This window comes from Anopheles bellator, chromosome 2 (genome assembly GCF_943735745.2).
Source record: "Anopheles bellator chromosome 2, idAnoBellAS_SP24_06.2, whole genome shotgun sequence".
In the NCBI taxonomy this organism is placed as follows: Eukaryota; Metazoa; Arthropoda; class Insecta; order Diptera; family Culicidae; genus Anopheles; species Anopheles bellator.
In genome coordinates this window covers 75,757,789-75,901,967 of record NC_071286.1, presented here as the reverse complement: position 1 = coordinate 75,901,967, position 144,179 = coordinate 75,757,789, and the positions used below count along the sequence as shown (strand labels likewise).

Here is a 144,179-nt window from a genome sequence, read left to right as displayed (position 1 = left end):
CAAGGGACGACGCGTGTATCACAATCGTATCGACAAAGTGAAACGCTTCAAACATGGTCACCAGCTGCTTGGTCAGCTCCACGATCTTGGCGTACAGCACCGAAATGCCCTTCTGCTGGTAGCTGACCAGCTTTTTCTTTCGCCCATCGCCGCCCTTTTTCTTCGTTTCGACCGAATAAACAGGATCGAACGACGCAAACAGGGTTTCGCGCAGCTGAAATTGCACCAGCTTGATGATCGCGTCAATGTTGTCCTCCTGCAGGAACTTGGTGCTCTTGCTGGTGTACAGACAGCAGATGAGCAGGGCAGCCTCGACCGCATTCAGTATCTTTTCGATGCACTCGTCGCCGACCAGATCGTCCTGCAGCTCGGAGCCACTCAGATTGCGTGCCGCGTGCACGGAGCGCATCGCGTACCGAACGAGCAGGGTTAGTTTGCTCTCCGGAATCGCATCGATTCCGTGTCGTGCCTTCAGCTTGATTGCCTCCGCACTGATGCTGTTCAGTAAACTGGTCGGTATGCACTCGTACTGCTCCCCGCCGTCGGCACCCTCCTCCTCTACCATCTGTGGTTCCGTTTCGTCCAATTGCTCGAATATCTTCCCCATCAGTAACACGAAACGCTGGTAGGCGGTGGTCGCCATGAGTTCCTCCTTCGACATCCGCTTCACTGCCACCGGTGCGGTGGGCCGCTCGATGCGCCTCACTTTCGGCTTGCTCAGATAGTCTTCCGGATTTTCTTCGGCCCGCTGCTCCTGAGCTCTGCGCTTCAGTGCCCAAACGCTACGATGCTCTTCTTTCATCTTGCTAAAGATCTGATCGTACGTTCGTTTCATTAGACCCATGCGTTCCGCCAGCTGGGGCTCTTCGGCGATGAACTGCTTCACGTCAGTCTGCAGCAAACCGATCTGCTTGTCGGTCAGTCGATCGAGGCAGACCGTCAGATTGCGCATCTTCAGACTGTGCAACTCATCGAGTGGCACGAACCGGTGCAGAACCTTCGGATCGATCGGGGCTGTCGATGCCGCGGGGACCGGTTTCGATGGACCACTTCCAGCACTGCTGGTCGATTGAACGGCAGGGACTACAGCCGAAACAGCACGATTGATACCTGGTTGGTGCTGCTGTTGCTGTTGCTGGTGGGAGGCCGAATTGATCAATGCCCCACTGACATTGATCGGGCAAATGGCGGGACTTATTGCTATCGCTGTGACTCCAGTACCTCCACCGACTCCTCCTCCACCTGCTCCCGGGGGTCGAGGTTTGTTGGGTGTCAATAGTGGCGCCGCCGGATACCGATGACCTGCACCTCCCTGTGTTTGAGCCTGCTGCGGACCCTTGAACGTAGTGGTCGTTTGCTGGGATGATACCGTTTCAGGCGCCGTACTCCCTTGGGCCGGCGACGGTCGCCCTCGGGCATCCAAATTTTTGCTCTGCTGTTGCTGGAGATACTCATTGTTGCGTGGTGCCGTTTCCGATAGTTTACCTAGACTGCTACCGTTATTGTAATGCTGACCCTGCTGGTACGGTGTTGGTTGATGGGTCATTCCCGTGGGCCCAACCACCGCGGGGCTACCATTGTTTAGGTGAGATTGTTGATGGTGCTGTTGCTGAGATTGCATTAACTGGTCGTGCTGAATCAAAGTGTGACTATTGGACAGCCCTTGCTGATGTTGCGCCTGGGCCTGTTGATATTGGTGCTGCTGGTTTGAGGCACTGTGTACATTATTAACTGGGTTTATCACATTCGTATTCTGCAAATGTACCAACAAAAAGGGGATCAAATTGGAGTTTCGAAAACAAATGTCGCCGTGAAATGAAGAGTTCCTTATGTTACCTGTTGCTGTGGTGTTAAATGGTTCTGTTGCAACGCATGACCTGCCGGCAGTACTGCCGCTCCAGTTGAATGGGAAGTATATGCTGCTTGTTGGATCACACTCTGTTGATGCAAATCTACCGGCACCAGAGTTTGATTCGCAATCGCTACGACAGGGGTCGAATGTGAAACGATCACATTTTGATTGTGTTGTGGCTGTTGTTGCTGCTGTTGGAAGAGCTGTTGTTGTTGCTGCTGTTGCTGTTGTTGCTGCTGTTGGAGTTGATTATTCTCTGCAGAATTGGAGGAGTACGGAACATTTTGAACATTAATGACTTGCTGCTGCATGCCGATTGGCTGGTGCCCTTGGGACAGTATCGCAGGCATTTGCTGCGAAACGGTGGAGAAGGAGACCACATTCTGCGACTGTTGGTGCCGGCTGTTAACGGCTGTTTGTGGCTCTGCGAAAATGATCTGCTGATGCAGCAGTTGGGATGTTTGCTGCGGTAGCAACTGTTGCTGCTGTTGCTGTTGGAATAGATGCTGATTCGTTGTGGGGTAACTTTGAAACACGATCTGCGCTTGTGGCTGCTGTGTGAACGTTTGCTGTTGCAGTGTATTCGGGTAACATTCATTGGGAAGGTTATAGAACTGTGTCTGTGATGTTGCTGCTAGGTACGATAATAAAGTATAAAATAGAATGACCGGAAAAGGTAAAAAAAATAGAACATAAATAATCGTTTTTAACATTAAGAAATACACATGAGCCAAAAGTTTGGTTAGTAGCACACCAGTAGCAATCATTTGAACGACTAAACCGTTCGCCAAAATAGGAATAAACCAATGCGTGTTCGATTATTTGCTCCAGTCCAGTAAGGGTATTTTGGGAGTGCCAATGAAATTAAATCATGTAAATGTTAGTCTACAGCAAGCACCAGAAGCACAGTTTGTACAGCAGTCAGTCCACATTCAGCCTTTCGATTATTGACCAGCGTAGCATAGTTAGGTGGTTTAGCAAACAGCTTTAGCTTCACTGATAAACGCAATCAGCAGTTAAATAGCTTTGGTTAATAGTAAAGAGAACTCCAACGCAACGAGACAAGGGTTATTATTTCAACATCAGACCCACTAGGGGACACTTCCGCGCGAAACTTACTTATTTTCTGCTGCTGATGCTGTTGGGCGACCATCTGCTGACTACTGACGCCCAGCGTGACAGCACTGCTAAACATTTGATGGATTTGCGGGTTGTACGGACTCTTGAATACATTCGGACGGCAAGAATGTATCGCTTGCAACAGCGGCGGACCGTCCAGCGGTGCACCAGGGTTCGCCGACTGCGGTTGCGGATACTGATCCTTCAGCTCAATGCTGTCGGAGTTTGTCTGCTCGATGGCCGTCACAAGCTGGGCCGTCAGCGCGTCATCTCGGGTCGCGAGGAGATTGTTTGCTTCCTCTGCCACCCGCGGATGGAACAGTAGCGACCGGTTCAGGGAAGCCGACACTGACAGTGAGTCCGAGATGGGCAATTCACTGAGCACTGTAACGGGGGACACGGCGATGGTTTTTGTCGGTAAAACATCTCCCTTTCATTGGGCAGCAGAGTTCAGCAGAACAAATACTTACGATCCGAAAGGCTGGTAAGACCAGCGAGGGTGGTTATTGGAACGCTAGGGACATCGCGATCACTCATTGCTACTGCTAGGTTTAGACTCCAACACGCGCGTTTGGATCTTTTGGACCAGAGTTTGAGAATATGCTGCTAGGTAATCCGTCTGTTTCTCCCAATCGCTTTACAAGCTTGACTGCTTACGGCTGATCTCTTTGCTTCCACGAGTTGAGCTCATTGTGCTGCTAGAAAGAGAAGTGAAAACATGAGGGTTATTCACGTTAAAAACGATGCCTGAACCGAAAGGATCAAAGATACCAGCTGACAGCAAGGTGCGGGATATTTACCCCTCCACACATTCTGAAAGAGTGTAGGTCGCCATGGCGACGAATCTAGCATCTTGGCATCAAACATTCCTTGCAAAAATATGCTCGTTTCCTTATTTTCACCAACCGATTCTACCACAAGCGGCGAAAAGTAAGGGGAATTGATACCAATTCTCTTTTAACATTTTCCAATTACATTGTTCATTTTGACCGCACTGCCTTTCTCAGAGAACTATCACGAAACAATTCAAATAATTTGAACAGCAATTGATGGAATAGTTAACGTATACACGACTTTTTATCCCATTCTCAATTTTCACTTGTAGCCAACAGCGATCAGAGGCACACAATGCACTTTTTAAGGCACTACTAGTAGCTAGTGTGTTGGGAACGAATCCCAGTAAGCCTGTTCCCAAACCGCCAGAACACAAACCGGCAGTAAAGCGAAACGCCAGCGAAGCTTACTGGGATCGCGGGAAAATGTTTTCCTTCGCGGTTTTGTTTTGGATGTACGGGCCCCGCACGAACACACTGCCACACGACGCATCTTTTGAAGCACCGCTAGCTTCTCCGCGTCGGCCGTATGAAAACACACGCCACCAGTGTTGGTGTTACGTGGTTCAGAGAGCGCAAAAGGATTGCTGGGAAACTTGGAAGAAGCGCGCGCGAGGGGGTTCACGTACTCTCAGGCGCGAGAAGTACATTTAAACCCCTTCAACAGCGCTCGGTGTATTATGCTCGCAAACCGCGTACTCACTGTTTACGGTGCGAGAGCAACGTCTCACGCACACGCGCGCATCCGGCGGACTGAAGCGCAGTGGCCAGACAGTTCGCTGGGGCGAGAAGGAAAACATACCTCAAACATACTCTCGCGCAATGGAGAGCGGTAAATCTGCAGCTGCTGTGCGATGCTTCTGCTGGCTGCTAAAACTCACGGACGGTCAGAGAGAGTTCGACGCTTTGCGGGAAAAGCTATCCGGAGGTGCATCGAGCAATGGTTACTTCGATAGACGAGCGGCTGCATCATAATTAATGTCGTGGCTTCATGAAGGAAAGGGTTTCCCTCACTCAAAAGCCGATTCAATCCTTGGGTTGGTTTTTTCATTCATCCGAACCAAAGTAGTGCTCCCTCTTTCTCTCCGAGCACCATATTAGTTTCTCGCAAAATCTCGCATTTCTCTGTAGGCTAATATAGGCTAAGAGACCCCACTTGGAACCTCTATCAGTGAAGAGCCTGGGTCGAGGCAAAACAAAGAACCGTCCGAAAGTACCTCCGAAAAGAGGCATGTCAACATCTGTCAAATCAAGAGGCAGCGCGAAAAGGTACCTCTTCCTTTGGGATGGAACCGCAGTAGGCTTCTTAGTTGAAGCAGTGATATTTTATTTGATGCCCTCGAACGCTGCTAATCTGGATCTCCAATGATGCAGCTTGGTGCAACGATGACGCCCCGTTGCACGCTTTTATGTTTCCCACTCACGTTTCGGCGCTTCATTGAGTGGGAAAATCGTCGCAACCGTTCGTTGCAAACACAAACAACAAACAACAAACAACAAACACAAACAAACAACAAATCGTTGCAAACACAATACTAACCTGCGCTCTGTGTTTGCTGATGATCCCCTGCAGCGTGCGGTGGTTTTCGAATGCGTCACGACGATGCCGAGCGGCGAGAAAAACAATCATTTCCCGCTACGCCGCTAGGAGCTAGCAACGGCCTACAACATCCAAACGAAACGAGGGACGGCGCTTTCCGCAATGATGGATGACCGAAGCAGTGATAGATGGTTGGTAGGGAGATATTCCCTCCGGCCGAGGGTTCCCTTCGTGTTCCTTAGTTTACAATTTTTTTCGCCTCTTCTTTTATGTTCACTTTTGGCTTTTGTCAACGCACAACGCGCCGCCGATAATCCACCTTGCACCGTATTTGCCTTCGAAAGGCGGACGAGGACACATACACGGACACGGTCAATTCATGCAGTAACAAACCAAAAGCCCGGAAACTCAACCCGGCCACCGCGGATGCAAAGCCTACTTTCTCGCGTGCGGTTTAATTCTTGTTTGCCGCCGCACACACTAAGGCACGCGACGATCGGAATCAGGCTCCTTTAGCGCGGCGCGTCTCCAGCGGTCGTTCGGAAGAAAGTGGTAAGACGGCAACAAAAAAACTGTCCTCGGAATGCGAGCTTTCCACACGCACACACGCGCACTCTCGCCTCAGTCGCAGCAGCTTCACTCCGCCGTCTGTCACTTGACCAGACCAGACGACGTTTGCTTCCCGTCTCCCACTCTCTCTCTCTCTCCTCACACGTTTCTGAGGTGACCTACGCGCGAACGGCCGAACCGCGGCAGCGTGCGGGCATCACTCTTTTGCAGTTTTCGCCTTCAGGACGATTAACTCTTCCGAGCGAGGCTTGGATGATGGATTCGCATCGGATTATAGCCCACCGGTCACAGCTTTGTCCACCAGAGGGCCGTACCTGGACGGGAAGCGGCAGAGCAAGGGGTCAGCGAACCAAAATATTACTTCCTCCTCACTGCACTACGAACGGGTATTGCGCGCGAGTGGCATTTTCGCACATTCGAACCTCTTTTTTATTACACCTTTTTCTTTCAACCACCGACGACAAGCGGACTGTGACCCCGTTGGTGGTGGAACCGCGGAGGTGCGTCGTCTAGTACCAGCGCTGTACAACTGTCACTCAGGAGAAGGAGCAGCTTTCGTTGTTACGCCGCCGCCGCCTGCTCCCGATGGCCGTGCTTTGCTGGAAAATGATACGCATCCGTCCTGAAACGGTGGCCAAAGCTCCAGCCGCCCGCGCGGAGGTTACTTTGACCGATTGGCGAACCGCTGATGATGACGATGGTGCTGCTAATGCTGTTCGGCTGGCCAATGGATCGCTGCACTGCGATGCGAAAATACACGCCACAAAAGTCGCGACACACGAAACACAACACTGCACCGGCACTGTGCGGACACCGATCTCCGTGCACGTATCACGATTGACGTATTTCGCGTCCAATTTGTGTATTTCGCGAACTTGCACGGCGAGACACCCGTTTTCCCTTTGCTCGGGCTGACTCTTTTGTGATTCTTCTCTCTTTTCGAAATTTGGAAAATGGCGAACTACACACGCTCATACGCACACACTCAGCCGCTGCGGCTGCGAGCGCTTGCGGCGTGTACATACACGGTTCGCTTGAACTCCACTGGCTGGGCGATCACGCACACCAACCCTGTCGGAAGAGCCGCGCGAAGCGCAGTTCCCCACATCGGGTGCCAGTGTGCGTGGCGCCTGCAGCGGCTCAAATGCGTAGCACTGCTTCGTTGCGTGTGTTGGTGACTACCGACAGCGAACGACAGCTATCGGAAGGATCAACCAGCAAAGGTGTGGCTTTTCTTGGTTTGAAATAGCCGTTACAAAGTGTCCTGGAACAATATTATTATTACAGGATGGAAAAGAAACATTTTTTAGAAAACATCATCAATTTATTCTAATTATTCTAGCTACAACTAAATAAATTCGTTCTCCGATCCTGTTTCAATCCATTATTCGTTTAAAAAGTCTAAAACAAGCTTCGAAAATTCGGTAGACTTTTCGCTATGCACCCAGTGGCCAGCATCCTTCACGTACGTAAGTTCCGAGTTGGGGAATAACGTTTTAATCAACGGCACGTCAGCGGCTCTACGGAAGGGAAAAACATAAGCATTTCTTAACCAAATCATCTCGTCAGCTGACTTACTTCACGTAATCCGAACGACCACCAGCAATGAACAGTGTGGGGCCCTCGAACCGCGCGCCCGCTAAGGAGGGAAACTGTGCAACGCCCGAGTGGAAATTGCGTTCCAATGACTCCAGGTTGATTCGCCACTGAAACTGACCCCCGTCGCGGTCGCTCTTGACGAGATTGGTTATTAGAAAATCACGTAATGGCTTTTCGGCGATGATCTTTGCCAGCTGTTCGTCGGCAACCCGTCGTCCCTGGTGGATGGTGGATTCCGGCGCGATGCGGATCATTTTCATGGATTGCAAAAAAAGCGGAATATTCGTGTTGCTCGTCCCCAGCCCCGTCGCGGGTGAGATGTCGACGATAATGGCCTTTTCAACCAGCTCAGGCTATAAGAGAGAATGGTGGTGTTTGTGGCTCGGAAAGATTGCTTATTGCCCACAAATCATACGTATCGCAACGCCAACAGCATCATCGCTCGTCCACCCATGCTGTGTCCTATGATGGAGGCTCGCGGGATGTCGAGGGTTTTGTAGAGCGCCACCAGATCTTCCACCATGTGTTCGTACGAATGCTCGTCGGTGTGCGGACTGTCACCATGGTTCCGGGCGTCGATTGCATAGATCTTTGGGAAAAGGGAAAATAATTTTCTATCGCACTTTGCCGGATGAGGACTCGTTCCTACCTTCCGCACAGGTTTCGTGTTTTTGTGGAATGCCTTTGCCAAACTATTCCAGTTGGATTTCGATCCGAACAGGCCGTGAAGCACGAGCACCGGTGGTGTGCCGTCGTTCTCACCGGTGGCGTTATTCTCGTAGCGGCTGAAAGCAAGGGGAACGGGCGAAGGACGGCTGCATTGCACCGCACTGATATGTACCGAACGTGAGCATGTAATTAGCACACGAAATCCGTATTTTAGCACATTCTGATACACGGTACCGGTTATCATATTGCTCGGCGCTCTAACCTCCAGCCTTCTTCCAGCCGAAGATGTTTACACTTTTCGACGTCTTCGGATCGTTTGTTTTGATTCGTTCCTTAGTTCCTCTTGACGTCGATCTTGCACATGTGTGTGTTGCGGTCTGTCACACGTGTGTGTTCCCTTTAAATCAGATTCGATTCTTTGAATGCTTCGAATCGCTTGTAATTTAGTTTTGATTTCTCATCATTTACGCTGCTTTCCAAGGTTAAGCGAAACAACATTGATTAAATATTCAGTATATTAGAAAAACGGCATATTTCCCAGCATCCACTGAACAAGTTTTTCCATTTAGACCGGTCTGGTACTGTAAACTGACCATTGCAACAAACACGCTCATAAAACTCCCCCACGCACCACGGCGGCTGGTTAAGGACGACGATTTTGGGTTGTGGTCGGTGATGCGTTGACTCTTTTCCTCGGTGTTATCGTCGCACTGCGAAGTACGTATATTTACAACCAAAAAGCGCCACTCTTCGCTCAAGAGGCCTAATCGCGACCGAGTGTATGCCCACGGCCCCAGGCATGCCGGAAGCCTTGCTGCTGTGCCTGCTGTACCGGACGTTGCCCAACCGGTGGTACACCGAACCCGTGCGTACCTCCCTGCACGTCCGGGAAGTAGCGTTTGATGAAGAACGGAGTTTCGATCAGATTCGGTCCTCCGAGCTCCATCGGGTAGATAAACTTGAGGAAATAGTACGCGTGTCCGACAATAATGCCCAGCAGCGAAAATATGCTTCTGTTGAGGAGAAAGGGCAGATAACGTGATGAGTGATTTGGACTCCTCGTGAATAGAGCTTCCGCACGCACCCCGACGAAAGGATCATGTTCATGCCGAGCAGCACCCACGGAAGGTACATGGCCTTAAACCGGGTTCCGAACCAGAAGTTAACGATCACATCCTTGTTCAGCTTACACCAAACGTACAGCACCGAAAGGACCATCGGGTCCATCAGGATTGGGAGATCAATCTGCAATGGACGCAAATGACGGTAAGTAGGATGCACACAGAACACACTGGGAGCACAATTACCACAAGGCCAATGATTACGCAAAGGAACCAGTTGAAGAACAGCATGTAGAAGTAGTCGCCCGGTTTCTGCTTGTAATGATCGGACTCTAGCCGGAGCGAGTAGTTGTACAGGAAGTAGCAGTTCATCATGAAATGAAAACCGGTCCCTGGATTCAGTGGATAGAACAGAACCGACGTCACGGGCCTCCAGAGCTAGCAAAGGCAAATGCAAATGAGATCAGTGTTCTGTCGCGGCGGACCATTGTCGGCAAACGTACCTGTAGTTGGTAGAAAAGCGGTGCTTGCTGCAGAATGAGATAGGCCACCGGTAGGATACCGATTTTGGCCAGCAGCGAAATGCCGACAGTCGCGGTGAGCCAAATCCTCGTAAAAGGTGGCACCTGGTGGTACCACGTTTGGAAATCGCTCATGATGATGATGTCTGTTTTGGCTTTTAGTTGAGTATATTTCTTTCCAAGCGAACCGGCAAAACACGGACCGATGCTACTGAGGTTACTTCACTATTGAAAATTGTTACTTATTGTTTCATCAGCAAAATTTCATGCCTAAGCAAACACAATATTGTGTCCTTTTTTGTTTTGTTTTTGTGACGTGTTCTCCGGTCTGTCAACGAAGCTGTCAAACTGACTTTTGGCAAACGATAAAAGCGGTAAAACGGTAAAGCGGTTGAAGCGATTTAAACGTGCCGTTGATGATTCAACGACTTAACGAACGATTGAACGAAAAATACGAAATTGAACGAAGTTCATGCATGAACGAAGTTCATTCATGAACTTGACGAAAATTTGAAATTGAATTCGAGTTCGAATTCCGGATTCGATTTCGAAAATTTTCCGTAAGAATTTCGAAAAGAAGGCGTGGCGAGGTGTTTTCGAATTTCGAAATTTCGAATTTCACTTTTTCGAAGTTCGTTGATCCGATTCAAATTTATTCTGTGCACAGTTCAAAATTGCCTCTTTTCACGCTATCCTTTAAAATAATTTCAGTTTATCGAGCTGCAAGAGATGTTTCACTATGTATTCGCAAAGATGTTCCAAATCTCCTTATCGGCGTTTACTGCTCCATAGTCGACCATTTACTGTTCGGAATACTGTTCACCCGCATACGGTTGACCTGGTTGTCAGGGTCAAGCACAATGCACATCTTTTGCGCGATGTAGTCCTTGTTCCTTGGAATGTGGTCCGGGATTTCGGAACGGCGGAAGACTTCGTGTTTAGGTGTATTATACGGAAACAGATAAAAGATATCATCATCATCGATACGAAGTCATCGATACGATCGGGCAATGAACGATTATGCAAATCTTTTGCGTTGAATGGTTGAAGGTGAAGAACCTGCGAGGGCCCATTGGCGTAGGGCTTATGGACCCACGCGATACTTATACCACCGAGTTCGCTGTCAGAAAATCGCAACAGGAATGTGCCAGGATAATGGTTCATTAGGCAGCTCTCAGCTTGTGATTTGGAGATGAATCCAACAATGTAACCACCATTCCACGGATGGTTGAAATGTATGATCGCTAGCTTCATGGCTGCATAAAACCATTCCCAGAACGTGAAAGTGCGATCTGGAATTTTGTTGTTACAGAATTGTTTCCACGTGATAGTGAGATCGTTCGGTGCCGGAGAGGGGATGCTGATGTTTAAAGCTTTCTCGCAGAGGTAGTGCATGTTTTCAGGAGTCAGAGAACGACCAGTAGAGTCACGGAACATCCTGCTTAAAACCGTTGCCATTTTGGACCAGAGTACGATGATTCGGATTCTTGACTGCTGTGCACAATTACGACGATCGGCTCAAAACTAGTCCAAACTGAAATGAGATAATCTCTAGAAACGTTGAAAGTAGATTGGAAAACCAGAGCAAATTTTTCTGCCAAGACACATCCAGCTTTGACGAACAATTCCGTTCGTCGGATTGTTTTCAGCATTAACTTTGGGAATGTTACCGTAAATAATATGGAGGGTAAATAAGTTGTTGTAACAGACAAGATCTATTTTCAGAATTTTTATTTGAGCTTGAAACTTAATATTTTTGATTGTCACTTATCACTACTTATCACTACTTATCACTACTTATCACTACTGCTCTGGAAGGGTTTCGAACATAGGAGTGTATGTCGATATTGGTCCTGCTTGAAGCATAACCAGCTTGCAGAGAATATCCTGCAACTCATACTCTATGGGGGAGTTAAGCGTCTTGGTGTTGTCTTTGGATTTCAGCACATTTAACTCCTCCGGTAAGGGTTCTTCGCACATTATGTTATACAGCTTCGTTTGACTTAGTAAGGGATCCGCTGTGATCCGGAAAGGCTCCACGGAAGCGGATAGAAATTTCACCACACGGGGAGATTCGGCGGGAGTCGCGGGTTTCACCAGGAACCAACAGTCAGAAGGACTGGTTCTTAATGTAAAGCCCTCTCGCACCTGGACTCTATGATACGCGCCGTTTGTCTGCTTATTACCCACAAGAGGGAAATTATGCGCATTCCCGGACTTCCGGAAAGCGGCTTCCCGGAGAAGCAAAGTACTACACACCTGGTCCAGAGCCGATTGCTGCCTGTCCACGTGCCGGAGGGTGTTCAGCATTTTGTCGAGAGGCCAGCACGAAGTTCTTTTCAACGGCCCAAATCTTTTGACCTCATCCACCACATGTGTAAGGCAGTGGAACTTGTACGTTATGTTTCCAAATTTCTGCTTATACAAGAGTAGAAATTTTGTAAAAAATGTGTCTGCCAGCGGCCAATACGCTCTGAAGTAGCTACTGCTTACAAGGGACATGCCCCAATAAACTAGCATGAACAGTTCGAATATTTCCGGCTGCATGCTATCTTTTAAGTATGTGCTACTCACATACTTCATGAGGTTTCCCAAATAACGTCGATTTAGATAAAATTGTGTTAAATCTTTTGAAATTTTTACAAATCGGCGAGGAGAGCATTCGCTCGGTAGCGTTGTTCTCCTCAACCGACCGTTCAATTTATCTAATTTCCTGTCTTCGATTGGCAAAATGTCCCTGCCATTTCCTTGCATAACATTTTCCAGCAAAGTTGCAAAAATACCTGTATGGAACAGGTGCTCTTCATCGCCGATTCGAAAGTCCTGTATCATGTCGATATCGGCGATGTCTGTCAACGTTGATGGAATTGGGGCCATGCTCCGGTTGTCGCCCTCGGCCACGAGCTCTTCTTTGTGGTGGCCAAAGTACTGGAGCTCTCGGAAACGGGCATCGGTTCGTTGGGCACCCTTTTCGATCGGGTACACCATGCGACCATGTGCCTGCCACCCAATGGCCTCGCACATGTGGCAAGCCTGTTGCGAGCGTTGTTGGACCTCTGAAAAAAAAAATCATTATAAAAATCTGGCAATGATTCCCGTCAATTCTTACCTTTTATTAAACACAGAGCTCTGTGATCTGCGTTAAGTCCGTCGATCCTGACGGAGGCCCCATTAATAGTCTTTTTTTGTCTATTCAAAGTATTTACTTCGTCCACCAACGGACGGAGGAAATCGCGCATGCGTTGCGGCCACTTCTCTCCGGTGTACGTTCCGATAACGAACGGCTCCGTTTGCTGAACCGGATCCTGAACCATCCCCAGGATGGTCCAAGATACCTGGGACGGATTTTTATACAGTGGCATCTCGTCAACGTGTATGTCTATGTCGACCTGTGTGGCGCCGCTTCCGTTGGTGTAATTGGTCTGCAGCCCGTTCTCTGCAAATGATAGAAATGAAAATGATAGGTGTAAATAATAAACAAAACATAGGTGTAAATAATAATTACTACTACAAAAATACTAACCCAAGCCGCGGTGCCAGTATAGACCCCCCGGCGTTTCCCGAGTTGGGAAATTCGACGGCACGTCCAAAGCTGCTCGCAAATCCAACGGCATTCCCGGGTAGTCGGGTTGCAGCAGACTGAGCATTTCTGTCGCGAACTTGGGGCCCAGGTTGTATTTGAAGCGTATTGCAGCTATTCCCTTGCAGACTTTTTGGATTTTATCCCGACTTTCTGCAGGTAGCGCTTTAAAGACCGCGCGCTGAGCCTCCAAGAGATCCGGTTCCAGCTCACAGTCGCTATCGCTATGGTACTGCGGATGAGAAAAAGCGTATTACAGTTTTCAGAATTAATTTACGACGAGATCGCGACGAGACTAGGATACCTCGTAGTACCACTTCTGCAACCATCAACAAGTGAGAACAAAACGAAATTACTCCTAGATTGTGACTTCATGCAATCAACACCAGATGTACCCATGATCGCAAGCAAAATTGAAGGCATTTTCCAGTACTGTGAGTCGACGTGATTTTACCGAGACCCTACAGTACATTCGTTCGAGAAAACATTTCACGGAAAGACTTCTCTTTCGATTAGCAGAAGAACTTGCTCCGAATTTCAGACTTCAATGCAAAAATCACAAAGAACTGAGTTGCCAACTACAATCCGTTTATCGTTTAATAATTGTTTATAACTAGCCCTTTCCAAAACTTACCAACAAAGTGTAAGTAAAATCATTCTACTTCTAAATTGTATTCATTTAGTTGTTCTTGTCAAAAGCAACAACCACCAAACGTTAAGTAATAATAAATTTGGTTTCTGCGGATACACTTGTTTTCACGTAGGAGGAATTTAGCTTGTTCTCATATTATTGAATTTTTCCTTTACTACACCATTGAAATATATAATGTGACTAACCTCAACGTCATCGGCTTCCGGTCGCCTATCAGATGGTCCCGGTTGGTTCGGACTTGCCGGCTGCCTTTCCTGGTCCGCGGGCGACCCGAACCTTCCTCGTTTGCTGGGTGCAAAAGACATTCTGCAGCAAGGAAAAACAGATATGAAAATATGTTGCATCTGCTACAAGTTAACACTATCCCGACAAAAGAGAACACAACTTACCTTGATTTGATACACAAAAAAGCACTTGGCACTACAAATTCAGCAGATTAAGACACAAATCTCACTCGAATTATGCACTTGGCACTCCGAATTCAACAGATTAAGACACAAATCTCACTCGAATTATCACTTGGAAAACAAAGCAAAACACCGTGGAATCGTTACCGTATTACACGAGGCTCACTGAGCGAATGCTGCGAATGTTAAGAAATTTCCATACATTTATACATTCATTGATGCCTACCCTACGTAGGAGATCGAAAGAGGCAACAATTCTCGTTATTATGTTCCAATCGCATCTTGACAAAAATACATTGCCTGAGGGGTCCTAAACGATCTACCCGAATCCTTGTGATCGACCAACCAATTCGTCGCCTGACTATGAAGTACCTGCACTTGGTGCATAGATGTCCCTTCTCTCCTTTCCCCTAAAACAGTCCTTTTGTTTTTTGTTTAGGCTTTTGGTTTTTCTCTACCGGATTGTGCCGGTGCAACGCGTGCCCGCCCGGAACCCCGGATCAGCTGATGATCGATACCCCCGCGTGTGAAAAAGGGTCCGGCCCGGGACACCATTACCTGGTAGCGCCAGCTTCGGACAGAGTGAAACAGGTAGCCGGGCAAAAAGGATGCTGCAAACGAAAGGACCTTATCAGGTCCAACCCAATTTGGGTTGATCGGCTCACCATAAATTGTGGTTTTAACAGTCCTGTACGCACTTTACATAAAAAGAATCGGTAAACACACGACACGGAAGTGGCCTACAATGTCGCCCTGAAATTCACACAAATAATGCTTATCACCCCACCTGATCAATAACAATCTGCAATCTAATCTTGATCTAATCTGATGCAATAACTAATCTGATCTGCAATAATTTACTTTGTTTACCTTTGGCATTTCTCATTTCACAACAAACAAATCAAATCAGATTGTGCCCTAGCGCCCTCTATCGGCAGTGATCATGTAATATCGCAAGCTTATCGTTTATCGTTTTTCTGGCACCTGTGCATGTGTCATGTGAGAGGGGAGGTGAATCGATAACCGTTGAACTGAAACTTCGAGCACTTTTCGCCTTTTCGCAAAGATGACAATCAAAACAAACCTTGAAACCTTGCGCAAAGCCGTAGCCGCCTGAGTTGAGTCTAGAAATGACGCACGTTACGGATGAAGAATTACAATTGGTGCAACAAATTCAACGCTATAATTGTATTTATTTTGCCCACCCCCATTCCACCAAAACCCTAAGTGCACAGCAAGAAAATGCGTGGCAGGAAGTAGCGGTGCAAGTGAAAACGCCGAAGGAAAAATGCATGGCTATGTGGGAGAAAGTGTACCTGCGAGCCTATAGGTGTTGGAGAAAGCACAGTAACGAACCCCATCAGAACGTGAGAACCCAACGTCAGATGCACTGCTGTGTTCTACTTGAAAATATACTCACGCGCATACGTGCAAGAAAGACACCGGCAGTGCGTCCAATCGTCCCTCAACCGTCCGGAAACCGCCGCCGCCTGTCTACAGTCTCCACAACCTCCAGTTTTTCCTGTTCAACTACCACTTGTAATTTAAATGCTCCTCCGCTTCAGGCTCCTTCCCCCCTTCCTCCTCATGCTCCCATCTCTCCAGTCCCTTCGCCCTCTCCTAACCCTTCCGTCCCTTCTCCTGTTAACACCCCATCTTTGCCACGATTAGGTTGCCTAGGTTACCACGATTAGGTAAGTGTTATCAATCAGTCTGAATTTTAAGTACATTAATTTCTCGTTTTTCATTATCAGTTCTGCAGTCTGCACAACCACCACCACCGCCCTGGGTGCATCTACCGACAACGAGTGAGTATCGTGCACTATTTACTGAATTATTAATTATTAATTATATAATTTTTACAGTCCAACAACCTACAACGTGGACAGTCGACAACGGAATTGAGGATACGCAATCTGTTGCTATGCCATCTCCACCGCCCTCGGTGGCTCCAGCACCACTTTCTCTCCTACTGGTTCCTACCACAAGTGAGTATAGTGTATTATTTTTATACTAAATTGTACATTCACTTATTTTTCTGTATAGACGCATTGAATCAGTGCTTCCGGTTGCATCATCCAGCGGTAGACATGATTATGTTGCCGGAATCTAAAATCAGAGAAATAAGGACGCAAATTGAAAAATGTTTACAACACGTTATTGCGGGGAGCTGAATGTGATGTCGTCCACAAAACAAATAAAACTGTATTACTGGGGCTAATTAATTACAATTAATTTGTTACTAGCGTAAAATTAATTTGTAATGTCAAATCGTTTACGCTTCGTGTGGCAGCAAACATTTAAAAATGTAGTGTCAAAAACATTACGTTACGCCTCATGTTGGTCCCCAGTATGGCACACACTATTTTAGTTACAACTATTTTAGTTGTTTACATTGGCCGTGTTGACATTTCAACTACTCGAATTGAGGGGCGTCGAAGAGGAGCAAAGTATGATAAAAAAGCGTTGTATTTAACATAATTTGGTGTTATTTTTAACTTTACTGTTCGCCAGAACTGTAAACATGAATATTCAAACAACAATAACATCAAATTCGGCATTTCGAACAACACTAATTATATTATTAATTATTATTATAGCGATAATAATTGTAAGCGCACTCAATAGAGGGCGCTAGCTTATAGATAGGGGATAGGGGGCTCTGACCTCTGACCGTGACCCAGTAATTTGCAGACGGATAAAATAAAAGTGCAGTACATTGAAAACCCAACGTTTACGCCATGATTTCGGATGTATAATTTCCGTTTTGCTCGCTGATAACTGATCGCGCAAACCGATCGCTCGGATCCGAATCCGACGTTAATCAAACAGGAATCCGAAGGACACGCCAGTGGAGTTCCAGTTTCCCGTGGAGAGGAAATATTTTTCGGATTTCGGAGGAAATTTTCGCTTACGCGAGTTCGTTGATTTCACATTGCTTCCCGGGAAGTTGTTATATTGTGTTTTTCCTCTGTTCGACTTTTCCACTTTTCCTGTTCTCTCGCTCGCGTCATGTCCGGTCATGCATATTCCGCATATTCTGCGGGAAAAGATAGTTTTCCCATTCATTGCACCCTGTTTTCTTTTTTGTTGTTCCCAGCCGACCCCAGCTACCTCGATTCACTTCCTCCCGGAACGAGTTTTCGCCGCGTCGGTGTGCGTTGATGCGATTTGCTTGATGCAAATGTTTTTGGTACGGTCTTTGGCTTTTCTTTTTCACGGCGTGGTTAAAGGGCACAAAAAGCTGACTTGAAGGACGCTAAATCAATAGACTTGGCCCCCGGGGGGCGCTATGCGAAAGGCGACGGGAGCCACGGCTGGTAACACTAGAACAAAGATCCTGCGATCCTGCCGATGCCGACACACAAACTGACTTAGAACTGGCGTTGGCTGGCCGGAATGTGAAGATCGAAACGATCAAGGACGACCGGCACCAACATAGAGGGCAATAGAACTAACACATCGCTCAATAGGTCCGTAGGATAGCTTATAAAACAACAATATTTTGATACAATTTGTATTTATTCATCAACATAGTCTCCTTTTACTTTTCGATACCATGTTTGTAGAACGATTTATCTTTCCCTTCCCAAATGTTCATGCAAAATGGTAAACACAGTGCCTTCTGATATCTTTACGGCCTCAGCAATCTCCTTCAATTTGCGGTCGGATAGGACGATTTTGTGGACTTTTTGTATGTTTTCTTCAGTAACTGCCGAATTTGGGCGACCGGAACGTTCAGCATCATCGGTGTTCGTACGACCACGTTTAAAGTCACCAAACCACTTCTCAACCATTTGCCTCGATGGAGCAGAGAAGAATAACATTTGTCAATAAGTTCAATGGTGCACGAAAAGCCATGTTGCCAACAGTCTGATAAACCTTTAAGTTTATTTAACTTTCTGCTACCTCCCTCGTATCTCGGCTCCTGTTACAAAATTTAACGAACTTCGAAAAATTGAAATTTCTAAGTTTCGAATTTCGAAATTTCGATTTTTCGAAATTTCGTTCGAAAATTTTCCGTAAGAATTCCGAAAAAAGAGGCGTAACTGTTATACTGTTATACTGAAACCGTTATACTTGAAAAAGAAAATGGAGTCTAACGTAACGTAACGTAACGTAACGTAACGTAACGTAACGTAACGTAACGCAGTGGAAGTGATTTTCCCCTTGGGTTGGAAATCGCGCGTAAGCTTTTGACAGTCGCAGACGCGAGTTTTGTCCTTTTCGCCGGAAGACGACGGGTCGGCCGGAAGTGTGCGGAAGTGGAGGATAATTGATTTTTTCTCCGTTTCCGTTTTCTGTCCCAAGGGAGCAACAGGAAAGTGAAACAGCAAACATTGATCCGAGGTGGCCTCGATTGCTCGGAATGGCCGGTATCCGATGCAAATGGTGCCACGCTGTGTGAGTTCTCCCCGAAAAGCGGGCAAGTTAAAAGTGAAATTTTTCATTCAATTGCTTCCGAATGGATGGGTAGGCGCGCACGGGGATACATTCTGCTGCGCCAATCGAGCTTGGCACCGTGAATTATTGATGAGCGTGAATTTGGCGAAACGGACGCCATTTGGTGGCGAGTGCTGGTGACAAACGGTGGAAACGAATCGACGGAGCGGTGTCCGACGGGAAAGAGTCGCAGTCGTCGCAGGGAATGGCCATAACCTGTGTTTGATCGAATGGAATCGACGAGCAGTAAATGTGTGGTAAGTGCGCCCCCGAAACCGTGGTCCCGTTTCGTAGGAAGATGATAGCAAAATTTAAATTAGAAGTACATATATTCGAAAAATACGCGAATCATGGCCGCATCCGACGGCTTTCTGGTTTCGCAATTTAATCCCTTATTTAAATGCGATCGGGAGAACACAAACAGAACCACGGCGGGCCAGAATGCGAACTGAAGTGAGGAGTTTTGTTAACTAGAATAAACACAAACCTTACGAGCGATCACTGCCAGAGTAGCCGACCATATGGCCGATGGAGAATCAACGGGAGCTACCGTGGCCAAAAAAAGAAGCTCTAACCGAGTTTATGCTTGGCCCTATAAATCTCGGTTCCGGCACCACCCTCGGGCCAGCACACTGATTGCCGAACTGATGCTGTGCAGCATCACGACCTCAACCTTCGCAACAGTTGCGCATTGTTCTGCCTGACTGCCTGCCGACCGGGGGCCGATCTGTGCCCTTTAGTTCATGCGTTTATCGTTTATCACCCGGGTGATATTTTATATATATTTTATCGAGTGAACAGTTGCAAATGGCAGCCATTTTGCGGCCGCGTCCGGCCATTTTTGACGCTAGACAGCAGGAAAATCGAAAACCCACATGTGAAATTCAGCTCGCCAGGTACAAAAGGTAGCGATTGCTCCAACAGATCGTAGTCAGTCCGAGAAAACCATCAACAAAGGCTGCAAAACCAGATCGATTCGGCAAAAAGACAAAGTGTTGCTGATGAGACCAGAAAGACGTGGTTTACCACAAGCTCCCAGCTGAAACCGTTAATTCAGATCGCCACTGAAAACTACGATGAAAATCGCCACTGAAAACTATTGGCCACAGCCCCGCAGGGAAAACGATGGCTCTTTTTGTGCATTCCGCTTTCGTTTCTGAGAATAGACAGTTTTAGCTGAACTAAACACATGTTGTTCTTCTGGTGCGCAGTTTTAACAAAACTTGAAGCACATTGGCACCATTCCAGGAACCCTACGGGAACGGGTTTTAAAGGGATCGCGTTGTTTGCGTAACGGGAGAGTAAATATTTCCATACTTCGACCCATTAACATTGCCCGTTTGTGGGGTTCTTGGGCACCGATTTAGTTGTGCAATAGACACAGCAATTTCCAAAGCACCTCAACAACTGTAGAGTGCAGCATTCATTTGGTCGCCCTTTCTGAGCGCTATGTTTGCGCCATTTTTGTGCCTCCTTCTCCCGTAAGGTCTCTCCTCAATTGTTCCATCTTTTGCGAGCTGTTCCGTCGTCTATCGGATGAAAGTGTACACATTATAATTATTTTATCGACAATTAGAGATCGTGTTTTTTCTGCCGCTTCGCCATCGGAACCGGCGAACCCTCTCTGGAGGCGAGGCGAGTGATTGGAAAACGGAGGGACGGCGGAACGCATACATCTCCCGTGGCCGGAAAAAGGCAACGGTTTCGGGGCACCGAGCTCGAAACACGGCCGGCAGCTGGCGCATGGCGTAACTAACCTAGGAGGGTCCCAATCACCAATGGCTGGCGTCGCGCCGTGGTGAAGTTCCGTCAGGACGAAATGGCCAACGGACTCGCGTACCCTGTGGAGAGTCGATCTCACGCCGATTTCTTGGCGGGCCATTTTTTGGATCGTAGTTCGAGGCAGTTTCGCTGTAGTTTCGCGACACTACAACGCGCGTTGTGCACTTGAGCGTTCCGGGACAGGGCGGGCGAAGTGGGCCACCGCCCGGGGGGGTCGCATTGGCCGTCGGAGGTCCAGCACTTTCGGCCTCCTGTCACTCACTGGTTGTGTGCGAACAATTCTGGCGACGTAACGGATATTTGTTGAACGTTTTGTTGCTAGACCGGCACAAAAAAGGACCCTCACGGTGTGTCGTGCAGCGTGTGAGCAATTGGGAACTGCTCGTGAAGTGCTCTGCCACGCGGGTTCCAGGTTCAAAGAGGTCGATGGGAAACCCAAGCGCACAAAACGCTGGACAAAGCAATGCTCATTTTCTGCACCGTGGGGCTGCCGCCAATGGGGCTCGGCCATTTCGGAAATTAGGTTTCACTGTGAACCTGCTTTTGTGAGACAATGCTCGTTTGAATGGTGCATTGTTGATCTGGATCGCGAGTGTGGTTTGCAACAGTTAAACCACACGCTTTCGCACCAAACGGGATCTTTAAACAAAAAATTGTGACATTGGAAAAAACGAAAAGGATCCCTTCTACTAGTGCTAGATAACCGAGAGCGTAACAAGCGAGGTCACACTTTGCGGTTGTAATTTACTCGTTAAGTATCAATATTTAAAATTGTCTAAAATGGATAAAGACTAACAACAAATGAGCTAATGCACAAACCCAACAAACTATGTAATTAACAGTTTGAACGTTGAATTTGTCCCAGAAATACCAAACCGATCCTGCGGTTGACCGATCTCTGAAAACTCGATCCTAGATCTGGATGGCTTAAGGAAGAAGATCGATATCGAGGTTCCTCATAAAGTAAGCCACAAAATTCTCAAAACTAGAACTCGAAACGTAGACGAATGTTCCAAAAATGAAACCTTACACTGAATGGTAAACTTTTAACGCATAGTATCTGCCGTTCGACCAGGAATTGTTACGAGTTTAGCGGACTCTCCACGAAAACGATTCGAAAATTAATAAGTTTTTCGATGCAAAGCAACGGAAGTTCTTTAAAGAGTCCATGAAAATTCTCTTTGAAATGGAATTTTCATGCTAAAAACCCTGTAAGATATCGTTAAAAATCGATCGAATAAGAAATGATTGATCCATGATAATAAAGAATTATCAAACTTGATATTCGGAAAGTTATTTTAGTTTCTATCTAAGTAACTAAGATTTTCTGGTACATATTTTCGTTTAATACAACAAATAGGTAGGTGCTTCAGTGTATGAAAACCATAAGCTGTTTAGAATTTGAGAGACATTTTAAAACTCGAACAAGACCCCTAGCGACAGAGTTTGCAAAGTTGGTTCTCGCAAACAAACCCGAACTCCGCATAAACTCCGGCCAACGGTAGCATATGTTTTAGTGAGCAATTTACGCTAATGAACTACCGACAAATTTAGTTCCCCTCACGCGGTGCCGTCAAAGCCAAAGGGGCCAAAGAACGTCAGGGACCAAGGGACGAAATAAAGAAAAGCGGCCCACAGCACGGAGTGTCACGTCATTAAAAAGGACACCTACCGAAAACTGTCACCCACCCCACGCCAGGGCCACCACAGACGCCGAGGCCCCGTCGTGGCGGTGTCGAAGTAATTTGAAACTCCGGAAAACGCCACGCCATTTTGGGTCGCTTATTGCTGTAAACTTTCCACACCGGGGCCAATTCCATGGACGATGGTCCTTTTCCCGTGTCCCACAAAGGAGCCACGCCAAAGGGGCAGTCGATTGATCGGCCTTTTACAATCGCCATCGGCCCCATACCGCCGACCGGCTTCATTCTTCCCAAACACTGACCACTGGCCGTGTGGATGTGACCCATTTCAGTTTTGCGATGACACCACCTCGGACCGCCGGCCGGTCAGCTTTGATTGAGCCATTGATGGCCACGGTGTGACCATTAGGTTAATCACATCCCCCGTTTTGGTGTTGGACGGTCACGATTCAGGATTAAATTTTTCGGTGAAAAGTTTGAAAGCGAGGGCGTTGGACCCCGCCCGTCAACGGCCACATCGACGTGGGGATGAGAGGGTTACGTCACACGCTCGGGATGCTTGCCGGTGACAGTTACGACGACACTTTGGCAGCCGGGCCAGGGATTAACAATCGTCTCCGCGGTTCGTGGCAGGACAAAGGCTCCTCGGGCGGCTTTAAAATCGAGCGAACCCCTTGAAGCCCCGGATCCTCTTTTTGTGTTGGCGGGATTCAATTTTCGGGAAGGTGGCACACGGAAGTCCTTGAGCTCGTGTGCGTCGGTGGCCACGGTAGGCGCGCGCGCGCGCGCCCGTCTTTGTTGCCACCGACAGAACCCCGGCGTCGACGGCGACGTCTGCGTCGTTGTACTCCTGCCGCTCTAATCCTTTCCAGCCGACCCTTTGGCCCGTGTCCGTTCCGCGCGGAAAGGATCAAAATTGGAAGCGCTCGAGCCCGGGCCCGGGCTCGAGTTGGGTTGCTGGAATGTTGACAAGGTTTTCGGTGATGGGATTTTAACGGGTTCGCGGCACTTAACGAACCGGAGAGCGGCGCTTTGTGTGGGATCGAAGTTTGACGAGCTCCACGGTGGCCAACTCTTAAAAAGGATTATTAAAGCAACGGTTTGAGCGTAGCCCTCATTCTTGTTGTTGAATTAAACAATCGGTCGAGATCAAAATGTTTATAAACAAAATGAGCTAGCTTTACGTTCACTCAGGATAAGTCGATAAGGATACGAGTCTTGGGTTTGCCGAAAATTCGGAGTCATCGATCGATCAGAAGTAAATTTTCTTTGCTCCTGACACCTGGCTTATGCGAGGTCACCAATCACACACCATATCAGCATATGGCCTAGGGCCACAACGATTGACACACTCTGGAAAGGGCATCGCGCAAACCACATCACACCCTAATCAACACCCCGCTTCAGTCCCGGTGGCCCCCGGTGCCATTGTCACGGCTTGGCACCGCTCGGCTATTTAGCCGTCGGCAGCAGAACCGCCAAAGGACACAGGACATAGGCTTTGAGAAGAAACACGGTTGCTCAAAACGATTAGCTGCCAATCGCGCGAGGGCAACCCGGAAGCCGGCGCGAAAAAACGGGCCAACGGGCGGACAGGAGGACTTCCGGGCTGCGTGCGTGCGTATCCACCTTCTTGCGTTGAGCCAATTTCCGACCATCATCGGTACAGTTAATAATCCTCTTTCGCTGAGAATTCGTACGGGGAAAAGAAGGACTCGGGAAGGGTGTCAAGTGGAAGATTGCGAACGACGCTCACGGGCACGGCACGTGACCGGTCCGTCTATCGCTTGTTATTATGGGTTGTTCCGAACCCCTTGGGGGGAAGGGTGCCAAACACACACCCACAGCCGTGCGGATATTGTTATCATTGGCGATTGATTTGTTTGTAATATAGTTTAAATTGTTTCCGCCACAACCACCGCCGGCGGACACGGCCCAATCGATGGCACGCGTTTCCGGTATCTAACCGGTCCGCTAACCGCACCAGCACCGGAAATCGGTCCCCCCGGTTTCGGGAAGTCCTTCAGGCCGGGGGCGGGGACGACCGGATGTGATGAGTTAATTTGTAACATTTGACTTCCTGGACTTCGCGGCCCTTGGGCCGAGGATCTCGACGGACCATCATCATCATCATCATCGTTGGAATGCCTCCGTTTGTTAGTTCAGCCGATTAATGGCGAGTGCTGCGTGCGCCAGAAACATTTGCCAATAAAACAAACACGAGCCGGGAAGTGGAAAATGATGAATTTTTATTGACCCGCCAAAGACCCGCGGCACCCGAAACGCACCGGATCCTGTGAATCGACGTTTCTCCCTTTCTCGTCGAGTTAGTCAGTCGATGTGGCCTCAACATTCGGGCGGTGGCACTGTTTTGCGTTCGAGGTAAATGAACCAGAAACGAGTGTTTTCAAGTGGTAATAACATTCGGAGCAGCGGCATTCGGATGGTTATGTTCAAAAGATATCGATTGGTACCGGTTCGGTAACCCCGAAGTGTTGTGCAATGTAACTTGAACCGGTTGGAGTTTTTCCAGTTGGAAAAATGTATTCAGTATTAGAACGTATCGTGAAACAAATAAACGCCCTTCAGGCTTTGTCCTGAGCCGAAGACAACAGTCACCCTTGTCCTCGCTGTTGTTACCATTCCTGACTAAATTTATATTAATAGGACGCTGTGGGGCAGGCGCTTCTGATGGGACTATTTAAAAATTAACCGCTTCAGATTCGGGCTATCGCTCCGAAATCGGGCTTATCCGCTCAATGACGCCGAGGCGCTAATTAAAGTATTATAAATTTAAAAGTTAAACAATCGACAGCATCGTTTCGCAGGCCGTTTTTTGTCTGCTTCTACGTCACCGTTTGCCAAACGATTCCAAAATCCCGCATTCCCTCCCACCAGACTACCGCAGTTCACAGTTCCGCGCGCCGATCTCCGATTCGTCTCCGGTAATCCGATTGTTTCGTCTTTTTCCCACAACAACCACCCGGGGGCGGGAGACCGCCACCGATTTTCCGACGGGCGAGCAGTCAGGGGCAGATGAAAATTGCATCAAATCCCAACCAGGGGCTTCCGGATGCTCCTCGATTGGGGAATTGAGTTGATTGTCGGGCTTTCCGTGCCGCGCATTTCCCGCATCGCCAACCCGCTGGTAATTATTTTGCTTCCTGTCAGGAGCGTGTTTGTGTGTGTTCGTCGTCTGGTCTTGAAAACAATGTGTTTGGTGGGTGTTAGGGATGGTTAACTTGGCGCATTCCCTAAACGTCTTTTTAAGCGTCAAAGATTCAGCGTGGCGTCGTCACGGCCTTCCCCTACGCTGTTTTGTTGTCGCAGAACGAGAACGGAAACAAACCGTAGCCGTGACGGTAATGTTTGGTTTTCGGAACGAGGCCAAATAATTGTCACCGGACTGTCGACGGATAGAACCCGGGAAAACCGCATATTCAAAGGGTTGATGAGGCACAACACGCCTCCGGTTGCGTGTTCTTGGTAATAAATCGGATTCTTCTTTGCGTGGTTCACCTAGAGATGGGGTGGAATGTTTTTCTTTATTTAAACCAAGGTTTTATTTAACAAAACCATATCAAAATTAAGTTAACTGGATATGCAGTGAAATAAACAACAATGGTTTCCTCATAGAAAGAGAATAAATATAAATTCTACTTAAAATAATATTTTACTTCCATAATTATAATAAAAGGGAATGAAAACAGTACCCCTGAGGAAATCATTAAAACAACTGAAACAGTAAAATGAAAGGTAAAACAGTTTAATTCCAACGATAAATATATCTTAGATTGATAAAACCTTAGGAAAACATAAAAAAGCAGTTAATGAAGATAGCAAAGCCGACAATAAAACGAGAAGCCGAGCAGCGAACAGTGCAAACAATACAAATCCGCGGCCGAAAGAGCGCCAAAGTTGCGTGTGACGCTCGTTTTGAATGGGAAAGAATGGATTTCACAGCCAAATTAAAGGACTGTTTGTTGACTGCTTGCATAAAACGGGGGAAAGAAAAGGGGCCCGCCTCAGGACGGCAGGCTGTGTGTGGCTTTTCCCCGCGAGGGGTGGCCATAATCGGGTGGCCTCCGTCGTCGACGAAACGAAAGTGAAACTCTCCGTCACGGCCCCTTGAGGGCCCGGTCTCTTCCGGCACCGCAATATGTTTGTTGTTCCAAATGAAAATCAAACACCGACTCCTCGGGGCGTTGGTGACGCGTTTTCCACGAGGGAATCACCGAACCGGAGCGTAAGACGTTTCGTCACCATCATCGAAGAGAGGGCCACGTAGGGATGATGCCAAATCGGAGAAGGTTCACCAGAGCTGGCCGGTCTCTGACAGGGATTGGCCACCACCACCGAGGGGGGGCGAGGGTGCAAAACATGTTGATATTTAAGTGGGATCATCCGGCGATCGGTCCTTAAGGAGCGGCCAGCGGCTTGTTATCATCGGCCGAACCGTAATCATCGTAACGGTCACCACCGCGTAAGGGGCCACCGCATGGCACATGCTTTATGTCGCATTGATCCGGCTTAGGCAGCCTATTAGGAGTTACTTACACGAACCGCAGGGCCGGGCACCGTTCCGATGGCCACACTGTTGGACTGTTGGTAAAATATTTATACCCCAACAAATGGTCCAATATTTGCAAACTCCCGCGCCGATACCGAGCGGCCGTCGTCACTAAACTCGTAGTGGAATAAAACAATCTGACCATTACTTTGCATTACGGCGCAGCGGCACTGCGGACCGCGCTAAGTAGGGCACAATGCCTGTTGGCAGCTTCCGAACCGCCGCAGGAATCCTGGTAGTCCGGTGGCTTATCCGGTTCTTTTTTTCTCGCTCTTCCCGACGAGATCCGGCGATCCGAAGGCCACGGAGCGATATAATCGAAAGCAAATCGATGTGGGCAGATAATCTTTTTAAGGGGCGAGATCGGATCCCGGCCTCTGGTTCTTTGTTCCCGCCCCGCTTCTGAAGCCGACCCGCCGGCCGGACACCGACGAAACTAGGCTAATCCGTTTGAAAACATCGTTAATCCTGTGCCGACGTTGGAAGAGTCTGCCGGCAGGACACGTTTCGTACCTGTGGCGGCGTACGCAGTGTTCCCGTGGTCCCGTCCCGAGCCCGACCTCGGGAGCCAAATTGAAAAATGAGATGAGAAATGGGCCTTCGTCCCGGTTAAGACGGTTGAGTGAATCTTCTTATTTAATTGGGTATTGTTAGTTTTAGTAATTAGAGCAATTAGAAGTACTCATCGGTACTGAAGGGCTAAGAGGCTGAGTTATGGGATTGGTTAGCGGCGGTGGACGCTTTAAAGGCAGTGCTGGCCGTGTCGTGTTTGAGGTGGGAGTTTGGTAGAGTTTTGATGAGTGTTGTTTTTTTTCGCACGATAAGCCTCGTCGGTGTCCGGGTGGGAAACGTACACAGATCAGCACGTCGTTTCGTGAGACCGTCGGAGCGATACACTTGCTGAAGACCACCGGCCGATGAAGATAAACTATCAAAACACAACCAATATGGGTTGGTTATTAATTGACTTAATAATAAGGAACCGTGAACCGGTTAAAAACGGTTAATTTGAATATGAGAGATATATGAACCGGTGAAGACATTAGATCTAGTTACCATCGTCCTATTCGATTGCTTTCCATTTAAGGCCATCCGAAAAAGGCCGATGCGAGTAAAGTGAAGCTTTCAAAGGATAGAAATTTTATGAAGCGAAATAAGACAAATTATAACGGAAATGATAATTAAAACTTATTACATTTTTCCCTGCTCCTCTAAAGATGTTTAAAAATAATCAGAATTTCGATAAACAAAGAAAATGAACAAGAACTCACTGATCCTGGAGATGATACTATATGATGCGAGTCCTGAATTTGGGACCCCTTGTGGCAACTCGCGATAAAAAGGACACGTCTCCCAGCTCCGCGAAGGAAGCCACGTGTAGACCTCCCAACAAGTAAACGCCGTTGGTGGTGCTGGTGGAGTCTGCAATCACTCTAATGGAACCAGGAATCACTTTCTCACGTGCGTCTCAATCCGCGCAAGAACGCAAAACGGCACGGAACTCGAGCAGCATCGCCGTGGGCGGTCCACAACACGTGTGTGGTTGGCGTGGGCCGCTTTTTCACGGCACTGGTGACTGGTTTTTGTCCTTTCCCCTTTCCCTACGCCCTCTCTTTCTCCAAATCCCAGTGCGACAATTAATGAAAAACAAAACAAATTTACCCAACACAATGGCCACGGCTGCACTTGTGACGCAGGAAGTGCATCCCAACTGGCGCCGAAGGACGCGCGCACGAATGCGCAGTGCAGAACCACTTGCGGAAGCGAAGCGACGAGTGGAAACGTGCCGGCCGGGCTCGGCCGGGAACCGCTAGGAACCGTCTGGCAACCGCCAGAAGTAATCAAAACCCAGCGCGAGCCAAATGCATTGTGCACAGCACTGAACGTGCAGTTTTGGTAAAAAATGCATCGTCGCCTTTGTCGTTCGTGGTTAGCTGGTGTTTTTTTTCTCCGTTTTATTGTTTCGCTGCTCACCGGGGACAGATTTACCGGTGCAATTTCGGGAAGTCATTGACATGCATCATGGGTCGTGGAATGGCCGCACGAATTTGCACGAGAAAATGCGACGCTATTCTGCCATTTGTCCCGCGGGAACGAGTGCCACAATCGCATCCAGATTATGCACCACTTGGCCGGAGCAGGAAAAGAGGAAGCAGTTGACGCAAAAAGCATGTTTCAATCACTATCTATCTCCAATTATTGTCCACTAAAAGAAGGAGATTTTCAATTCTCCAATTTATACGCCTTTAACAAAGGACACCACTTTTTATCTGTTTGCAGTTGAAACGGTCATATCTGTTTAATTTTTGGTAATAGTTTAGTTTATCGATTGCAAACTTCAGAATGTTTCTCCAGAATTTAACGAAGCGCATCCTCCAGATTTAGCGCTAATTAACTGATTCGAGAAATATCTCTAGCGAGAGAGTGCTCTCGTGTCCAGCTCTTTGTGAAATCGATACTGCCGCAAATGATCGGCGATCCGTTCCGCAGCTTGGTGGTTGATGGCTGGCCGATAGGCGGTTGATCTCGGAACCGCAAAGTCCTATCGGCTGGCCGCCCGAACATTTCTTGCCGTCTTCCGCGCAACGGGATGCTGTGAGAGCGCTCATCAATGGCCCGAGAACTGACCGAACCGACCGAACCGGACCGTCCAATAACGGATAATAACCTCATTAAGGGATTACTACTGCTTCTGCTGCTACTGCTACTTATCGGGGGCGTGCGGCCGACCCTGCGGCCGACTTTGCATGTCCGCCTTGCGCTGTCGGCTGCTGCTCTCAAGCTCAAAATCCAAGGAGCGCATCAATGATCCTGACCAGATTTGACGACTTCAATTTCTCGCCGGTCGGCCTACCTACCTGTGTGGCGGCTCTTTGGCGGCAAACCCTGGCCGAACCCACAGATGGTCCCGTTGTGGCCACCTCTGGGCTTCACACGCAAATCCTGGCACGCTTCACCAGCGAAACCCACTCGGGCAGTCGGCCAGCAGAGTAGGATTAACAGTCACCGGTGCTCCGGTTCTAGGATGCCGGTCGGCCGGATTCGCTGGTCCGGATTGCGGTGAAAATATTTACCAACCGCTGAAAGGAAAATGCCCAATAATTTATGGTAAATATTGGCAAATATTGCTGTTCCCGGCCGTGGGTCTCCTGGCAGGGCCGCCCTGGCTGTACAGAATAAAAACGGGGCCCTTTCTTTGGGACTTCATCCATCCATTCACCGGGCAAGGCTTCGTTAGGCATCCATTTCTTGTGGTCGCTCGGAACAGTCCGGTGATGGCGAGAAAAACAATCGAAATTCTTTTATGCTACGGAACCGGCCGGAAAGGATATACCCGCGCGCGTATTGTTCCGACAACCGCCGACCGCCCGGCCCGGATTGTTCCGGCCGAGGAGTGTCCAACAATGGGCCTAGGGAGCGGTGGGGCCGGCTAGAAAAGCGTCGTAAGTAGCGACGGCTTACGCTGGTGATCGATATGTTTGTTTAAATTTGTTTGGCCAAACGGTTTGATGCTTAAATAGGCATCGGTGCATCTTATGCTGAGGGCATGTGTGAAAACAATGGAATTTTATCTTCGCAAGTGATCTTCAACCGGTCGGAATGAACCCCTAGTCAACCGGCAGCTACGAGTGGGTATGCTAATGCCTGAACCACTTGCCCTCAGGCGGTGGACAGTGGCTGATAAAATGCAAATGCAAATGTGGCCGCGTTTGGCAGCCACTGGCCCCAACAACTCAACCAGAGGGCAAACAAAAATCGATTGCCCACGACCACATTCCGTCGGCATTTCAGCACCATTGGCCGGGAACTGCTTTGCCCGAAATGGCACCGGACGATAAATTACAAAATTAGTACCCTTCAAGACGGGGCCAGAAATGAAAAGAACAAATCGCTCAATCCGGGCACCTCGTTTGGCTCTCGGTGAAGTGGACGGCCGATCGGTATCTCCACCTGTTTCGAAGCCTTGCGTTCGCGTCCGGTTGACTTTCATCGACCATTTTTCATCACCACCCACTTCCGGACGGGCGCGTAGGCCGGAAATAGGTCGATTTTTTATTTTCGATTAACCCCCGGCGGTGGCCAGACCCTGGGATACGGAGATAGGCAGAGCACCCCCCGGGAGATAGGTCACGCGAAGTTGGCCGGATCGAAATCGGTCCGGATCACGTACGGCACGGCGCGCGTGAAATGCTCACTGTCACGTTCTTATCGCAAGCCGATCGGTGGTGGCGTTGGCCCAGGCGAATCGTCCTTCCAATTCGGCCGCTCTCTTGAAAGGCTTCAAAGCGAATCTGGTCCCTCGTTTTTCGGGGGGCATCGGCAATTTCGGTGGCAAACGCACCGAAACGCGAGTTTACGAGGGTGCCATTAGCTGGGCTGCGCTGATGGCACCGTCATCGAGTTTGCCCTTGGCCTGGGGGTTGCGCTCTCGCCGATGCTCATGCCGATGATGATAATTTGCATAGAGTAGATTGGATCATGAGATTAGTGCCGGTGGCGGTGCCGTTTTAGTGGCGTGCCACGACGCGCACTGGTGCTTATGCTGGTGCTGGTGTCCTTCGCCCAAGAGGCCCGCTGATAAGTCGTGACATTTTAATAGAATGATTACTCGCAGATAACGAGCGTATAATTTCTTAATAAACTCCCCACCAAACGGCCGGGTGTCCTTTGGCGATACTCCGCCCGCGGGGCACACGTGAGTGTGTTTTTGAAAGGTTCGCCTTGCGCGGAAGGTCCGGAAGTAAGGTCTTGGCTTACCGGGTCCAGATGTTCCGACCGAATCAGACCTAGGAGACGCACGGTGCACGTGTGGACAGTTGGTCGGCAGGAGCGCGACCGATAACCGGTCCCGCAAGGGTCCGATGGAATGTTGCTCCTTGCGCGACCGGAAGTTTGGCAAGCGTCGGAATGCCACCGGGAACCCAATTAGCATACGATCCTTTCGAGCCCCGAAACCCTCTTCACTGTTGTGGGACGGGACGCGCGTATTCATAGGCCACTTTCGGCACACCTCCTTGAGACAGGGGAGTTGTTGAGGTCTCGCATATGGGCTGGCCGCGACGTCACATACACGTGTCCCAACTTGTGTCTCCAGGTGTCGTCTCTACGCCAACTCTACGCTTTGCATTAATTTCTACCTTTCGGCAGCGAGGGAAGTGAATGGGCAATCGAAACCTCTTGCGTTGGTTGGTGATGTGTTTTTGTCTGCAAAAGTGAGTTTAATAAATTATGATAAAACGCCCACATGAGATGGGAATACCGTTTAGAGGCTAGTCGATTGAATGAGAGTCTCGGGGGCATTTGAATTAATGCGGAAATTACCTAAACGTTTACGAGTTATGTTTGATGTTGGTAAATGGACTCGCTGACGTAAGAAGCACCTTCACAATTCCACACTCGGTTTTATCTTCATATATCTGCAATCCGGCTCACCAGAAGGGCTCAGACAACATTCCGGTAGGCACGAAATCGGAACCGGCCTCTCTATCGTTGGGCTCGATCGGCCCGATTCACAATCGTTTCACCGGCACGAGCCAACTGTCGTCAACTGTCGGCGTGATTGGCGTGAGCAAAACAATACGAGCAGCCGGCCGGCCGGCCGCGGCCTAGGGGAGACGAGCCGGCAAAAAATTGAGCACGAGAATAATTAACCGGAAATCACAACACGCGTCCGCCGCTGCTCAAGATTCTGGCTTCAGCTGCCTGCCAAGAAGCGCGACGCCCGTCCACGTCCCTTCTCCGGCTAAGGATTCCGGCGACGGCGCCTTCCGTTGGCAGCTGGGCTGGGCGGGGATGTGCCTCCTGCAGCGGCACAATACCGCAGGCACAGAGCTATAGCTCAACTGGTCTCACTCGCTACTTCCGGTACACCGGTACACCGGGCGGAAGACGCGTGGTTGCGAGCGAAAGCGACCAAAACCGGACCAAACCACGAGGGGATGAGAGCGACCCTCTGCGCATCGGAAGGTGGAAGGTGCACCATTGCACCGGGAGTTGTCCTTGTAGAGCTGCGCGAATAAAGCCAGGATCGGATCTGAGACGGCCAAAAGATGGTTATTAAAATATCGAATGGCCCTTAAACGGTCGTGTGGCGTGTGGCTCGGAGGCTTTTCATTTTTACTCCCGTTTCACGTCAAGACGCCAAGCCAAGGAGGTGGACTCGGGTCTTGGGTTCAATGCTGCTCCCGGTTGACAGTTGTTGAGGCAGTACAATATCCCTTGCTGTAGTTGGCCACGATTCGTGGCCACGCGATAGAAACACCATATGCCACGGAAGAAACCGACGGACAAGGCGCAGAAAATTGCGTCATTTGAACTTTGTTACAATCAATGATTAGTTTGTTTATTGTTTAAAAGATACAGGAATGTGTCTGCAGCACGCTAAAAAAATCACATAAAAATATTTATTGACTTCTTCTCATTATGTTATACTACCATTTATAAACTTCTTTATAAAAATTGGTCGTTAAATGGACAAATCATGCTCAGTAAAAGGATCCGAGCCAGTTGCCGCTCGTGGAGCGCATCGTTCAAAAGTTCTTCGCAGCCATTATCCTTTCGTCGGTGCTTACGGAGCAGTGAGCCGATTGCATCGTCCTTTGAACTTGTGTCGGGTTCGGGCACTGTGGGCAAACAGAGACCGGGCCAGACCGGTGGCTTGGTTGCCAGTGTGTCGAGACGTCCTGTGAGTGGGCATCGTTGTCCTTTCGTCCCGACCCTGGACCCTGCAAGTGCGTGCAATTGAATTGTGTTCGGGGGCAAAAGCTTTCTCCAACGGCGCCTCCAGGCAGTGGAACCACCGAGAAGAACCGCAACCGCACGTTCCTTGACAGCATAACTTCGGAGTTTCGGTTTGTGGTGCATGCGGACGCCAGGGAAAGAACAAACTTGATCACGTCTGCCGTAGGTGTGCGTATGTGTGTGCCCCCGGGGAGGGCTGACCCGACGCCACTTGAGCATTTGTTGAATAATTTCGTGCAAATGCACAATTCTCAAGTCGACAGTCTGACAGTCGCAAGAGGCTTTTGCGGAGCCCTGGTCCAGGTGAGCTCCAGCCGTGCCGGGAACCGACGGGACTAAGATGTGCAAAGGGCCAGACCCCCGGGGGTGGAAGTCCTTCAGCGACAGGGACAAAAACTGCAATGAAGAGGCACGAACCAACTACTCCAGAGGGTACGCTCTCCAGGAATGCCGCTCGTCGACGTCGTCGGTTGGATTCTTCATTAATTTTGCATCGTTGCTCCATTGTTTTCTGGTCAGCTTTCTTGGTAGCGAGAGAGCCTAACCGGGACGAACGCTAGTAATGACGTCCTTTTGGCAGCCAACCGAGCGAACAGCCAGCCGGGGGCTCTTTCGTTGACGTGCACAACTGCGCTCTTGCAGGAGCACTGCGCCGGAGGCCACCGACGCAGACCTAGGCCACGGCATCTTGCCGTTTCTTGGCGGACCTTTGTGTCGTCGAAGTGGTCGGCCGAGGAGTTGCGTAGCTCGCATCGCTACTTCCGGCAGCCGGGCCAGTGTAATTCTATCTCGATTTTTCTGTTCCGCCTGTTCTTTTTCCGTCGATCCGCAGGCACACTCGAGCGGAACCTTGGGAGGCTGAACGGAACATGATGCCCCCGGAGTCCCTTCGTCCCCGACGGCAGTTTGTGTTGGCGGAGGGGTTGAAAACTGAGCAATCGTCAGTGTCCTGGCCGCACACACACGACTGTGTTTGTTGTGCTGGCGTCGGCCGGTCCTTGCCGACGAAGGAAGGACAATACCTCTGGACAGGTGCTTCCGATTGCTCACGCCCCGCACGCGGCGCACGACTCATTGTGGCACACGCCAGCTGAGAGGCGCAGACCTAGACGCCGATTCTGCCGATCTAACGATCCGATAGCTACCGAAAGAAATGAAGGGTTTAACTATGTCCTCTTTCAACGAGGTTAGGAACGACCTTGGCGACCAGGATTCTTTTCATTTCCGATTTCGGTCAACTAAGCGTCTAAGAAATCTGACAAATCGCAGGCGGCTTCGCTTATGACTTTGTGTCGTGAAATGTCTTTGGAAGAAGAGTGAGCTTTTTGAGCTACAGGTTAAGGAATTAATAGGTAATTTTTGGGTTGACAATGGGTACCGACAGGCTTGTAAACAGGTAAATAGCAAATAGGCAAAATAGCTCACGAAATGGACACAATATTGTTATGTAACGATAAAAAACATTCTTAGTTAAAAAATTCGCTTTGCAACGATACCGTTTGCACTCATGAAAAAGATTTCTTTCCACTCCATATTTTCCGACCGTGACAGGACTCGAACCTGCAATCTTCGGATCCGAAGTCCGACGCCTTCTCCATTAGGCCACACGGCCGCGGTTGCTTACGTGGCGTTATCTTCCCTCCACGACCCGAGCACCGTCAGTGGAATGACGTAAACGTCTTTTTGCGGCCGTTTCTGAGTTTGTGTTGCGTATCGACGCACTATTTCGCACTACGCGAGTCTCCATGGCAACGCATCGCATGAGAATACTGTTGCCCGGTCACAGTTACTACTCGTGTTGGAAAAAGGAGTTATTTTGCTTGAATTTAGTACCCTTTAGCACAAGGCTGTTGCTTTAACAAAATAACTCGTCCTTCTCGATCGGATAGTTTTTTTTTTTAATTTTGATTCGTGAAGCACAAAATTGTAACTTCATGTAAAGTTGTAGTTTGTAAAAAACATTATTCGTAATTAAATATGGTGCCGAACATTGTGTCTGGCATTTTTTGAAGGTATTAAGGCTGTTATATTTTGAGATTTTTCCAGTCCATACAAATCAGACTGAATAAAATTCTCAAAATGAGAACTGGAGAACAACAACGAATCTTGTCCTACGCCTTGCTGGCGTGCAAAGACGATCATTCGAAATTAACAAACTATAAGAATTCCTAACCAATAGATGGAATAATTCTATCCACTCAACAATTCGAGAGCTAATTATATGAAATTCTTTAAAGTTAACTAGATGACTCCACTTCTTTTTTACGAAGATCATCTGATTTATTTGTGAGCATATTGTTGGTTTGCGAAGCAAATTACTTGGCGTCTTTCCCTACGTGAGTTCACTAGCAAGAAGACATATTCCCTTTAACTTCTTATCGTCCATTGCCGTAATATTTTTTTAATACACAATTCTCCCTTCGCTTCATAGGAGCGCAACATTCCTTCGGTTCGCCAAGAAAGTCTGGCGTTTCTGAGACCTTGTTAAGACCCTTGGGGGGGACGTCAAGTCTAATATGCCATCCAATATTATCAAGAAAGAAGCTCCGGCCCGGTTCGCGGTAGCGTGGACAAAAGATTGTTCACATTTTCGCGCTTCACTTGGTTGCTGGGGACTGTCCCCACCCTTGCCGACGGTCCTTCTCCAGCAGCGAAGTAGTGATGCCCGGTCCCAACTCGGTCTGTGTTGAGTTTTCCATTTAAACCCCTATTCGAAACATTTCCTCAGTTCCGTCAAGTTTTCGGATTCTTTTCACTGTTTGCTTAATTCCATCGCCACGTTCCCCCCCGGAGGGGGCGATTCTGAGGGCGACACTCCTCGGGCGTCCTCCATGCTCCCCCCATGGCTGTCCCCGGGAAAGGGCTACCGTTACAGCCCGCGTGAACGTGGAGGAGCTTTCTCCGACCGGGATCGACCGGGCCGCCGCCGTGTCTCTCAAGTGCACGGTAATGAGCTAACAAGGATCTAGCAACAAACCCGCGCCCGGGCCGCGGGAGGACGCTTGATCCCTGTGCACCGCTTTTTGTGCTTTCGCAGCCCAAATAACGACGACGACGACGACACACCGGGCCGGGCGGCCACTGTTTGCTCATCCACTCCGGATGCGCAGCTCCTTTCGCCAGGGCTTCGCCTGGCTGTCTCTTTTCAGCCACGAGTCGCTCCCAGTCGCTCCCAGACCATCATCCGGGCCCACCTGGCAAGTAAATAAAGTAGCACCCGAGTAGTAGTAGTATCCCGAGTAAATTGGTCTTCGCCGTGTGACGCGTGCGCCGGCCGGTGGCCAACCAGCGACCAGCCAGCGAGCCAGGATGTCTCCGAGGACATCAGCAAAAATACGGGGCGTCACCGATGACGGTGGCATCGAAAATAGCACCCAACGACGACGACGATCGGATTGCTCATCAGCCGACGGGATGAACCCGGCGCAGGCCAAGTGTGCAACGACGGCCCACGACTCCCCCGGATGAGAAAGAGAGGGAAGCGCGCTAAGGACGAGGTGCTTCCGATGCGAACGATGAAATGAACACCCTGCCGCCGGACAGGACAAGCCACGCACTGGCAAAAGTGTATCCTTTCTGGTGGTGAGTGTCCCATTCAGGCAGCCCATTCGTTGAGCTCTTTCATCCAGACACACACAGGCCCAGCCGAAAGAGCATTCTGTGGTGGTGTGCGTGGCCGAGTGTCCTTTTCCTTTCCGTCGAGTGTCCTTTTTTGGCTGCTGAATCGCACCGAAAGAGCAGCCTTAAAACGGTGCGCGCTCGTATCCTTTCCATGAAAGGACACTCGCCATCGCTGTGTGCGTTCACTGCGCAAAGCAGGCTGTGATTTGAGCACCGCTCGAAAGGGATGAGAGAGAAAGAGATGGAGAGACCAAGAGCGGGAGCGAGAGATGTGTAGCAGAGGAGGGGTCTCCGGAAGGACCTTCGCAGGGCGGACTTTCGAGGACCTTTCCCGGCTTTCCGGCGCGATGGGTTGCTGTTGATGGCCCGTTCGGTTTCGGAATCAGACCAGTTTCAGCTGCCGAACCGGTTGGTGTTGCGCTCTCTTGCGAACCGCGAATTGCGAAGATCATTGCGCGAGCTTGTCCTTCGCCAGTGACCAGTGACCAAAAAAAGTATCGTGAACAGCTAAAACATTGCATCAATGATATAAAACAAATAAATCCGTTTTAATAAATAGTTTAAGTGGTGGACCAAGAGCCAACCAGCCAAGAGCCCTTTAACCCATCGACCGCTGGCGGCCAAGCATCTTCGGAGGTGCCGAAGACGAACTTTCAAGTGTCGAACAAATTAACATCTTCCGCCATCCAAAGGCATCTACTACAGCGGCCCGAGCATATGTGTGAATCCGAAGGCCGAAGTTCCTACACCGAAGGACCACTTGCGGCGTGCAATCAATTGAATTAATTTCCTTAATTGAGTTTTCCCACTTGGCTCCGAGCTGTATGCCGGTGGCCAACGAGTTCTGTCCTTAAGTGTACGTGCGTGTGGGTGTGTGTGTTGGGTGTGCGATGTGATAACAGCGCCCGGCACTCGCGTGTGGTCTTGGCACCTCGGAAGAAATCTCGAATTAATCCAGGGCCATGTGCTGACACACAAGACACTAGAGAGCCCCACGCAAGTGGTCGATGAAAACAATTGGCAGCCTCTCGAGGGTTGTGAGAAAATTAAAAACCCCGCAGCACGAGGAAGCTGGTTTCCGCCACGGTATCCGGCAATTGACAATCTCGTGCGTTGCAAAGCGGCGGAAGAGAGCGCGGTCGTGTTAATTGCGTGTCAAACGATTTTTCCTGTCCTGACGGGAGCTAAATCAAGAGCAACGATCCCCGAGACCGGTGCACGAACCGGAGCCGGATTTCCGACGCCCGCAACGGTCACCGATCGCCACAACAACATGGTTTATTTCGTACGTATTAATGGTTTATGGTTTTATCGGGGATATGTGATTTTAACGGAGGCATGATAAGATGAGCAGTTACATTTTACATCTAAACTGAATTTTTAGAGTATTTTGTTTCACTTTTAGCAATGTTTGCTGAAAATTATTATATTGTCTGCGGGTTTTTAATAGTATACCAATCGACTTTACAGTCATTTCTTCATCTATCTGGTGTGATCATCATATATCGTTAAAAAATGTCTTTGTTTTGTCAAAACTCAGCTTCATCTCACGGTCCGGCAGGCGAATGGCCTCATAATTGATGTTTAATGTCTCTTCCGCCATTTGTTTGTGCTTCTCTCAGATTAGTCGTCCTCTTAAAAAATCATTTCTTCCATTCAAAGAGCTGAATAAGATGATTATCGAAATGACTTTAAAGTGTCATATGCTATAACGTTTTGATGAAAATTTCTGAATATGTTCAGATGATCTCACAAGTGCAATGATACCAATTTAACGCTGGATGCCGCTACTCGTTACAGCGATTGCTAGCTTCGTTATGGGAACTTTCTTACGGCACTGTGTCTTCATTTTCATTGATCAATAGTAATTATTTTACATTATAAATATATTTACTACGAAAAATTTACGGTGAAAAAAGTAGGAAAACTCTTGCTCGTAAATCAAATTCAAAACAATGAAGAATATCAAGTCAGTATTCAATTTATCGAAAAATAATGACCGCCGATGTGTGTTTTCCCAACAGTTCAGTGAAATGTTGTGCCAATAATGCTTGCAACCCAAACAACAAACAATGGGCCATAGAATTGTGTGACGATGCAAACCAACAACTCGACCGATGGGGTTGATTTATGCACCAGAGTTCCAATTGAAATAGAAGAATTATGATTGAAACCGGATCGAGCGAACGATTTATGAAGTGGACTAATTGCCGCCGCCTCAGGTCTTACCGGTGTGGGGTTCTCGAGTTTAATTGTTTGACCCTAGCTGTTGATACAACAAAATTAATTTCGCTTTTTTTTTGTTTTCTATTGGGGGCCACGGGGAACCGAAGTTTCAACGTTCCGATGGGCGGTGGTTAGTGCAAGGAAACAATCGCCGAAGGGCGTATCCCGGTGCAGCTGTTTGTTGATATGCAACCGATTGTCCATCAATCAAGCGGTCGGATGTCCCGGAGTGACCCAGAACCCAGCAGAACTAACCCCCAATTTCGCTCTATCTCTCCACCCGCAGAGTCCGCGTGGCATGCAGGAACCGTGTAGCCCACCAGGAATGCCGATCACAGCGAAGAGTCCGACGATGGAGGGGTCCGTCAGTGCCGAGATGGTGGTGCCGGCCTCGGAGGAGCCGGCTTCCGACACGGGGCGCCCGACGACCCTCGCCAAGGCGGAACGTCCCCCGGGTGGCGTCGGCGTCACGCTCAAGTTCTCGATCGCCAACATAATGGGGCGGGACGAGGATCGGGAGGAGCGACGGCGCGTCGAGGACCAGCGGCGGAAGCGACACGAGGAAGCCGACGACGAGGAAGCGGACGACGAGGACGAGGTGCTGGATGTGGCCAGCCCGGACGAGTCGTTCGATGCGTCGTTCGGGTCGGCCTTTGGCCGGAAGCGTCCGGCTCGCCACAGTCCGGATCCGAAATCGATGAGTCCGCTGTCGGCGGCCGGATCCAGTCCGTGCTACGAGCTACCGGCCGCGGTGTCGGTGGCCGAAGCGTACGACTCGGCGTTCAAGAAGTACGTGCCCAACTCGATGCACCCGTTCGTGGCCAACACTCGCCACCATCAGGAGCTGCTGAGTCAGTATCCACTGTTGTACTATCCGGGCCAGTTGATGTGCGCGGCCGCTCAGTACGCAGCCCTGACTCAGCAGCATCACCAGCAGCAGCAGCAGCACCATCATGCGGCCGTTGCAGCCCTACATCCTTACCCGGCGGGCCCTGCAGACTCCGCAGTCATCCGGCGGCTCGAAAGCCCTACGCGATCTTCACCGCCGCCGACGGTGGTAGCTCCTGGGGTGATGCAGGGTGGGGCGGCATCCCACCCACCCCACGGTCATCCCCTGAACGGACATCACCTGCACGGGCATCCGCACGGGCATCATCACCATCATCACCACCACCATCATCATCATCAATTGCTGTCGGCGGCTGCGGCGGCTGCCGCTGCAGCCGCTGCAGCAGCCGCCGCGGCTGATCGAAGCAAACAGTCACCACCGGGCGGAAAGCGCGCCGGTGGCGTCACGGCCGCCACCTCCACCGTCAGCCTGAACCTCTCGACCAGCAGCACCTGTTCGTCGATCAGCTCGAGCTCGAGGACGACGGGTTCACCCGGCGCCCGCGAAGTACATTCCCCACTGGGAAGCGGCGGCTCCTCGGCGGCAGCGGCGGCTGCGGCGGCCGTGTTGGCCGCGAAGCAGAAAACGTTCGCCTGCCCCGAGTGTGGCAAGGTGTTCAACGCCCACTACAACCTCACGCGGCACATGCCGGTCCACACGGGCGCCCGGCCGTTCATCTGCAAGATCTGCGGCAAGGGCTTCCGGCAGGCGTCGACCCTGTGCCGGCACAAGATCATCCACACGTCCGAGAAGCCGCACAAGTGCCAGACATGTGGCAAGGCGTTCAACCGCTCGTCCACGCTGAACACGCACACGCGAATCCACGCCGGCTACAAGCCGTACATCTGCGAGTACTGCGGCAAGGGCTTCCACCAGAAGGGCAACTACAAGAACCACAAGCTGACGCACAGTGGCGACAAGGCGTACAAGTGCAGCATCTGCAACAAGGCGTTCCACCAGATCTACAACCTCACCTTCCACATGCACACCCACAACGACAAGAAGCCGTTCACGTGCAAGATCTGCGCGAAGGGCTTTTGCCGGAACTTCGACCTGAAGAAGCACATGCGCAAGCTGCACGACGTCAGCATGGGCGGCCTGGGCCACAAGAGGTCGCGGTCCGGTGGGGCATCGCGGGCAGCTCTCGAGGCACGCCTGGCATCGCCCGACAGCTCCCCGAGACCTCCGTCGAGACCTCCAGCCGCCTCTCAGCATCACCAGCACCAAGTGCCGCACCTGCATCACCCCGGTCTGCATGGACCCCATCTTCACGGTAGTTCCCATCCACCTATCCACGGCCAGCAGCAGCTACCGCCACCAGCTTCAGCCCCGCACCACACCGTCCAGTCGGACCTGCAGACCCACTCGTCCCAGCTGACTGGGCCCTGGGCGAGCGCCTCGTCACTGGCCGCCCTTCATCACACGGCCGTCGCAGCGATGCGTAATGGAGCCGCCGACTACGCCAGTCCCTTCCTGATGCCCAGCTCCGGGCGGCACCAGCGATTGGTGGCCGCCGCTGCCGCCACCGACGGTCCGTTCATCGGGAAGGTGTTTTGACAGAAGTACTTAGGATACCAGCAGCAGCAGCAGCAGGCGGCGGTCGCGGTGGTGGGGCAGACGGCGTCGCCAGCTCCCGTTGCTTCGGGAGCACCGTAAAAGGGCAGCGCCTACTTCGCTCGTCTTCGCTCTTCGAAGATTCGATTCGCGAGGCAGGCGGCTTCCAGGAAGATACGAAGAATCGTGCAATAGAATCGCAGTGAGATTTGAGGGGAACGAAAGATGATCACGGGCGCGGATCACGTCGAATTGAGGGTTGCGGAGGTCGGTCAGTCAGAGGAGCCACAGAGGAATTAGAGCGTGCTCGAAGCGAAGGCTTTCGGAATTTTCGGTCGTAGTTTGTGTACATTTTATGTAGTAGATACTTTTACTTCCAGCTAGTAGAGGCTATGGGGCGAGATAAATGGAATTTAAACGTTTATGTGTGTCAAGAGAATAATAAATCGTTCACATCGACGCGCGATGACCAATTGAGTAAAACGGAGTTGTGGTTTTGTTTCATTCCATCTTTCAGCTCGATTTCAGACATTTTTTATCCAGTGGCTCAAGAAAGTCCATCATGTAAGCTTGACCCCAATGATTGATAAAAAACGGTTTGACAATAATAAAGTAGTGAAACTAAATCATGATCACATAGCAGAGTCAAGTAAATCGCCTACAAAGTATACTTGCTTTATTTGGTCTATTTTCCCAGTTCGGGAAGTCGACTAATATGTTGGTTTTCTCTAAAATTTAACTTAGTGTCAGTTCCCATCCCGTGGTGTCATTCTATCGACCGAAGTGTTTGAAAACCTTCTATGTACCGTATGTTTCTTAGAAGCTCTCGATATTAAATGATTTATAGATAAAACTAACGTATCTATATAATTGATTTAATACTATTGGTAAGAATTGGTCACAATTGACGTTTTTGAGATTAAGCGTTGATTGCACAAGCCAATAAAGTTCAATTATTGAAAGCAATGAATAGTTAGGATGTCAACGCTTTTGGGGACCAAAATTTTGGAACATTTTCGGTCATTTGATTTGTTCCTAGGGTACATCAATTTTAATTCCATTCCATGTACGGTGAGGTATAATGTGCCAATTTCCATATGATTTATGTTGGAAATAAGGCTATAAATCTTCTGAGGGGCTCTGAGGGAAGTATCGGTTCGTGAAGACAGCATTTTCAATTGCGATCCTGCGCTTGTTCCCGATTGAATCGCGATCGCGATTGCAATTGTTGACGAGTGGAATGCAATAAACACTCGAAACACGGTTTGGTATTTCAGATTTGGAAAATAAAATTGACTTTCCTTCGACAACGGGAACGCATTTATCATAAAATATATTTGTTTGCCGCATCATGCTTGCTGCTTCGTTTCGATCAAACTCCACCGTTAGGCGATTCCGTGAGGCACACGTGGGACTCCCGATAAACAAATATTGAAACGAATGTTTCAATTATAACGATATTTCTCGCAGTCATGCAATGGCTTGATCCCCGGGCCAACCAGGACGAGCGAATTGTGTACTGTGCATTGTGCTGGAAGCCAGAACCGGTGCAAACCGGAGAGCAATAGAAACAAGAAAATCCATAAATCGCTAGGCAATGGCGGACGGAAATTGGTTCCTTGCCAGTTGCCGCTGGTGATTGGATTTGGCAAACGTGGCTTATTCGAAGAAAAATAAAATGGAGCGCACCAAAACGCCGTCGTGGTCTGTGGAAAACTTGGTCCTTAGTGAGAGTGAGGTCCTTGTTTCGTGGAAGTGCAACACATTGGGTCCAAAAGCGTGTCGGTCTGTCGATTGCAATTGATAATGGCGGCGCAAATCGGATCGTCCGTTTTTCGGCAGCTTATGTAACGTTTTCGAAACCGCCAGCTGTTGCGGGCTCTGGCCAATTGTGGGCCCAGAGAGCTGGACATAGAACTGGGTTGGGCGATGCGAAAATCAAACTGCAAGAGATTAACCTCACCGAGCGACGAATGCGAAACAAGAGGGCAAATTCAAGGAATTTTCCACCGAATATTGGACGCAACGATGCATCAATGAGCGCCGTTGTCAGATGGTATTGGGTACTACCTTTTTTTCTCTCATCCACCCTCCACATGTAACGGCTCCGAAGGATAATCCTTACTTTGTGCGGCAACAGCGACTCACCAATCGGGGGCGATTCGGTGGACGAAGGGCATTCGGAGAAACTAAACGAATTTCGGGCCGGCTTTCGTCCTGAAACTTTGTCAGCGAAATTTTGGCAAAAGTTCGGAACAACGAATAGTTCTTCGATTGATGTGAGCTCAACTGGATTTGCCGTCACTACAGAATGCAACCCCCTGTTCTAGAGCGGCATTTATAGGGGCACATACCCAGTCAATCATCCAGTCGATCGAAATTAGTTTTTCAGTAAAAGATTGTCTTGCTGATTGGATGGGCACGCTTAATGGATAGTCGTAGAAAGCATGAAGCTTGCCGTCCACATAAAACATCAATCGAAATCAATTAAATGAATTCGATATTTATTTAAACTTAAGTTATACCTATTTAAAATATCGTTTCCGACTTACATCTTGTCGCTGACTACCGAGGAAGTGAACTCCTTAGGCAAAGCCCCACATCCAGTAGCTACCGGACGATGCCCTAATCCGGCTGTAATCCGGTAATCGTCCGGTCTGATTCAGGAATTACATAAATAACAAGTAAATCGGCTTGCACCCAGCGGGTCCCAGCATTCACGAGCCAACGTCATCATCCTCCTGCGCAGATCCTGTAATGAGGACGAATTCCGGATCGCCAGGATGTGTCAGAGAAAACAGAAGGAAGGATCCCTTTCGCCGGCACAAAGCGTACCGACACACGAAGGCAGATACAAATGTTTACGTATCCTTTCTTCCCATGTGGTGTCCGCTTGGCATTGTTTGTGGTCCTTTCCACCGATGCGAATCGTGGGCTACCGCTCCCTTCTCCCTCTGTCTCACGTGTGGGAGGATTTAGAAGGACCTGCCGAAGGAGAAGCATAATTCGATGCTGTGATTGTTTTATGCGTTACACACCGAAACCCGGGCCCACATCACGCACAATGGTCCGGTCCGATCATTAAAGGCTATTAGCCGAGAGCCGAAAGAGCCCAAAATATTTGCACAAAACACACCACCGTCGATCGGATGTACCGGTCCTCTCGAACGTCGAGTCGGACCTTTGCGGTACACAGCGATTGTTCCGCCAGGACGCTTGAGACGAAACGGAACAACCCGGAGCATTCCTGGAGGATATCCTGGAATGATCCTGCAATGTATGCACGCGGGATGAAAGGTATCCGAGGATCAGCCCTCGATTGATCGGTGACCCGTGAGCGGTAGAGGCTATTTTTTGCGCCCTCCTGCGCGTTCGGAAACGACAGGAAAACCGTGCTTTGCAAATAGGCCAACGTATCCTTACCTACCGCTTGTTAATTGTTTGATTGCTATCGCTTGAGCGAGGCTTACATGCTTCGAGGAAGTACGAAACTATATGTTTCCGTTTTATCTGTATTTTTCCTTTCGCAGAAACGGATGTTGAAGAGGCTTTTCAATTGATTAACAGGGAGAAAAGGATTTTCTGGCGATGGATTTATGTTGGCCATCTATTTTAACCTCAGATAATAAAGAATTAAAAATAAGGGCAGCTAGAAAAGAGCACCATTTATTGCACCCTTTCAAATGATAGGTTAACTAACGAAGCGCAACGCGCCGAACGGAACACAAACGGAACTCAGTCTCCCTTCCGGAGAAGATACAAAGTTTAATTTTTAAAGCTGCTTCGCTACACGTGCTGCATTTCACAGGTGCATTGTGTAACGTTTTGGACGCTTAACACACATTAATCCTCATCGCGTGACAATCGTCCTCGGTGGACCGGGAACGAGAATAATCGTACGAACTGCAATATGTGATTGTTCCTCGGCTGCCACCCGAGATGGAGGTCGGTGGCCTCTTGTTGGTGAGGGAAGGCTCCGCGGGGGAAGGCATGCACAGAGCAGGACAGGTATTAGTGACGCTCGATCGAACTTCACACCTGGGCCCCGGAGTAATGTGTCCGGTAGAATGGTGCTGAAATTATTGAAATATTTCACACTCTGTCGCCACTCTCGAGTATGGTTTGGGGAGGGAAACCAACGAGGGGGAAGTGCACTCGGCCACCCACCCACCCTCAGACAACCCCTGGGTCGTCTTCGGAAACTTTCCGCCCGTAGTGGGATGATGATACGGATTTCGAATTACATTGCACGGTTCAACACCGCCACTGAATGGGCGGATTATGCCGGCGAACTCGGCCGAATCGGGGCGCGCCGAGGCGTTCGAGAGGTCGAACAGCGAAAATCTCGACCCGAGGCTTCCGGCCGGAACACCCGGCGGCCGGCGTTTCGGTTCCGTTTTCAGATGACGATTCGGCGATTGTCATCCGTTGCTATGCCGGCCCCGGCGCCGGGCGATGCGATTATGAAACGCCAGACAATAGCGACACGTCCTGCGCCAGTTCCCATGGATGCGCGCCCATGGTCTGGGTGCCCGGAAGGACTCGTGCAATGCGATGCAACGCAATACGATCCTTGCGGCGATTATGACTCCTCTCGAATCGCGGCCACTTAAGACAATCATGTTCCGCGGAGGAACATTGAGTGGAGCTAGTTTGGGTTAAGATTAGTTAATCTCAAAGGAAAACGACGAAAACTGGCGAGAAGTGTATAATTGTATCCTTTTTAAGAACTCCCTTAGCTAATCCTAGTTATGAAGACGATAAACGTGATAGATGAAGAGGAAAAGAAGTATACAATCTAATCTTTTTTAAGAACTCTCTTAATCAATCTTAGCTACGAAGCACCAAACTGAGGATTTCCATTAAATACTAGATTGGTAGTTCAGAGCTCAGCCCTGTGTTTCAAGTGCCACTCAACGTTTGTTTCTAACGAACGAACCAGAACGCTGGCGGGCTTCTGATCGCAAAGCGACTGACGCGAATCATTGGGCAAACAAGAATTACAATCAACAAATGTACAACAGCGCCGGCTCCTCAAATAAGTAGCACATTGCAAATCTACAAACATCAAACGATTCCTGCACCGAGGTATCTTAAAAGAGCGATCTTTACATTTGCAAGTGTCTAAAGATCCCCGTCTAAAGTCTAGTCCGCCCGAAGCCCCTCAAAGGCAATCGGTACCTCTTCGGCTATCAACTTGCTTGCGATCTGCGCTAAATTCCACCGGATCCCAATTCACGCCAGTGTTGTCCCTCGCGCGAATGGGTCCCCTTATCGTGATCAGCGTCCCTTGGCAGCCGGAAACGATCTCTGGCGGAATATCGCCGCTGCCAGCGGCAGTTTGTTCGAGATTTCATTTGATAATGGTGTTGACTTTGGCAGCAGACGTCATCGACGGCAGGGACGGTTCAGGACGCGGCCTTCCCGCGGTTCCCGTGAACTGGAAATACTTCAAGATCAAAGTGAAATGCAAATACGCATAGCACTACATGCGCAGTGCACGCTCCGGTGGCCACCGATGGCCTCCACTCCACTAGAGTCCACTCCGAATGGCAGATGAAGTAAAAACTACCAGCCACCCGTCCGGGGTCGTCCGGGTCCGAAATTGTTATATACGCTCATCTGCGCCTTCGTTGTTGTTACTGCAGCTTCTCCCGGGAACCGGAGCGGGAGGAGCCCCTCGGTACGCATCCCGGGCGCATCCATCAGATGCGCCCTCTCGAGGCTGACCCCCGCGGGGAGGCTGAGCATTTCAGAAAAATATGGAAATTTAAAAGCATCAGTTATTTTTCTAGCACCACTTCGGGTGAATCCAAACCCCACCGCCGGTGGGTGGCATTGGGAGGTGATGGGTATTTGTTATCATTAAACCGTTTTTTTTCTTCTCTCCTCATCAAAAAGGCAACCCTCGGTGTCATCGGGCGGCGGCGCTCGTTGAGGCCTCAGCTTCTTCGACAACCCTGGTCCTTCGACCTGGGGCTGGGTGAAGTGCATTCGAGGGCAGAGTGTGCGCTCCACTCGAACCTCAAACGGCGGATCCTGTGCGCGGAGAGGCCCGCGGAGGGATAAGATATTAATTATAATATACCACTTGCTTTGATGTTGATTGAGAAGGCGTCCGGGAGCCGGCGAACACCCCTAACGATTGAGCCATCCTGGCCTTCATCGCGACCGCATAACGCACCCTCCGGGACGGGATAATTACGAATGTGGCTCAGCTGTTGAATGCCCGGCGTTGTGGCCGTGGGTATCCCTTTCTGGGGCGTTGATTCGATTTTGAAAGATAGACAAAAAACTGACTGGAACATCGGAGAACCGGAAGCAGCTTGCGGAAAGTGCGGAAACGCAGAGCAGCTTGGAGGACTCCGGACTGCGGAGTCCTTCAGCCAGGGCAGAGTGTGTCACTTGAGAGGCACGCTCCGACGTGGACGAGGACGAGGAAGATAAAAAGGATCGAGCCCCGTCGATTCTTCTTTTGCTGTTTTCTGCCGCCGAATTCTGAGTGTCGATAATCAAACGGAAATTTGCGAAGGACACCGGCGGCCGGGGCCACGTCATTCGAACACTTGGCACGGGCGATTGGTGCGAGGGTGTCATTGGGAAGTGGTTGTCGCGCGTCAACGATTCCGGATTGATTTTTGTTGCCCGCGAGTTAATGATGCTTGTTCGATGGCTAATCAAAATTGTCCGGACATTGTAGTTCCGGTTTTCTTTGAAGTTTCTCGAACGGAGTGAGGCAGAATCAATGTCGAAGTGATTGCTTTCAAGCATTTGCAAACAACCGATGACTCTCTCCTGGGAAAGGACAACCCGCAGAATGGCGGAATGAGATGGCTTTGAAATATTGCATTTGGAAGGTGTTTGTGACGATGATTCAATAGCGCATCGGTGCCTTGTTTAATGAAATTTCCGCTTTTTGGTTAAGTCACGCAAATCACCCATAACCGCAGCAAACATAATTACTCCGGACGCTTCTATTTTGGACCTTCTTTCCTTCCAGGAGATTAGATTATTTTGCAATACGGTCGGCTAGAAATGCTTCTAAAACCCACACTGACACTGTCGGAAACACTGTTGGCAAAACATGCCCTCTGAGGGCAAAGTCAAATCGCCCCGCAAAAATAGAAATATGATATTTTCGTACTCACTCATGAAGCTGCCACAGGGTCGCTTGCAGCCTCTTCGGAAGCTACCCTCAGTTTCGGGGCGTTCGGAAATTCATGCTGCTCGCAAACGCTCGAGTGATGCAACGTTCAAACATGGGCTTCGTAGCGGAAAATCTGCCTTTGTCCACCGACCGGTTCACCTAATGGAGGGATTAACCATCGTTAGTGCTGATCGTTGCACGGATTTTCGGAAAAAAGTGGAAAGGAATACAAAAGAAAGAAAAAAACTCCTTCAAATCGCAGGTGGGTGCCAGGAATTTTTGCGATTTATGCCCGGCGCAGGACGCCCACAGATGAGCGACCAGACGACCAAAATCGTGGCCCTGATGGGACCCAGCAACTTCAAATTTGCCCACTTGAAACCGGCAACAGAGGGTTTTGGTTGTTTCGCTCCGCTGGGCATTTGCTTTGTCATAATTTCAAGGAAACGGAAATCTTCTTCGTAGCAGCTAAAGAAACAAATTATTGAACGCATTTTAATGTTTTTCTTTGTTTGTTAACATTTGGTTAGAGTTGACTAATTTTTGTGTTTAAAATTTAGGGCACATATCAAAACGAAGAGCGTTTGTAAAGCAGGAATTGATTTCATCCAATCTATGGTCATCTCATCATGTTGTTTCTTATTTATTTAAAAATATTCACAAATCCACCTCTTCCAATAAATTATCTCTTAACTGTAGTCCATCAGAGCAAATATTTTATGGTAGAATTGGCAGGGATAACGAACCGAGAAATCGCAGAGAGAAATATCCAGAAAAGCAACTGAAACATAATTGTGACCAAGCGTCTCCAGGTGATTCGGAACATCGCAATGTGGATCGTATCGTAGCACACGAAATGACTTGCTTCCACCCTTCGAAAGCAAGCTGGTCCGGATTGGGATGAGTCGGGTTGGAAACCCTCCAGACAACCGCCAGGCAGTCCAGCCAGCCATTCCAAGCCGTCCCAAAATGACGGAAAAGGACGTTTGGAAAAGTCGATACCGTGATGCTTCACCACGCCCACACACACGCGGCGTCACGACGAAATGGGGGAAAACAGATTTTCCGCCGTCCGTTTTCGGATACAAGATTTTCCAGTGCGGAGTTTACCCTCGGCGGTCGGAAAATGAGGTTGCAAACGCTGAGAGAGAGCAGAAAAGGAAAGAGAAATGCGGCCAAATGGGAGAGAATTATTTCATAATTCATAAAGAAACATTCCATGGAAAATGGAAAAACGCATAAAGAGAGCGAAACATTGTAGCAGACTGTGTGACGCCCAAACGGCCATCTTTGATGGAAAATTGAAGCGAGCTTTTCCAACCCACAAACGTCAAGTGAGTCGAATTTCAAGATAATTCGCAGTATTTCAAATCGAAACTAATCAAAAAACAATGAAGCAATATTTTCCAGGTAAATTGTGCCCCAATAAATGACTTAGGAGCTTTTCATTGAAATCATAAGAACATCGAGAGTTATGTGAAGGTGACAAAATGTCCGCTATCATCGCATTGTAACTTCTCGAAAATATTTTTCAAAATAATCGAAACAAAACTTGGTGCATATTGGCCCAACTGCCGTGTTCGGTAGTACCCCAAAATAATGTGTATACTAAAGGAAACACTTCATAAGCACACGGGCCGGTATGACGGTTCCCTGTGGACATATCATCCCGCCATTCCGCGAGTTATGTTGGCCGACACAAATGGAATGCCAGAGGGAACGCGACCGCGCCGGTTGCCTGGTTGCCAGGGGTACTTTATTATCTACCCCTGAATGGTACTCGCAGACGGACCCGTTCCGAGTGTCCCCTCGCCGGGCCGGGCGTTTTTCACCAACTCGGAGGATCGCATCGAACCGCGGCCGGGGGGGAAATGGCGTAGACGTACACTTTTCGCAAAATCCCGCGAAAGGTGCCCGGGCGGCGGCATGTTTTCTTTTTGTTGTGTGTACCGGTGCAATTATTTCCACTTTCGTATTCATTGCTTCGCTCTAGCGCTGACAGGACACAGGACCCACAATGGAAATCCCGGTTTGAATCCTTCCCCGGGAGTCATCAGCGCCAAGTGGTGGGGCCTGCCGTGCCGTGCGAGCAAATAGGACGATTTGCAAAAGTGTGCAAATTTGTGTGGCCATCATAAATATTAATAAGAAAATGATTGTTTCATTACAACGCGACCGGTTTAGCAGATCGTCTCGGTGCGGCCGGTGCTCATCCGTAGGTCCTTTCAAACGCGTGTATGTGTGCGTTTCTCTGTGTATGTGTGATAGGGTGCGATGACACTTGGCCTGTTCGTGAAGCACGTAGTCGTCGCGCATCGGCGTGTGTTGCAATTATTAGAAAAAGTAAATAATTCAAACCCCATTGGGTGCAGGAGGCTCTCCGGATCCTGGAGACCTCCGGGAGGCAATCGGGGCCTGGCTGAGTCCGAAAAATTGCTGCCAACGAGCGCGAGAAGGGCGAGTAATTGCAATGAGGACACGGAGGGCATCAGCAGCAGCATGTTGATGAGGGCAGAGTTGCTACTAATAACACATCATTAAAATTGATACCAATCAGTGGACGGGTCGCTGAATGCTCAACGCACGGAGAGGCGTCGTCGGACGAGTTCCGACGACGTTTGCTTTACCTCGGGCGTAATGGAATTGATTTGGGGCGCGACACCGCGTATCTGTCTAATGTGCTGCCGCTTCTCGTCGGATTCGCATTGAGCGTCAATGAGTGATTTTGCAAAATTTTATTGCAATTTTTATTTTATATTAAGGCATCGAAGCAATAGAAGCACAAACAATATATTGAAAACCTATTGAATAAATTAAATTCTATATCAAAGTACACGAGAGCAGGGGAAATGGTGGATTGAAATGCTTTAAAGTTAAAGAAAAACTTCAACCGTTTTGCAATGGAGCAATTTTCCAATAACCTCATAAACGTCTCAACGGTTCGAAACTGCTTGCCGGAGACGAAACAGAACGTTTGACAACCAGAGGACCGAAATCCGGTACAATACGCTAATGGATGCAAATCGGTTTGTCGGCCCGGGATTACGGCGGCCACAGGATCGTACGACCGGCTCCGAAAGCGGACCCCGGAAACAGGGTGTCACTGTTACAGCGTGAAGACGGCTACCGCAGGTCCTAAGGCCACGCGTTAATGAGTGGGTGGAGAATAGCATTAAAACATAATTAAGCCGAATTATCCTCTTGTGGTACCGGTTCTTGAGGAGAAAGATGAAAGCCGATCGTCGCGGAGGCTGGGTCGCTGCCATGCACACAGAGAGACAGGACCCCATATTGTCCTTCCGCTTAATCGCTTTCGTTTCGGGTAATGAGAGTGTCCTGCTGGGCCCTGTGTTTGTGAGTGTGTGCACGCCCTTTGTTCCGGCCTGTGTTGTCCGGCAGATTAACAATATTTGCATTTCTCGAAACACGCCGCGTGCAAACAATCGACGGCGTAACAATTCCGGCACAAGAAGCAGCATCATCCGAGATTCCTGCGGTGCCATTGAGAGCCCTTTCTGCCTAGTGTTGTGGTACACACAATCGGTTCACACGCCGGGAAAGGTTTGTGGTTGGTTTCGCTGTCGAACGAAAGATTCGTGTCCCGGTTTTTTTAAACGGAAGCAATCAGTGTCGGTTCCGGCGATTATTGTAACGCACGATTGAAACTGGACCCCTGTCAGTGGCTTCGGCATGGTTCGATCAGAACATATTCAAATTGTTCAAAGGCTTAACGAGAAGGCGTATTTATGGGTGGAGCAGAACTTTTTGTATTGGAACTAACAATAGAGAGATACAAATTTATGTGATTAAACAATTTAATTTCCACGATCATCAAATAGTCTTGGATTGTTTGACAAACATTGAGCAATATTCTCTCCTTGTTTAGTTCATAAGGCCACAAAATCTCTTTCCTGTGTTAAAGAGTAAACTGAACGGAATTTTCTTTGCGTTACACCATTTCGAATCAATCCGTAAGGCATCCTTCTAATATCGTGTCACCGATCGGGACGATCGTCGGCACGAGTTGGGCTGCCGATTACTATCTAAAGCACCGGCTTACGGTTAAACTCCCCGGGGAAACCCTTTCAGTGAGAAAAAAGAGCCAAACTCCGCCACCGTTAGTGGCACACTCCATTTTGTTTGCCTTCGAAACCATCGAAATGCACACGGCTTAATGCAACCACAGCAACCGACGGCCGATGGCGGGCCGAGTTGACGGTTGCATCCTCCGACAAAGGCCGCAATGGGATGACAACTCTGGCGCGGCTGAGCTTTTGGGCAAACAGTTTCATCCCCGGGTTGACAATCATGAACCGTAACCTGCGCTAGCGGTTGCCCGGGGGCTTCCGATGGACCGAGAAAAGGTCCTCTGCGAGTTCGCCTTCGCGCGGTGGACGAATTTCCGGAAATGCCAGAAAATTAAATCGGTCGGTTGGTGGTCGGTCTCGAATCACGAACTGCCAGGACACGCTTTTGGGTGAGTTGGCGAGTGGCACACAAATTTTGGGTGGGTTACCGGTTGTCTTTCCGAATAATCCGCGCAATAATGAGGGTCTTCCGAAGCCCTGCATTAGCTAACGCCGGGTTTCACGCGGCTGAACGAGACAATCGTTGTGCCATCCGCACACTCAGACTTCCGCAGCCAGATTGTTAAACTGGGAAAACGCTCTTCATCGCGTGGCGTGCCATCTTTCGGGGACAATCCCACTGGCAACTGGCAAGGTGTCACTCGGGATTGGGTCGAGTTTTTTCGAAGCATCCGCAACGGAGCAACGATTTGATCGAGAATCACTTTTCGTGCTAGATACATGGGGAACCGCGTGCGCGCGCGGAACCGGGCGGATCAAATATTTGCCCAGGATAATTGATCTTTTTCGCTTGATGTGCACCGTGCCGGGCCCGTCGTTATTTGCTGTCGGATGATAGGTTCCAAGGTCTTTCCGGTTCGACGGGCCGGCTCAGGCTTTTTTGGTAGCAAAGTTTCGCTCACTCGCCTGCTCGTGGTCTGGAAAGCCCTCGGGTGGAAGGTTGTAAAATTGGGATACCACGTTAACCCCGAAAAAGCGAAATTCGGAATGGTGGCCTTTCATGCCGCTGGATGGTGGACTTTTGACAGCATATCCGTCGGTTTTTGTGGGTGAACTGATAATTTACAAACGCTCTGGGTTTGATTAAAACTTTTGCTTCGAGGGTTAACGAGTGCTAGAGATTGAGCAAACTTTTTCCAAACAATGAAACGCTGTTGGTTTTGATTAATGTTCAGCTACTGTTTGTTGTCAAATCAGTCCATGTTTACTGGGATTGTTAAATTTTAAGTTGAAAAATTGCGGCGCGATTGAATATATGAATGTTAATCGAAGAAGGCATTTGAGTATCTCCATTTTTGTAAAATCAACGAAAAAGCCCAAACGTATTAGTAAAACAGTAAGTTTTCTATATGTTTATAGGTAGCTCGAATCAATATTCGTAGTAAAAAATCATTACACATCTGCTAAATACTTTCATATTTCACCATTTCTCACGAACTTTGTATTGCGTGTGGTAAACTGAAACCTTTCCCACAAGTGCGCCCCACGACGACGGCTGCTCGCCGCGTGAACAGTCCAGCCCCAAAAAGTGGCGCCACATCTTGAGGTCCTGGTTGATCCCGTGGCTGACTTCTGCCCTGCGATGCGGTACAACCCACAAAATGTGGAAAACAGCATCTTCGACAACACGCGGACTGAGTGAGAGTGCCGCATCTCAGAAGTTCTCATCGGACCAACCATCGACTGCTTGGTGCCTGCGGTTCGGGAAGAAGAAGCCAACTCACCTGAAGACTTGCAGATCGGCCCATTCCGTCCGTATCCGTAATTAGCGACAGCGGGATTCGGCAGTCGGGCACCCAATGCACCCAGAAGGTAGCCACGGCGCAGCGGGAACCCGGCGATCCGATCCCGGCCGGCCGGCGGGTTGGGTGCAACTGTTGTGATTCGACGATCTAATGAAATAATTCAACCGGTGACGGTGAAAGCAAGGAAGCAAGGGATTGGCCTTTCCCGACTCCCCGACGTCCCATTGTTAACCGGATGTTGCCGGATTCGAGGAAGAAGCCCACGGGTGTGAAGATGTCGAGAGTTGTGGTACCATCTCGAGCTGCCCGTCGATACCTTTTTGATTTCCCCCCGCCAAAGTGCCGAAGGTCGAAGGCTGTTGGCTGGCTGGCCTTTCGGTGCAGACGCTGCAACCCCGTACTTCAAGTCTGAGGCGGTCCAGATGTCCGTTTTCGGTGTGTCTTCAGTCCGCTGGCGGGTGCTGTACCCGAGTTTTATGCGCTCGAGTGCACTCGATGGCCTCGCTATAGCGCGCGCACCTCAAAAAGGCTCAGACTTTATGGGCTTCCTTTCGGGATTAAAAGTGATTAGAGTCCGACGCAGGATGAATCCCGGAGCTTGGTGCGCTTCGACGACTTTGCACAAAGCAGCAGTGCAACCGATTCTGGGCGCTGCGCTAGCCCGGATGGTGATAAAAAGCATTGAAGCGAAATTATTGAGCCGCTACCGAGGACGATTGCATTCCGGAGAGTCCTGTGAGATGGCTATAGCAGCAAGCAGCCAAGCCAAGCGCAACTTTTCTTACTGCTAAGGCACAAACAATGAGCCAAGGAATTATTGGTACGGGGCGTGAAATGTTTATTAACGCTAGGGCCATTTAAAAAGTGCAACTGTTTAGATTGACGTGGTGATGCTGATAATTATCTAGATCAATATTAAACGAACACGGCCACAGGGGGAACGGGGCCAATCAAACAAAATCATCACGGGAATGATCGATTAGCAGTGTGTTACCTTGGATAATTAACACAATTTTCAAAACGTTTCATACAGATCCCAACAAATGATTCAATGGCTTGTGATGTCCGTAAAACATCACGAAACTCGTTCGACATTGAACCGGTTCGGAAACTTTACATGGCCTGTTGACAATAAGGAAACAATGGAAGGATTAACACACTTGCCGTGGCAACGAATAACTACGAATCGTGTGAATGGTGCCTCTAATTACGCATCCGGCTCCGCCTCGGAACTTGCTAGCTGGCCGAGCCGTCTCCGCCTCAGAATGTGCGTTGTGCAAAAATTTTCCGATTTTCCCATACCCGATGCCCTGCTGAGCGCTCCCAGATCCGCACCAAGGACATTCCGACATTGGGTCTGGGCGTGAGTCGGTCGAAACTGAAGGAGGAGGAACCTATCCGGGAGCATTCCGGCATTATTATTTATGCAAGTTCGACCGTGGGCCAACCCGTTTCGAGTGTCCTCGATGGCCGGTGTTCGACGAAGTGATTGGAAGCAACCGTACGCTCCTCTCTCTCTGCGTTGGTTGATTGGTTTCATGATGTTCTTACTTCGCCGTGGGATATTGGCAGCCCAGTTTGGCCAAATAAAAATACGATCCTCCAGTTGGTGCTACGATCGGTTGGAGTGGCCAAACGAAACGGTAGCAAGCATGCTGTGTCAGTTCCTCGACGTTTGGTCAAATTTCCACCGTTCGATGAGTGCCCATTGAGCTTGGCATCGCTTTGCAACATTATTGGCCTCTTGAAGTATCGGCACACGGAGAGGGAAATATCTGGTTGAGTTGCCAAATTTGCCAATGAGAATTTTCGCCAATTAAATATTACAATTAGTGCTTACAAGTGTTTTATAGCATTATTGCGTGCTGCACGGAGCTGCAGCGTGGCTTAAAATTCTATCACCAAGAGGATAAGGATTGTTCAAATAGATTTGCTCCGATAGTACACCTTCAATTGACACCCTAACCGGTTCATTTACATGTTGATACAATTCAAATAACTGCACTGGCGTGTTGTTGAAACTCGAGATCGGTCCACAAAAGGAACATCGAAAAAAGCCTTTTGTCACGAAATGAGCAAACTTTGCACGGCCACCGGGTGGTGCGTAATGGAATTCGGCCTCGAAATAGGCCCTTAGCCGGTGCATGCCAGACCCGGGTGTGATCCGGTTGATGATATGTTTACTTTTCTCAAGGTAGTTCCAAAGGATGCTTCCGATGCTAATCCAAAACCAGTGGCCCCGGTTACACTGTGCCCCTGCCAGCCGTCGTTCATTTGAGTCCTTTTCTAACTCTCTCTCTCTGTTCTGACATCCATTTCCTCGAGCGGGCACTACTGTTTGGTTATCGATTTAAAGTTCTCTGCTGCCGCTTGTTCCTGCATACGGAACGTAACCTTCTGCTGGCCTGAAACGCCAGCCAAATGCGGTGTGAATGTTTTAATGGTGCTGCCCGGGGCTCGAGTGTTTGAGGTTAGGCTCAACGTTACGGCGGCAAAGTAAACCTTGGGTACGCCAGCTAACCCTCGGGGGCGACTGGGGTCTCTATTGTGAAGGAAGATACGAAACAAAAATGGCTTCCGGCAGTCCAAAATTTCGTTTTTTATGATTTTTGTAGGGTTTTCGGTTGCAACTTTTACAGCGCAGAAGGAAAATGAACAGCGAACATGCAAAAATGGGGCACGAAACGAAAGTCTCTAGTTGTGGAAATCTATTCCCATGGCTGAAGCTAAAATAAACCATAAAAATGATTGAAATTGAACGAAAACTAACACAAACTTTCAGGATGCAACGAAATCCGATGATCGAGGAAGAGTTGCATATTTCAATTGATTTTTCCAAAATTTTACTATAAATTTAAAGAAAAACCGAACCGTAAGCCCATTATCTTAATGTCTTGCTACTTTTTGCGATCTTTTAGATCCCAGCAATAGCTTAAGTTAGCAGAGAGCACCTGAAAAAGGTTTGCACGATCGTAAAAAGAGCGCATTCAGTTTATTCGCCACCGGTCCTGGCACGGAGTGGCACACGGAAACTGAAAAACGCAATCAACGTCCTTTCCGCGAGCGCTCCACCACGGAGGACACGGCTATCGAACTGCGGGCCCTGTTTAAACTATTTCCCTTCGCTTCGTGATTTTTCCCAACCACACCACCGTTGGCCCATTGAAGAAGGTGAGCCCCCTTCACGGTGCTGGTGCCGGGTTGAAGTCTTTATTTTCGCTTGTTCAGTTAATATGTTTACATTTCAAGGGGCGAAAACGTAAATTAATTGTTACAGTTTTAGTACCGGGTTCGTGTGCCCGTTCCCCTACGTTTGCCGGTTTTTTTTTATCCGACTCCGACGAGATGGTCAACTTCGGTTACGGAGCATACATGAACATGAGAGGTGAAGTTACGTTTTTGGGCGGCGGGTTTCTTCCGCCGCCGAGCCGAGTATTAATCTGAAACAATCGACGCTGCGCTCACAAGTGCCCGCGGCCCGCGACTGCGAAGGGAACTGCACCGTGCAAGGGAAGCTTAGGCGAAGGAAGTAGAGTTGTTTTGGAGGGTTGTGTGTCGGTTGGTAAGGACACTACGCCCGGCTGGAGGGTGTGCAATGGACCAAACATATAAATAATTCATTACACCGATAAACCGACCGAGTGCAGACCTTCAAGTATCTCTGGTACAGTGCGGAATGTACAGCACCGCGAAGGGGACTGTGAATGAGGACTTTATTAAAATCGGTCCGGATCGTTTTTTGGCCCCGATTAACGCGGCAACAGTAAATAATCACATCAACCGTTGATAGACTTGGTACAACTATAGCTAGACTAAATTATTTAAGTTAATTTCCTAAGGCTTCAATTGATGATGAATGATCTCTTTCAAATATACCAAACAGCAGTGCTGATAAAAAATGGAACGTACTGTAACTTGTAGGCTTTTCGTCCTTCATTCTGTGAGCATTTGAAGGTACCGTTTATGCGTTACGAAGGAGCTCGGCCCACATCTTGGGGTCCCAGCCTGTCAAGCGAGGGTCGCCCCTACTGAACCGAGCCCAGCCAATAAATAAACCCAAATTACCCGACCGATTAGCGTGCGGCGGCGTGAGCATAAATTGACGGTATTTTTGGAGAGGAAGTGGGCATTATGCCCTGGACTCACCCCGACGCGACTTGCAACATACTACGGGGCGCGGGACGGGCGCAAGGAACACACCGGATCCGCCGCCACACGGATCCAACACGTGTTTTTGGTGTGAAAATTATGATGATGACAAATTATCCGGCTTCGGGTTCGAACTGGCCCCGGATCGGTGGTAATTGGCTTCGACACGCTTCACCTCGGGAGCGCACTTCCGGGAGAGGATTTATCTTTTATTTGTGAGGATGGGCCCTTCGGGCGGATCGTCATCGAAAGGCATAAGGTGCTGGGGGGATAAACGGTAATTATTGTAATTAGCAAACTGTTGACGATCGGAGGGAACGGATGATGAGAAATCGTTTATCGGCCCGCAAACTGGTGCCAGGGGCGTCTTTCGAACATTTTATGATCATCATAAAGTAACAGAAAATGTTATTTGGAAAACAAACATTCGTGCAGAGTTATTGGTGCAATTAATTTGACGAATGTTGCTTTCCATAGGCATGTTGACCTAGACTCTTGTTGCGTTTGTTGTTGGGAGTTGCTGTTCCTGTTCCTATTGCTTACGCTAAGTCCATTAAGAAATTGGTGTGCTTTCCTATTAAATTAATCTGTTTGCTCGGGATGCACACTTGCACAACTGTGCTCAAATACCACACCGGAAACCATCCTAATTACGATCCTTTCCTGGAGCGACCACAAGTGTTGTGCATACTGAAACGCTCCGTAAAAATGTCATTCGTCAAGCAGGGACTGAGGACATCCATCGGATGGTTTCCGTTTGGCCCGCTGGTCCTTGAGGACCGGACGAAACTAGCGAAAAAATGAACCATCACTCGCGTGTGTCGCACATTTGCCAATTACATTCGCGGGCGCCAGAATACGCGAGTAAATTTGTTCGCGAATCGAATCTGGAAAAAAAAATCGGAACCAATGGAATTACGGCTACGAACGGGTGTCCCTGTTTTTTGAGCGCACTGTTTGAATGAAGAAGCCAGCTGGTGTCCTCGCAGCAGCGCCGACGAGACACACTTCAACAGCGTCAGGTCCTGTCTGCTCGAGTGGCGAGGCGCGTCCGTTCCGGGCGTAAAGTGTGAACTTTCACAGTCTGTTTGCGGACTGGAAATTGATTTTCGTGACACTCTACCGGCTCGACACAACACGACTCAACGGCCACTGTTCATTTCCTGTTCGCGTTCGTGGCGCAGGTGATGACGCTCTGGGTGGGCCAGTTTTGGTTTCGTGCCACTTTTTTCTTTCCCCGCCGAGTCCCATTGAGCTCTGTATAATGGCGTAGGTACACCGGAGATGCGCAGAAACGCTCGTCGGCAGCGGCGGGGCATCAGTCGCTGCAGGAGAACGGGCCTGCGACGGCGTGTCCTTTGACGGTGAGTCGAGAGGATCCATGAATTTAAAATGGAAACATGCAATTTTAATGTGCACAGCCCGTAAGCTTCTTCTGCTTCTCCGATTTTGGCATCCCCCAAAGAGCAATGGTCATCTCATCGTCACTGTCCAGGGCCTTCTCCGACCGGCTGCACCGCTGCGCGACACCATCGCCCAATGCACCGACACCGACGACGGCGCAAAGTTTACTCAAGAACCGTAGTCCCTCTACCGCCCGGAGTGGTCTCCCCGAGAGTGTTGGCCACTTTTGGTGCCAACCGGACCAGGTTGGCTGAGGTTAGGTTTACTTTGCACCACCCCGCCGCACGAGCGACTGGCCATTTCTTTTCTTTTCCCAGTATTGTCCATTCCGCCGGACCGAGTCCGAGGTCCGGTCTTTTTTGAGGGCGTTCGGACGTTCATTTTTTCTTCTTCTTCGTGGCTCCCAATGGTAGCCCCATTGAATTGGGTTGAAATGAACTGGACTGAACTGCAAACAGAAACCGGACTCCTGACCGGACGATGGCGTAAACTATCCACTCGGCGGCCCCGCTAATCCGTGTGGACGGGACGAGCCCTTAACAAGGACCAAGATTTCGTTTGCTTTATGGTAGCCATTTTTTATACCACCGGTGTCCTAGCCCGGGTCCGTTGGATTGCTCGTTCCGGGTCGTCCCCGGTAGGCCGTGTTGAAGTGAGCTTGCCTTTCATCGACCCAGTGACCTGTCTCGCTTTCGCACTGCGGCGAGTGGTGCGAGCTTCGACACCATTTCAATTAACGAAATTAAACAAACTCTGATCTCTCATCTTTCGATCGATAAGCCCGTTTGTTGGCAAACATCCTTACGCCCGGCCCCACTCGCCGGGAAGCTGAAGCGCGCAATCCGGACTCCGGTGCCGTTGCAGCACATCAAAGCCTCATCCGCGACCGAATTCGCCCTTCCATTTCGGGTGAAAATGGAATCGATTTACGGCGGCGTCTATTTACACATTGTAATTTGCGGGACGGGGAAGGGGGGCTCCCTCTGGTTGTGAGGAGCGTATGGACCGGCACCACTCCGTTATCGGGACCCATCTTGCACTTATGCCGCCTGTCGAGTGTTTGGTGTTTTTACACAAATTAGAAAGTGAATGTGTCAAACCCTTTTAACTCAGAGTTTATCGTTGTTTCGTGTAAAGTATTGATCTTTTAGTCAATATTTTAGAGAGTAGCCGTTACTCTCTTCTAATTGGCCCATCGAATCAAACCCAAATTCGTGAATGTATGTATGAATTCTTCAATCGAAATGAAATCTTATCGTTAATTAGAGAATCATCCCAACTTCGAAATCATCTTTACATCGAAACATCCTATGCAAAGCTCGCATTGCGATGTTTTCGATGTTTTTCTATCACAAACCGTGTTGGGTACTATGTTGTATGCAATGCACAGTGTTGCACACAATGCAAAGGGAAAAATGTTGCCAGAGGTCCTCTGAGATATTTAAATCATATTTTAAAATAGTGTAGCGCGTTTATAGACTTAACCTTAGTAAGGACCCTAGTTTAAGCTAGTTTTCTTTCAAATATGTCTCGTAGATCCGTCCCCTGGTGGCCGTGTGGGGTTCTGTTTGCAAATCGGGGTTTTATTTCGTAGAGTACAGTTAACAAACATTATTTGGATCATTTTTGGAAGAAATGACACGGAATGATACACTTATGTACAATGGCGGAGCCTATTATGGTAACACACACGTTTCTGTTTGCGATGTAAGTTGCCGAGGGTTAGAAAGAAAAACTCAGTTCGTTATATGGCAAGCTGCCGGTTCCGCCACATTGCGAGTTGAGCACATACCTGCCACACGCTTGACCACTGTCAGAGCCAGCGCCGGGCGACGTGAATTCTTACCTCGGGGGCAAGCAATCCGTTACCCATTGCGCCGGTCGACAGCGCCACCACAGCACCTCGCACTGCAGCCATTACCAAACGCATCTTTCTCTCCACCGGAGGGGCTCGGTTCGCTTTCGGTTCCGTACACCGAAGGCGAAGAGCTGACGATCGCATCGCACCGTTGGTTAGTAGAGTGGCGGCGATTAATGGTTAAGAAGCATCCGCGGCCCGCACCTGAAGCTGCAGAAGAGCACAAAGAAAGAAGACGCAAGCCATCGCATTACTACTACCTTCTGCACGGGTTAATATTGATATGTTACACGTTTCTTTCATTGGCCACAAACGGATCCGCCCCGTTGTTTTTAAATCTTGCTTGTTTTAAATATATTTTCGTTTGTTTGCTTCTCTGCTCACAATCAACCGCAACTCGTTTCCATTCGTACTCCTTTCACATCCTGGCCAGTTAGGTCAGGAGTTTGCTTATTCCGTTGCGGGGGACGACATATGTGAAAGACTTTGTGTTATTGATCAATTATGTCGTTTGCAAATCACCTATTGCTCCTCGCGTGCCCCTAATCGACCGCAAGCGGGTCGGATTTCGTGGAACAATTGTTGTTTCACAGTTCCGCATTCATTACGTTTCTCATTTGTCTTTTTATGCAAGTCCTTTCTTAGCAGGAACCGAGTTAATTAGGGAACCCCTGGAGCCGTAGCGCCGTAGGTTTACGTTTGTTGGGGTGGTAGAGTGTTTTTGTAAGTGTGTGTTGTAAGTTTAGAGCGACGGGATTAGGGATAATAATTAGTATATACTTAATAATTGATGTAGTAATAGTAATGTAGCAAATAGGCGAATAGTGCTTTAATGTGGTGGTGGAGTTCGGATTTCGCGGCATAGTCCCGCCGGCATAGTCACCCCGAACGATCACCTCCCTGTTCGCGCTCACTAGAGTTCGTGTTACCGAAAGTTTTAATTTTCATACAACATCCAAAAATCTATCCTAAAGGGCGTACCGAGAAGTAGGGAATCTGTTTCAAACTCGTGTGTCGTGTGTTTGTTTCGAACGGTTCTGTGGCAAGGGCAAAGAAGCCCACGGAACATCCAAAGATATTATTAGGTTATTTTACATAATCTTGCGATTTTTTTCAAAGTTGCTTCTGATTTGTTAAAACTGTGTCTATTAGACAGGCCTGCAAAATGGGTCACACTCTGCATACCGAAAGTGGTACGGTTTGCAACATTCCGTTCCGTGGGCTTCCTCTCCCTAGTCGTGTCTGTGTATTTGTTGCGTGGATTTTAGTTTAAATGTTGTCCATATGTGGCGCCATTTTAGGCAACTATGATATTTTTTTGTGTTCTACTTATTTTCTCTACGACCCGTGAGTGAGTAAAAAGGTTGAAACAAACCTTCCAGCAAAGTACTGCTGCAGGAGAAAGGTCATCTTGAAATCGCACAATGTGTTTTGTAAATATTTTCCACTCGCTCTGCTTTACCTATAAGTCTACAAGTTCTTTTGTGGGCAACGTCTCGTCAATTCCCACGTTTAGCGGTTAAAGGTATCGCACGTTTCCATTCTGAGGTTGGCCAACACGCACGTTTGACACGGAAGTGTGCCAAAGTGGTTGTTTCCGTTAGTTAACTTGATGCAAAAAGGGCGTAAGTACTTCTGGCTACAGTGTGTGGCATTCCTGGTGGCGTAGTTCAAACTATGATACATTCGACAAGATGATGGGATTCCATTGATCTGCGGAACAGGTTGGCAGAATCTGAGGTGAGTGCTTGATTGGGCGGTAGAGTGATATAAACATTGTGCCTTCCGTTCCGTCGGACGCGAGTGCGGAACATTCGACAATGGTAAGCTTCGTTATGTACAGCCGAGTCGCCGGATAAATACTTTAGCTTTCCTTCACTTGTAAGTATAAGCTGCCTTGGACTTTTGAGTTTCCACAACACAATGCCGCCGTCACGGTAAATGCCATGCCGAACTCCTGCGCCAGGACACGCCAGGCACGGCAAATAAAACAAACACACACACGCGAATAACACGAGCATTAATGAGCAGAACACCTCCTGTGTCCCCGGGCGTGGTATTAAATATGGATTGGTTTTCTCGCTTCGAACGTGGTGGCTTTCGTCGGCGGAAGTAAATCAATATGATTTAATAGCGTTGCTTGTTACTAGGTTAAATATTAGTTATGACTGAAACTGCATCTAATCTGCATTCCCTGCTACCGCTTCGTTAATGTTACTCACCACACATTGTAGTGTGTAGTGTGTTGTTTGTGTGTGGATTAGTGTCATAAGAAGATGAAATTTGCTTACATCTTAACTCCGATTACGTCTCTGCTACGCCGTCGATCAGTCATGAGCACGAGTTCGATGTTCGTTTGGCCATTTTTGGGTAATGGCGGTGAGAGTTAAAAAAATCGTAAAACAACTCGCTCTGCACTCACGCGCTTACCGCAGAGAGAAACGCTCCTGATCGCGGTTCCGTTACGCTACTACGAACTACATAATTCGAAGGCTATATCAAACAAGAACAGAGATTAACGACTACGACGTGGTACACGGGTTAAACACCTAAGCTCTTTGAACGAAACATTCTTTCCCGTTCCCCACTAAGACGGAACGTGGGTCGTGGCCACCGAGAGAAGCACAGATAACCTAACCACAACAGTGTGTCTGATATGCTAGCAAAGAGTAAGAAAGAAGAAAACTCATCTGGACGGCGTATTCATCGATGCAAACGTAACTCAACAAACAATCCAACGATTCGATTCAACTAAATTTACATCTAAAACATTAGTGCCTAACGTGAAGCGCGTTCCCCGGCTCCTGAACATCATGGGGGAGATGCAACAAAACTACTTTCCGATTAATTACAGCTAATGAGGGTCCCTATTATGCTGGCGGTTGAAGACTAAGTTGTGACTGAACGGGCTTACCGTCACACAAGCCGCCCGAGTAACGAAACGGTCTAAAGCTTAAAATATGTCCAAACTTTGCTTCTTCACTAAACCATTGGCCACTTGTGGGGGCGCATGGTATGTCCTGTTAGTAGTTTAGTAAAATTTATGTGATCATTAAGTGGCTTCACTCTACCTTTACGCTCGTATTTAACTCATACTAGATATGGCGCTGATATACTTTTCCGTGTCAGTTTGCTTCGAACACAGTGTTTCGTGAGTCGTTTTCATTCCAAACAAAACAAAACCGGTGGCATTTAGAAAACACGCCGGGAACACTTCAAATGAACAGCGTTTTCCACACGCACACGCACGCATTTTTCCGACACCACGATCATTTATGTACATCTGTTTATCTGTTGCTCCTGCCTCCGCGGGGAATGTTTTCCGTTCCGGGGCGCGTGAGCCCCCGGGCAGCCGGGGGCTGGACGGGAGCGACAATTTTGAGATTGGTAGGACGGCGCTGTGCAGCGCCGTTTCTGCTGAGGGCGGTACACCTGTGTTTCAGGGGAGTGGATGGTGGCCACGACTTTGGGTTGCCTAGCCGTTATTGTTGACGTGCTTCTGCACCTGGTTGAGGATGTCAGCGCACTTTTCGTACATGATTTGATTGTTGGTGTTATTGCTCAGACTGTTATTGTTAATACCGTCATTGTGATTCCTTAAAAGCAAGCAAAAGCTAAACATTAATCAACTCCATCTTGTTTGGACCATCGCTTCTATCGCCCCACGTACCGGTTGGTCACCTTCGTGAGCATGTTTTGCGTCATAATGACGGCGTTTTCGAGCTCCTTTAGCATGAGCGAGTTGTTGCGGCCATTGTTCGCCGTTTCGTCGCTAGACTTCAGCCGCTGGTGGAGCTGTATGACGCTGGCCGTGGTTTGCACGAGCTGATTGATGATGTTCGTGCACAGCTGGTTTGTAACTGTAGCGGAGAGTGGACGGATTTAAAATTTATTATCTGCTACACACGGTAGTTTTGCAGAATGTGCCATAAAACGATGTGACCCTTAAATATTTGAATGGATTGTTATTAATTCCAAAAAATCGGCCGAAGGTGTGATTTCAAAGAGCTTTTTCCAATTTATGGCACATCCTGCTCGGTTCCCGTCAGTTCGTTAACTTACGGTCCGCGTTATCCAGATCGGTATCCTTGATTGGCACAATGCCACCGTGGTTTTGTCCACCACCACCACCATTGGTATCGGTGGCACCACCGACGACAACGGTGACCGTCTTCTTTGCCACCAGACTAGCGTTCACGTTTGCTATCCGCTTGTGCTCGAACGCAATGCTGCGCGGTCGGGGCGGAACGGCTGGCTTTGTGGGCATCGGACTGACCACGCTCGTCGGTGACTCCTCCGAGCTAGACTCATCCTGCCCGGTGGTCGAAATGTTCACTAGAGGGAAACGAGAAAGAGGCGATCTAGCTATTCCTTGCCCAAATTCTGACTGTGCTTGCGTCCTGCGTCCACTTACCACTGCTGTAGGCGTTCTGGAGACCCTTTCGCCGGTTGATGATGCCTGCGGCACTGCGGGGATTGATGTACTTGCCGCCGCTACCGTTGGTGGGCCCATTGCTCGAACCGTTGATCTTGTTTTGCGATGAAATCGTTGGCTTCAGCAGACCACCCCGGCTACCACCGACCGGTTCCGCTTCCGAGTCGCTCTGGGGAAAATGATCCGAAAATGACATTCGACATCACGGTGCCTCGAGCCCAAATTACTTACCGCCTGGTTGAGCATTCCAACCGACACACTGCGCACTCCCATGCCGGACGCAAGCGACATCGGGCCGCCACCCTTTCCCACCGATGAGGTGCTCCGCTTAGGCGGGTTCCGTGTCGGCGTGCTGATGGTTCGGTTGCTCGGGGAAGGCTTATAGCCACTGCCAGCTGTCGATGACGGATTGGATGATTTGTTGTATCCTGCACGGTTTGTACCACGGACAACCAAAGGAACCGATTCGACAAAATAAACCATGCCATGCCGGGAGGAATGTTCGTAAACAAAAGGAAATACAAATTATTAATTGTAAGCAAAATTAAAATACTTGAAAACATGGTTTGCTACAGACTACTTTAGTAGGAAAAACGGAAAAAGTAGAAATCGTTTCGCTTATAAAATAATATAACATTTTCTGTTAATTCATTCGCACACTTTGTGGAGAGAACTTTTAAATATTTGGCTTGCTCTTGCATTTTAAAACGATCTGCGATCGCGCATCGCAGGAATTTGACAGAACAATGATAAAATCAGACGAAACACTAAACAAATACGCGCGAAAAACGAATTTCTTAACACTGGAGAAAAAACTGGTGAAAAAGTGGTTGAAACTAGTGCTGTAAGGAGCAATCGGAACACAACAGCGCATAGGAAACACAAAAACTCGTAAGAAGAACAAAAAATAGAAAACAGAGCGAGAAAGAAAGAGAGAAAACAGGGAACTACAAACAACGAAACGGAAAGAAAGGAAGAAAACTTTGCTTTACCTTTTCCCATACTCAAATCACTAAGCGAGCAAGCGCGTCTAATCGATGATTCACTATCTTGCGCAGAGATTAAGCTTCGGGGATTACCACCTACACACACGAACACACCCACACAAACACAAAACGGTTGCGTACGTTTGTGTCAGGATTGTGGCATAGTGTCAAGGGGGTGTTGGGGTTTTCGTGTTTCCGGATTGCAATAGGAAGGGATCGGATTTTGGCGGCGTTGCGTGGAGTTCGGGCGAGCAGTGACCATCAAACATGTGCGTGAACAGGGCCGCACACGCAATCGATCGCACAACGTGTTTTCGGTGCATCGTTATTTGGTCGTTTGTTTGTTTGTTTTGGTTTCGCACGGATACACCAGGCACATCGAGACAGGTAATATTTATGAAAAGAGGTAAAAAGAAAGAAAAAAGAAAATAACGTTTTAAATTTAACAGCCTTGCGGACATCAAGCATGCCAAAGGGCATGCCGAAATCTGGGTTTTGATCCAAAATTTAAGAGATTATTTACAAACGACTAGGTTTAACGGTTGATTAACTACTACGGTGCGATAGGAGAATGATGTACGGTGATGCAGAATACGATCGTGAGCTAGCAGCGAGAAGGAACGAGTGTGGCGCATAACTAGACCGGCCTTTGGTGTAAAATGATGTGACTTTTGTAAGAGATGTTCGCTCAACCCGAAGGCAAGTAGATGACAAGGTGAGGCTTTTTGGCGATGATTTAGTCTCCTTTCACTTTCAGATCGGCTAAGGCTTTGCAGTGTGCAGGTTGTGAGTGTTAAAGAAGCAACATTGAAAGCAAAAAGCCAAAGGCACAATGCGAACCAAAGCATGAAAAGCGAGGAAGCAAACCGGAACCAGTGCGTCTAAGCTATACACACAGCTATCTGTCCACCGAGAAATATCAATGATAAAATGGGGAAAAGAAAATATATAAATCTACCACCGATTCGGAATTATGTTTGAACCAGTGTTTCATGCAACAACACAGCTTCGTATCGAATGCGGACTATTGTACGAAAATATCGCCCCAGAAAACGACATAAACGAAACAAGAACTGAGAAAGAAACGCAGTCGTGCACAACAACTGAAATCGAAAGAACGGAAAACGTAAGACACTCGTGTCTCGCTCCAACAAAAAAAAAACTTTCGGAAGGGACTACAGAACCACCTTCATCGTCGCCATCGGAAGCTCCGATCGCGGCGACGGCCGCTGCGACAGCCGCCACGACGGCCGCCATCGAGTGTTCGTCCTTTTCCGACAGCTCGTCTTCGTCCTTCTGCTTGTAGGATCCCGCGCCATCCGCACAGCAGCAGCCTCCGCCAGTAACGTCGGCCTCGTCCTCCCCACGGTCACACTGGAAGTCACCATCATCGTCGCCGTCCCGGCAGCAGCACCGCCCATCCGTCGTCCCAAAGTCGAGCACATCGGGCAAACTGAAGTTGCGCTTCATGCGCGCCTTCGCCTGGTGCCAGCTCTTCTCGTTTTCCAACTCCTCCTGCGCGTCCTTGGCCAACCGGTCAAAGTTCTCCGTCAAACTCTTCACGTACCCCTTCTGGCGCGGGTCGCACTCGAACGGTCGCATCCGGTACGCTTTGGATGCCCGCTCCTGCTCCAGCTTGCGTTCCTCCAACTCAACCAGCTTGTTGATGATGCCGATTTTCTTCTCGATGTCCAGAAACTTGCTGAACTCCCCGGTGGCTAGCAAACCACAGCCGCCGATCAGCTTCTCCAGTTCGGTCCCCACCATCGGGCTGGCGGCCGGTTTCTTCCGAGGTGATTCGAGCGCTTCCTCCGCCACGTCGTGATCATCGACGCCCGGATCCGGGTGAGCCATCACTTCCAGCGCTTCGACTCCGAGTTCCGTCGTCAGCAGTGGGTGGTGACTATCGGGCGTATTGAGTGAATCGGTTGAGTTTTCCTTCCGCACGCTCGCCGCTCGGTGCTTCCGCGAGAGTAGCTCCAGGCTATCCATGTTGTCGTCCTCGCTAACGCCCTTCTCGGCGACGTACACTTCGAAGGACTTTTCCTCGCCAAACGCCTCACCACCCACCGGACCACGGCGACCTGACCCCGACCCTGGATGACTGCCGACCGAGACCGACATTCCCACCAGATGATGATCGCGGTTGACGAAGTCCCGCAGTTTCGCTCCATCCTCGAACCCCGCCGCCGACGACGACAGTTGGCCGATGATCGTGTTGAACTTCTCCTTCGAGCGCACCCGACCCCGCCCCTTCATGCTGGCCGACCGGCGGTGCGCCACCGGGGGCTTGTGCGGGACGTACTCCATCTCGAGCGTTCGATCCGCGCCGTACCGTTCGCCGATCGCCGCCTGGCGCTGCTCCTGCTCGAAGCGCTGCAGATTTTGTTCGAACTTTTTCGAGTTCCTCGCAATCCGACGGCCACCCATCTCGATCTCGAAGCTGCACGACTTCTTCATCACGTAAATGGACGCCTCCGTTGTGCCGAAAATGTCCGAGCGCGTGATCGCGGTAGCGTTGGTAGCGTTGACCAATTTGCGTACCAAAAGCTCACTGGCAGCAGTAGCGGGGCCACCGCCACCGGTGGACTCGTTGCAGTTGTACAGTGGATTCGAGTTTTGCTGCTTCCGCTGGTTAGCAAAGTCTTTGCTGAGGCTTTTCACCGTAGCACCTCCGTACTGGGCCGCTTTGGACGTGAGCGAAGGGATGAAATCGTCCTCATCGCCACTGAACGGTTCGCTATCGAACGCCGCCGCGGGGACGGTTAGCATATCCCGACCGGACGATAGTGGGGCGGCAGCCGCCACCGACATCATGCTAGGCAGGAAGCGTGGGTAACTGACGGACGTCGGCATTCCGGGGACACCCTGGCGGCGGACGTGCTGCGGAGAGCGCGATTCGGCGATCCCTTCGGTGAAACCGTAGCCCATCATCGAGTCCATCGCTGGCGTCTGGAAGTAGGCACCCTGCATGTAGTAATCGAACCCACTGCCCGCGTTCGGGCTCGATCCGTACGACTTGGAGGATGCACCGCATCCGGGCGGGTTGGCCGCCGAAAGACGGCCTCCCCCGGGCGGCGGCATTCCAACGTGATCGCGTCGTCCGAAACGCCCAAACAGCACCTCGAGCGGTGCACTTTTGCACTCCGAATCGTCCGACAGGATGCTCTCCATGCTGTTGCAGAAGCTGACCCCGCCGCTGCCGTACTCGTCGGAGAGGAGACTCTCTTGGCTCTTGCGCGTCGGGTACTGTTGGCCGAGGAAGAAGCTGGCACTCGAGTGGCGCTGCGTTTCGAGAAAGCGATGCTCCGCCTGTCGGATCGCCTCATCGTCGTCGAGAATGTCCGACAGCGACACGTTTCGGTAGGGCGGCGGAGCGGCCACCAGCGGCGCCGGTTGATCGTAAATAAAGTACTCGGACACCGAGCGTTTTGGCAGTGAGGGTTTCGGCGGCAGCGCGGGCCGATGTTTGGCACAGGTTGTTTTTCGTTTCTTTGGCATCTTCGTCTGATCCACGTCCAGATCGAGACTGCAATCCTCCAGCGAGTCCGAGCTGAAGTTGGGTTCGTCCTCCGACAGGAAGCCGTGCTCGTGGCGTTCGTCTCCCGTCACGGGCACGGACACGGCCGCAGTGGTTGGTTCCGGTTCCGGACCCACCTTCCGCTCCGGTTCCGACGCTCGCTTTGCGGCGCGATCCTTCGAGGGCTGTATGTCGTCCAGATCGCCGTACTTGCTCGTTATCTCGCGGATCATCTTCTCCGTGTCCGAGTGGATCATGCTGAGGATCGTTTTGGCATCTTCGTAGTACATCGAGTGGCGCGATTGCCCGTGCCGACCACCGGCTCCGTGGGAAGACGCATTATTGTGCGATGATTCGTCGTGGTTTGACGGGCTGGACCATTCCTGCTCTTCGTGCACCGGCGAGACCGGGCAGGATTTGTAGTTCTTCAGTATGCCCGGGTGTTTGCGCAGTTTATCGGCCGGGACGGGAGGAAGTTCGGATAGGGCCAGTTTTTCTGGGCGTCGCACGGTGCTGGCGCCCGGCTGATCGTAGATTCCCACGTCGCGTGGGTACGGCGGCAGTTCCTGCTGGATCTGGTTCAGGAGGGCACAGTGCTGGGCCAGCTTCGCGCGCGGTGCAGCGCTGTGAAGAAAGTTGGAGCAGCTGGAACCGGTGATGCCAGCCGTAGCTAGCGCCGGAGGGTACAGACTACATCCTGCATTAAAATCACAACCAACTAAATCAAACCACAACCGCCCCACGACGAACCGAGAGACACAACAGACAAAATAGCGCATTTTAAGCGAAACGAAAACACAAACCAGCACATTTACCGTTTTTTATCGAAACGAACGCCATTTTAATGGCGTGGAACGGAGCGGCATGGAAGAGAAGAAAGGGGTAGAGAAAGAGAAAAGAGAAAAATTGGAGTTTTTCCGTGTCTGCAAATGCACCATCCAACGAAACATTTACCATTACGCGTAATGCTGAAACATTTATCATTCCACGGGTGTCGAACGAAAGAAACAAAACGAAATGGGTGTAACAACGAAAAGAACTCAAAAGCGGCGGTGGCGGTGGTGGGTGGCCACAGGGGAACCTCAGTGACGTCGCGGGATTAAATAGCTTCTCAAGAGTGCTTCGTTTAGTAGCCGGATGATGGTGGTGCTCTCGGGGATACTTCTAAATACTTTGTGTGTCGACGTTAAGCCTTTTGCTCCAACAGTCACTCTACGCTGCGGTGTGCCTACGCTAGTGGAAAGGTTAGAAAAGCTGCCCCATTCGAGGAGACGAGACCGGCCCCTGGGATGGTTCTCTGTTTAGCCCAGCCGGTCGGTCCTGGGGAGGGCTCTAGCGCTATGCGTGGTCAACATAAAAAGAAACACCGCAAACACCGACCCCACACTGTTCTCCCCGGCAGGTGGCGGCACCACACCATAAACCGAATCACACTCTACAGTCCCACGTGTGGAGCAGAGTTAGTAACCCAAACGAAACCAGATTGGGCAAACGGGTGAGAAAACAAAAAATAAAACGTAAAATTCCTACAAAAACTACCACCACAAACGGCGCACGCACAACTTACCTATCCGCTGCACGCGACCCGGGCTGCCGGCTGCCATGTTCATCGAGTGACTCAGGTCGGATATGCTTTGACTAGCGCGAAGACCGGACCGGTAACCGACCTGTGTAGAGAGATGATTTCGTTCTGTTTTAATGGATGTCGTGTGAATAGTTTTCAAACAAATTAGTTCGTCGGAAAGCTAGTAATATTATGTTGGGTTCAATAAGGATGCGTGCGTGAATAGACATTAATAGGTTAGGGCAAACGAACGGAATTATATCGGACAACTTGTGATTAAAAGCTTGAAATGCACCCAAAACTAGAACATCTTTCTGAGTGCTTCGTTCAATTAAGTATGTCAATAGTTATAGCAAACGAGTGGGTTCACTGAAGGGGGCTGGAGTGACTTTCTAAGTACAAACAAAGAGGCGCACGGAGAAAATAAAAATCATTGTTCGATTTCATAACTTTCACTATAACATTGTATCCTGTATCCTTTCAGTATCTTTGGTATCCTTCACAAAATGTGCCGAAGCACAAAAACCCACCACGATAAATTCTGGTTTAGCATAATTTTTGCTTCTGCTGGCCATTCCAAATACCTCGCGCGCCACAGAGAGCGTTGCCACTCTGGTGGCGGTAAATAAACAACGAAAGCAATTAACAGAACACATCCGGTTCGTATCCTTTTTCATAGACCACAACAAGCTGACACTGCAAATCCTGGCTGAGTGAGTGCCCCGTTTGTTTTGGTTTTGCCAGTCCAGGCAAAAGCCATCGCCATTAGAAAGCGCGGCGCATGTGTTCCACACACAGATCCCCTTTCGAGTCCACGGAGCCGCCTATCCGGACCCATGGTTGGTCTGTGGGTGGACATTTTGCAACCTGAATGGATTAATTACGAACTGCACAGCACCGTGGGACGAAGAACTGCGGCGAGTCGGCGGGGATGTCGGGCGTCACGATTTGATTGATGGCATTTTGATAGCTCTCGTCGCCCCTGGGCCCGGTGAGGAAATCAAAATGAATCTGACTTTCGATTGGCGTAAACACGAAGCCGTAGGAGAGAATTAACGCAAGCCTGTTACTCCATTAATAGACGAAAGCTGCAGTGTTCGCGGGAACTGATTTATTTGTGCGCTGCTTGTTTGTGATTTAAACATTTAAAACTTAAACTGTTTAGAGGCCGATAAGTAGCGCCGATGTTAGATTTCATTGAAAGGGGTCAGAAAGGGAGTATTAGGAAAAGAAAACGAATAACACGTATCTCACCTTCAAACGAGCAATATTTAAGGGAATTTTAACGTCACGCTTATTATGAAACATTATGCCCTAGAAAAATATAGGTTTACCATAAAGTTATTTACGAGGATTGAGAAGGGAAGGTCGGAACGAAAACTGGGACATCGTCCAGTTTGCGGTCGAGCATGAATCATGCCAAGTACACATACACACACGAAGGTAGAGCAGGAACAGTTTTAACAAAAATAATTATTGAAAAATTGGCCACCGATCCGGCCACCTCCGGTAAACCGGAGAACAGGAACATAACAGACACACAGAGGCACACAAACAAAGGTTACTCACATTCTCCAGCTTGGCCTTTGCCTCGTTGATCACCTTCATGAGCTCTTCTTTTTTGTTGTTGGCAAAGGACTTCGATATGCTCGTCGTGATCTTCGGATCATTGTTGTGGATGGCGCTCATACTTTTGCGTGCTTGTGCTGCGAAAACGAAAGGATAATCGCGTAATTGAAACGTGGCGAACTGCCTTTCCTACACACTCGCAAGCCTTACATCGTTCCCGGTCGGACAGACTGCCCGGGCCATCGAGGACGGCTTGCAGGAAACTGGATGACGTTTGCTGCGGAATGCTCTCGGAGCTGCCGCCGAGAGTGGAAGCGAGCGAGCGATCGGCATTGTCACCGCTCGGTGTCGAGCCTTCGTCCTCATCGTCCGAAGTGCCGGTGCCGGTCCCGGTGCCGGATGCCGCACTCTGCAGCTGGACCGCTATGCTGAGGCCCTGCTTTTCGAGTTTCTGCCGTCGGATCGATTTGCGGAGCTCGTTCGTGTCCACGTCGTTGATTTTAAAGTCCCTGGGGCGAGAAAGTTAGTGTTAACGTCGGAGACGGCGCGTGGCGCGAAGTTTTTGTCACTTACGTCGGTGTGGACGGTGCTGCCGATGGGTAGTACACCATACCGTGGTCGGAGCTCGTTCGTTCACCGTCCGAAATGTCCTCCACGTCCCCGTCGTGCTCGGTGTTCGATTCCGAGTTCAGACTGTGCAGTGCCTTCGCATCGACCATCAGTTTCTTCTGCAAAAACGTCATCCCCAGGTCGCGCCGATTCTCCCGGCCACTGTCGATCGAACTGTCCTCGCTGAGATAAGCGTTGCTGTAGATGTCCTTCGAGCTGCCACTGTTGTACCCGGACGTCGGTGTGTTGGCGTTCGCGGGCGGCTGGTGGTCCTTCTGTGACCCCGACTGCCGATCGCTGCTGGTGGTGTACGTTGCGTTCAACGGACTGTCGACGATGTTGCGCAGATCGAGCGGTTCCTCCAACTGGCCCTTTTGACCCCAACGGCCCCGTGGTTTCGGTACGATGCCACCGAAGTTGCTGCCTCCCTGACTAGGACTGCTGCCGAGGACGGGTGAATTGGACTGATCTTCGGACGTCTTGCGTTTGGCCCACTGCGGCAGCTGGCCGACGTCGGCAAAGCGATACCCGGGCGCGGCCGGAGCCGGGTCTTCGAGCAGGAACGACGGAGTGGCGTTTGGTGGTGATCCATACTCGCCCGAGGCATTCGAACCCGCCGGCTGTCCCTGGGGCGGCGGATGGTTCAGGATGGCATCCGTGAAGGGGTTAGTGGGTTGGAGGGTGCGTGGAATTGGCTGGTGACCCGAACGGAGTGCTTGCTGCGAGAGGCGCGCTTGCATCGTGACAATCATATCGTGTGGCACCTGCCAGATGAACACGCACCCGTCGCCACTGGCCGATATCAGATACTTGCAGTCGTTCGTGAACTTGAGCCCCGTCACCAGCTCGCTGTGGCCGTACATTCGCGCCATGCACTCGTTCGAGTAGTAATCGTACACGCTCAGCGTCTTGTCCGTGCAGGAGGTGGCGATGTAGATGCCGCTCAGATCGAGGCTCACCTTGATCAGGCTGCCCTCGTCCGAGTGCGAGCCCTTGAAGGTTTTCGTGTGCTTCGCGTTCTGCGTGCTGTACACGCGAATGTTCCGATCCTGGCACGCGGTCAGAATGTGCTTGTAGTTGCTGTCCACCTCCATGTCGTAGAGCGTGTTCTTGCCGGAGCAGTTGTTGCCGCGCAGGAACACGTTGTTCTGGTAGTGGCGGAAGATGATGGATTTGTCGGCTCCGCAGGACACCATCTGGAACTGCTTGCCCACCCCAATGAACCGCACCGACGTGATGCTGCTCGAGTGGTCGTCTAGCGTCTGCAGGATGCGGTAGTTGGCGTCGCAATCGAAGATGTGGATCAACCGATCGCGGCTGGCACTGGCCAGCAGCCGTCGTTCGATCTTTTCGTTCGTGTACTCCAGGCACAGCACCTCCGAGTCGTGCGCCTCGATCGTCGTAATCAGCTTAAGGTTACTGAGATTGTAGATTCGGATGTTGCCGCTCCGGTCGCCCGTGGCCAGCTGGCGGCTGTCGGGGGCAATCTTGATGCACCGCACCCCGTTGCGCCCGTCGTAGCTGGAGTTCTTCTCTGCCCCGTGGATCGGATTGTCCGTGTCGCGGATAAAGCTCAGCTCGTCGTCGATGTACAGCACCTTCAGCAGCTCCTTGCTGTAGATGTTGCGCCGGTAGATGTCGTTGTGCTCGCACCCGTCCACGTCCCACACGCGGATCGTGTCGTCCGACGAGCAGGTCATGAAGCAGTCGGACGGCAGCGTGGCCACATCCCCGCCGGAGCTGTATCGGTAGCTGAATGGCACGGTTTCGACGCCCCAGATGCAGGCGGAATGGTACAGGAACGAGTGGCTTTTTCCCACCCGCCGGATGTCCCGAAGGTCCCAGATGTACAGGCTGTGGTCGTTGTACACGCACATCACCTTCGAGCGCGCCTCGTCGTACACGATGGCAATTGTGTCCGGGTACTTGGCGTTCTGTGGGACGGCCATCATGTGGTTGATGTGGACGCCCTGCGCCACGTCCACACCGAGAAAGTGCGTCCGCGGGAGCGTCGTGATGTACTCGAGCGTTTCGGCATTGAACACCCTAAAACGAGCGGACAAACGGAGGCGGGGTAAATATTTGGAGAGATACCGGGCAGTTGCGATCTCGCAGCGACCTACCTTACGATGGCTTCGGCACACCCGACGAGAATGTACTTTGTACTGGCAACCATACAGTTGGCCGCGTTAGTCCGGCACATCACCCACTTGTCGAGCAGCCGGCGCGCGTTAAACTCCACCAGGTGGCCGTTGCGGGTGATCGCGTACGTGCTCTCGGCCATCTCGCCCTTCCCGCAGGCCACCGCACAGAAGTCGTTGTTCCGCAGCTCGCCCAGGATGGCGCTGCGGCCCATCAGCGGGATCGGTTCCTTGTACTTGCGGCTTCCCTCCAGGTACCAGTACTTCACGTGCCGGTTGCCGACCGTCACAAAGTAGTTGCCATCCTCGCTGAAGCTGACGGCCACCACCTTCGCCGTCACCTTGTTCGACGCAATCTTCAGGTTCGCCTTCCAGTCGAACACGTTCACAATGTTGTCGTGCTGGGAGCCGACCGACACCAGATACTTGCCGGTCGGTGAGAACGCCACGCAGCTGACCGCGTACTTGTGGCCGGAAAACTCGGCCACGATGCTACCGGCCGCCCCATTTTCGTACGCTCCGCCGCCACCGTTCGCATCCAGTTCCCACACCTTGATCGACGGGTTGTGGCCGCACTCGCCGGTGGCCAGGTACCGGCCACACTGTGAGTATGCGACCGCCGTGATCGCTTTCTTCGTTGTGTTGAGCAGGAAGTTTTGGGACAGCTTCTTCGAGTTGAACAGCACCACGGTGCATCTGTGGACGGGACAGGAAGTGAGCAAAAAGAATTAATTCGTTATTTGTTTAAAATCGTTTCGTTTTTCACATTTTTACAATGTTTTATGTCATGCGATCGCAACACCAGGTGCCCATCAAATCGATCACCCAATGGGTGCGTTTTAATATCAGAAGCATTCATGCAGATTGCAGACCCGCAGGACCGAACCCTTTTTACTTACGACGCAAGCGTAACACTAGTGTGTAATTTTTAAACCCCCCAGAAAAGCGGGCCTCGAGGATCGGCAGAGACATTCAATGGTTCCCTAGCCTGGCCACCGCCGATCGGTCGCAACTGGAAGTGGCCATATTTGGAAAACCGATCATTCCGAGTGCGGTGAACGGGCGCGCGGGCGCCCTCCTCACCTGCGGCACTGATCACTGTGTTGTGCCCCGCCAGCAAACAATCAGCACGACCCGACAATTGTGTGGACTTAGCTCTCCGAACTACTGTGGGGGTCTCTCCTTTCATAGGTCGCTCTCGGTGGTATGTAAATTGACGGTTTGCGCACCGGCGGCAGCTCAATCTGCGGACTCGGCATCGGGCCACCGTCAAAAGGTTGAGGCGCGCTACCTTGAGGAGCTTTTGCTGCGCTCCACGGAGAGGGTTACGAAATGTTGGTTTTGAGCCCCGCGCACTTTATTTTCCCTTATTGTCCGCCAGTGGACCACCACACATTTGGACCACTCGTGCTCGTGCTCGTTAGCCAACGTTTGACACCTCGATCCGGCTTTCGGCGGCTGCCGCCTCTCTAACGAGCTTCGGCGTGCAACAACACTCTGCCCCGTGAACAATAGGCGCACAATTGGGAAAGCAAACAAGAGGGATCAATAAAAAGCACACGATAGGCAAAAACATGGGCCCACATCACTGCCCAAGGGAAGCTTTCTCGGCGGAACTAGTTTCCCTATGGTAGCCACCAGGCTTTGTGAGCCTCGCTAGAGATCCGCGCGGGGAGTGATCGACGAGATTGAAGATCGGGCCATTTTAGGGCTCGCACGTCACGCTTACGAAACACGCCGCCTGCTTTTGCTGGCCCGAAACAGCTGTCGACGGGTCGCCGGCGATGGTCAATCATCATCCGCAATTATCCTGTGGTCTGGACTGTTTGACGTGACGTGACGAAAAGACCCTTTGCACAGCAACTTCATCTTCGGTTTTATCTGTTTGCCGAGTTTTTATGAAAAAAAACACCATTTTTATGTGCAATCGGCTGAAGTTACGAGGCGTTTCTTGTGTGACGTTTCACGACAGTGGAGTTCCCTTCCTCAATTATAAATGTCGATTAAAAATAGATCTCGTTGCACAAGCTATTTGACGAATTCCTCGACTAATTATACATTAATATTAATATTTTTAAGTAAAAGCATTAGTTGTTTTAATCGATTATCATAGACCAAAGAGCTGACTTCAGAGCTCTTGAGCTTGCGTATCGGACTCGCTCTGTAACCCACTTAGTGATCACCTATATCAGGTCAGGTGTATAGTGAACCCATGGATTGAGCGACGTTGCATATGCAAAGAAGGTCAATCCTGATATGCCTTCCTCGGCAGGTCTTCCTCCGGTCTTCGCCGTAGGTTCAACTCCCCGAACGAGACGCGTAGGTGTTGTGGACCTTCTACCCAAGCACAGCCGGTGTCCACAACCAACATCCAGCCAGGCCAGCAAGTGGGTTTTCACACTCGACTTGTGCGACGCGACTATTTTGTTTGTTTCGGGGACGAATGAGTTGCTGATTTGCTCGTCAACCGCGTGTCCTCGGCTACGGCGGGCGTCGGTCTATTTTGGGCTATCGCGCACAGCTCATCGAACATCGTGTTCGAGCATTAGTGAGCTTGTTGTGCGTTCCACAAGAAGTTTCTACACGTTTCCGCCTTTCCGGCGGCACACGCGCGCTACCAGCCAACGCACCCTCCGAAAACCATCTCCGCATGTAAATTGCCTGTTCCTACGCACTTTTGACTAAATATTTCCTACTTTAAAAGCGACGGAAATCAGGCGAATTTTAGTACACACAAACCACAGGTGGTGGACTGAGGATTATACGGCGTCATTTGTGCCGATTTCTTCGAGTCCAAGAGGTGATAAAAGTGATGCAAAACGAACCGATAGGCAGTCAAAGCGTCCCCCTCCCGGGTCCGGGGCTTCTGTCCTCCAGGTGGTGCCGTTTTAGCCGACCACATCTCGTGGGGTTGCATTTTATTGATGCGCGTATAAAATTTATGGCGCACGGTTACGATGCTGCTGGTGGGTTGTCGTGTGTGTCCAAACATTAGCTTAGGATTAATGTCGTCACTTGCGCTTCAGGCGATTGAAGCACGCCCCGTCAGGTGGACTTCAACAGTCAACGGAGAAGAAAACAGAGGCGGACTTCTGATCGTCGGATGGAGTGGCGATCGATGTCTGCCTCCATTATGTCGCTGTCATTTCCATACGATTATCGGTCAGTTTGAAAATGCAAGCGGATCCGAATAAAACTCCAAAGGCGATTTTAAACCACTATCGGTAGCTTCCAACCGGCGATACCGTGAAGCAGAGGAGCCTAATTTATGTGCCGGGGCTTTAATTAAGGTGGCATTACGGACCGGCGTATCGATGATGAGAATGTCTTCATTCCATAATAGGAGCCCTACATCGGCTTGGCAAAACAAAGGTCTCAACTCTATCGTGCACTCTAAATGAAAGATTATTATCCTTGAAATGCCCCCTTATCCCCCAAAAAAAAGTCTGTAAGTATTAGATTTTACAACCTGTTTTGCATACTAGTTTTCGATTTCATTTGCAGGTCCGAAAAGATTGACGGCACCGTGGAGCTAATCTCTTAAACCTCCTGAACCTGATCAGCACACAATTTTTTTAAACCAATTTTAGACAACCCTTCACCCAGCTGATGAATCCGCCCCCAGTCAGCGGCCATCGCTAATCGAATAATCATCTTAATGTTGCAGATACCTCCACAGGGCAAGGGGCACCACCATTGGGAAAGTGCCGGGCCCAATGGCGATGGGAGGAAAATTCGCATTTCGTTTCACCTTCGGGCGTGGTGGGCTTTTAAATATTGCCCGTAGGTGGCCCCAATTTCTGCCCGGCCGGCTGGGCGTTGCTGGACACCTAAATCAACCCAGAGAGACCTAAAAGGTAGGCAGGCTCTGCTCTTTGGTTTTCTTCGGAGCAACCGCATCTGAATACTAGCCACCGGTTCCGCTTTCGGATGCGGATCGCGCAAATTAGGGTTACGGTGTTTGTAAACCGGCCCGACGACTGTGGCCGCCGCCTCTCGCCACAGCCAGAGAAAATGGCAAGCGCCACGGCAGTTTCTTGGCCGCCCCCCCGGCGGTATTGGTATGTGTGCACGCTCGATTTGTTTGCACAACACACTCGGAAGTGCTCGCGGAATCGCGCGCAAAGAAATCGGAGGCCTCACTATGCCGGTTCTGCATGGTTGAGGTGGCCGGCACGCGAGGTCTGGCGAATGTTGCTGGAAAATCACGGCAAATAGCGGGGCATCCGAACGTGGCTCCAGCGCCCCGAGGCTTAGTTAGCAGAAGGAGGCGCCTTTAAAATGCAAACGATGCGAATGGCGAAAGGGAGTTGCGAACTAGCCTTCTAGAACCTCACAGATGATCCCGTTCAATAATTGTCTATCATAAATGTACTTACCCCGCCGGATACGCCAGGATGCCGGTGGTCGAGGAGACGTCGAGGCCGGCATTGCTGCACACGGTGAGGCCCAGGATCTTCTTTAATTTGATCTGCAACGGAAAGGAAAGCGACGCCATTAGTTTGTGACACGTTTGCACGGTGTATCGACGAATATTGTCAGAAGAGCGCAGTCCGATATCGGGTCGATATCTGGTCGGTCGTGACCTTGCGGTGGCGGCGGCGACGGCCAAGATGGATAACTTATCTCGGCGGTGTCTTCGCGCCACCTACAGATAAGATTCGGTCGTCTACGCATCACCTTCGCACACCAAAAAGAGTTTGCAAAAATAAACTGGAACTGAAGCGGGTGTTTGAACACGTTTTGTTTTTAGAGAGCGATCTAATAAGAAACAAATATAAGGGAATTAATAGTAGATTGCAGGAGAATACAAGAGTAAATCGGATCCAAGCATCGGATTCTATTCCCAAGATCGCCCAACACGATGATTGGTAACAAAAACAATTAACTTTCCATGGAAATTCGAAAACGTCTGGAAAATGTAATTGGAAGCAAATCAATTTTCCCACACAACACCGCATGGTAAAAGCCCGCTGGCTGTCTGACTGCTGAAATTGAAAAGCTATGCTCGAGGTTCGCGCCACACCGGAAAGAGGAAAAGAAAAGCGGGGCTCCAAGTGCAGCAGCATAAAAGGTACGATTTAAACCCCTAATTTTTTGCTACAGGTTTTCAGTTTTCCCCCAGCACACGGCAAAGTGTAAGTCAGCTCAGGTGACGCAGCACGAAAATAGAAAAATGTTGGCCTGAGCCGCTTTTGTGGACTCGTTTACTCGCGCTGAACTTGCGTTTTCCTCGGCACCGCCGTACACGGTATATGGCCGGCAGCGAAAAGGTTGAACAGAGGCCACTGCCAGCCAGCCCGTCAGGTGCTTCACCGGGTGTTGTCGAGGGCTTACGTTTGACATATGCATATTATATTATGCAGTTTGTGGTGCCGCCGCCCCATTCTCAATGGCACTGGAGGATTTGCGAACGGATCGGGACGGGGTCGTGCCCCACGTTGCTGGGGCCGGCGGCTAAGCTAATGCGCTCCGCTTGGTGGTGTGCACTATGGGGCTGTCCCGAGTTGTGCGTGTCACACCGAATCCTTTGTCGTGAAGAAAATGGGTGAGCTGAAACCTCGAGCGGACGCTCTTGAACGTTTACCGGGTGGCCGCCCGATGAGGGCTGTTATGAACCGGCAAAAATTAAAGGTCATGGGAAAGGTGCCATTCTGAAGCCGAAAGCCACCGTCATTCATGCACGAAGGTTCCTTTAGGTTACGCTGTGCAGTATGTTCGATTGAAAATCGACACAAAGTCGCAATTGTTTGCTTGCGGCTCCAGCATGAAATTGGCTACTTTAATTAAAAGGAGCTGAAAGGAAAGCCAAATTTTACATAATTCACCCGGCACCTTATAGTACCGTAAATTAAAACGGGAGCTTAAACGGTAGCCCCATATCCGGCGGGGTTCAACACATCCCGGGGTCGCGCCAATTAATTGGCATGACTTGCGGCAACCGGACACGCTCTGGGTCAATAATGTGGGCCAAAAAATGTACACCGTACAGTAGCAACATTTAAAATCATTCGCACGCTTGGGCCCAGTGCCAATACTGAGGCCCCCCGGCCGGTTCCAGTAGTCCCTCGTGGTCATACACTTTCCACGCGAGCGAATGGCGCAAGATGGCAATAAAAAGTTAAGCAAATGTTATCCGTTCCACACTCCGACGTTCCGGGCCGGCGATTGGCGTAATTTGTAGAACAAAGATAGACGTAGAACCGGCGACGGAGGGTTGGGAAGATCCCCGCTCAGGATTATTGCAAAACTTCTGACATGACGACGACCATTTCGCACAAGATTCACATCCTCGCGCGATGGTGGACTTTTCGTTTTTTTTGGTACAAATTATTGCAACATTTCATTATGAGGCCACGCCGTTACACCATCGGGGAACGGAACTACTGTGCGAAAGGAACAGTGTCGCTTCCCCTCGGAGCGCATTAAATTTTCATTTGGGCTTTCCGGAACGAGAACGGAACACCATCTCCGTGTCTTTAAGAGGTTGTCTTTCGCGCTGTCTGCGTCAGATTTTGGAGAAAAATCTACTTTCATGCACGAGTGACCTCTTTGAGTCGACCAAAGAGAATTCGCTAAGCGAAGGGGAAAATCAAGCCGACTAAGAACCTTTTGTTTTACTTCTTAAGGGCCACGACCGGGTCTTTCGTTCGCTTTCCGTTCACAGTGGGATTTCTGAAAAGAACATAAAACAAATTACGAGCTTCTTTACCGGATTTGATAGCACTCGGTTTTCTTAGCTTTAAAGTTTCGTCATAGAATACTTGATCGAAAACGTGACAGCTGCACACATAAGAGGAACCGTCACGCGCCTTCTATGTTATTAGCGGGCGAAGACATAAGCCCATCACAACAAAAATCGCAGACAGAGCCAGAGGCTGTCAGTCACCCCACACCCCATTAGCTCAAAATGAACCGTTTCACGGATGACGACTCGGTGGCGGTGGCGTCATGTCGCCTTGCATTTAAATGGTGAACATTTTCATTGCCATCAGGCGACCGCGCCGGTATGCAAACGCGCCTCCCCCCAAGGTCAATGCGCCGCGTAATGGATGTAGATCGTCGCTGCAAGAAGCCCGTCACATGCTGGCAGCAGTAGTTATTATGACACACCCTCATTAGGCCCGAAGTTTGACACAGGAGCGAGATGGCAACCAAAAATAGAAGACTAGACCCCGTTATATCGGCTAGAAAGTGCACGGCAGCAGCAGTCGGAACTAGGTCATCATCTACAAGCCCCACAACAGCAACAAACCAATATTTAGACAACCATGTTGGGTTGTTGGTGGTGGTGGTGCCGCCGAGGGAATCGATCACAGGCCGGCGACATCTCGCTCCGTACGCTCAGCGACTCGCGCAACGGCTGGACGCATTAAACGGAGCGATGTTGCCCGACAAATAGTGGGCCACAGGGCGTAAATGAAGCGCACCATAGGGTCGAGCCTTCCAGTGCAGTTTCTATTCGAGTTGAGTGCTTCGGGAAGGAGTGATGCGATATTTAGACGCTACACACAGCTGCGGTCCAATAGTTTTACATCCGATCCGAGAGCCGAGAGAGTGAACGATGCGGGCCACCTACTAATTGTAGACCGCCCGCAGCAGCAGCAGCAGCCGGAGCAGCGATGACCATCTTTGGCTCGAAGTTGCCGTTTGCATTCAATTGCCCGAGGGCCGGCCAAACAAAGGGCTGCGTTTGTAAGATTGATTCGTTTGCCTCTGCAATCTGCATTCCCACTCTCGCCAAGAGCCCAAGAGGGGAAGAAGGTGGTTAGGCTACGGCTCGAGGAGCCAAGCAAAATAACAAAGAGGGTTAATTTGGTCATAAAATGCGGATTAATTATTGGCAACACTTTAGCTGGCCGGGTGTCTCGAGGCCGACCTTCGATTGAATTTTCCGCCCACCTGGATCGTGGCTGCAGCGCGTTGCATTCGAGTGGAAGAAGTAAACTGCACTTTATGACCGTGATTTCTTTCACATGACAGTCTGGGCATTAGCCCGGTTGAACCACACACTCTCTCGCGGTCGCTGCATTTGAAGCCTTTTTATGGCTTGTTCAAAGGTTTACGATGTTGTTTGACCATCCATTCCGAGGCAATGAATTTATAATGCAACGAATTTATATTTATATACGAATTTATAATGCAACGAGCATTTCTAGACCGAGCCGCGGTCGACCGTTTGTGGAACTGTGAATTGAAAATATCCGATTTCAGAGAATATCAACACGTTGTTTTATACTAAACTCATTCCCTTGGAGGACGTCGTAATTAGTTCGTCGCCGAAAGACTTGCTCTACATTTCTGGGACTTGCGCCCACGTGGAGCTGCTCGCCGGCGATTTAGTTCATCAACGTTGCTGTGCTCCTAATTTAGAAGAACTGGAACTGCGTGTGTCAGTGGATTGAATAAATCCGACGGGCCACAAAATGGGGATTTTGACACACAATCAAAGACACAAAACATCGACGCGATCGACTTGCTTCGGGCCAATCAGCGCGGATTGAAAGTTTGCTCCACGTTCCATGGCCAATAGTGCCGACCGCCCCGAATACTGGCATCGCTCGCATTCCCCGGAAGCGGTGCAGCGATGCAGTGGAGAGTGCACGTCCAGCGGCACGCATCAGTACGCAATTACGCAGCCCGAATGATCGCCTGTCGATGCGCGGCAGGAGAAAGAGCACAACGCAGAAGCTACAATTAAATTGGCCACTAATGCACGGCAAAAGAAACGCCGATCGGCAAGCAACGAGTTGCAGCGCTTCCCGTTTTGCTACGGCTCATAAATATTCCTATACGCGGTGATCGCGCGCCTCCAGGATCACTTTCAATTACCGATCGCCACAGAATGCCGACGATGGTGCAGAACACGGTGTAACATAAATCATCGCAAACGCGAACCCACCACCCAAGTGGAGCTCTTCGGGGGACACCCTGGAGCAGCATGATTTTATTAATACCCTCACTCGCGGGTTGGGGTTGGGTGTAGCAGAGCCGATAGTCACCCGGCCCAGTTATGATTAATTGCCATTGGTCACCGATGGCCAAACACCTACACAGAACCCCGTATACGATCTCGATCCACGCGATCTTCTTGTTCTCGAGAAGGGAGAGACAGGAGCCCACAGAGAGGTAGGTACGTGTGGCCTCCGGGGGGCCACACCGCCTTAAAGCTCAGATTTGTCGAACACGCGCGCTTCCCTTCCGATCGTTAATTTAATGTGCGACGAGGGGATGCATTAAAATCATATAAATTAGTGCCGGAAGCAGATGGGCGGTGGAGAGGCAGCACAGATGACCCCCGGCGGCGGGGAGAGATCAGGCATGGATCGGGCTGCGGTTGCGCGTAGGTCGACGGTTTGCAAACCTTCGAGCGAGAGCGGTGTGTTTTATGTGTTTTTTTTAACCCTCGTGCGAAATAAATCAACAGTGCGGAGCGCCAACGGCAGCCGCAGCAGGTTGTGGCCAATAGGAAACGGCTCCGAGGTGCGATTTGATCGCGAGGAAACACGCAGCCTCCGCTGGAGGTTGGAATTCTAACGCGCAACAGCAAGTGGCGTTGTCGGAAGCGATCGGACCCCGTCTAACCATAAACGTGTGGCCAGAGTGCCAAGTGCCAAGCTAGGGTGTCAGCTGTTTGGGTGAATATTCATTACCTCGGGCTCGGAGCGAACGGATTCCAGCCCAGCGACGGGAGACCAAATCCGTGGGCTAGTGGTGCGCAGCAAGTGGCTTATGGTTCCCTCCGATCGAACACGAACAATTTGGTTAAATGATTTACGGTTCGACATTGAAATGCATCAATAATGTACTGTATCTGTCCGGGTGTCCAGCTGTCACATTATTGCACACGGAATGTGACGTAAATTGATTGGAAATGGAACGGTTGATGGTATAAAAAATTTCAAATAAAATTGAATACCCGTTGACGTGGCTTCGACTGTAAATATTTAGAAAACAGAGATCCAAGACCTCTTAGAAGACGCTAGACCAGGAGCAACAAGGGAAGACAAGGGAGTCTCCATTCACTTGAAAGCGCAATCCGCTTCCTGCTGCGATAGACACAAACCATTACGCGTCACTTAGCTGCGTGCGGCGGACGACGAAATGACTCTAATGCTCGCGTCTCAAAAAGTCCACTGAAGAGCTCGAGCACGGCGTGGACAACGACGCCACTGTAACTGAGAAACTTTCATCTTCACCGTTTCACCTTTCGCCAAAAGTGGCTATTTTGTTGGGAAGGAAACGCACCCGAGGCACTCTTCCCGGGGGCTCTGAAGGATGGATGGTGCACCAACCAACCGGGGTCCTAAGCTAAGGGCCGAAGATTGGCGCCGCACACGCAAACTGTCTTTGGCGTGGAATGAGAAACTCCAAAGGGCCTCTCATCGGGCTGAGCTTCATCAGTTCTGCTAAGAAATTGAGGACTCGCCGGTAGGTCGCCTGGCGCGTCGCGAACCCGAACCGACCCTTCATCGAGCGTCGCGGTAAGGACGTACACCGCACACACGACACGGAAGGGTCACAATCCAGAAGATCAGGCGGAATAATGGTTTTGCATAATTGCACTTGGCCCCTTGGGTTCGCCCCATCACCGTGGACTGCGCTGCATCACACAACACACTGGCGCGGGGCACTTTTCGGAAGAAAAGTGAAAACTATTACTCAAACCAATTTGCCCACTGACCACGGAAGAAGCCCGCCGCCGCCAGTCAAGTGGTACCACTTCCGGAAACTTTTCCTTTCTCTCTGCGATCGATGATGCTGCGGCATGGCCAGCAAGTGGATCATTTGCGTTGGCCGCTCTTCTCGAACCCCGCGTGACCGTTGGGTCCGCGTGTGAAGACCCTAATCCACAAAACGGGAAGTCGACGACGCTGGAAGTACCGCGTCCTAAGCAACCATTAACCTCTGAACTAGTTTCTGCTGTGCGGTGTGCGCTGCCGGTTGCAAATCGAATTAGGCCCCCTCAAGACACTGGAGGCCGGGGGTTGTTGGAGCCTTGTCAAGTGGTCGAACGTCCGGTCCGGTAATAATTAAATTATGACCGACAAAAAAAAACGCGAGGAACACGGCTACGATTGACAGGTCTGGCGGGACATTAGAAATTGGATTTGTATCGCCGACGGATGGCGGCGTGGTGTTCCACAAACGAGTGGGACTTTTATTGGGATCCCGCCCATGGAGAGTTTCCACCACAGGCCGGCCCCATGTTTTGAGTCCAGTCCGATCACCCTTAATCGGTCGCGAGGTTGTCGAGGTCTGCGTTCGCGACGACTGTTGACCGGAGAGGTCCTCTGGGGTCCACATAAATTAAATATTGATGCAATTTTGACCCCCACACGCAAACCGCACGCAGAGTGGGCGTCCGCTGGTTGAAATGCGGCGATCGAGGCGATCGTGAGCCTGGGGTTCGTAACGCTGCGCGATTAAGAAAAATTAATGTCAACAAGGTGTGTCTTTTATTGCTTTATTCCGAGACGCTTTTGCATAACTTCACGGGGGACATTTTCTTTTCAAAAACCCCATCAGAAATCGGAGGTTACGCAACACGAAACGCTTATTTATCTTAAACAATGCAACTCCCTCCGGAATAGCTGGATGGTTATTCTCGAGCCGGATGACTCAAGATTATGACATTATCGTTTCAAGAGCATCGAGTTCGAGTACGAAGCTCGAAAGGCTTCGTACGCTCCCCGGAAAGAAGGACAATCCCCAACGGACATTTTGCTGGGGAACAGCTAAAACAAGCAAAATAAAAAGCAAGTGGAACAAAATCGATATAATACCCAGTTTTTTTGGAGAGCTTTAGAAAATATGCTCAGAAAAGTGGTTGGTTTGTGGCGAGCACATTTTCTTCTTATTCCGCAAAAAAGAATCGCTTGGAAAAATACAAAAGGGTAGCAAAGAAAATCTAAAAGCAATCGCTTCAAATCGGTTTCTCACAGCACCGCAAGCCCGGCGTAACGTTGTTTCCAAGGACCAGCATCATAATAAAAACTCAATTTCGCACTCCGTGCCGGGCTCGGCACGAACACCGACCACGGCCACGGATCTTCCATAAATATTGACATTTCGGGGAAATCGCTCCGGGTCGGGAGAGACACATTAAGTTTCGGCACACGCCGTCACATGTTGTGGCTGAAGCAGAAGCGCGTGCAACGAGTTTCAAACGAATTTCGCTTGGCCGAATCGAACGCTAGACGAGCGAAGTCCCTTTCGAACGCCAACACGCCAGCATAATCGAATTTAAATCGGCAGAGCCCGGGGATTAGAGTGACCGTTACTCGGACCGCAAAGCACCGGGTGGTGAGTGGCTACAAAGTTGCAGCAACGGCCAAAACTGCGTGTGGAATGAACCGTGCGCGACGATTCGAATGCATTTCCTCAAATTTATGAGCGCACATCGACGCGAAACTCCCTCTCCTCTTCGGTTCGGTGGCCAATTTGTTTATTGAATTTTTTGCTGCGTTCTCCGAACGTACGCGGAACTGGCGAGTGGAGCCGGTCCACCACAAAAGGGCCTGTCGAAAGGGAGGACAAAAAATCTAAACCGAAACCCGGAGAAAGAGGCAGGCAACGTCGTCGTTACGCATTACTTCGTCCGGCCACCGATCACGGACCGGTAGTGTCGCGGAGCTTTTATGGTGGCCATTCATGCGCCCCGCAGGGTGTGCATGGCTTGGCAATGCGAACTTCTATCAATTTGCATAAGATTACGGTATCGGCGCCGTTAGTGCAACTACGGACGGTGGCGGCGGCGGACGACGGACTGGTCTTGGACTTATGGGACGAATGGGAGGGAAAACCGCTTGCCAACCGCGTTCGTGGCGCCCTTCTCTTTCACCAACCGAGTGCCTGCTGCCCCTAGCGGTTCTATCACCTCGGCCAAGAGCCATTTCCCGCGGCGTACCGTTTTAACGGATTTCTTCTTTTTGCTTTTGGTTCCACCCAAAAGCTTCCCCTTTGGCTAGAGAGCGAGGAGTGTCAATACCCGCACACCCGGGTTGCTTCTTGGGCGGGCTACAGGAAATTCACTACCGCCGAGGCACCTGCAAGTCACTCAGGGAAAAGAGCAGGGAATGGCAATAATAGTCTCAAGCAAGAAATAGAAAATCAACTACGGACCGTGCCAACACATCTTTAGAGAAGTGGTGAAAGAAATGAAATCTAGCAAATCTCAACAATGCATCGGTTTTAGATAAAAACTAAAAAAGAAAAAGTCGAAGAAACCAAAATATTGGTAACAAAATTACAAAAAAGGGGATCAGCACGAACAAAATTTAAACATAGAAGAGAGGAACTCAAGCTATACCAAAGCAAAACAGCAAAAGAAACCGAACACATCGAAACTCTAGTGAACAGTAAAGTAGCTTTGGCGAAACAAATAACATATGTTGAGATGTGGTTAGATTTTTATATTAAATTTTCGGACAAATCAGCATGAATTTAAATTGACAGGTATGTAAAGGCAAAGAAGTTAAGGTCCAAATAGGTAAAGAGCCGAGAAAAAAATATGTTTCCAGTTGACAACTTTCTTCCTTCGCAGAATCCAAAACCACAGTAACAAAAAACGAAATGTTGATTTAAATTCCTTTGCCAGGTAAGTGTAAGTGGTGCACGCACGGCTGGTTTGACATTTTTACAGCAATTTCTCACGATTAGATTCGCCACGTTGAGCTTTGCCCCTCGCAGCCACCCTCGCTGCGGCCACGGTGAGTGTCGTTCCCGCGAGCAACCACAACAGACGGGCGGCAGAAATTACGTGACATCCTATCCTTGCGGGGGGGCGTCATTTGCAAAGCGCGCAGACGGACGAACGTACGTTTGCTGCGGGCGTGTTTGTATGTCAAGTGCATCACAAACATCCTGTGATCATCGGCACAAAGGAAGATAAAACGCAAACTGCAACAGAGCGGCGAGAGCTGCAAAAGGATTCGTAATTATGCATGCACAACCACAATTACTTTCCGCCTCTGCCTTTTTTTCTAGTTTACGTTTCGCAATAGGAAGTCATTTGCAGGTCCGCCCGCCGTAATTAGAACGTCTTTTATGAGAAACATAAATTGCAGCGAAATTCGTTGGCTACGATTGGCCACTTTGTAGCAACCAAAGGGCGCTGCTTTTACATCAAACATTTTGCATTCCTTTGCGATACAGACATTTCATCCAAAGCGCTTTGCGCGTTTGGTGCGCCTGTTAGGGAATAGATTAGGGGTTGCTGTAAGTTTGTTTGTTTGGCATTTTGCCGTCAACCGAGGCCAACACAGCGGCCGCCCATTAGCATACGGGGCTACGAGTGGCTGAGATAGTGGCAAAAAACAGAACGTGACCAAATTTAATTTGATGACGCGCAGCAATGTGGTTACTGCATAGTGAGGCAAACACAACTCAACCCCAACAATAATGTGTTTCGCTGCTCAATGACTTGATATTTAAAGCAAATCTCCCAAAAAAGGCGATCAACACTTTGAACAGCCAATTCCTCCAATTACCATCCGACCTAGGAAGGCAATCGACCATCCATTTGAACCTTTCCACTCTCCACGAACATAAATCCCGAACCGCGACCGTACAAGCGCATTTCCCACGGGGCGTGCTGCGCGATAGCGCGATCTAATTTATGATCAATTCTCTCCATGACCGTTCTTGAACCTTCCTCCTTGGAACACGTGTTGGGACGTGCCCAAGCGTCTACAACATAATAAAACCCCGCTCATCAATCAGATCCACACATCTCACGGACTATCGATTGAGAAGTGTGCAGGAGCGCCGTTGCGCCTCCCGGCCGTTCAACGTTAGATGATCAACAACCCGATATCACATCTCGACTACCGAGAACCTCATCTTCGTCGTGAGAATAATCACTGTAATTATGGCGCGTGATGCATGCGTTCCTTCCGTGCCCGGCTGTTCGGATGGCAACATGTGACGCTGGATGCACGTGATATTTAGCAGCCATCCCCGGGGCGACCGATCGACCGACTTAGGGGGCGATCTACGACTTGTAGGTGAAGGTGACGCCAGCATTTTCTCGTCTCATTACGATTAACAGCTGCAGGTTTACGAGAAGGTTCCTCGCAGTTTTAAGAACTGACCAGAAAATCTTACAAATGGTGTTTAGCGCCAAGTTACACAAATCTAAAGGGAACACCCTCCACTAAGCCAACAATTGCGCCACGCAATTCGCACAGCAACGTGAAGAAAAAACTCATAGGGAGTTTGCCACGATCGCCACACTGCTGCTGCGCATTAGCATGTGCGCAACACATTAACCCAGTCCCGCGACGACGCTATCGCAAAATCCCTCAAGTCATCTCCCGCCCATCGCTGGGCGTAGGACATCTCGGCCTGTCCTTTGTGTGTGTTAATAGAACCGATTGATTCGTTCGAGTGACATTCACAGCGAAACCATCTCCCTCGAGAGCACCACCGATCGCTTTCCAAGATGGCACCTAGCTTATTTAGGATTTTTTTCCCTTCGATGACGTGATGACGCCAGAAGGCCCCGGCCCCGGTGAGTATTAGCATCCGAATGAGTTCATTAAATGCGTAAATGAGCCTCGTTTACATGACCGTTCTCGAGTGGTCCATAAAACCGCATCACAATCACCACACACGGGACGGGCCCAGTGGGAACCAGCTGACCAAGGGAAGGAAGATCGTGTTTCCGGTGGCACGTGAGGAGCCCGCGGGTGAGATTTGGTGGTCCAGCCCATCGTTTGCAGTCCCCCGTAGCATTGGGTGGCAGTTGCTGTCGGTGGTAGCGATCGATGCATCGCCAGGGGCTGAAAATCGGACCAGATGGTCCGGAGGAAAAACTGCGTCAAAACGGACGCACACAAGGCAAGGGAGACACGAACCAGGGAATGTAAATATTCCATTAGAGTTGGAATATTTTGCTAGACGACACATGCCGCGCGTCGGTGTCTTATCGGTGCGCTGTTTACACACTCGAGGCAAACTCGGGGCTTCGAGAGTTTCGCACCCTCTTGTCGTCGTCGTCGTCGATCGAACGAGGGATGACATAATCCGAGGTTCGGTGGCGGGCGATTGACTCGTATCCGTATATGGGCTGGGGGCCGTGTGCTGCCGGTGGCGGGGTATCACCGTCATCGGTCAGAGCCCGTGAAGTCGTTCGGGGCGATCGCGCACACCACGATCACGCGTTGCTGCTAGTAGTCACGAACGATACATAGTTGCGCGGGGTCCGCGGTGTAAAACATGGGTCTCCGGAGTCAAAACGACAACGGCCAGAGCTCATTGAACACTGATAGGCACTGTGCGCCATAAAGGGGTGTGTTTCGAGATACTTTACGCGAACTCGCGTCGCATATCACTGTGAACCGAACAAAAAATGATTGTAAATCGTAAAGCACCGACAGGGCTTGATGGCCACGAGGTTATTGGTTGTGTCTCGTATTTCTTGGGAAAATGAATTTATTTTCTTCAATCCAATCAACATGCTTCCAGTTGGCAGGCGAACACGGCTGAGAACCACAGGTTTATGTTGGGAGCTCATCAGCAAATGGAAGCTGCAATAACTCGATACCAATGCGTTGATTATCGACAAATGTTTTACGATAATTATTTATGGAACAAACATAGGTCAAGAAGAGCCAGCGTATAGGTCAGTGTCTCTAGCTAACTGAAAGTTGTACTTAGAAAACATTTTCTAAATTCCGATAACGGAATCATTCAGGAAACACAAAACAAACCACAGAAGCGTAGTTGTTGAAACTCCTTTTATTATCAGCCTCATTTCAATTGAAGGTAGCGGCAAGTTTTAAAACTGAAGTGGTCTTCCATTGAATAAAAATTCAGAATGTTCGAAAAAGGCGGGTTTGATTGATTTGATAATGCCGATTAGATTTGACTGCTGGGATCAGCCCGGTGTGGTCTACTATCAGAAGCTAACAAAACATAAAAAAAGAATGATCAGAGAAATCTGAAAAATCGCACTGCAAAGTGTGATCGACACGCTGAGCGAAGGCCCATTCCTTGCTCGCTCACAGTGCAACTTAATTACCTTCGGCGGATTTGGGCACACACAAAATCGGAGGACAACGCCTAAACCAAACAACACACACGCCAAGGGTATCCGCAATGTAGCTCGAAAGGAAATTAAGTTGCACTCGATTTTGAGACCTAGGCGCAATGGAGCTCGGCAGCCGCACAGCGGCAACCAATTGCCACTAACCGAAACATTGTAATTTGGTGCGGCCAGAGCCTACCATTTTGTTACTCCGTGGCGCAATTGATGCAATCGGTTTATTTGGTGCACGTTTCGTGTTACACAGAGCCCGTTGAATCATCACCGTGAAATGTGAAAAATGACACGATGGGTGACATGTTGTTACGCACCCCATTTTTCCTTAAGCGGCTCAATCTCGCACGAACGATTGATGGTTTGCCGCCCTGGTTGCTCCTTCGATGGCCACAAACGCTTTCCGGTGGAGCGAAAAACCGAAAGTCAATCAACGGCCGCCCAACGGGGAATTACCGGCAAAATCTGCCTGCTCGCGAGAGGACCACAATTAAGCGATCAGTAACGGCCAAATTAAGAGAAAAAGAAAAAACTTGGGTTAACACATCCCTCCCCGCCAGAGATCCGGACATTGGGTGGTGGCAAAAGTCACGCGCCCGCGAACGGTGAGTGATTGACAGACCAAATAAATGTACGGCACCCGCCGGGTGGGTCAGTCACGGGTCGGATTGGTCCCCCGGAGTTGGGCGGATGAAAGTCGTAAATTTGGAGTCGCCAAATGGGCCCAAAATTTACGTCCCGCGAGAGCATAACGCGACCGATAATGTTGCCCTCGGCTCCGGTCACTAAACCAATCACTTCTGCTGGTGGCAGGCGAACGCAGGAGACACACCGGTCTCTGTGTGTTTACGGCCGTGGGAGAGCATAAGATAATGGGTACGTGGCGCGAGGTGCAACATTATGTGGCTTCACGAAAGCGAAAGAAGACTTTCACCGATGGCCGTGGCGGCCAAAATAGAATGGAACGGGCTCTGTGGCAGGCAGAAGGCAGGTCTATCCTGGCGAAAGTACCACCCGGCGAACGGAAGCGCCCAAGAGCTTCCTTTCCCTTCGATGGCACAGTGAAAGCCCTCTCTCTCTCTCTAGCTCTCTCGGGATGGTGCCAAAAGCTGCCCAACCGAAGCCCCGTGCCCGGTGGCCCCCGGAAACACGGGCTGTTGCCGGTGTTGTGGTCTGTCACCGTATGCTACTAACCTGGTATGCTGCCACCTCGTCGTTGCTGTAGATGTGCAACGGAGGTGACGAGTTTCTCGGCGCAAACATTATGCTGGCAAAGATTGGAACGTTTTCGGGAAGTCGTATTTTTCGGGACGTGCGTACGCGGCACACGATTGTCGTAGTTTTTCACACACAGGCACACAATTCACAAACCACGATTTACGCTTGAATTATTATACAAACAAATAACACGCGGACACACTCAGGTCACTGGTCACCGAGCGTATCGGAAATCGATTTTCTCACGCTTGACAAATTTCTCCATTCGCACTCGATCGGCAGTGGCACTTGCACTTTCCATTGCCATCACTCACCCGCCCCGGGTTGATGTTGATTTTTGTTCGAACGGAATTCTGAAACGGACCAAACAGACGGCACGCTGTAGAAGCCTCTTTCTCGCTATCTCACTCGAAACGAGTTCCTTCACAAACTTCGAACTTCGATTCCTGTTTTCGGACCGTGCTGACACACGATTATGTCAGCGGCGACTTCTTGTATGGCTGCTGCTGCTGCCGCCGGAGGGAACAACGAGCTGGACTCCACACACAAAAACACGCGCTTGGCGAGCGCCTTTCGGCTTGAAGAATGTCTTACTGTTCCTGTTTTATTTGCTTTCGGTTTCGACGTGTTTTGCGCCGAATTCACAGCACAGGTTAGGCTGGCTCTTGCCTCTTGTTGCTGCTGTTGCCGCTTAAAAGTACCCCCAAAAGTGCCAAAAGTTGGCATACATGGCTTCTTCGGTTCGGGTTACGTCGTTCGAGTACGATGGGGAGGCTCGGGAATCGAAAGCTGGGAGTTAAAGAAGCCGCGCAAACAAGGGCGCGTCGGCAACAAATTTGCATACTAAAATTGGCAAACAGACCAGCGGCACCACCAATGGATCCCCCACACCGATCAGCCGATGATCTGGGAGAAGTTCTTGGAAAAGAGTGTCGGTGTCGAGTGATGGACTCCTCTCCCGGAGCGTTCTATCTATTGTTTGTGTTTGCGGCAAGCGGACGTAATGCCTAAAATTGTAAATCATTCACCAAAAATTAACACCCACCCGACCGATCGAAAGCGATCATGACATCAACTTTCCAAGCAGATCATCGGTGACTTTGACAGCCACTTGGGCCGCAGCCAAGGTAATTCAAAAACAGTGATCCAAATAAGAACTGACCATGTCGATCGGAGATTCGGCGATCATTAGTAATAATTAAATCAATCGCAACGATTAAAGACGCCCCCCGTGGGACAAAGAAACTTGTCGCAACAGGTCGCCTACCAATGGTCGCCGCCATCAAGGACGGGCAAGGTTACATTTGCTAACTTAAATCGGAGGCCGTTGCATCAAACGAACGAAAGACCTGATCGTATGCAAAGCGACGAACCTGTTTGGTTCGTCGTCAAAAAAACTGAAAAGAATTATAAAATCGAACCGGGACGACGAACACCAATCTTTGGCGAACACGAAGAAGAACTCGTTCTTTCTCCGCACAAAATCGCAGCGAGACCATCATCGCGGAAAAACAGGAAATCTGGCTCCAAAATCTCTCCGCACATCAAAACGCGTATTTGAGATTGAAAAATGTGTCGCAGCCTTTTACCGACGGGCCCGAACTAAGCCGCCCAACGCCAAACAACACACTCCCCACTGCACTAAACAGCAGACACGACCGGGTCCCGAAAAAGAGAAAAACAAACAACTGGAAATGGGACCAAATAAAATTTAGATTATTCACCATGCCGTGTGGGGCCGATAATCACGCAGCAGCGATCGGTTGGCTGTGGCTGCGGAATTTATCGCCCCCAAGGCAGCGGACGGCTCGTAAACGCTGCTGCCTAGCCTGCTGGACAACGGTGGGACAGAGTTTTGTTTTTGGTCAAAACCGATTCATTTTCGTTCGTTAAGTCACGTCGTCCGTTGTCCGCGAGTGTCTTCCGGGGGAGGATCGCATACTTCCGTATCTCGCATTGCGACCCTGCCGTCGTAGGAGGAATTCTTTCACCCCACGCGGACGGAAGCGCACCGCGAATTCTCGCCACGGGGTCCCCCCATTAATCCCCGATTTGCGGAGGTGTCTATTAGCAATCAGATCTTATAATTGTTGGAGCGCGCGTGTGTGTTTGGCGGCTACAAAAGTTAAATTCTTGCCGCCGCCCGGAATACGGCGTGCGGCGACAATAAACGACACCCAGAGCGGTCAAACTGGGCGCGATCGCGCCGCAAGGTGCCCAAGCTAACAAAGCGGCGCATTGCGCAATCAGAACCGAGTCAAAGAGTCGGCGGAACACTGTTGCTGGCTTTCAATCAAATAAAGATTAGCCACACAGAATGGAGTGTGTGCTGGTCTGTCTTGGCGACACCCACGGGAACTGACTGAGCCACGTGTGACGATGAAATATCACACGCCTCTCGAGTGGTCTGCGGAGGTCTCTCGTTCAAGCGTTACCAGAAAAGGCGATCGATGTAACAGATACGGTAGCATCGGGTTACAAAAATCAATGACGATCAGACGATCATTCCACGAAACTTTGCGAAAGCTGTGGACATTTAAACGCTAGTTTCATCACGTCGAAATCACATTTGCAGTACGAGAATGCCATCGCACTTGAAACATCCGCAATCTCAATCCAACCCCAAGACGACGAGACGCGCCTGGAATTGAGTAAAGCATCGTGCAGGGTTCAATAACTGCCAGACTGGGACACAAAATAGGGAAAGTCCAACACAACGCCCCGTGTTTCAATGTGAGCGACTGACGAAGTAGAAATGCGGCGCACGAAGCGAGAGAAGTGATTCTTCCATCACAGCTTTACTTTGTGCACTGCACATTAATCTTGCCGTGACACCCGAGCGAGACTTTTCCCCCTGTGCAGATCGAACGACCTGCCGGCTATTCCGGGGTTCACCTGGAAAGTGACACGTATACGCGCGTCCCCGCGTCCAGAGATTTCGAAACTCTTCGACCAGATGCCGCCCGGGGGATGGATGTCGGGCTTCGCCGCCGTACGCCGCCAGACTACATAATTAAATGGAACTGCACGGATCTTAACCGTCCGTTCACCGACGTAAAGAAAGTTTTCAGTCGCGGAGACGGCGAAGGAAATGCAACCGAAAACAAAGACCCGTCGTTGCTGCCGCGGATTCAAAGTAGCGCCCATCACAACGCCCAAACACAATTTCGGGGCCGGGGCGGTCAACATCGGCGAGCACCACGAACAAGTGAGGCTTAAATAAAGCCATCATAAAACAATTGCACGAAACCGGGTCAACTGGGCGTTTCGAGTGGCGGCAGCGGCGCCCGCGGTGATCATAAAACCGAGCAAAGGCTGTCAAATATTTATGCTCGGCTCGGGCTCGATCGCCATAAAAATAGATTGATTGGTTCGATGTAGTGACCGCAGCAAAATAGTATTCAACAGGAGGATCTGTTGCTCAAACCTATTAATTTGTGTTTTATATTTTATTGAGTTTTGGTTTGTTTGAAATTAAACCGGATGTAGTGCTTCGTATGATTAACAACTGGGATGGTATTCTGATTTATGATGCCCGAGAAAAAAACAAACGGCACGATTTAGGCCGAAAATGTGCCACCGTTCGCCCCGATCGTCATCAACAAAACCTCAACAAACGAAAGACTTCAAAATGGTGTGTAGAAGCGACGAACCCCCATTTTTTTCTCGAAGCAAGACGACGATGGCCCGCGAGACGGTGGCTTTCTTTTGAAGGGCCTTCTCGTTGTTAAATGCCTTCTGATGGGGCAAATATGTTTAGAAAATATGTTGATTGCTCGATCACCGCCATCGGGCGCGCACCGGCACCGGGGGAGAAAGCGCCACACGAGAACGTGACCAACATATCTTTCTGCCTTTCTGGCACGCAGGCGCACACGGCATGGACTGTTATTGACCGCAGATGAGCTACGGGCTTTGGTCGGGATCAGCGTAAACCCATCAACGGCGCGGTCCCGACTCCGCCACCAAACGGTACCACCGAAGTCGAAACGAAAGCGAGAATTGTTCAATTTTCTCGGTCACTAGCGCCGGGACGAGCGGGGCACCTCCCTGTTGGGGCTGCATCAGGCCGCATATCGGTAAACAGCTAGCCAGAAACCCCAACAGTGTTGCGCCGTTGCGCACGTTTACCACACCGACCACAGACCGACCGATCGACCGACATTGTTGTCTGAACGGCCGCAAACAGCGGACTCTCAGACGACGATGGACTCTGCTGGCTTTCTTCCGCTTGGGCAGTTTTCTCGATTGGGATCCGGAAAATAGGCCGCGTGCGCCACACCGTTCGGGGAACCCACATTTAGTGTGTTTGTGTATGTGTACGGACCCTCTGACTGCCTTCTCGATCGATCTAACAGCACCAGGCCGAGAGGTGTGAAGACGAGCAACTGGCGAACCGTGGAGTGTAACGGTGGTTTCATCGCTCGATGCCGGAACAGCCGCTTAGGAACTCCCGACGACGAGCGGCGCCTGCTCTCTCAAAAAGACACTCCAATTTGAAGCACCCGAATTTGGAGGTTAATTAATTTCCCAGTTCCGTTCCGGATGGACCTCATTCGAAGGGTCTTTCCCACAAAATGCTCTCTCAGCTCCAGGTGCTGTAATAATCCAGTTATGATGATACCGATGGCCCAACTTTTGGCTTTCTACCAACAGGGAAGATGACCTTCGGAAAACGGTGCTTTCGTGGCATTATTTATCCATCAGAACACGCCGCCCGTCTTGTTTAATTGAAACCTCGTAAACCAAGCCAGTGGAGACCCCACGGGCGATGGGGAGAGGTAGCTTACTTAAAACAAACTGTGTCCAATTAGGTCGCCTTGAAACGGAGCTGCTTTTGGGACACTTATTGCACAGCGGAACCTGAGATCAAAGCGTACTCCTTCGGCTGTGAACTGGCGCAGCACATTGAGGCACACTTTTGGGCAAATTAATTGGCAAGTTTAGCCCGAGAACGACAACCAAGATGTATTGGCAACATTTTTCACGACAGTTACGAGAGGGTCTCAAACAAATGGACACAATTTACGCGACTTTTGTTTTACAAATGAACCCGACGACGACAACGGCTGAACATCGGTTGAGAGAAGTTAAAAAGAAGCACGCTGCGAGCCTGAGACTGAGGTGACATTGATAGATGTTAGGAATTAAGTAGACTTAAAAGCGGCGGCGGACCTCAAAGCTATTAATGGTGCAGCACAAGATTCTGAAATAATTGCAGCACTGGGTCCAAACAACCTTCGGCAAGCCAACGGTTATGACACACGATCGCCGTGCGACCGGTCCCCAATCGGGTCGGGTCGAACATCATCGCCAGCAACCTGTCTCAGCCGGCCAGGCCGGTATCGAAATTTCATAACAAGTGCCGATGTCATCGATTTTGGGACCACACCGGCGACCCCCGGCCGGTTATGGCAGCAAACACGCGCCATAGACGAGCAGTGCGAGAGGAACGCGTAAATTACACGTTCCGAAACGTACCGGGCCGGGCGTGACGCAACCTACAGCACAGCAGCACAGGACGTAAAGTGCGAAAGATCATAAAAGGATCGCAAGGGTCGACGGATGGTTTTGGGATTTTTCGATGACGAGCGATCGCTACACGATCGTGTCACGTCCCGCGAGAAAGCTCCACGGGCAACCTTTCGAGGGGGGCTGCTAATTAAATTAAAAAGTGATTTGTTTCCGAAAAAGGCACCGCGTTACTTCACGCAGCGCTCCGACTCCGATGGCCAAGGGTCCGAAACGCGGCGGTACCAGAGAACAGCATTCCAATCACGGACCGACCGCGGTCTTGATTTTGTTGGAAAAAATCGCCCCACAACGGTAAGTGGCCATTTGCAATCAATTATGATTTAATTAGCAGGCCCAACAACACGTCCGCAGCAACACAGCCCGTTCGTTGTCGCGGCGAGCCTTTCTCGGCTGCTCGGTGCGCGTATTTAGCGGATGTTAATTTTTCTACCCTTAACCACCGAGTATCTTGAGAGAGCACGGCACGGCGGGTTGGTTCTTGGTGCCGACAATGTGCGAGACCACCCCATTGGGCCATTTGTTTGCTTATCGCGCCAAGGTCCCACAAGGGAGTGTGAAGGACAGCGCCCCCTCCTAATGGAGATCCGGCGACCACCTAGAACTCTGTAACCGAGCCTCAACATCATCAACCAAGCCGGACCCGTAATGTGGGATTCTTGCTGGGCGTAAAGCGCCAGCGTAGCGTAAAGGCACCGGAGACCCTTGAAACATAATATTCACGCCAGTGATCGACATAATTGACCACGGACCCCCTCTGCTGTCTGGTGGGGTTGAGAAAATGCGATTTCACGTGTGCGGTGCCATCACCAAGCAAACGACGTGCGTCTATTGTTTGCGATGTGAAAACATGTTGCGCACCGAGCTGACCGGAAGGGAAACGATCTCGCGTATCTCCTCGATCTCGCGAGATTCGCGTCTTCGTCGACGGGGCGACGGGGCGGCTTTGATAAGAAGCGACGGACCGCCCGGACCGGTGATTTAGAAAGGTGGAACTGAATCGGTCTCGGTCTCGGATCGGACAGTTATAGGGTGGGTTCAGCAGCAGCTGCGCCTACACGCCAACAGGCGGTACGATACAACGGGCCAACCTGGGTCGGGCCACCTTTCTTGGGCTCGGACCGGGAACAACAGCAGCAGCAGCAACAGCAGCAACGACAACAGCCAACCAACGCCAACAACATTGCAGCCATTCGCGCAAGATCTGGTCGTCGTTGGGTTAGCCGGTCACAGCGTTTTCATATCTCGCGGATTAACTGTGTCCACTTCCAGTTCGCTGTCGTCGTCGACGTCATCCCGCTAGTCCGATCGTCGCAGGGGGTTGACGTTCGTCAGACGACAGCGGGGTGAACTCCGCAACCGATCTCGACTATATTTTAACGAACCACTCACAAATTGAGAGCACTCATTTAACAAACGATCGCCACTTACTCTCTTTCTTGCGCACTTTTAAAGAATTTTCACATAAAAACACGAGACACGATCGTGCGCACGCACGATCGGTGCAGCACACACATTCACGCACACAAGAAATGGGTTACATTTTCGTTCCCTCAGTAAACCAGAATTCCCACCCTATTGTTTTCGTTTCGATGTTTAGATTTCAATCACAAAACTCTATATTCTATTGGTTTCGTTCGCGGTGTGTGCTTTGTTGGCACACGCGTTGCACCGCCGACACCCGTTGGTTCGCGGAAGGACGCGATCCGTTCGCATTAGTGGTTGGCGTAGAACTGACCGCGACGCGTTCATCCACGAGGAGGCCCACCACCATTCGCGGCACGAGGCCACCAATACACACATGCACGAGGCGGTGGTGGCAATGGAAACGTGGAAGGTGGATCTCGTTGTGGGCGTTTGGGCGGTAGTATCGCCACCGCTTAACACCTTCTCTCCATTCCCAGCCCTGCAAGGGTCGTCTAGTGAACGATCTCTTCCGAGATCTTCGGGGTCTCCAATGGGTGGGTTCCTGCGGGGCGATCCTTCGTCATTGTGTGTCTGTTGTTTACGCGTCCGTAGTGGTTGTTAGTGGCGCCGGAACCCACACAAACACCACACCAGCAACCCCCGTTCGCTGACGGCGGATTGTGCGCTGGGATTGTTTGCGTGTGGTTGTCCGTCTCTCGGTATTGGTATTGGTTCCGCCGCGTTTGGTTACCGTGTTGGCGGATTTTATTTACGTTTGTTTTTCGTCAACCCCCAACCAAGTCAAGTCGTTTGCCTCGGGGGGGCTCCAGCAGCAGCTGTTTGGGGGTTGTGTGCTACGCACTTTTTTCTCCATCCTCTCCGGAACCGAGGAGGGCTCAGCCGTGGAGTGAACCGGAGAGAGATTATGGGCTTTCGAACATAATTTGCCGATAATTCTTGCTGGCGACAGCATGAGGAAGAGTTCGGTGCTTGCAGGTGCGTAAATTCCTTTGTTTCCTAATTTTCTGATAAGTAATGAGGATAAGTGGGAGGAACAGATAAGAAGATTTCCGAAGTTGACAGTCATCACAACGAATTTAATTTTTGTGACACTTTTACGTCCCAAAGACCGTTAATTAATAAACGATTGGATGGATGGAACATATAAAGGAGCATAAAAAGTAGAATAACACACATCGTCTCGATTAATTTTGGATGAATTAAACAACGATCGCTCGACCGTACACCCGTTGACGACCCGTTGACGGACCTACCCCCGACCGACCGACAGAACCGATTGTCAAGTGACTCAATTTTACGCTCAATTTACCACGGATCGCGCGATAGGAAGCGGTGTTCGCAGCCGCGGACAGCTTTCGCCACACCACCACCGGACGAAGGGCGTCAATACCCCACACAGGGTACACGAGAGGTATATCTTACCTGCAATGGACAAGAAAAGAAGGAAATAAATATTAATGCGGTGGGGGTTACTGTTGGTTACTGAGAGGCGTGTAATATTAACGATCATTGGATGGGTGATCGGAAAAGTGATCTGATGAATTATGGAGCGCACACGACGATCGCTTGTTTTATTTGGCCTTTCGAAGGAGAGAAAAGTGTTTCTGGTTGTTGGCAAAAAGCTGCGAAAGTGTTTTAAAGCCAGGCTTTTGTTACTCTTTCCGAGCTACTTACAATTAGTCCCGTATCGCTTGAAATACTTCTCTTTCATCTCCAAATCGAATGGATTGTTTTGGCTTATAAGGTGCCCCATCACTTTGCAACTTTGTTTTATACGTCCCAAAAAGATATCGTATCGTAAATTTCCGCCTGCGCGTGTACTTTTACTGTGGGGAAGACAAATTTGAGTTCCTTTTCCGCGGTGCAACACAGAGTGCGGGTCGATGTCGGTAAATCTGTGCGACAGACAAAACTGCATATTTGCATATTTCGAACGAATTGTGCAGTTCGTCCACTCGCGGCAGGTCAGCTTTCATTTGGTGCGACACAGGAAGTTGTTCTATTTCAGTGTGCCACCTCAAATTTCAGACTCCGGTCGGTAGGTCGCCAACATCAACTTTAGACAAATGTTGAGGCTTGATGCCGTGTGCCCCACTCGAAACTCCAATGCCGTTGTCGCGGCGCCATTCAGAGAGGGTTCATGGTGCGGACATTTTCCTTCAAAAGTTTCGAGCATTCCCACCGAGCCGCTACTCTCAATTACTGGCAAGAAGTTGGTCTTGCCTTTCCGGTGCAGAGCACTGCTCCTGCTGTTGCTTCTGGGGCGATTGAAGTGTACGAGCGCGAGCGCGGCCGTAAAACATTTTGGCATTTATTACGGCGGCCAACGAACTCGCGCGGCCTGAAAGCTCTGGCGGGCTGATGGAGTAACTTTGAGTTGAGTCATCTTGGTCATGGTTTTTGGCAGGGACACCGCCATGACTTGGACGATCTTTCGCAGAAGGCCGGAAGTGGTTCGCTAGCGAAAAAGGAAGCATCACAAGAACAACAGGCACCATGAGACCATAAGCAATATTCCAAAACGTGGTGCCATTCGCGTCACGAAACACTAGAGAGACATAGTAGACGGTTGCGCTGTTTTTAAAAATTTCGTTACGCTGCGAACCTACAATCGGTGTAACATATTAAAAGTTTGGGGAAAAAATAATACTGCTAATGGCTTAGCAGAAACCATTCCTAATTCTAAACCAGTTTTCGTGAGCCTCGCTCAGTGCCTCGTTTCATAATTGATAAATAACGCAGCGCGCGGCCACCGAGGGAGGCAAAGTAAGCCATCGTCATCAGCAACCTCACAGACGGGGCCAGTGTGTAACTGACATTGGCCATGACGAGGCCGAGAACCACTACGTCTTACGCGTGGTAAAAAAGGCCTTCCATGCAAACAACACTCATTTGCATAACACACACCAAACGACACGCACTCGGGCACTGTGATAAGAGAAGCGCCTGTCTCGGTGTCTCTTTCTCTTCAAGGTAAGTAGTCACAGAAGCATACGGCGCGGAAGCCAAAACGTCTCGGAGCAGTCTTCCGAACCCAAAAATAAAATTAAACGAAGAATGTGAAGAAAAATGCAAACAGTGTTTTGCAGCAGCCAGCATAAGATGGGGTGGTCCCGTGCTGTCGAAGGCGAACAAATTGGCCAACGGTAAGATCCGCGATACAGGTGCTTCGGTGGCGCAGGGTAGAAGATATCGACACACAATCACGGCTGAATATTTGATCATATCGCTGATTGGGGACTGCTGGGAACACAACCGAGCAGACCATTTCGGGAGTTGTTGCCGGAACAACGTTCCATCGGCACAAAACAGATTATGATCAATTTGAGGAAAGTACTTTGCTCGTTTGCGTGCTCCACCTCATGGAGGTCATTCGTGGTTCTTAAATTTTATAATCAAACACGATTAATTTTAATGTGAGGGTTTTAATTTTGATTCGCCAGAGTAAGGCGCATATCATTTGTTTTATTGAAACCACAGCGACCATTATATGTGCCGCTTTTTACTCTTTTTAAAATTCACAAACTTGTTACAGAACCAACATTTGTCGAAAGAATTTCCTAAGACATATTGAGCAGTTTGCTAAGAGGAAAACAATGATAAGAGGTTCCGAATGATCATCGTTCTCATAATTATTGCAGAAATAATTTTTGCAAGGGATGTGTAAAAGCGTCAGTAGTCAGTAACAAACAGCACTAATGATCATCTCACGGACCGTTTTTTAAGATTTTTCTCCAAAATTTCAAGGCAGGTTACTCCAACTTGGAAGTTATAGCTCATGGGTTTCCATTTAAAAGGATAAATCGAAGAGGCTGAACTTAAAAATGGCAACCCGCGTGTGAAGGCTATCCCGGCCTGCAAATCTAAACATTGTTTCAACATTCATAAATATTTTTGCTGGTTACTTTTTCGACAGAGTAGTAAATTGAAACAAGTCAGATCGATCGGTATCGATACAGTAAATTTTATTTCAAAACCTCTACCAACCAACCATGGCCCATGTTGAAATGCTGTTCAACGCCCCCGCAAATAGCCAGTTTGTGCCCCATTATTGTGTGCCATGCTTTGTGCAAAACGGCATTTTTCGCAACCTAATTGAGCGCTATGCAAAAACAACATGATTGACATTGATCCGCTGGACGTCTGATCGGGAACCGGACACTCAACCGGCCGGGTTGCAGACCGGAATCAGGTGGGCCACTACCATCAATCCCGTGGGGCCGTGTGGGAGGCAACGGATTGCTCATTCAGCTAACCAATGCAAGTAAGACAGAAGCCAAGGCGTTGTGCTCTCAGACACGAAGGCCTCCAAGTGCAGCGCCGGCTCCGAAGGGTGTGTTGTTTAACAATTTAATTATGAGCTGTGGGGCGGTTAAAATAATTGCCGAGTGTATCCATTTCAACACCTCCTCGGCCTGACGACGTAGACGTTTTGTGTTGGTGTTGGACGGGCAAGCAAAAAGTCTCGTCTCGGTGTCGCAGTGTCACAATCATTATGATTGTCTCAAACGGCGTGGAAGACCTAGAGGCATCCATCAATTGGGCTGGGGATTACAAATCTTGCTTCGATGAAAAATGAATCGGAATCGGACTGTAGAGTAGGTCCACCGTTGGACAGACACGCCATGGCACGTCGCCTGGGAATTTGCAGTCAACGAAGGTCCTCTAAGGGTCTCCGGGAGTGTTGATGGTCAGGGGTCTGGCACGAACCAGTTACGACCCACGTCTGCCACGGTGGGTCAAGTGAGGGAGATAAATTTAAGTTTTTCTGGTCCGGCAGCGGACACAATCATTCATTATTGCTCCGTTCGATTGAAATGGCCCAGTCGCCGGATCGGTTTCTTCCGGACGTTTGTGGAGCACTCGAAGAAGACTTCATTGAACACCACTTGAGATAATTTATTTTACAACCGTACAGACTGTTTCGTATTAGTGGCTACTTCAGTACGGCAGCATGGGAACAGTTTGGTTTAGCTCGGTAATTGGGTTAAAAGCAAGCTGCCTTTCTTATCAACCAGCTAGCCACCCACTTGGTCGGAGGCCTCAAACAACATAAGCCCGGCCTAAGCGGCGGAATGTAACTGTGTGTGATGGCAAAAAAATGTAAGCAAACTGGGCAGAGAGACATGCGCGGCAAAAATGTGTGTCACTCGACTCGACGGCGCAGCATGTGCCACTCCGTGCACCGTGGAGTTCAATTGCCTCCCCCCAGAAGGGGTCGATCTGGGTCCTCCGGTGTCCTAGGGACGGAGCACTGTGGTCGCCACAGAAACGGCCACTCCCTTCTCGGTGTCGTGACTGTCGACTGAGAGCATCGATAGATAGAGAGGGCCGCCCGAATAGGAAGAAAACATAAATCACGATCACGAAAAGCCGTCTCGAAGCCGACTTCGGTGTCGGTGACCGCCGCCGAGCGGCGCCTGCGGCACATTTTCTTAGTTTCACTTTTTCATGTGGAACATGACCTCCCACCGCCCCCGAGGGTGCACGGTACGGGGAACATAGAATAATGCTCGCCACTAAACCAAGCAGAGGGAGAATCGAGCCGAGCCAAACCGGGACACATTGGGATTGGGTCCCCGATGGGCGCGATTTCACTTTCCATTCGTTGTGGCCAAGAGATGTTGCCCAAAAAAGATCGGAACACGCGCGGGCCTGAAAATCGACCATCGATCGACTGCGGTGCGACAACATGCGCGGAACACGACCCTGCCGGCCAAACATGGGGCCGAACTTTACCAAGTTATTAAAAGAAAAATTGGTCCCATGCAAGGCGAAAGCTGTTTGATGTTCGGAGATCGAATCGGATCGGAGCCTGCCTGCTGCGGACACGATTTACTCCAACAGCACCGGGTCTATGTTGGCTGGCGGGACTGCATAACCCACCCCGTGGCTCCGACTATGTAACTACGGGGAAACAGTAAAAATTGGTACCCAAATGTTCCCGACAGATGATTTATGCCTATTACGACGATGGCCGGAACCGGGCCAAACTCTCTCCTGCCCCGGAGGTGTTGTTCACCGAGATTACGGAGCGTTTTCCGCAAACCCAACCGACAGCTGACGATCGCCGGAAGTAATCTCACCAAACGGCAGTCGGAGCGACCGAAAATTGTCCCACCACAGATGGCGGCCAAAATTTGGCGAACATGGCGCACAACTGCGACTCGGGTGTAATTGCCGTTACTGCCGGGCAAGATCCGGTCTCCAACAGTGGGAGCTCTACTCAAGATTCGGTGCACGGCGCGGTTCAGCAGCAGCGCACGCGGCGCGAATGCCATTAGTGTCAAGTGGAATTAAAAATCTGACACACTTTTGCCGGCGCCCGTATCAGAAGCAAACGTAAGATTTTCTTGATTGTAAGTAGTCACTTGTCTTAATGCGCTTCTACAGGGTGTTTCTTAACCTTAAAAATGTGTTTATACGAAAGGAACTGGGGAGAAAGAGCGTGTAATGAAGCCTGAAGGTGCCCGAAGGTCAATCAGTGTTAAGTATGTCTTATCTCGACACAAAAATGGCTATCAATTTACTTAAAAACATGTTTTTGATTTGGCCGATACAATGTAGTAGGCCAGCTAAGATTGCGTCGTGCTCATATTGATCATACGATCGTATAGCGAAGAACTTGACAAATATTTCTTTATTCTTTTAAATCTGTTTAATCTTTAAATCAAATACTTTCTAATCTATGAAATAGATTTATGTCTGCATTTGTTCCAATTTTCGAAACGGTTCAAAAAATCCTTCTTTGGAATAGTCTTAAAAACCACGGAAAAATCTCTTCAGTTTAGCGACTAGCCAGAAGTAACATGATGCTAACTCAGGCGAATACGGTGATTGCGGAACGATATGGGTCGAGTTTGTGCAGAGATGATTACGAAAATTTTATGCATAAACTTCAGGAGGAAGTTGAACCAATAATTGTCTCTCCACAAATTTGGTCTTTATTGACGCACAGCAAACCACACATCAAATATTATTTGTTGACAGTTGACATAATAGACCAAACCACGATAATCGACGTTAACTGGTTCCCGCTATTTTTCGGCGACGGTAGAACATATCGCAGTAAGTTTGTAATGAAAATTTTAAAGGTGTTTTAACCACCCAATAAGTATTCTTGTTATAAATAAACATAAAATAAGAGAGAGAGCATTTGTAAATGTTTCTTTTCAAACTATCTGTTTCGTGAAATTTATTACAAGTCTTTTTAATGGAAATTTATAAAAATCGTAGACTTCATTTTAGTTGATCACATACATTTAAGTTGATTCAATTTGCCCCCTGGTTGTACTAAAGCGTCCTTCGACCGCACCCCGTGCACACGCAGCACACCCATGGGACGCGATCCATTAATTACCGCTCCTTCGGCTAACCGTTCCCAAATGAGGCAAATATTGTCCAACAAACAGCACTGAACACTGAAATCACTCTTTTTCTCCGAAAACGCACGTTCTGAGACGCGCGCACACGTGACCCCGGGAGACGTTTACATCACACTCCGTCACGCTTCATCGTCCAACACCGGAACACGTCCTCTGCTCGCTCGCTGGCGGCACACAGTATTGAAATTGGATCGTTTACATGCACAGGGCGGACGCAACATACATACATCCTACTACTACTACTACTACTACTAGTCTGGGCGCGAGCGCTTGGCTTATCTCAACACGGTAACTTCCTTCAAAACCCCACATCAACCCTTGGCCGGGAATGCTGCGCGGGATTTGTGAATGTCAGCGAGCGGCGTTATCCGAAACCGAAGTTGGCGGTGTGCAAACAACGCTTGCTACACGCATAAAACATCGGACAAGAATATGCGTTTCAAGTTCCTAGCCACCACCGGTGGTCCGGTCACTGATTAGGTCGGTCCCTGGGGGCTTACGTTGGTTCCTGACAAACATCACGGCCACAACAATGTGCCCGAAGCGTGCGCCGAGTCCGTCTATCTCCACGAGAACGCAACGTTGTCTTCTTGCTCGGGCCAGGTCCAAAGAAGGGCACCCACGAGGCTTCTTTCAACTGAGAGATCGCTTATGGCGGAAGCACCGAGAAAAGCTCACCCAGCCAGCGCCGTAATAATTATGCAAAACATGCAAATACTAGCGAGCCCCGTGCGCTGTTCGCATTTCCAAGGAAACCCTAAAAAGCGCATCGCAATGGACGCACACCATCATTATTTGTTCGCGGTCCAGCGGCGATACTAGGCTGCTTCCTGTTACGGTGCCGATGCGTAAAATAATTACAACTTCCGACGATTAGAATTTCGGGCGGCACATTATACAATTTTGGTTGCACACGCGCGTGTAATTTTTGAAGAGTTATTGAGACTCCGATGCGCTATTTATGCTTCCTCCTAGCGCACGTGCATAATGTGCAAATGTGCGTTTTTCTATTCGCCCGCGAAAGGGGCGCGAAATGAACTGAACCGAAGAGCTAAAAGAAAAGAGCCGATTATTTATCGCTTTAATTTCCCACCAACGGAAGGCGGTTTTGACGGTGTGGCTTTCCTCGCCAATAACTTTAATTCATTTCTTTGCAAAAAAAAAAGCGAAGCACGAAAACGCACTCAAACGAGGGGTCCAATGCGCTCCGCCCCGACGGCAGGTTCATAATTCATCCACTAGCCGCGCACGCATCCGTAATTTCCATCCACAGTTTGGGCCTGGTTTTTTTCGTTAAAGCTCGGTCATTCGCAGGCGTTTTTCTTTATTTAGATCAACCACTTTCGATTGCGATCGACGTGCGCCAGGTGAGACACACACGTTGATTATGATGCGCGCGGAAAGGGATGCTAATGCTAACACTTCCTTTGCATACTGCGGTGCGATGACGCAGTATAAAGAAAGCCGGCGGCATAATTAGTCTTCGATTTTTATCAACAAAAACCAACGCCCTTACGTAAGAAAAAAAACAGACCCCTTGAGCCGTGAGCTCGGAATGAAAATTTCACCGAAAACGACACCTTATCCACCCGACATCGATCAGCACATCACACTGTGCCCGCCGATCGATAATTAGGAAAGCTAAATTGAGCCAACCCTTTGGCCTTTTCGGTGGTGGGAATAGCACAACCGTGAAGCAGATATGATCAGTAAATGATCAGTAAATGATGCATAACGCTTGCTCACGTGAGCGATCGCAAGACTCTCGCGTTATATAATCGCGAGCCGTTTTTGAGGCGATCGAGAATCGGTTGATGGACCAATGTTTGTCAATTTCTGACGGTAATGTGTACTTACAGGTAATGGGAAGGCAAACGAATTCGCAACCTTTCACTGATCGGTCAAAATGGCGTCCAGCAGCAGTACAAAATGGTGGTTCACCGAAATTGAAGCATTTATAATCGACCCCTCCTAGTCGGCGTTACGTCCCAGTCTCGGTGTGGCGTCGGACGAATGTATAATTTAACGAAACCATTCCGAGCGAAACTTGTAAAATTTGCGTATCGATTTTCATGCTGGTTCGGGAAACTGGTTCAGAGTGCCACACATTCTAATGAGTCTAATGTGATGCTGGATCATCGGCACACCTGCTGAACCTGTTTGTCCAAAATTAGTTCGCGGCTCAAAGATCAAATCGGTGACTCCTGTGGTGGAGCTGATACCCAAGTCGAAGATTTTCTCTAAGCTTTTTGGCGAAATATTAGATGAAAGTCCCGAGTAAACATTAATATGCGTGAGCCTCAAAAGAGTTTTAGACAGTTATTTACGTTACTCAAACGGAACCAACATGCTCAATCAGGGCACATGAAGAAGATTATCACCGACAACACATCGCACACATGTCTGATGCAAGTCACGCCATCAAGTACCGGAGTTCAGGCGACAAAAATGCAAATTTGAAGCCCGTTGTTGACGATCTTTCGCAAGGATCAGCAGTTTGGAGAGCATCGCAGAAGCATTAACCTTGCATCCGATGCAAGCGCATTTGGAAATTGCAACCACCGGCAGTCTGGCCTTCCCGAGCGAGAAAGAAGGCCACACATCCGCCACCAATTGATTAATAGTGCGTCGGATGGGCTGCACCACAACCACCATCATCGACACCATTTCGCCCACATGACCCTCGCCGGGGGGGCGCACCACTTTCGACGCACAGCACATCGACACTCTTCCATCGCTCAAGTACGTCTGGGGAGGGCGATCAACATCAGACCCGAGGAATTAGAGGTGTTGGGGAGATGCGCTTAAAATCTCGCCCAACCGCCCCCCTTAAGAGCATCACTCCACGCCCGCTCCGGTAGACATTTTCAAGTAGGAGCCCATAAATTAACAATTAATCACTTCGTGCGGAGGGGGCCCTGCGCGCAGAGGCCCTCCTTTTTGTCTGCTGACCTCTCATTTCTGTGCTCTGGGAAAGCCTCGCCCTAAAAGCGGACCTTCAAACGTCCGGGGTCCGTCCGATAATTAACGACGCGCCGCCTATGCCACCTATCTCATTTGCATTCGACGCCTGCGAGCCATCAAAAGCCTCCAACAACCAACGGTCGCGGGCAGCACGGCCAAGAGACGGATGGACGTTCGGTGGAAGCATTTCATTCCGATTGCTAGTGCGGTAGCGACTGTGCTTACCTAATTAATCCCGTTTCACCCGGAATCGAGTGTTTTGCTCGAGAAAACTGCAACCCCCCAAAAAAGGCCATTTTCCTGGACAGCAGCAGCAGCAGGTGTCAGCCACTTTTGCATTTCCAACGCAATAACGGTGTGCAAATGAAGCAAAACGCTGCTGGGAAGCGTTACGCGCGGTCCCGAGACCTACGCCGACCATTTTGGGACCCAACGAGATATGTTTGGGTGGAATCGAGAGGTGGTCGCAGTGTTAGAAACGGCGTTCGTTGGACTGACCACAGGCAACAACACAAACTGGTTGTCCCTTCCCGGTTGGTGCGTAAATTTTGTTGCCAGACCCAACAACAAAGTGCACTTGCGGTTCCAAATCGAGCGGTCAGCGAAGCGCACTGGGGTGTAAGTGATAATGCATGTCGGGTGCTAAGTGCCCACCCCGCCCTGGTTGCATTGTTGCGTTGGGTAGGTACGTGTCACAGACCGTGGTCTCCGCGTAACGATTTGCACCGTTTACGGTACCGGCGGAACGCTATACGGACCATTCACAAGCAGCAGTGACAAGAGACATCCTCCGGGCAGACAGAGAAAAATGGAATTCCCATCACACCCGGGACGGGTGGCGCCCAATCAACAACAACAGCAATCATCATCACCGTCGCAATCAATCATCGACGTGCCCGTTGTGGATGCGCACTCGCTGGCCGTGACATGGAATGAAATGTCAACCGAAAGAGATGCGCCCAATTTTGAGTGATGAATAACACTTCCATTTCTTTCGTTGTGAGGTCCGTCCTAAGTTCGAGTTCTTCCCAACTGGGACTTGGGACTTATTCATTAAAATTATAATACTAAGAAAATTTAGAATCTTACTTCTTCCATTTTTTTCAGATTCCCCGAAGACTGACACATGGCCTGAAAAGTCCCGGGGCTCACCCATCGATAGCGCTAGTCTTATTGCATTCATCGCTTTTTGCATTCATCGCTTCACATTTTCGTATATTCTACTCATAAGGTTGTGAGTTATTGCGCTTAGAGTGGCGCTACTTTTATTATTTCCTTTTGGATCAACCACATTTTCGTGTTTTCATTTTATGTTTTATGTTTCAAACAACAATGTTTGAAACAACAACCGACGTTTTCTTTGTTGACTTCAAACGTAATTGTAGAGACACTGATGATACAGAGCGCAGTGGACGTTCAAATGAAGTGGTAGCACCAGAAAATATTTAAAACAATCCCCAAAATCGTTTCGTATGATCGAAAAGTAAAATTTGCGTCAGAAAGGTGACATTGTAAAGATATTAAAAGAACGTGTTAGCTTTATGTTGCATTAACTTTTGACTATGAGAAAACTTTGTGCAAAGTTGCTGTTTTGGACAGGAAGTTAGAACAAGGATTTATCATTTCAATCCGGAATCAAAAAGATTGTTATTTGAGTGGAGAACAACTGGAGAACTGGATGTTGAGAAGGAATATACCATCAACAGTGAATATTGTATAGCATATTGTTTTTTTTTCTTCAGATTTCCCGATGACGTACTTTACAAGCGCCTGTCTTTGGTAGGTCATACCGGCGTTTATGGACTCAAGTTTTCCTCCCTAACATTAATACATTAACATTTATTCAGTCAGAATATGAAACAAGCATTGAGGCTCAGTCCAGAAAGGAAATTCGATGCCAAAGTTGACCCAAATGTTTTCCGGTATGGGTTGCCTTTCGTAACCCTGCACTCATTTGGCACATTGAGGATCCGACCGTTTTTGACAGCAGCCGCTATTCGGTTTGACAACTGTGACAGGAAGAAGCCACTTCACATCGATTCATAGCTACAACGATCAACCCCAAACCCTGTCCAAAGGTCACTCTGGGGCCATTAAAAAATGCATTAAAATTTCCTAGCAACCTAGCTTCGCTTCGCGTCGTTTCAGTTAGCATCAGGTTTCAGGTACGTGTGACGGTGGCGGGACTAAGAAAATTCAAACAGTCGGCGGGCCCCCGACGCGACCCTACGGATCATCAGGTTGTGCTCCAGTTTCTGGGCTGGTCGCGAGTTATGAGTGTCGGATTAACGGAAAATGGAACACCGAGAGAGAGGGAAACATAGAGCGCGGCAACTGGAGCAGCCCCGCAGGAGAACTGCACTACTGTCACCAAGTTAGGCCCGTGGGCAGCAGAATGAGTGGCACGGTAAGGTGGTGGCGGCGGTCGGACACAAGTTAAGGCCCAGGACTTACGCAACCTGGAAACCATAGTCCAGTGCCTCCGAGGCCCAGACTGGGTGTGTATGTTGATGTTATGAAGTTACTTCAGAGACGCCGGTGACCCACAGTGCCGTGTCCTGTGTCAACGCAAACGTGAGAAATGGGCAAGCGAAACGGGCTAAAACACTTTTTATGTCTGTTCCGCCCGTTCCGTTCATAAAAATCTCTGTACCCAAACCTGTGCCTAATGCCCCCGCGCGATGCCCAACATGTGAGTCGCAGTATCTGCGAAATCAGAACGCGCAAACACCGTTTTATGTGAAGAAAAGGGTGAAAAAGAACCACGATGTGCCGTTAACACCTCTCGCCAGCACGTATGCCCAAGAAGGTACACGGCCCGTTTATTGGGCCCACCACACAGCAGTAGGACGACCTCCCGGACTCGATGCCGTCCACATGACGGGTGTTGTGCGGTGACACACGAAATGTAACAACCCGCATTGACCCGGACAAGATAACGGCCAACGACGTGGCGCGCGTAGACATTAAGGTTCCATAAGGCCCCAGGTTGCAGATTGTCCCCTTATCACCTGGATGTAGGCGCCTCCGTGACCACCTCTTCGCGGGTCTTTCAAACCTCGCCCGATAACGGAGCTCGCTTCGCGCGAGTTTTATGCGCGAACACCAAACCCAATCGTTTTGCAGGTTCATTTTCGAACGAGTCCAAAAATTGATAAAACCCAAAGCCCAGGCAAGGACGGTCATGGCTCCGCGCGCTGGAACCGATAACCTTTGGGGGGGTCTCTCTCGCCCACCTCGTTTCTCCCCGCTCGATAGCACCGGGGCTAACAACGGTTAATTGGAAGCAGTTCGCCCCGTAGCCCCGGGACGCGAGAGACGAACATTTATTTATTATCGTGCCCAGTTTTTCTACGCAGCACGAGCCCTTTCGTGCGCCGACAATACGACTAATGATAATTATGAGCGGGCGCCGCATCAATAGTTTTCAATTTAAAGAGTGTCCCACACCCACAGACAGGCTCAAGCACAACCAACCCACCCGCCGACGCCGACCAGTGTCGGAAAAGTGGGAGCTTTCGCCCAATTTTCCGGCCACACCAACTCGCGGGGGGGTGAGTAAAAGTGAGCCCCCGGCCGGGGTTTTCGTGTGGGAAGATCAGGCTCCCGAAAGGCGAACGAAAGGTGGGCGGGCGAAAGGGTGAAGAAAAGTGAATTTTCTTTCACCGAATGCAGCGGCGGTGCTTACGCCTGCAGTTGTCTGAATTTATGGTGAAACTATGTGAGAAATATTCGGCACGGCTTGCGGTAGGCACCACGACTTTCAGCAAATTACCAACAATGGCCACGGAGGCGGCCCCTCCCGAACGTCTCCATTTTCATCGTGCGTGCGTCAACATGTAGTTCAGTAGGGCATTGGCGGTTGTTCTAAGGGGTTGCCACCACTAATTGTGCCATCATCTGTCAACCCGGGCGGCCGACCGATGTTCCGTAGGTTAGGCAGGTCAGTGAGCAGGCCACGGGCGAGGTTAATCAAATGTGGCGTGCGGTGGAAATGGTGACGTTCATTAATTCTATCATCGTGGCGTTAATGGCGATCTTTCTCGCTCCTCATCAGGAGCAAGCTGCCGGCACTCGGAGCTGTCGCAATAAATTAACCTTCAAGCGGATGGTGCTACTGAACGCCACCGGGGACTCTGGAACTCTGGAAGGGAGTAGTAAGAGTTAATGTTGTAAGCTTTCATCAACACGGTCAGAGGTCTTGCATAGTACAAACGAACCAAAGACAATTGGTTCAAGTGATCAGATTGCCGTACCGTGTCACCTAATTAGCGGTAGTAACCCGAAGATCGAGATCTAGTTCGATCGGTCAACATAAAGCGCGCATAACGCCCGCTCGGCCGCTTATCGGAGACGCAATCGTTACGTTGGGGGGGGGCCAAGCCACGGCCCGCTGATAACGGCCACGAACCGAACTTTATGGAGCCAATTAGTTTACAATTTAACGACACCGCGGCCACGGCCCGTTCGCGTTCATTCATCCACTGACGCGCCCGCCGTGAACCGAATAAACTCCAACAGCGCCATTCGGGGCCATAATGTGCCGATTGTGCCGCTGGAGTGTAAAGAGTTGTAGCGTATCATAGCATAGCGCCGGAGCACGGAGCTTCGGTAGTAGATCCCATAAATGAATGGCCTATCAAACTGTCTGAACTTACTTGATCGCAGCGGATGTAATCCATGACGAAAGCAGATTACGGTGCAGGAATTATCGCACACGGAAGGATAATTGGGTCACATTGGGTGTTGTACGGCGGGGCTTTAAAATATCAACAAATTTGTACACGACTTTGAACTTTTTGCACCCTTTTTCCACGCCAAACGCTTGTTCACAGTAAATCATTTGCACACGGGTGGTTTGTACTTTGACACTCTCACAGCCGATGACAGCAACGCTAATGACGATGCGCACATCACAGTGAATTCCACTTCCCTACGGATTGAATTTATTTTTATCCCCAAGAGTCGATTTGCACCGGCAACAGGAATTGTGGCCCTCGAATGGCCACAGCTCCGACGCTAGCAGTGTGTATCAATTGATATTTTGCCTCTTGCAACGTTCTACGTTGGATTACAGATGACAGCAACACGACCACCAGGAGATAGGTCAGCACCGAACGAACCAACACCCAGATTTTGATGATCCGAAAAACTGAATGGCCAACCAGCAACCCTAGGGCACAGTCTCATCTATCAGCGTCTGCGTTGGTGGTGTTGGTGACTCGGTTCACACCTTTGCCCGTTAGAATGTACGGCGCTTTCATTTCTCTCACTTTGTAGCCGGTTTCCGATCGTTCGAATCCCGCGTATCGATTACCCGACCCGGTCGTGTCACGGAGGTCACGACAGCTGAGCACGAAGGCGCACGTGGCAGCACGGCAACAACAACAACGCGGCCGCCGCCGCGGAACGAAAACAATGTCTCACCACTATCGCCCAACATCATCACCGGTGCAGTGTCGATGCGGTACTAAAAGAAAGCATAGACCTGGCCTTTTTTTCACTCGTCGTCGTAGTCGTCGTCGACGGTGCTTTCGACACGCCATTCCCACCACCAGCACTCTCTGTGCATCACCCACCACCGGCAAGTGCCGAGATGCTGTCAGTTGCTGCCGCCGCCGCCGGCTAGAGAGGTGCTGTCAGTTGCTGTGTCGTTTTGTCGGTAGTGAATTGGTGGCCGTGCTGCGGAACACGACACGGCAAGGGTAATTTGGCCCGGTTCCATGCACAACAGCGGCATACCCCTCGTGCCTCTCTCTCTCTCGCTCGATCGGACCACCGTGCGCCATACACCATTACTGTGTCTATGTGTGTGCGCGTTGGCAAGTTCACAGGCCATTTACCAAATTAGAAATGTTCCTGTCGGATTTGGCGAGATAAAATGAAACACACACCGGGTCCGGGTTTGCAAGGCCAATCTTCGTGCCGAGCAGCGATCCTGCTCGCTCCTACTGCGAACCGGCCGGCCCGGTGTGGGAGTCCATTATCAACGGCCAGCACCGACAGCACCCGTCATTATCTGCGCCGGGTCTTTCGTGCTCATGGAGAGTGCTCCGAAATGTACGATCGTTGCGCAAAATACACAGCACGAGACGAGGGTCACGAGAGTGAGAATGTGTGATGGTCGTCGTGGTGGCTCACGGAGAGCCACGGATTCTCCCCCAGGTTCTCCACTCCGTTTGCAGCAGCGTGTGCAGAGCACCGTGCACGTCAAACAAGGAGTGCGTGATCGTGCCCCCTAGTAGAGAGAGGGAGAAACAGCAGCTGGCGGCAACCCTTTCTTCCGCCCCACCTGCCAATTATAAGTGGTCCGGAGGTCCGGTGGGCACCGAAATGAACGTAATATAATCGGTCGCGGGATGGGATGATGAATACTTTCCCTTTTCTTTTTCCCTGGCGTGCCGGCGTTGGCGAAAAATTTATTAAACCAACGCGGCCACGACGCGCACGGTGGTACCGAAAGAGATCGCCGAAGTGGTCATAAACGGGGACCGAACGGAAATTAGTAGACATAACCCGCGGAAGGTTAATTTAATTTAATCTCGAACGGCAGCGGCTTCACTATCCGCGGTGTATCCGATAGCTAATTTAGTTCATGAATTGTTTAAACTGTTTGGGGCGTTTGGCGGCAGGATATGCAAAATGCATGTGCCATAATTGGCCGCGCCACGGGTCGAGGTCAAAATATTAAACAGACGGGGGGATCCAAATAAAGCCAATTAAGTGCACCTTCACCCATGCGATTAGAATATCTATGTAAACCCGAAATTTCTCTAAATTGTGGTCAATAACTCCCTCTCCGCGTGCGCTTATCTCAAAACATTTAGCCCAGTATCAGCAGGGGCATCTGTTTCGATGAATTATGGCGCTCTGTCTGTCGCAAATTTTTGCGGAGTCGTTGCGAAAGGCTGAATGGCGTTGCATACACCTGACCCGCTCTCGAGAACTGGTTTGGGTTGAAACACTGAACCCCATTCGCGCGCCGTCTTTCGGCCCACAAACGACCGCCGCTTTGTTGCTGCTCCATAAATCAACCCTCACCGAATGTGCGTGAAGCATTAGTTTCACGTCCCTTTCGACCGGTTCTGGTGCTTCGTGGCCAAAATGTGTTTACCAGATTATAAGAAACACACAACACTTGCTCAGCTGTGTACAAAACACCAGACGCCAAAGAGGACCCTCGATGGACATCCCCATCATCACAAGGATAGCGCGATCGGTGCGCCCTGTAGATCGCTTGGCTCGACTTAATAAAACTGACCGAGAAGAAATTGACTGACGCCCACCAGGTCATCGAGAGGAGAGCAAAAATAACGTCCGGTCAAAAGTGGGCGTCTGTGTGCCACCATTCTTTCCACCGGAACTGCTCGCATCGCTCGTTCCACCAAAACCGGTTTATTTGGCCTTTCCCCCCTTTTTTAGCGGAACGAACTCGGTCCGGTGATTGCTTCACTCGCCAGCGAGATGCCAGAGATACTTTGACCGCACTACCGTTGTTGTTGTTGTTGTTGTTGCTGGTAACGGTGGTTGTTGTTGTTGTCGATGTTGCGCATCATGTGCAAAAAGTGGATGCGTCAAGGTCGTTGGGCCGTATGTTGGGTCTCGCTTTCGTAACCGTATGCTCGGAATGCTGGAAAAAGTAACGGCAAACGGTGGGCCGAAGCATCATCGCCCGGTTCGCTGGTCCGTTCATTCTTTCCTTTGCGGTTCTAGTGGGAAAAGTTTATGATGCCGCAGCTGGAGAAAGAGAGATGGTGTGTGCGTTTTTCTCGGAGGCAAAACAAGTAAGCGTGACGCGCGAGCGGATCTCAGGGACGTTATGGTTGGTGGGACAGTTGGAGGAATGGCAGGTGGACATTGGAGAGCAAATTTACTCATGTGATTTACAGTGGGCAGAATGTTGTGCTAGTAACCGGGAAGCGAACCGGAAAGAACGTAAAACGTGCCAATCATCGGCAAACCTTCCGGTGAAATGTCGATGCGCTCCAGTAGAAGGATCAATGATTGAGGATCATAAGGCTAAAAGAACCTTGTTGGTTCTTAGCCAATATTGAATACGAGATGAACAAACTTTTACAAATGAAAGAAGCCCTAAAATTTGCATCGATTTTTTTCCGCTCGATAAATATTGATAAAAGTATTTAAAATTCCGTCTTTTAGGTTACTGAAAGTGATCTAAAACCCGCCACACGATTAGATCATACGTTTAGACCAACGATCGCCATTTATCCAAGACACCTACCCGATTGTGGAGTCCCTCGTCGTTCTTGCCCCGCTTCAGAGATGGCGCTCGGATCACGTTGTGCTCGCCGTACGAATTCATCTCGCTGCGCAGCACCGTTCGTCTCGCTCTCGTCTGGTACTGCTTTCTCGCTTTTGCTTGCGACTTACACCTGCGCTCTCTCGCTTTACCGATTCTCACTGTCGCGCTCTCGCGGGCTCTCGCCTACTACGCCAAAACGCCGGCTTTTGCGTACTCGAGCGGCCGGCGCATTATTCCCCCATACGCGGCCAGAAACACCTGCACTATCAGCTCGCTCTCTTTCTCTCACGCACTCACGATCACTCTGGCTCTCTCTCTCTCTCCTTTCGCTTGGGCACCGTTGAATTTTCAAACCGCTTTAACGGACGCGACGAACACAACACACTCACTAATCACCACTTCAAAGCGCTAAATTCACCACTGGATAAGAAAAGAAATTATTCACCACCAGTTTGGCTTAGGCCGGCGATCGATCGTATCTCGCGGAAGCATAGGTTGAACCTGCGTGTAATGAATCAAATCAGCATAAGCATTTAGACACATGGAATGGCGCGCGATCGCATTCGCAGTTCACTCAAAGTACGCGCAACGATTGGCAGTTTTCGGTTGGTTTCACTTCCTGTGCGATTCCTTCAGCACCTGTTCGGAAAAGGAAAAAACAAAAAAAGGCAACATTAAAACATGACCTGCACGCACGCACAACGCAAGGGGACGTGACCGGATGCGTGATGCGCACATTAATTGGATCGAATTTCTATCTGCGGTAAAATAAAACAAAACGCGGATCAAACGGAGGCGACCGATGAGAAGAGCTATTTACAACTCCATTTCCCACCGATCGATGAGGGCCTTCCGCGTAGGGCACCCAATCCTAACGAGCTTCCTTTTTCTTAGCGAAACATCGAACCCGTAATCTGATGCGCTCGTCCAAGATTCACCTCCAGCGACGACACCAACAAAACACACAACGATTCCATTTTCATTTATTATTCCTGCGCCAGGGCTTCCGGGAAGTGGAACAGGTTTGGGATCATCTTCCCTTCCTCGTGGGACCCATCGAGTTATTTTACATCCCATCCCGCTGCTGCCACCAACACTGACCGGAGAGTGACTCGCACGTTCGACGGGCGCTTCCACCAATTAATTCGATCGAGGCGAACGAAAGTGACACACAACGACAGAAACAAGGCAGCGAATCGTGTCCCTGGCCGCGAGCGAACTGAACTATCGAAAAGCGGAGGATTATTGAGGATTTCGCAATAGAGTGCGTCCACCCGCGGCTCGGGTTGTAAAGTTGGAAAAGAAAAAAAGGTCAACCTCAAAACAACGATTACCAGCGGCCTCCACCACCAATCCGCACTACACGCACCAGTGTTTCGTCACACGACGGCCAGCGAGAGATTACGGAGGAGACCTATAATGGGTGCCCTGGAATTGATACCATCCGCTAAGACGAGCCCAAGATATCGCACAGTTAATGGATGATAAGGAACGCCGAACTTCCGGCTGTCCAAAGCGCAATAACATCTGCGCTGCGGCGTCTTAGCGGCAGACAGTTGGGTCGTAAAATTAAATTGACCATCAGCACGCCAGCAGCTACCATCATGCTGCCTTCCATCAAAAGGCGTCAAGAGAAGTTTGACGAAAAACTAATCCCATCCAACATCGGGGCAGCTGCTGTGTTGATGAATTTTCCACATCTTGGCCAAATTCTGCGCCGAAAGCAACGTTGGCGAGACGAGCGATATTAAGAACCCAGAATGAGCACCGCACCGGAACCGGTAAGCTGGTGGAAAATGTGAAATCAAATCAATCACCAGCGAAGATTGATCCGAAACGACCCAATATTTCACCGTTCGAAACGAGCGGCAACGGCGCAGCCTCGAGAAAATCCGATTTTGGGGTAATTTTCCCAGATACCGGTGCAATTTCACCGAAATTGAGGCCACCCGAAAACCGGGAATCTGGGAGCCTTGAAAACGGCACTGACCTACGCCAAATCCCAGGGGTGGCGGCGGCCGACGGGCGGTGACCTTGGGCTGACATTCGGGTTCCGCTTTACGAAAGTGCCGCTTCTCTAGGGCCGGAAGGACACTCGGTTGCTCCTTAACGGGAACGGAAAGCAGCGGTTTCTTCGTCGTTCGTTCTCGTCGCTCGAGATGTCTCCCTTTATGTGCTGTGCTTTGTGTCGAATTATCATTACTTTCCGGTAGCACTCGATGAAAGTGGTTGATGATGGTTTTTTTTGTCGTTTTTTGGCGCAAACGGCCAGCAGAGAGGAGAAAAGCTTTCACCACCGAGCAACGGTTATAAGCTGACGTTGACAACTTTAGGGTGGACAGTTACCCCGGAGAGCGCATTAATTTTTTGCCAGTTACAAAAGGGTCTTATTTTGCTCCTTTTTCCGAGTCCTTCTTGAACACGTAACACGAAGAGCACATCATAATGGGGCCGCCTGTCGCTAATTTAATTTCGAGTGGATAAGGCTTCAAATCGAACAAGTACAATGCAAGTGAAATAATTAAGAGGATTGTTGGAAAAGACAAAACTCACTTCATCCGATGATTCCCAATGTATGTTTATCGTAATAAAAATTCCTGCAACATTCCACAGCCTGCGGGAAATAATTCCCTTCCTGCGACATAAACCAAATTACCCTGGCCGGTGGTTAAGCTATTGATCTCCGATCTTATCGCGACGCTACTACAGCACGGTACATCGCGGACCGCTCCGAGGATAAACAGAGGATTCGGCGCCATTAGCCAGAGATAAGTCCACGCGCGCCGGTGTCGGTGTTTGTCGCCAATCCCGCCAAAGCGCCATTTTATGGGCACCACATCATGGTGCTGCGGCGGCGACGGCCGGTGTCGGTTACTGACTTTGCAGTAAGTTCGTTAACAGCAAAACGCGATCATACACCTCAGAAACCGGCTTCTCCGAGGGGGTTTCCAACCCGAGAACCTCATTATTGGCCGGGCCCCTATCAACCGTGGCGCTTGGCGGCGGCACGCAGAATAATGACGTGTGCGGCGCGCCAGCTGTCAGTCGATGATGCCCCGTTACAGACCGCCTTCGGGCGCGAGCCACAAGATACTCGTCAAGGTCACTCGCCGCCATTAAGGCGGCGGCGGGTTTTCACGGGCCTTCGTGGGGTTTTGTTCTTCGCCGCATTCTGCACGATAAGACGGGGCGTACCACAGAGAGCCGCGTGTTGCGTACGTACCACAGGCAACAGCAACACAGACCCGTTCTTCAAATTATTGGCTTGCGCATAAGGAAATGCACGCGGAAGTCTTGTTCACACACCTGCAGATACACGACAGCTGACGCAAAGGCAACGTGCCGCGCAGCCTGTGGTGAGAAGTTTTTAATCACTTCCTTGTGTCTTTGGAGGAATTTTCCATTTTCTTTTAAACCCTCGTGGCAGCATTGAGTATTGGGCGAATTAACTCGACACGACAGGTAATCGACTGAATCATGAATCATCGATAAATAGGTGATCGACTTTACTCGCAACGAGTGATGCCTGTGTTGGTATATCCTAATACAAAACAACTTTAATTCATCATCAATATTTGAAATGTTATATGCGAATCTGAGAAGATATTTTTGCAATGAGGAGAGTGCTGAATGATGATACAAAGAGGTTGACAAATGTACTATTGGAGTAAGGAGTTGAATTGTAACTTAAAAATGGGTTACATTTCATTTTACAGATCTAAAACAACGTTAACCAAACTCTGGTTGGTAAATTTGACTAGCATTAGCATTAGCACCATAGTTCTAACGTTGAATTGTTTACCGATTGGTAGCCACATAACATACGGCCTTCATATCATTCTTCTTTTCGCCTATACTCGCTGATAAGAGGCCTCTCCGCACAATCGACGCTTTATGTAGTATCAACTCCTGTTGTAAAGCGCCATAAAAAAGCCATCTACAGTAAACCAACCAAGCGGAAATGAGTAACACTTTAAACAGTAACTAATAATCCAGTATTCACAAACACCATCATTTAAAATTTGCAAACAGGTCGTAAATGACGCTCCGGTTGTAAATTACTCACTGGTCGCACGGGAGAGCTAGCAAAAACATTGCGACAGGCGGAAGAAGAACAAACGGGAGTTCCGCCATGAAATATATTGGCAAACAAACGTCACAGAGTATTGCTAAACACAGCACTATCGCCTAGCATCATCATGCGTACCCGAGACCGGCACCGAGAGGTGCAGCATTGCAGTCATCTACGTCCGAAATGGGGCACATCGTCTTAATCGCATCGAGTCCGGCGCACGCTGCCGCAAGCAAACAAATCAATCAACTTGAAGACTGATCGCGAACCACCTCGAGCCCGGTCGAAGGAAAATGTGTAAACATTTATTGTCCTTTGTGCGGCGCGACTAGAAGGGGTCCCGAGAGTTCTGAGACGGATCTGAGGATCTGTCGGCGGTGCTGATCGTTGGCCAAATAAAGCTCGAATCCATGTTTCAAATATGGCGCGCGCGCTGCACTTATACGGCACGGAGGGACTAATGGGATAATGCATCTGCTGGCGGACGCGATTCGTCTGTTCACCCGCGGGTCAATTACTGACGAGGCGGCAGTCGGCCACACAACCTTTTGACAAGTTTATTGATTTTGCGAAAAGGGTGTTGGGGTAACGCTCTTGAAATAATAAAAATTCTAACAAGCACGTCGGGTAAATGAGTAAATGTTGTTTTTTTCCAAGACCCGACAGACATCGGTTGATCTCGTCTGTGAATCATTGGCGGATCAGGGAGCGTTCGGGGAGCCGCCTCTAGAACGTGAAGCTCCTCTATTGGACCAATTTATCATCGGGAACACTGGCCCCTCACAACCCCCGTGTGTTCTCGAGGGTGCGGCTCCCACAAATCATGCCCATTGTGCGAACACTGTTCATTAAGAACATGGGCCGTCGGGCCGAGAGAAACCGATGATGGAACACGCTTGGCTGCACCCGTGAGCAATGGACGGCGTAATGCAATTATCATATTTTATCCGGTGGCTCACCTAGCCACCAGAGGGGCCTAGGGCCGAGAAGTGGAAGCCAAGAAGGAAGTTCAGGATAAGAAAACACAAGTTTTATGGAGTTTCTTTGCGACCGGCCACTGACGGCAAGAACCTGGTAAGAACCCGACCGACGTTTCGCCATCCGAATGTAGCGCATTGCGGATGCAAAATTCACATTCCGCCCGGAACACATTATGTCATATTTCACTGAGGAGCGAGTTAGAGACCCACGGCAGAGCATTACACAATCACGTCTCTCAATGGGCGTCCTATTATAGAGGAGCTTTCCATTCAGCTTTCTGTAAAGATCACGACCCGTGGCTTTATTGCACAAATTTGCGGGCTTCGACGGGAACGGGCCCGAGCCGCGTAATAATTCCAAAGAGTTTACACTCCAAAATGGCTGCTCATCTGCCCGCTGTTGCTGTCGAGCCAGTAACGGGTGGAAGTGGCAACATAATGGCCAACTCCGCCGACCGCCGTAGTTTGCAACTTTCTCGCTCATGGATCGATGATCCTCAACAAAGGCATCTCGGCGAAGCTCGGCATCTCGGAAGCTCAAAAAAAAACGAAACCGTCAAAGAATTGACCGGGAAGATCGGGCATCCTCCACGCGATTGACAGCCACCATCACGCCATGGTGGCACCGGAAGCAAGAGGGAAACAGTAAACTTATTAACTAACCCCTCCGCGGGAGTCGCACTGCTTTTGGCACCAGGCAATGAAAGGTGCCAAAAGAGTGGTCCACAAATTTTCCCTAGTCGTGACTTACAACCCCGCGGTGGTCTACCGGAGGGGTCTTGATGAGTCACTCAGGTGGTGCCGCTAATCGTTATGTGGTTGATTGTTTGCTAATGCATCGGCGGGCGGACGAACGGTCCCTCAGACACCACTAATGGAGTAGCAGTAAAAAGGGCAGAGTCTGTTGCATGTGCAGTTGGAGGTCCGACGACGAGAAAGTCGTCCCATTTGCATACAAAGGTGTCCAGCGCCAGACAGAAATCCAGAGCAACCCCGGCAAGTGTCTCCCGCGGGACGAGGCCAACCCAATGAGAAAGTAGCGAGGAACCCTTCCGTCGACTTCTGGTGGGCCGAGAAGGTGCCGCCCGAGGGCCATTGCGACGGCAACGGACACAACACGGTTGATTAAGAAGTAGTGTACCTGCGGGACGGCTGACGGTTACGTGAACTTCTGGGCCATCATCCAGCGGGACCTGCCGGAAGTTTCCGAAAGTGAAAGTGGCGAACAAATCCGTGAAATAGATACGAACCTAAGCGGGAGTCCACCGCAAGTGTGTAGAAGCGCCATTTGATCGACATTTGTGAAGCCAACAACAAGTCCGGCCCGCACTTCACCACACAGGTTGGCCCCCTACAAGCTTCCCGTACCGATAGAGATGCAGCATTCCAGTTAAACGCGAAGTTTTCGATCGAGTTTCGGAATCGCGGCTCGTCCAAGCTGGGCCGGAGTTTCAAAGAGCACAAGCAATGGAATGATATCGACACCGGTTCGTTTCCGTGTCTGGCTGACATCGAGATCGCCAGCCAACGAAGGTTTCTTGTGGCAGATTTATTACCAAAGTCAATTACTTCTATCGAAAGGGGTTCGCACTTCCTGAAAGATTACGTTTCCAGCTTGGGATCACTTCCGACAAGACCAGCTAACCAGCCAACCACAGACCGCAGTTCTGTGGCCGTTGTTACTTTCGTTAGTTGTTTCGAAAAGTCTACCATACCAGATCAGATGAGGTTCAAGTGAGACCAGTGAGATGCAAAGAAGTCAGGCTAAGTGTAAAATTTGGTTTGAGAGGTAAATTACAATGGTATGTTCGATCCACAACGAGATTTTACGTACGATACATACGATCGTTCTCTTTGAAACGCATCCAATTTAATGCCAATTTCAATTACTTTAAACTAGGTAAAACGTATGCTGAGACCTATAATTTGTTACAACAACTTTATGGTGATGAGTTAATGAGTTGGGCAAGAGTTTTTATGTGGTCTCAAATTAATTCAAAGTCAAAAGTCAAAAGAATAAAGACAGTGTAAATCACTTTTTATGATACGAAGGGTTCAATCAACGTGGAATTCTTTCCACAAGGTGGAACAATATTTGGTAGTACTGAAACGGTTATGGTTAAGAATTTTACAAGTACGACCTGAATACACGGTGGATATCTCGTTAACCCTCAAGACCGTCGCCGTTTAGGAGTTCTTGAATAAACAATCAATTAGTTTCTTTGCCTCCCAACGTATTCGCTTGATCTGTCTCCATGTGACTATTTCCTAAGCTAAAATTGGCCACGAAAGGATCATTCCAGCAACTGTAAGTAACGCTTGCGAATTTTCCTGACTTGCAAAAATCAATGGAAAAATTAATTGACCGTTGCAAACGTTGTATTGACTTAAATCGAAACTATTTATTTGTGTTTTATTGAAGTTGTGGAGGCAGCCACGTTATTTATCGAACATACTGTGAGCAAAACTAGAAATTTGTTTAATTGAATTCACTTTATGAACATTTAACACCAACACTTTATGATTGACGTTCGAAAAAGTGGCCGATCCTGTGACATTTAACGACCAACGCTAGCAAACTAGTAAATCAGCACGTCACGCTCTTGTTGCTACTTAGTGGGCGAATGTTGACCCTTCTCACGGTAGCGCATTTGAAGCGTTTCGTGAAATGGATGCCCCGTGCGCATTCGTGAGAGCGGCGGGCGGTGTTGGTGGTGCACCGGTGGTTATCACACGGCCCCAGCGCAGTTCGGGGAAGGCGTGCGTCTAATATTTCGGCACCTTTCATTTGCCGTTCCGACGAAACAAAAAAAAACTTGATCCCGCGCGATGCACGGAAACGTGATGCCCGACGGCGGCACGCGGCGGCTAGGTGAGAAACGTCTATCTTGGGGTTTTCCTGTGCATTTTAATATTTCTACAAAACAACAGTGCGAGTTACAATGAACGGTGGGGCGCGTTTTGCAACACGAACCCGCGCCATGGTCCGGAAACAACCCGCCTGTCGTCGTGAGAGACCCAGCGCGTTGCGTTATAAATTAATTGCGTTGCGCAGCCGACGGGCGACGATATCCCGAGCCATATGCCAGCCTTAATGCATTCTGAAACATAAAAATGCATTCAATCAAATCGCCGGACCCAAAACAGGATGGCCGAACCCAAAGAATTTATTTCAATTCCATTTCCAAGCCGCGTCTCGGGTGGATTCGATGAATGCATATTTATGGCCCCGTCCGGTTGCACCATTCGCGATTTGTACACTTGGCCAGGGCGTACGCGTTGTTGCAATGTTGCAGTGGAACTATTCAGTGCGCACCGCCAGCGCAATTCCTTCCCGTCGCGTCTGAAGGACGTATCGGAAGGGACCAACACAGAGACCCAATCATTGGTAGCTGTGGACCGTTCGGGAAGCGCTAAGTAAAGCCAGCGATAAAATGCGAGATTAAACGGGAACGGAGGCTAGGCTTGGAGATTGGCTAGCGTCGTAAAACTTATTGCCTTGGCTGCCTTGGCGCCCATCACAACCGGAGCAGACACCGAGCCGCGCATTAGCATTTGGCAGGGAGAGAGCAAAAAGTGTGTCACGAGACCCACACGCAGTGACAAGAGTGAGCTCCGGCGTCGATCAAAACGAAAGGCACAAGAGTGGCGCACGCACGCAAGAGTTTACCCTCACGTGATCGCATCACGAGGATCACCAACAACAATGGCGGGCCTGAAGGGCGGATTGCTAATGTCACCACTGATTAGATGAGGGGAACCGGCCGCGTTCAAGGTGTCGCCCCGCGGTTGTCACCCCGAACCCGATCGATCTTCGTCGCGATCTCACCCGAACGGATTACCAGTTCCGCCAATGGTCACAGCGACGACAAGGTCGCTCCCCGCAGCCACCGATCAATAGGCTAGAGCAAACATATTTATTTGTATAATAATCACTTAATGATTTCGGTAAACGCACTCCCCACAACCGGAGATTACGAAATCTCGATCGCGAAGGCCGCAGCTTGAAGGATGTTTCGCGTTGATCGTGCGCAGCGCGCGGAGCCATATGGCAGCCTGTCGTCGTCGGAGGAATTTCTTCCTTTTTTGGACTTCGATTGGGGGCTTTGAATAGCTTAATCGTGCGAACGAGAAATGCCAACCGGCAAGCGACGAACGTGAGACGGCGATTCAGATCCAGAGAGCCTGCGCCGAGAGCGGCCCTCACTGCGGTTACGCACTCTCAGTGGTTGGATGTGGAATGTCGCTTATGAATATGTGTGGCCATCGGCCATACTGTCGCCATGTCGCCATCTGCTCAACAAAGCGTGGCTCGCTGCTGCGCTGTAATTCAAATTATGTATTATTCTATGCTCGGGCCGCCCCGTTTGTAGGTCGCCCGCCGCTCGGGGTTCGTGTAGCATTTTTCCGATGCATTCTCATCACACGACACGCTGGACGCTGGGGAGTGTTCAACCACGGATCGCTGTCCAATAAAACCTCTCCCTCTCTCGGTGACCGTTTTTCTAATCTGAATTTCAAATCAACCGGCGATTCGGCCAAAACCGCGCTCCGAATCGGGAGTTTTCGCAGGTCGCATAATAACCGACCAACCGGCTGCCGTAATGGCAAAAGTATGAACCATAATGATGTCCACCAGCTGGACTTTGGAGCTGGAGATTAATTTTTCGCCCGTCTGTCATCGCCGCCGATTTCATTTTGGTGACAGTCGATGCCGCGAAGAAAATTGTCACTTTCGATATGCGAAAGTTTGGAAAAGCGGTTCAAGGCGCGAAACGGAAACAAGATTGATCACCGTTCGTGTCTGGCTCGAGGTCGATCCAATGGGCCCAAGTGCACCAAAGCAGAAGGAAGGAGTTTTGCGCGAGAAACCGAATGTTGGCGAATGTTTTGTGATCTGGTTTTTGCGGAAACGGAAACGCGTACCATCTGCGGCAGCATTCCGATTTGAAAAACAAAAGATGATGGAATACATCCATAAGTAAGTCGGGTGATAGTTTATAAGCCGCAAAGTCACCTCGCTGCACTTTCTTTTTAACACGATGGAGGGGGCACAATAGATAATGAGCAAAAAGAGGAAAAAAGTGAAACATTTGGCAAACTTTACTAATTTCGGACGTGACGATTATTAACTCGGTTGCGCAATTTTCCCTTTTGGTCTTTTACTTTCGATCGATTTGCTCTGTGCATCGCGCCATGGATTGGCATCAAAAATGAGACAAACCTGCTGTTTGGCGTACTTTCCCATGAATAGGAAACTTCAAAGGTTTTTTCCGATACGAAAATGGTTATTAGCAGAGGGCAAAAAAACATACAAAGACGGATGCCGCCATTTTTTCATTAATCTATTGCCGTTCATCAATTCCTAGAGCTGCGCCCATATGTTCCCGGGGGATATTTACCATAAAAAAACGCCGCATTACTGGTATTAGTGTGTTTTAATTCACACCCCTTCGACAAATGTGGCCCATCGGGTGGTCTGCGCTACTTCCTGTTGCTATAATGGGGCCAGAAAAAGTCTCCTTCTTTGTGACGGTATTTTTTTAATTTCAATTAACAAATTACTTCCAACCATCGGTCGCGTGTTTTCTTAGGCCACGGAAAGGTGTGCGATAGAAGCGTGATTAATATGCTTGCTGCCGCGGGAGCATTTCTTCCTACAACTACCGGACACACCGGACACACTAATCACTTACTGGTCTGCGCTCTGCTTTACTCGTCCCTAAACGGGCTTCCCTGAAGGGAAACTTGCTGGCCGCGGAATCGAATGACTTTCCACGGAAACCACACCCCACCTAGAATGGGGGGGGGGCGCTAGAATGATGACCCGGAGAAGGAAATTATTTTAGAATTTTCGCTTCCTTGCACTCCGATACTCCTACAGGTAATGATGGCTGTTGGAGGCACTCATTTACATAGCTGTCGATAGCTCAACGTCAACTCGTGAAATGATTTATCGGTTGACTGTTTCTGCTCGTCATTGCTGCGGTTTCGTTACCCATCGAAACGCAATGCTCAAATGAGAACCTCTTCTTTCACTCTTTAACAACGATTTTCATAACATAAATCAAACGAATTCCGACTCCGACACAGTCCGACTGCGTAATTTCGTGGGCAAAAACATTGGTCACACCTTTACTGTCTGACCACGTGGCAACCACACGAGAACCGCGAAGCAAATTGAAACTCGAATTAAATTACGACCCTCGATTGGAGAGCGAAGAAATTGGACAGCGCACCGAAAAGTGATGCCACTCTTCTAAGCACACGAAGACGACGACCAAGAACACGTCGAGCCGCCGGACGCCGGCAGGTTCAATGCTTTCCCGGGCAGCAGCAGCCAGACCGTGGCTGCACACGTGAGTAAGTTGGTCGTTGGTTCAAATTATCCAACTTCTGGCTCCGACGTCGAATAGCAATTTCTCGAAGGCATTGGGGCCGCGGTGTGCTAGAACCCGCCGCCGCCGGCCATTGGCCTTTCCGGATGTGCTCCGATCCGATGCATGTTCTCGGGGTTGTGGGTTTTGGAGAGCTCACCGAGTAGCGCCACTGCCTACACTGCTTCTTCCTTAGCGGATCGATGGCCGCCATCGAATTTTTATAAAACAATAATAATGATGCGGTTCATAAATTCCATCATCATTACCATCATCGTAAGCATCATCATCATCCGTCGATGCCGGTGAACGAGTTCGTACCTGGCGCGGGCGAAGAAGTATAACCCCTAGACTTCCCTAGTGCCATTTGGAACGATCTCTCACATGGGACGCGTAACTTTATTGGGCCCACATTCGGTCTGCGATGATGCGCCAGAGACACCCGGCCGGCAGAACATTAAACTTCGCCGATACCGGCACACGAAGGTGCGGCCCAAAGCGTCGTATCGCAATCAACAGAACGCCGGCTTCTTCTGCAGACCGACGGCCACATCATCATGCCATCCTTTCCCATCGAGCTGAACCCGAAACGAAACGGACCGTGAATGAACATTGGATGAAATCGAAAAAAAGGGGTGAAGAGGCCAAGAAACTAAACGCACCAACGCAGCCCAACACAAACGCTGCGCGAATCGAAATAAAATCGAAAATTGGATTTTCCAACTCCGACGGCGTAATTATTCGCGGAAAGTGAGTTTCTTCGGTGATTTCTTTTCGATTGCCTTCCCACCGTTAGTTATCGATTTGATCGCGCACCGAACTTTAAATGCTTTCGAAACACTAAACCCTAGGGTTCTAGATTTTGCGACTCGCCGCAAGGGTTATCTCTAGAAAATGGGATTATCGTCGGCGATCGTACCTTCTTGGTTTAAGTACCGTAAAGTTTTATGCTTATGGTGCGCTCTCCGATCCGTCTAGTATCAACTAGATTTGCGGTCTTTTAAGTATTTGGCAAGGCACAACCTCTACACCCTGAGCTGATCATAAATCCGAATTTTATGAGGCCGTAAATTCGGTTCTAATTTGACTAAAAACAAGTCCGGCGAACTTGAATCGATTGAACTGATAGCTATAACTTTGTACCCACCATAAATGACGTTCCTTTGGCTGAATAGAAACTGACCACACGCCCATCGAATTCCTACGTAATTCCACTTCGAAAGATGATACTTAAATAGAATACAATGCGGTCCCTAGGTCCTTCTTCTATTTCTATTCGACTTTTTCTCACGCAGCGCAACATTGCCCTCCAAAGAAAGCTTGATTCGATGCTGCCAAAAATGTCCTAAATCTACAGACACACGATTCTATATGCTTCCGGACGGATGGTAAACGATCCGATACATTATCGTCCTGGCCAAATATCTGCTTTTATCAAAAGAGCAACAGACAGCAACCTCTCGCTTCTAAGCTACGAATCCCACGCCCAATAAAGCCTCAATGATTGCCGAAGTGTCTAGACGGCAGCATAGCGACCGTCCTCGTGGCAGGCTTTTTGTCGAGCAGAGCATAAAAACCAAGTAGCGCACTACGGAAAAGAATCGGCAATTCAAAGGGATCTCCCCGTGGCCAGCCATCCAGCCAGCCGGTCGACCGCCAGGGGGAATACAAATTCGCGACACAAATTTATTCCACTTCCACCAGAAGCTTGAAGGAGGCCCCCAATTTTATGTTAAATCGATGCCGCTGCTGGCCGCTCGCTAGCAAACCCAGAATAATGAGAAGTCACCCGTCTTGAGACAGAAAGATCGCGATCTTCAAAAGACGACAGACGAATCTCTGTTGCGCACTCGAAAACGGTCCCTAGCCAAGCAGCGCGTGCGCGTCATTTAAAATAGAACTGATGAGTCAATCCGAACTCCAACGCAGTGGTCCGTGGTCTGACCGCCTTTTGATCTGCGGCAGGGAAGCTGCGACGCGTTCGATAAGAATCCGTCGCAATGCACCACACACGGGCTGGCCCCAATCCACGGTTTGCAAGACCGCATCCTCGCATAGATCCTAGTGTATTTGCCTCCCTTTAATCTCTCCATTGGCACCTGCAACAGACGCCAGAAGACACTCTCAGATAATATACAGACGTGAGGATTTATGTTTCAACCCCAAAAGGGGTACGCTATGCAACATCCGGATCGAACCAAGTCTTGGGTAACAAAACCAAGTGGCCACCTAACGGTAAGCATCACCCCAGGAGACACACAGATCTCATGTCAGCCATCTCGGATTGCGGCAGAACTCACTGCAAGCCCGTGATCCGTTGTTGCATCCGTTGGCTTTATGTTGGGCACACTATAAACCCGTCGTCCATTCAGCTGTCGGGACACCCAAAAAGAGAAAAAAGAACAATCCGCATCCGCCACCGCGGCCAACGGCAGGGAGGTTTCGTAAATTTAGAATCATCGGACCCAGGAGTCGTCGTCGTCGTCGCTCGCCCAAACCGTTGCCGTGGTGCACCGAAAAAATTCCGGCCTCTTGTCTTGTGAAATGCAACACACCTTCCTGGCTGCTGACACCTTGCACCACGGCCGTTACGATGCATGAGTATCTCTCGCTCTCTGTCTCTCCGGTCGGATGATTCGTGAACTTTATGGCCGGTGGCAGAAAAATAAACTGAAACGGGTACGTGCTCTTCGGTAGACACAACAGGTCGTCAGACGTCGCTGCAAAGGTGAGTCTCGCCCACCCGAGAGACTGGGTGGTGTAGAGTATGAATAACTTATGCTCGAGTTTCGTGCCCGGCGAAACAACCGTGGCACTAATTCAAGGTACTCTCCACGGTTGTTGTGGCGGGCGAACCGGCAGATCGCGTAACTGCAGTTACAATTGAAACGGAATCCACTACCCAATTCAAACTGTTAGTTACAGTATGTGGCGATGGAACCGAGGGACCGAGCGACCGCATCGGAGACGTTAAAGTTCGGAGGTAGAGTAAATAATGGAACGAATTGCACCAACACCAAGATTCAGGGGTTGCCTTGAACCGTTTGGGATTTAAAACCGATTAAAAGATTGGCTTGAAATGAAAAAGGAATCGAAAAAAAATGTTCACTCGACCAGTAAAACGCTGAATGTAACGACGAATAAAGGCATTTTGCAGTAAACTCCCTCATTAAAGTCCTGAATGTGCTTAAGTCGTTGCAAAAGTAAATGATTCGGCAAAATGGACAGTAGTGTTCGCTCAAACAGACATTCCGTGAATGGAATGATGGAAAGGATCATTTTATTGGGCGCCACCACTTCCGCAGTTTGCGCCCTTAGTGGCCATCAGCACAAAACAAGGCGATGTTGCAGCAGCACGTCCGCCACGTTTTAGTGGCGCAGACGGGCGAGCCTCCAGGATAATATTTTACCAGATCCTTCGTTGGCCGTTTCCTCGAATGCCAGCGCGCCCGTTGAGCCACGTGAAGGATGATGCCGGTGGTGCCAGTTAATAAGCACCAAATGGGCATCATAAAACATCTACATTGGCTACACAAACTGGCCGACAGAGCGAGCATCAAAACGAAACATCGAGCGGCTAATGTTGTTAGAGTAAAGTGTGCTGTATGCTGCCATCGCTCGACATAACTTGCCCTTCATGATACTTCACTGGCCAATCCAATTAGCAGCCCGGAAACCTGCTTTTCAAGAAACGCTTCCCCGGAAAATCGGATCCTCATTCCCAATCTTTTCAAAGTTCAGCAAAGAAAAACAAGGAGCAAAAATTGCCGGCAATTAGGAAGCCATAATGCGTCGTCGTTGTGTAACTTCTGGTATCTGAATCCCGGCGTTTATCTGCCCGCTTCATCCAGCGTTCGGACACGGCGTTTAGAGTGGAAAACGATTCCACCATCTCGGTGGTGGCCGTGTTGCTGTTCAAACTTCCTCGGCCCAGTAGAATGTTAACAATGCGGAAGAAAGTGTCCCCGGCAAAGTTTATTTTGAAAGACGGGCCACCGGGGGCCACAAGTCTTCCACGGCCCGGAGAGCACAGACAATCGCGAAAGAAAAGCGGAAAACCCCGGAGTCCCGAGAAAGTCCGATTTCCGCCACGGAGGCACAGATAGTTTGAGACAACCGGTTTCCCGGTTTTTCTTCGACACGCACACAACTTGAGGCCACCGGTGTTTTCAATTAAGTCGAACGCGTATCGGACGAGGCCAGCCCATTTAAGCGAGGGCGATCGATGGTTTTCCATCACCGTTCGGTCGGTCGGAAAAAGAAAACCCCAACAGGAAGCTCGAGAATTCGGGCGCGATCTTTTGTCCGCGGATTGGGGCCTGGGAAGGAATTTTTATTTCATCCAATAACCACGCCGCACGGGAAATCGAATCAAGACATCAACAAATTGGGCGCAGCACGCAGCGAAAGACAAACATCGCGGGTTGTTAACGACCCAGCCCAATGACGGGATTGATTTTATGGCCTGTTTTGGGATTCCAACCCTAAATTAAGGGCCAGCCAGTCAACACCGCCGGACGGTTCCCTATTCGATACGGGAACGGCTCATTCAAGCTCGGTAAGCTAATCGAGAGAATTTCTATTTATTTTCCGGAAACATTTGTGCAACCAATCTCTCCAGCCATTTTTACACGGTTGATATCAAATAAATTAACACTCACAAAGCTCACGGAAGTTGTCAACGATAGGCGTGCGATCGTCTCGCCGGTGTGTCCATTCAGTCTCAAAATAGAAGTGCACCGTAGTAAATAATCGGATCGAAGGATTACGTTGCGGCTGCCGACACCGGGATCTATGCACGAGAAAGGAAGCATAACTAACAGCACGGATTAGCAACCACTCAACACACAGTAGCGCCTTAGCCGAGAAACATTTGTCTCCGACAATGAGCTACAACGTCGTTGACGGCGGCGGGGCGGGCACCGGTGTCTGGGCCATTCGATTGTGTGGAGACGTCCCTGCTCCCGTGTCTGGGTGTTACTCATCGCTACCTCTCACACAACCCAACAACAAGCAAACCATTTTCTCGGTGCACTGGCAAACAAATTAAACGCCGGCACGATGTGGCGAGTAATTCGCTGCTCATTATCCGCCAGGCCCATCCGCCGCGCTGTTGCATCGTTCACGTGCGGGACCGCGGGATTTAGTGAGTGTAAAGTCCCTCCCCAAGAAACCAATCGGTGCTGGGAAGCGACGAGGCAGCATACGCAATGCGCAGCGCACGCTCCGGCCACACACCTAAGAACCGTGCGGTGGATGGTTAATTAGATGATTTAACTTAATTTATATGCACAACGGGAAGGCCCGCGCATTCGACGGGACACGGTTTCCATCCAAGGCCTGTGAGACTTTTTGTGCGAGGCCCATCCCCGTTGGGCCGATATTGTTTATGCTTCCTTCTGTCACACAAATCGATGCGCCAGAGGTCGGTCGCCTTGCTGCGTGCCGACGGCCACGACGACAATAATCCAAAAATGATCTCCGCTTGACGACGCCATCCAACTGCATCGGGATGCATTTTATGCTGTGTCCTCGATTCTCAAATGACCGATCTGTGTTTATGGTGTGGCAATAAGATTTATTTTGACACCATAATTGATGGTTTTTTCGACGGACCTTTACGGCAGTTTACACCAAATACGGCTTATGCTTGGAGGGAATATAAAAATGTAATCGTAAATTTTATTGTAAAAAAATAGAAACGCAACTCAAAGGGAACAATGCTGACAGGAGCTCCCGGGGTTGCGCAGTAGAAGTGTGCCAATGACCAATGATTTTCTGTGCCGCTCACAGCTAATCAATTTTCTCAGCCAAACCGGCCCGGACCTTAAACATATCTTTACTGGGGTCAAGCCACCAATCATGCCGCGGCTCTTTCATCGTAACACGGCCAGAAAGTGAGAAAGGAGCCGGCGCTGCTGTCGGCGAAATGGCCAGCTAGCCAGCCAAACCACACACAGTCATTGTGAAGATTGGCCGGCGAAACGGAAACCAAGGGCCATTGGAAGCTATCATTTTCGAAACTGCCATCCGCCGTGAGCCAGCCACAGCCAGCGCGCCACAAATACGAAACACTTCCTGCTCCGAGCGAAACGATTTCGATGTTAAAATGAGGCTGCTGCTAATACCATAGATCGACGCGAACACCACACAGCATGTGAGTGAGTGAAAATCGAACCCTTTTTTCGCGTTACTTCCCCTAGAGAGCGAGAGAAATTGATTTTGCGACTTGCGCCCGCCATTTGCAGTGCAAAAGGGGCCACCCCAGCAACATTCCGTTGCACCCAGACGGACGGGGCACAAAATCTGTGCGAAAAGTAAATAAATCTAAAAACCACAGCCCACAGCATACGAGATCATGCGATCATGCTCGGTGGCCCCAAGTGCCCTCTCCGCGGTGGGTTTTCTTGCGCACCCGGCTCGTTAGTTGCTCCAGCTTCATCGTGCCGCTGCCCTTTTTTTCGCGCCGAACCGTAGATAGTGTGGCAAGAAAAACTGAAGCCCAGCGTGCCCGGGGGGTGCTCTGGGAAATGTATTTCAGGAATTTTTCTTGCCCCCCCACACTGCGGGCTGGCGAACGCAAAATTCCACGCTCAGCTCACCAGAAGGTCGCCAAGCCGAGTGGCGCAGAGCACGCGGCGAAAGGGCGACCAACCAACAACCGCCAACCAAAACCAAGACGAATGTTTGCGCCTGAAACATGCGCCCAGAGGCCCACGGGGAGAAAAAGTGTCCGCTTCGAGTAGAGTTTCGTTTTTTTTTGTTGGGGGGCCTCGACTTTTCGGAAGTCCCTGAAAGTCACCAGAATGTCACAAGTTATGGGTGCAAATTGAAAGACCGACTTAAAACACTCGCGCCGTAATGCCGTTTTAATGGGGGTCAATAAAAATTATCATTGACTCGTGAAAAATGCACCGATTTCGGTGAAGGACTTCAAGCGCCAAAATTAATAGTAATGGAGCATACTTTACATAACAGCGCACTATCTTCTGAATGCAGTCTGCGTCGTTATTCAACTGGGCCGTACGTTGGTCGCCCATTGAATGAAGCCATTTGCGCATAGCTTTCGTATCTTGAAATGAGGCAGGAGCCCTCATTACGCCCGGCCCGTTTTTAAAATATGTGCAACAATGTGCATACAAACAATAGGAACACACGCTCGCGTATGAATGAGGACTGAACTACAATAATGCGGGTATATAACGCAAAATTCATCTCGCGTGCTCGAGAGCAACCGTTCGCCTGGTGCCGGGTGGCGTCAAGATGCCATAACTCGACCGGCAGAGAGAGCGCTCGAGCTTGCAGAACATTTGCAATCAACCATTGCTGCGGTCAACCGTGCTCTCTGTCTGTATTGTCTGCTCTTCCAACAACTAAATTCACATTCTTTCGCTCAATGATTATGCGTTGAACTTGTGCGGAACGAAACAGGAACTCTAAGGCAGCATTGCGCATCTCTCGGAGCGTTGGTGCATATCATTGCACTCGTCGCCCACCACGTAGCCAATGAAACCCACCCAGCAGGCCTCATTACACCCCGTAATGATGGTTGATATTAGGAGACAAGCTGCACGAGCATCGTCGCCAGGTTTTACGGAAGCGTTTCTGCCTGGGACGACTGTCGAGAGCAACGTTCTTAACGCATTCCGCCGGTGCCGGAGAAGCCGTTATTGGGTGGCGTTATTAATCGGAAACAGTGAAATTCTCACGACTTCACGAGAACTTCCGGTTGGCCGACCACCAGCGTCGTAATACACACTGACGCTACACTGCATTTTCACACCATTTTACCATCACACCCCATCATCATCATCATCATCGGTCGTCGTCGTCGTCTCTGCGGTGTCGTAACGGTGAGCATACATATGCATGCCGCGCAAACGGTCACCGGCCGGCCATATTTTGACCACCGGTTCCGGTTGGCCCAGAAAAACCTAAAAACCGCTGAACAAAACGCAATTAGTAATTTTAATTTAACACACCGGGAACACTGCCCGGGAACGTGGCCCTGTCCTTTTTCATTAAACCTTAATCAAACGCACCCAAAGTGCTTCATGGCCGCCACCAACGGAGACGCTTACTTTCGCGCGTAATACGATTACAGGGACTTGCCTTTGGAGGGGAACTACGAAAGCGGGCCAGACCCCCTGCTGTTGGGGCCCTTTTTCCCGCATCGGACAAAACTTGATTTTGTTTTCAATTGTCCATCCGGCGGGAAAAAGAAATGGGTTTGTAAGCATGGCCATTTTAGTCGCTGCATGGCCGCCGGGCCGTCGTGTGCTTTTCTCACGATTATCACTCGAGCAGCACCGACCCATCAACAAGTCGCACCAAAAGTCGTGGCCCACCTAACACCACCAACACCAGTAAACACCTGTGAGGACCCATTAACGAAAATGCCAGCCGAAAGCCAGCCGGCCGCGTGGCCAACACCATAGGGACAGTGACATTAAGGGCACCGGTAATGGTAGCAGAAAAAAGGAGCGCATAATGTTGCGTGCGTTAGAAACAAATAGAGAGAGAGCAAGCGCGCTGACGAATGGGACATTACTTTCACTCATTAGATTTGCTAATGATGTGACAACGCGCCCAGCGCTGTGAGCTCTCGCTGTTGGGTTATAGCCCCGAGGAAATCCACGCCAATGGAAAATACGGATCGTTCGGGAGGGAAATTGGCTGACAAACGACACCATTAACGGGACCGAATCTGTCAATCATGAGTTTCATCGTGGCGGGCCAATCTGGGCGAACAGGACATCACAGACAACGATTTCAATCGGACACAATGCTCATGAGGCAGTTTTTCTGGAGATTCAGATTCTTATGGTGGCCCTGAACTTATTATACTAGGATTTCGTCCTGAGGCACACGAAAAAGCTGCAACGTATAAAACGTAACTCAATTAGTTCTTTCGCTGCAGTTGACATGCACACATCGGTGGGCCAATCGGCCAGATGGCTTCCCACTGCAGCAACACCGAGGAATGCCCAAGTGCGCCACACGCTGCAATCGTCGTCTCCTCGTTGGTCCGTAGTATAAATTGAATGCGGGCACGGAACAGCTGATTGATGGAAGGTTAATCCCAACCTGTCAGCATGGGCCGCGCAGAACTGCAAAAAATGTTAAGGAGAACCACCGCTCGGCCGAGAGCTTGGTGGCACCCGACACGGCACGGCGGCGAGGCGGATAAATAATTATGCTGCATCAATTTGTTCGGCCCCAATCGTAATCGTCGTTAACCAGTGTGCGCCGGCGAAGGGCCACACCGCAACTTTACCGGGGCCACTAGGCACAGTCGCACGTCTCGTAAACGCTCCATCATCGCTTTTATCTCTGCCGACATCGGCGTACCGTCGGCTGGCTGCTGTGTCTTAGCAAGTCTCGCTCTCCTGGAAAGACCTCGGCGAAGGTCAGCCCCGATGGGTGATTTGTCAAGTGAACTGCTGTCGACGGACGAGTCGAGTCACCGACGCAATTGGATCAACCGTCGTCGGTCGCTGTCGGTGACGGTGACGAGAGCGAAACGTGACACCCGGCGGAGCGAGGAGCCTTACACCAGGCTACCCGGTCAGGCTCGGCACTGCGCACTCGGTCTGTCGGTGGCCGTAAATGGGCTTAAATTTGAACAACATTAAGCCCACAGAACGGGCCAGTAACAAATCACGGTAGGCAAACTTTCCAACAGGATACAGGAAAATCCCATCAAGCACAGGACGCAGCCGGACACATGAATTGGGTGGCAGTTGGGTTACACTTCCGGATGTCAAATATACTCACTAAATCTGGTCAGTCCAACATCAAAGTGCATAATTACCTGCGGAGGAAGAAGAGAATAGGGAAGGCTATTAGTAAAAATTATCAAGAATTTGAATTTAAGAAAAAATCACTCGAAGTCTCCCGATTAGATGAGCCTTTTTTTCTGAAATCATGAAACGAAAACTAAAACTTTACTAAAATTTTAAATGGAACTCGATACAAATAAAACTTCAGTAAACCGATACAAATGCCCCGCCATCTTCAAATCCCAGAATAAGTTGGTTTAAAATCAAAGGATGAATCGAAGGACATTACATACAAAACAATGATCCACAGCAATCTGGCCTTCGTCCGAATCCATTGGTGGCCACAGCACGCACGAAATCCTATCGCGGACACGTAGCCACGCGGCGGCTCACGCACTTGTCGTGTCGTGCTGCCATCAACCAGTTGGAGACTAGAGCGCGCCTTCGTATGGTTATGCGAAAAAGCATCGATAAGCATCGACTCTCCCAGCGTGGTCGTGGTGGGCACCAGAGGGCCACCCTTCGGTGTGCAAACCCATTTACCAGCCCACCAAACAGCCCGGCAGCATATCGATGGATTTCAAATTTCATTTATCAGCAATAAAAGCGCGCGAGGAGCTTGTCAACAGAATCACGTCAGACGTGACGACGTGACGTCTTTCGCGCCCCCTCAGCCGGTGCTGCGTCATTTGCGTGGCTTAGAAGTTTGCTCGCGTGCGTTGGCAATGTGTATTGGTACTGTTCAATCGTGTGCAAAACCCTGTCACGGAACAACATGACCGGTTGGTGGCGATCAATAGAACCCTACAGTAAGAGGTAATGGCCAGTAAGCGTTTATCGATGGAGGAAACGCAACGACTCTGTATGTGCCCCGCTGGTGGTATCCCGCTGTCCTCGCTGTGCTTCCGGGGATTGCTATTTGCAAAATTGCACTTTTATTCGCGATAACATCCGACAGTTCCACGCAAATTTTGTGATTTATGGAACCCCGGATTGGGTCACATTTTCGCTAGCAAATAATTGGCGGCGAGGTTCGTGGGCCGTAACGTTTTGCCGGAGCCGGACAACGAACCGTCTGGGGGCTTGGCACGTCGACGGACGTCAAGTAATTAATATTGATGAACTCGAATCGGAACGGGGCCCATTGGTCTAGAGCCGCAAAGGCTGTCGTGTCCCTTGGCGAAGATAGTTTATGAGTCTTCGAGACCGTCCGGTACCATCGTCAGAGGACATCGAACCTTCCGGAAAACCCTGGGCCTTAGAACCTTAGTTCGAGCTCGCTGTAACGATATCGATTGGTGCCGTGCCGTTAAATAATTAACTAATAACATTGGGAGACCCTGTAGGAAGTTGTAATTCAATTGAATCGCTTCATTTAGGTGGGTTCGCTAGATGGGAGTTAGCTAGAGCTTCCTGGTCGCCGGTTCGTGACTCCCTTAGTTGATTCATTTACTAAATTAGTAGCATCCACCAACCAGACCAACAAGCTCCGTTTATCGCAGCAAAGCGTTCCGTTTGAATTTCGTCGTTAAATTAAAGCAACACAAAATTGCCGCAGTGGCGGATGTAGAATGACGCTTTTAAATATTAATACCTTGCAATTTTTTTCCCTCGTTCGTTCGGACTGCGGCCAGGGTTATCTCTGTGGAGGGGGGAAGCCTACGTACGACACGACTCCAATCCCGGCTAGGCCGAGCCAAGAAGGCCGTTTGGACCACCCCTTCTAGAGGGCGAAGCAAAAATAGCCTACGGAACAGGTCAACCGTTTACTCCAACGGTGGATATCTTCAGGTGATTGTCACACTTCCTCTTTGGCACAGTTTTTGCTGGTCCATATCCAGCAGGCTGGAGAATCTTCTCGCGTATCGAGTTTCAGTCCGCTCCGGGGAAGCTTCCGGTGGAACCTTCCTATCCACCGTTTGAACCTCGACGACCGGTCCGGCTCTGTGTGGTGACCCACTAACCTAGCCCTTCTCTCGTGCAATGGGCGCTGCGCTAAGAACACACCATGACACGCTCTCTCTCCCGGCGGCCAGCGATTTTCCTC

The 144,179-nt window shown here is 49.8% G+C and overlaps 5 protein-coding genes and 1 non-coding gene across 7 annotated transcripts in view; 1 reads left to right on the top strand and 5 right to left on the bottom strand.

The window, feature by feature from the left end:
- Positions 1–3,508, bottom strand: part of LOC131206869 (nipped-B protein) — a 10,680-nt gene extending 7,172 nt beyond the window's left edge. Inside the window, exons 1-4 of the mRNA XM_058199451.1 lie at positions 3,442–3,508; positions 2,972–3,355; positions 1,837–2,486; positions 1–1,753 (exon numbers count right to left, since the gene is read on the bottom strand). The exon at positions 1–1,753 is cut by the window's left edge and continues 1,544 nt beyond it. Coding sequence (XP_058055434.1) covers positions 1–1,753; positions 1,837–2,486; positions 2,972–3,355; positions 3,442–3,508 — 2,854 coding nt within the window. The remainder of the gene's footprint in view (positions 1,754–1,836; positions 2,487–2,971; positions 3,356–3,441) is intronic.
- A 3,752-nt stretch (positions 3,509–7,260) lies between these two features.
- LOC131210212 (protein ABHD11-like) lies at positions 7,261–8,477 on the bottom strand. The gene is made up of 4 exons (XM_058203423.1): positions 8,163–8,477; positions 7,929–8,102; positions 7,493–7,866; positions 7,261–7,434 (listed from the first exon to the last, which is right to left on the bottom strand). The coding sequence occupies exons 1-4, from the start codon at positions 8,424–8,426 to the stop codon at positions 7,299–7,301; spliced, it is 948 nt and encodes a 315-aa protein (XP_058059406.1). The 5' UTR covers positions 8,427–8,477; the 3' UTR covers positions 7,261–7,298.
- A 238-nt stretch (positions 8,478–8,715) lies between these two features.
- On the bottom strand, positions 8,716–10,046 carry LOC131209979 (derlin-1). Of its 2 annotated transcripts, none has more exons than XM_058203158.1 (4): positions 9,747–10,046; positions 9,490–9,681; positions 9,267–9,427; positions 8,716–9,195 (listed from the first exon to the last, which is right to left on the bottom strand). In XM_058203158.1, exons 1-4 carry the CDS (start codon positions 9,897–9,899, stop codon positions 8,946–8,948), a joined length of 756 nt encoding a protein of 251 aa, XP_058059141.1. In that variant the 5' UTR covers positions 9,900–10,046; the 3' UTR covers positions 8,716–8,945. The 2 variants fall into 2 exon arrangements, with proteins under 2 accessions (XP_058059141.1, XP_058059142.1); XM_058203159.1 differs by having other exon boundaries at positions 8,716–9,192.
- A 25,075-nt stretch (positions 10,047–35,121) lies between these two features.
- On the bottom strand, positions 35,122–35,194 carry Trnar-ucg (transfer RNA arginine (anticodon UCG)). The gene has a single exon. It is a non-coding gene; the product is annotated as a tRNA-Arg (tRNA).
- Positions 35,195–38,476: 3,282 nt separating this feature from the next.
- Positions 38,477–41,875, top strand: LOC131208066 (fez family zinc finger protein erm). The gene is made up of 2 exons (XM_058200711.1): positions 38,477–38,488; positions 39,716–41,875. The coding sequence occupies exons 1-2, from the start codon at positions 38,477–38,479 to the stop codon at positions 41,873–41,875; spliced, it is 2,172 nt and encodes a 723-aa protein (XP_058056694.1).
- Positions 41,876–61,991: 20,116 nt separating this feature from the next.
- LOC131208065 (uncharacterized) lies at positions 61,992–120,981 on the bottom strand. Its single transcript, XM_058200710.1, has 19 exons — positions 120,901–120,981; positions 81,467–81,558; positions 77,070–77,783; positions 74,911–76,992; positions 74,548–74,846; positions 74,338–74,474; positions 74,023–74,082; positions 72,765–72,871; positions 72,253–72,285; positions 70,470–71,849; positions 69,551–70,412; positions 69,120–69,469; positions 68,872–69,026; positions 67,681–67,780; positions 66,930–67,086; positions 66,678–66,867; positions 66,326–66,598; positions 65,934–66,123; positions 61,992–65,859 (listed from the first exon to the last, which is right to left on the bottom strand). The coding sequence occupies exons 1-19, from the start codon at positions 120,979–120,981 to the stop codon at positions 65,739–65,741; spliced, it is 7,383 nt and encodes a 2,460-aa protein (XP_058056693.1). The 3' UTR covers positions 61,992–65,738.
- Between the last annotated feature and the right edge of the window lie 23,198 nt (positions 120,982–144,179).

Coding starts and splice junctions, on each gene's coding strand:
- LOC131209979 (XM_058203158.1), bottom strand. CDS start 9,899: ATGAGCGATTTCCAAACGTGGTACCACCAGGTGCCACCTTTTACGAGG. Junction 9,682..9,746: donor CGCTTTTCTACCAACTACAG/GTACGTTTGCCG, acceptor TGCCTTTGCTAG/CTCTGGAGGCCCGTGACGTC. Junction 9,428..9,489: donor GCGTAATCATTGGCCTTGTG/GTAATTGTGCTC, acceptor CGTCCATTGCAG/ATTGATCTCCCAATCCTGAT.
- LOC131208065 (XM_058200710.1), bottom strand. CDS start 120,981: ATGAATTCGTACGGCGAGCACAACGTGATCCGAGCGCCATCTCTGAAG. Junction 74,475..74,547: donor TCTGTCCGACCGGGAACGAT/GTAAGGCTTGCG, acceptor TCGTTTTCGCAG/CACAAGCACGCAAAAGTATG. Junction 70,413..70,469: donor GCGGCTGCCGCCCCACTATC/GTCCGGTCGGGA, acceptor CGAACCGTTCAG/TGGCGATGAGGACGATTTCA.
- LOC131210212 (XM_058203423.1), bottom strand. CDS start 8,426: ATGATAACCGGTACCGTGTATCAGAATGTGCTAAAATACGGATTTCGT. Junction 8,103..8,162: donor ACACGAAACCTGTGCGGAAG/GTAGGAACGAGT, acceptor CTTTTCCCAAAG/ATCTATGCAATCGACGCCCG. Junction 7,867..7,928: donor TGCTGTTGGCGTTGCGATAC/GTATGATTTGTG, acceptor TCTCTCTTATAG/CCTGAGCTGGTTGAAAAGGC.